Source organism: Dipodomys merriami, unplaced genomic scaffold (assembly GCF_024711535.1).
Source record: "Dipodomys merriami isolate MVZ:Mamm:240054 unplaced genomic scaffold, mDipMer1.0.p SCAF_2, whole genome shotgun sequence".
Lineage (NCBI taxonomy): Eukaryota > Metazoa > Chordata > Mammalia > Rodentia > Heteromyidae > Dipodomys > Dipodomys merriami.
Window position 1 is genome coordinate 2,235,971 of NW_027203381.1, and position 144,179 is coordinate 2,380,149.

General features: G+C 43.6%; 2 protein-coding genes and 1 long non-coding RNA gene across 8 annotated transcripts; 2 read left to right on the forward strand and 1 right to left on the reverse strand.

The window, feature by feature from the left end:
• Nucleotides 1-1,723: 1,723 nt before the first annotated feature.
• Timm21 (translocase of inner mitochondrial membrane 21) lies at nucleotides 1,724-8,293 on the reverse strand. Its single transcript, XM_070028962.1, has 6 exons — nucleotides 7,706-8,293; nucleotides 5,162-5,224; nucleotides 4,966-5,063; nucleotides 2,424-2,497; nucleotides 2,230-2,335; nucleotides 1,724-2,128 (listed from the first exon to the last, which is right to left on the reverse strand). Exons 1-6 carry the CDS (start codon nucleotides 7,989-7,991, stop codon nucleotides 2,024-2,026), a joined length of 732 nt encoding a protein of 243 aa, XP_069885063.1. The 5' UTR covers nucleotides 7,992-8,293; the 3' UTR covers nucleotides 1,724-2,023.
• Nucleotides 8,294-8,385: 92 nt separating this feature from the next.
• Nucleotides 8,386-57,947, forward strand: Fbxo15 (F-box protein 15). 6 transcript variants are annotated; one of them, XM_070028956.1, is made up of 10 exons: nucleotides 8,386-8,977; nucleotides 13,775-13,885; nucleotides 18,014-18,118; nucleotides 24,206-24,448; nucleotides 25,165-25,374; nucleotides 30,226-30,352; nucleotides 31,985-32,067; nucleotides 33,019-33,161; nucleotides 54,457-54,581; nucleotides 57,574-57,947. In XM_070028956.1, the coding sequence occupies exons 1-10, from the start codon at nucleotides 8,841-8,843 to the stop codon at nucleotides 57,841-57,843; spliced, it is 1,554 nt and encodes a 517-aa protein (XP_069885057.1). In that variant the 5' UTR covers nucleotides 8,386-8,840; the 3' UTR covers nucleotides 57,844-57,947. The 6 variants fall into 6 exon arrangements, with proteins under 6 accessions (XP_069885057.1, XP_069885056.1, XP_069885059.1 ...); XM_070028955.1 differs by having other exon boundaries at nucleotides 8,389-8,977; nucleotides 33,019-33,167; XM_070028958.1 differs by lacking the exon at nucleotides 8,386-8,977 and adding an exon at nucleotides 9,032-9,297 and having other exon boundaries at nucleotides 33,019-33,167.
• Nucleotides 57,948-98,897: 40,950 nt separating this feature from the next.
• On the forward strand, nucleotides 98,898-104,134 carry LOC138831539 (uncharacterized). The gene is made up of 3 exons (XR_011373365.1): nucleotides 98,898-99,283; nucleotides 103,043-103,184; nucleotides 103,809-104,134. It is a non-coding gene; the product is annotated as an uncharacterized lncRNA (long non-coding RNA).
• Nucleotides 104,135-144,179: the final 40,045 nt, after the last annotated feature.

Consider the following 144,179-nt stretch of genomic DNA (forward strand, 5'->3'; position numbering starts at 1 on the left):
TCAAATAAACTGGGGTCTATCCCTAGAGAAAGTCTCCATGTGACCTGGAGCTGGCCCACACCAGATGCTTGTCCCACAGCAGAATCAGGACTGAAAGGGGTTGGCCTCCTGCCCCCTCTGGTGTTGCAAGGTGGGTGTCAAGTCCCAGTGTGGGACTTCATCTCTGTATTTCAATACGGATCCAAGTTGCAATTGTTCAGATGGAGTTAAAGGAAAAGGGAGGGAGGATGGCTTTAGAGCAGTAGGAAGGTGGAATGAGATGGACTACCTCTGAGGGAAAGTGCACGTGTGGGCCCCCCCCCCCCCCTTGACAGGGAATTGATACTATTAGGACGACATGACGTTCCTGTTTAGTGGGATGAAAACATAGGGAGGTAGTGTCCTTGGTGATGGGTCGTGTGCAGGTGATAGAGAGGAGGTGTGGCTGAGGTAAGGGGAGTCAAGGGTCAAGTGCTTTGGCAAACACAGACCACTGCTCCCTATAGGGGACAGAAGCTCTACTTCATGCCTTTTTGCTGTTCCCCAAAGCCAAAGAATGTTCCTGTGTGGATGAGTTTTCCTTAAGTGAGGCAGAACAGACAGAAGGCTGTAAATATTGTATACTTTCTAGGACCATTTTCTTTCAGAATATTAAGAATTCACATCGGCATCTGACAATAGCTCATGGGAAAAATGCTTTGCTTGGAAGAAGATAGAAGAGCTTGAATAAATGATTATTCCTTATATTGGAAGCATCTTTCAGGATGTACAGTTCTGGAGACGGGGGTCGACCTAGGTCATGTGGAAGAGGTGGGGGCTGTGAGCAGAAGACCCTGCCCTAGGATGAGGGAGGTAGAGGGGACAGTGAGGCAGCCACAGCCAAGAGCTCCCCTCCCTAGAGCCTCCTGCGGGAGGGCGGCCCTCAGACTTCTGGCCTCCACACTGTGAAAGTAAGGTCCTATTATCTCAGCCAGGCTACGGACATTTCTTTGGGTAGTTGTAGATTAAAGTAGACCCTGCTCTAGTCCTATGAAGACTTGCTTTCTGACAACCAGACAGGGCGTGAAATGCGGAGTCAGCCATTATTGTAATCATCAGGCAGGTCGGGAGATGTCACTTAAGTCACTGGTCTGGCCCAGAGGTTTGTGAGACAAACTGCATACGAGACAACAGGCAAGCTGTAGATAGGACTCTTCAAGCCACACTTCCAGAATCTTGCTTGTGGCTTATGTTCTACCACCTGAGCACTTCAGCGTTTTGCTGATTAACAAGATGGAGATGGATTTTTTGCCTGGGCTGATTTCAAACTGTGATGCTAGGATACGAGCTTCCTGAGCACCTAGGATTAGAAAGAGCCTCCAGTGCCTGGCTATGTGACCACATTAAGAAAAGCCTCACACATTTAAATGAATCTCAGAGTTCCAGTTTTTGTTTTTTTGGCAGTGTAAATCTCAAACTCTGAGGGGTTGGGAATGTTCCAACCCCTAACACTAACCAGCCACGTGATGGTGAGGTTTGCGAACGCTAAGGTCCTGCAAAAGCTGAGTTGTGGAAGGGGATGTGTGACAGAGAAGGATCCCAAAAGTGTGTACAGTGTATATGGCTCCCCAGGAGGTATTTACCATATAGTTCACTGTGTTTGTCTCAAGTCAGACTCCAAAGTATGTGGAAGATGCTTCTGATACCATTTTGATAGTTTTAATTTCTTTTTGTGGGATTTATGAAATTATGCAATATAAAAGCATAAAATACTGAAATCTTTTATTTACATTGCGTAAAATTTTCAGTAAAAAATTCACATCATGAAAGTAGAATAGAAATACTGTCATGATTGACAAAGAAAAAAATGCAAAATACACTGTTTCATGATTTCTCACAAGAAAATCTCTAATTTGGTTTGCCTAAACACATCAAATATCTTCTCCATTTGCTTTTTGAGCAATGTTCTTGCTCCTGTGAGCTGATTCTGGAAGAGGGTTGTGAACACAGTTGTGCTTCTGCACTCTCCACATCCTTCAGAAAACAGCATCCTTGCTCGATCCTTTTAACTGTCTTGAGACCGATTATCTTCAATGACAATTGTTCTTCTAGGAAAGGATTCTGTTTCCACAAATATATATCGGAATTCGTATTTGCCATTCTCTGGGTTCTAAGGAGAAATGTATTTCCAAGTGTTAGTTCCATCGGTGGAGCTTAAACAGCACTGCTCCAAACCACTACTGTCCCCCCTCCCCCCCAAGATCCTCACACCTCTTTGACTTCCACGTGCACTGTTCCTTGCTTCCCTGGCTCGGACCCCTCAATGTAGAACTTCAAACGCATGTGTTTTAGCCCATCTTTAACATATTCAATGAAACTGTGGAGAAAATGAAACCATACAGGCATAAGTTCCTTTCGTTTAAAAATAATTTACAGGCTTCCCAACTCCAAGGGGACGGTGGTACCTGACATGCTGCCTCCGTCCACGTCTCGACATTTCCCCGTAGCCTTTCAAAGGTTTACCGAAAATACTGATCACCTGCGGTCGAGACAATGCTTCCTTAGTGTCACTTGTTAAATGAGTCCTAGGGAAATATTTTCTGACAGTGAAAAAAATCAGTGAGGCTAAGGCTCTTTAAAAGATGGTGACTCCAAGAATAAGAAAACGACCAAAAAGGCTAGGCATGGAACATCCTGTAAGTCATGCACAGAAATGGTTATCTTAGGGTGGTATCTGTCGTTTCAAAACAACAGAACTACAGGTTTCTTTTCACAGCTAGGTTGTCTTGTTACCGCTCCGGATGTCTTCATTATCAGAGTTCCCAGGCATAAATGAAAAGGAATAATATGCAAGATATTTGACAGACATCAGTGTGGTGAAACAAGCGGAGCAATTGTCTAAATAAGCGACTTTAATAAATGGTTAAACAGCATCAGACACTAGGAATTCTATTTTTCAAGCATGCCCACCACTTGGCAGAGTGGCTCTTAAAATATACCAGCAAAACTAAATGGTTAGAGTTTAATTATCATCCATCGAGGTCCCTTTGCAGTAGATTAAGTGATGATCTTTTTTTTTTTTTTTTTGGGTCTGGTCGTGGGGCCTGAACTCTGGGCCTGAGCGCTGTCCCTCAGCTCTTCAGCTCAAAGCTAGCGCTCTACCACTTGAGCCACAGCGCCACTTCTGGCTTTTTTTCTTTTTGCTTATGTGGTGCTGAGGAATTGAACCCAGGGCCTCAGGGATGCAAGGCAAGTGCTCTACCACTGAGCCACCTTCCCAGCCCATGATGATCTTATTAATATCTCACTTTTCATGTTTAGTCTGTGGAGTTCTGTTCTCAATGCTGGAAACTCTGAGACTGAGTTTGTTTAGCACACTGATCACCTCAGTGATTCATCTAGGTATCCAATGAGGCTCCAGGTACTTCCTATTCCTACTTATTTCTGCAGAAGGACAAGAGCCAAACTTTTCCTTCTTTCCATTTTAATTGGCTCTTATCAAGTTATACAGGAGGGGATAGTCTATTATGGCAGTACTCAATCTTCTTTATCCTCCTCTCAGGTACAACCCTCTTTCCATCTCCCCACCACCCAGAGTCTACTTCTCTTCCCTCCCATCCCATTGATTATCAGCTTTTGTTCCTTTTCTCTGGGCTGCTCTCACACCTGTTTATTAGTTATTCACCCTGAAAGAACATTTCTTGTCAGATATAATTTAGAGTCCCATTAACTTCCTTAATTCCAGCCACACTTGCAACTTTTTTCACACGTGTCTCCCTCCCTCCCGTCCTCTAGGTGTTCCCATAGGCTTTCCAATCAAGAGAAATCTGTACATTATTCTTGTTATTAGTAAATAAAATTGGCAGCATTTACTGGCAGCCCAATTACACACAGAAACCAGCATCTTCCAGGTCAAATACAGTTGATTTTCATCACCTTGTCAAAGTCAAAGGCTCATTCCCTAGGCAGCTTCATTCCATCACTCAGGGGTAATCTGTGGGCTCACCTCTTTCCCTGCCCAGGGACCACAGACTCTCTCTCCTTTGACTTCACTGCTTGGTGAGGAGCAGCCTGGATTTTTGTGATGCTGTCTCCTGCGAGCTTTCAGGGCACTGGGATTAGGATTTCAGTGCGGACCATTTTTCCATGAGGAAGCTTTTCACTCAAGAAATTTGGCATGTCACCGGGAGCAAGCCACATGGGCTATGGGCTGCCTTCTTTCAGGCAGGCTTGTTCAGAGAAGAGACAGCTTGTCCCCACATCTGCACTTCTAGGGAGTAGCTGAGGTGGGCTGCGCTCAGGAGGTAAGATCTGGTTTCAGACAGAGTTGGTCTCAGGTCTGGCTCTCCCATTTACCAGCTCAGAGACGATGGCTGTGTTAGTGAATAGTGCAATTATAGGAGATGCAAAGGGTTTTTATAAGATTTAGCAGGATGATGCACTGTAAATCCTGACACATGATATACTGGTAAGTGCCAACAATTATTGTTATGATCACGGATCACAAATCTTGATTTTGAAAAGACTATAAATTCATCACTTGAGTTTGCTACTTCAGTGTATTTTAAGCATTTAATATCTATGAACAACCAGTAAAGTATCTCACTTGCGCAGTTAGGATAAAAATATCCTACCCTGACCTCTGGGTGTCATCAACATGTTTCAAGTACAAAAAAGGCCTTGTGCCATAAAACCAACACCACCAATGTATTACTATATATTTTTACTGGTTTCTCAGCTGGAATTTGAATTTTTAATTCTCATGTGTGTGTATGTGCAGATCCTGGGGCTTGAACTCAGGCCTAACTACTGTCCCTGAACTTTTCTGCTGAAGGCTAGTGCTCTACTACTTGAGCCACACTTCCACTTAAAGCATTCCTGCCTGGGCTGGCTTCAAATCACAATCCTCAGATTGCAGCCTCCTGGGTAGCTAGGCACCAGGCTGCAATTTGAGTTCGGCCCACTTTTTCCTCCCCAACATGTTCTCCCTCTCATCAAAGAACTAACCTCTGGATGTATTCTGCATTTTTCTAAGGCTTTCCCATATATCTTATTAGGACTGGATGAAGAAAAAAGTTCTTTGAAAATCGTGTATAACAAGCTACCTGAAATCACAGAAAAAGAAGATGAACCAAGGCAACAGCAAGATGAAAAGGTATGTTAAAAGTTATTTGCTAGTGTGGTACTTGCTGTGTTTTTCAACCTGTAATGCTGATTCCAATGAGCACCACTATTAAGTAGGTGAAATCTCTCCCAGCTTCTCTCACTGCAAAGAGAAAATGGCACTAAATTACCTGTGTGCCCACTGTAACCCGATTCACCCAGGGCTTCAGCATTTCTAGTGGGTGACACAGAGTTAAGAGTCCAAATGAGTGGTTCTGTTATGTTCTCAGTAGTTGTTCTCCAATGTCCTGGGTCATAAAACTTTATGGGCGCCTTGGAGCAGGGCTTAGAACTCTCTCATCCAAGTGCTAACCAGGACCATCCTCACTTAGCCTTCAAAATCAGGTGAGAGTGGCATGCTTAGGGTGGTATGGATAGAGCCTAGGAATCTCTGCTTTTCTTTTAAATGTTATAAGTCCCTCAGAATGACTTCCACAGGTCTGCCTCACACAGATTAAGCCTGGCTTTGTCAACTAAAGCCAAGAGACCAGAGAACAAAATGGATATTAACTCTTAGTTGTTAGCAGTCCTCCCAAATGCCATTTCACCATGTTCCCTCATTGACTGCATAAAATACAATGTGGAATGGAATTTTCCTGTTAGAAAGCTTTACAAATTAAACTCAGACAATGAAGAATCTACAAAGATAATGCTCTTTACGTATTTTTTCCAACACTAATAAAAGATGTGTGATCCTGGCATGGTGCACAGCCTTGTAATCTCAGCACTTGGAAAGCACGAGGATTACTGTGAATTCGAGGCCAATTTAGACTACACAGCAAGACCTGTTTCAACCACTGTTTCCAAGTACGTGATATACAGGTTAAAGAGAAGTCCTGGGGCGGGGATGGGGTATAAAGAAATGTAGCCATTATGTACCTATTATATAGACATTTTCACTTATATATGAAGGACTACTACACTGAAATTACAACTATACTTTTCTACTGATATGTAGGGCCTTTTATGTTATTATACAGACTAATTTATTCATTACATCAGAAACTCAGACTTATGTATATCGTTTTTTCATTAAGCAAATTTTTAAGTTGTTTTTATTATCTCTACTTTTACCTTTTGTATGTAAGCTTCTACTACTTTTATGAGATAGTACTTACTTATAGTACTCTTTAGCATAACACAATCCAACTTTTCATTAAAAGTTAAAAGATATGATTAAAAAATGTCAGAGACTGCATCTCCTAAAACATGTGTAACTCATGGGACCAATCCAGACAGTAACTGCCATCACAAATCTAATTTGTACCAGGTACACAAGTTGATAGGCCTTCAATGACATCTCATTGTTGTCCATTAATGTCATGAATTATACTTAAATACTAGCTTCCAGCTGTGTGCCAAGTCCTAAGCTAAGAATATAGTAACAACTGCCCCAACAAGTAGCCATATTTGTGCCTATTACACAAATTAGGCTCAGATACTCTGGATTCCTAATTAACCCTCCTAACATTCCTGTGTGTCTACAGTATCTCTAGGCCTATGCTAAATACCACTCATTAAAAAGACTTCTGTTTAGTATTATTTTATAGATGTCTCCAGTGAAAACTGCTCATCGTCTACTTCACTCTTCTGAGTTCTCTGTCCTAATATGTTTATCCCCAAGACCTCTTGCTATTCTACAGTTCTCTAATCTTCATGCTGTGGTGGGGGCACTGCCATTGTGAGAACACTGGTGGCTGGCAGTCTTCAGTCAAGTTCCTTTCTGAGCATTCTTTCTTCTGAAGAGTCTCCTAGGACAGTTCTTTCCTGTACCTGCCTGAGGCCTCTTTTGCCATGTACTTGAGCTGCATCCTGGGCCAGGTCTTGCTTGCTTCCCTGACCCTTACTGAGAGCACTCCCTAACACTCCCCTGTTAAACAAAGCTCTTGACTCTGCTTCCTTGGAAGCATACCTACAGCAAGGGCTACCAAGAGTGCTCCTAGAAAGCCATCTCAGATTAAGATTTGGGGACTGGAACAATAGTCACCCACTGGCCATGAGGACCCTGTCCCTGGGTTGTAGGTGGAGGATTCTGTTGGTAGTGTTAAATGTTGCAGCTCTCACCCATGAAGATGAACATACTTCTGGCTTTCTCTGACAAAATTATGCTTCATGCTCCTTGTTTCATGTGTTCTTCCTATTACTGCACCCAAGTGTGTGTGATGGCAAGAGACGTTCTCAATTCAGTTCCTACGGAGTTTAACTCAGTATGTGGGAAGTTATTAAGTAAAATATTTATTGAGCTGAGAAACAAAACACTTTCGCTGTTGATTACGATTTAATCATACCTGTCTGTTCTATTTATCCTATCCACTTCTAATCTTCCTCAGACCAAGGCTGAGAAAAATTTCCTAGACAGAAATGCGACTTAGTGATACCAAATTCAAGCTTTTAAGTGCGTTTCAGTCGGTGAACCTAGCTGTGTACTGCGTTTCTAAGTCAGTCGTGCCCCATGGGCTCTACTTCGTGATCTGCGTGAGTTGCCTTTACTTTCTTGGCAGTTGGTTGTGAGCTTGGCACCCGGGCGCTGGCCGCGGCGGTCAGCGTGGCTGGGGCCTGGTCTCTGCGGAAGGCCTCCGGTTACCTTTCTGGGACGGTGACGCGGCGGGTTCCAGTCTCTCACTTCGGAGCACCGGCACCGGCTTGCCGCCGTCGTCCTTGGCGTTCCGGGGCCCGTGGGCCTGCGACCAGATGTTTTTCGGGGCGACCGTGAGGACGGCCTTGGGGGGCGCCGTCCTCCTCGGCCCCGGCGGCCGCCACCGCGCGCCGGGCTCAGCCCCCGGGCAGGCTCTGCCGGGCACGCACGCCGACCGCAGCAGCCGCCTCCCCGACGCCGCCGTCTCCGCAGCCCGCAGCAAGACGCGGATCATGTTTCTAGAAAAGTCCCGCTCGGGGATGGGGCCCAGACACCGTGCGTGCACACACTCAGCCGGGCACGAGCCCACATCCACACACTCACATTGCAAGGCGTGGCAGGGAGAGCTACGTCGAACGAGGACTTCTAATCGACGCCCTCGGGTCCATTTTCCTGGCGAGTTTGCGGACCTTCAGACCATCCCCGCCATACCTCCGCAAGGCACCCTGGGAAACACCTAGGCGTTCTGGGAACCGCAGTTGGACCCCTTCACCCTCAACCACGTCGGCGCAGAGAGAAAAGTAAAAGGGACTACATCTCCCACAATGCCCGGCGACGAGCGCCGCGGGCCGCTCAGCGCTTCCCAGGCATCTTTGCGCGCGGAGCGGTGCGCACGCGCCGCACGTACATCCGGCGGAGGAGCGGCCTGCTACTGCTGGAGCTCGCGGAAGGTGGCAGCGCGGCCGTGGCTGCGGGTCCTCGCGACCTTCTGGCGTGGACTTTGCCAACAGAGAACGTCAGCCGTCTTGTCATGGCCCTGCCAGACGGCAAATGAGTTTCTGCCTTCCTTCTTGAGGCCCCGGCTCAAGAAGTGGAGACGCCTGGGGCCTCCACAGAACTGGCCGGGGTGTAGTAAACAAGGGCGGGCCCGCTGCCGAGCGTGCCGGGCGCCAGGACGGCGGGGGCTGGGAGCAGCCGGCTCCGGAAATGCCTCGGGCTCCCTTCCAAGAGCGAGGGCCGGGACCGCGGCGGCCGACGCCTCCGGGACGCCGGCGGCTCGCCCGCGCATGCGCACGGCGGCTCACGCAGGGGCCGGGGCGCCCCTCCCCGGAGCTGCCCGGCCGCCGGCTACCGCCGGGTCTCCATGGCGACTGGACGCGGTCGGATGCTGCAGCCGCGCTGGCTGGGCCTCCTGGCGCTGCGCGGGCCCATCCCAAGTGGCAGTGAGGCCTGGGTCGGCGCAGGGGCAGCCCCCGGGTGCCCCTGGGCCTCCGGGTTTAGGTGAGGGCGGGGGCTCCCGGGTGGGTCGCCCCTCCCGCCGCCGCCTCGCCGCTCCTTTGGGAGTAGCTTTAGTTTTCATCGGTTCTGCTCTGGCCCGGGACTAGGTTGTGTTTGCCTCTTCCTGAAGCGCGGGAAAGGTCGGAAGCGTGTCAGAAGAACATCCCTCCATTGTGGGTACACTGGTATCCCAAGTTTTGACACACTCTCAAGGAGATAACCTTTTGGCACTCCATCCATCAGTTGGTCCGGTGGGAAGACAGATGCTGTCCACCAGCCCGCCTGTGTGGGCCAAGGCGTTCTGCTTGGATGTGTTCCCAAAGGTCACTAAGGCTTGGATCCTTTGTGTTCTTGTTCTAGAATCAGGAAGAACCTTTTGTCTTTTTTTTTTTTTTTAAACTTAGACTCTACCCATTAAAATACCCTAACTCTCCTCCCTCCCTCCCCCCCCAAAGTAAGACAAGCCTGCCCCTTAAGTGGAGATCCTGGCATGCTGCCATGGGGCCTGTCTTCCCCACCAATACTTTCTACAAAACCTGTGACCAAGGCCAAGTTGCTTTCTAAACAGTCACACGTAGGTGCTCAACCCAGTGCTTTGCTATCTTCCTAAGCAGCTGCAGAATGAGAACATCCTGGCCTAGAGGCGCCTGTCTTTTCCATTTCTCATGACTGCGGGCGTCTTAAGGGTGATCCTCTCTTATTGCACCAGCAGTTTACCAGAGGAAGGATAATCCTAAGAATTTGCATTCTTAAAGATTCTTTTTGCTTTTAACGTTTTTTGATCAGTAGATGCAAAAAAGTCGTGAGTAGTTTGCTTTATTAAATGCATCTTTGTGTATGCATAAAATAGGATATAAAGTATTACTTTACCAACCTAAGTCCCTCTGTTTCCAATCTCTAGGATGGTGTCCTCCTATGTCTCCATTACTCTTAACTTTACCACAGTTTCAGAAGCCCAGTCCTATTCTTAGTGCCAGTATAATAGTTCTTGGCTATATAATATTGAATAAACCACAAAGCTTGTGACAAATAAAATGGCATCAGTGCTTTCAAAAATCCTATTATGTAGGGGCTGGGAAGGTGGCTCAGTGGTAGAGCTTGCCTCGCATGCATGAGGCCCTGAGTTTAATTCCTCAGCACCATATAAGCAGAAAAGGCTGGAAGTGGCTCTGTGGCTCAAGTGGTAGAATGCTAGCCTTGAGTTGAAAAGCTCAGGAACGGCGCCAAGGCCCAGAGTTCAGGTCTCACAACCAACAACAACAACAAAAATCCTATTATGTAGAAGAGGCAGATTTGAGTTTGCCCCTGCTACTTGTGTTTATGTAGTGCCCTGATAGGGGAAACCAATTGATTTTAATATGTTGAGTCCTTTATGTCTATAAATTGTGTGAACTTCCTGGTGGAATTAAGTCCTCCCTGTCATTATGTCACTAGGCATAATGTCATTAGACATGATGAGCCTGCATTTCATCTTGTGAGGTGTGCATGTAAAGGTTCTTCCTGGTATAGCAAAGGCAGTTTCTAAGTAAGTGGTTATTTTTAACATCTCATTATGAAAACATAGGTTAATAAGATATCAGTGATCCTCTTTTGAATTTTTTTGTTCCAGCCCTAAGGCTTGAACTCAGGTCCTGGGTGCTATCTCTTGAGCTCTTTGTTGCTCAAGGCTAGCCCTCTACCACTTGAACCACAGCTTTGCTTCTATCAGTTATCCTTTATAACACAAAATATGTGAATGAACATCACAAACTCAGCAGAATGAATATCAAGTTGGGTTACTTTATATCATCTAATTGAATTAATAGGTACTAAGAGGCATACAAATAAGATTTTTAAAATATTGAATGTGTTCAAAGCTATCAGGTGGTATAGAAGAATTTAAAATACTCAAACTCTTCAAAACTCTCGAAGGTAAAAATCTTTTAAGTTGAAAAATGTTTTCAAGCCGGGTGCCGGTAGCTCACACATGTAATCCTAGCTATCAGGAGACTGAGATTTGAGGATCATAGTTCATAGCCAGCCTGGGCAGTAAAGTCTGTGAAACTCTTATTTCCAGTGAACTACCAGAAAACTGGAAGTGGTACTGTGGCTCTAGTGGTAGAGTACTGGCCTTGAGCTCAGGGGTAGCACCTAGGCCCAGAGTTCAAGCTCTATGACTGACCAAAAAAAAGAATTTCAGAACATTTTCAAATTTAGGAAGGCATGCAGTTTATTCATTTGTTAGTTATATAGCCCATTACAATGTGAAATTAGTTTTAGGTAAAAATGGACTTGTATTTTCAGTAGTGCCAAAAATCAAATTGATACGACATAAATGTATGTTTACAAAGAGCTCTGTCAGGCACGTGCAGCCTCTGCCCAGCTTGGTACTGTAAGTTTCCTTCCCTTACCCCCGTCCCCCTTTTGACTCAGGATCTGGGCCCTGTCCTTGAGCTTTTTTGCCCCAGGCTAGCTCTCCGCCACTTGAGCCACGCGCTCCACTTCTGGGCTTTTTTTGGGGGGGAGGGGGGGTAGTTAATTGGTGGAAAGAGTCACGGATTTTCCGGCCTGGGCTGGCTCTGAACTGTGATCCTCAGGTCTCCCAGCCTCCTGAGTAGCTAGGTGAGAGTCACCTGCGCCGGCCAGAGTTTCTGGAACGTTCTAATTGAGCCTTGGTCTTCTAAACTGTGAAATGAGGGCTTATAGGAGTTGTTTCAAGCGTAGCAAGGCAAAACAGCGCAAAGCAGGCGCTCACACTTCCGGTCAAGGAAAGGAAGAGGCAGTGCGTGTTGAGGGCTTACTACCCTGCAAGCGGGGCAGTCCACCATTAAAGGGGGCACGGGGGTTTTATTGGTCGGTGAGGCGCCTGCCCTTCCCGCGGCGACCGCCAGGGGCGGGCCTCCCCCTTTCCTCCTCCCCGCCGGCCTCCCCGCCGGCCTCTCTGCCGGCCTGGGCCTCTCTTCCGGCCGGCCGGGGTCTCCCCGGGCACCGCTCGCTCCACTGCTCCGCTCCGGGAGCCCAGTTCCTCTCCTGGGGTCTCTCCTCTTCGTCGCTCCGCCCCGGAACTCCCGCCCCCCCACATCCGGCGTCCGCCCTCCCCCTCGAACGCCCGCCCCGCCAGCCGGCGGGCAGGGGTGAAGCGCGGCGGCGATGTCAGCCGGGGGCGGGAGCTCCCGGGCTGGTGCTCGAGGCGCAGGGTATGCCGTTCGCACGTGTTTGTCCAGTTGAACCGGATCAGTGTTGTGGAAGAACTGTCTGCATTTGCTGCTGGGTTAGGGAAGAGCCTTTGCGTTTAGAAATAATCAGGACCAAACAGGCCTTCCTTGGGACTCGTTTAAAACCGTGTTTGGAATCTAGCTCCCTCGCAATCGTAGCTACCTGGAGTCTGACATTGGGAGGTCTGTGGTTTGAACCCGGTCTGGGTGAAAGAGTGTGGAAGACCCATTCTCAACTGAGAGAGAGGCGTGGTGGCTGCATCTGTTATCCCAGCTACCACCACAGGAAGCCTCGAACTTGTGGATTGCAGTCCACATGCTGCCTGGTCAGGAGCAAGAGCTTATTTAAAAAATAACCAGGGTGGAAAAGGGATGGAGGTGTACCGTGGAAAGAAGCCTTTCCTGCGTCTGCTTAGAAGCACATGGGAATGCTGCACATGGCACAGAGGCTGCTGGATGCTTTGGGTGTTTACAGCAGATGTATCTCATGGTATCATCTTGGCTGTAGGCTTCTAGCTATTTACTCAGCTGCTTAATTAGCTGAAGCTCGGGGTGAGGGACCTTCTCAATTGTGCTTCCAATAGCAGAGGATGCTTGGAGTTGAGCATCATCTTCTGTTAGATATGTTTGGTGGATTTCATAGTTCAGCTTCCAGAGGGCTAATCAGCTTCCCTTTGAAGTTCTTGAGACACCTTTTTGCTCCTAGTAGTTAAGATATTTCTGGGGAGCTCTTGGCGAGCAAACTACATATTCAAAACAATGGTGTTGGTGGGTGGAGCCCATTGGGAAATGTATACTTTAGATTTTAGTTGCTTCTTAAATAGCATGTTGAGTGGGAGGTGATCAATTACTGACAAGTGTTTTTGTAAATTCTTCAAGAAGCAACTTCCAGACTTCTTGGAGAAGTAGCATACTGATTGCTGCCTGGAAATGGATATGGCCTAGAATAGGGGGCTTTGGGCTGTCACTCTGTGTTTCAGGTATCTTTCAAACTGCTAGTGAACATCACTGGTTTTAGAGATTGATCTTCAGAAGAATTTAGGAACTCTTGAAAAGAACTAAAAAATTGTACATATTTCATAAAATCTAAAAGGCCATTAATTTTAAGATACACTATTTTGTGCATTACTGAAACTAAAAAGATGGCCAATTAAAATATATTTCATTCACTGCGCAATGTTAAGGTGTGAGAAATCTTGTGGATACTGGGCTCTTTGTACTGTGGTTGGTATAGAATATCATCTACATGCTAAGCCACAATTATACTGGTCAGCCAATGCATTATAAAATCCTTCTTTTCGTTTCCTTTAAGTACATTCTGTAGCACCTCTTTGACATGTTGACTGCTTATGAGGGCAAATATTAAATCAATCGGAGTAAATTCAGGCTTTAAGTATATTTACTCAATGACACACGTTTCATAGCCTCTTTCTTTGTTTTTCCTCCCATCTTTTCCTTCTTTCCCTCTCTCATCCCTTGCTTTTGTCTCAGAAATGAAGTTTTAGCGAGTAAGCTTTGGCATTTATGATCTTTCAAGTAATTTTATAGAGGGAAACAGATAATTCATTTAGAAATTACATTTGGATTTTCCCACTTTTTCTTTCAGAATGGGGCCAGGTATCAGATTTGCAACAAACTATACTACTGTGAGACAATATGCCAGATGTGGCCAGCACTATGAGAAATCCTCCTGTAATTATTTTGTGTCCCTGGATGGGTAAGTAACAGAAGTAGTTCGCCACATTTTTTGGGTAGGGGGAATTTCTAGGCATGGTGCTTTTGGAGAAAGTTGTAGTACAGTATATATCAAGTTGCTATTTTGAGCTTTCTAAGAATAGTGTTGTGTAGGAAGAATGTACAACGTGAAGAGTTTGATGAATCATGAGCTTGTCATCATTATCCTTATTAAATGAAATTTTTGAAGCTAAACTTCTAAAAGTGACAAGTAAATTGAATTTTCCTTTTATTAAAATGTTCTTTAAATTACTCAATTTTCAATTTATAAAGACCCTCAAAACAGCAGAAAGATCAGAGTGTACTTTCCTAAAGGTGTGAGAGCACTCTGAATTTCATAGCGTTCAGTAGTTTGGGATTATTTTGCCATTTTATGATTCTATACTGTGATCCTCTACATGAAGATCCAAAGAATCATTTTTTAAAAAAAGCTTTTAAAGATGAATGCCAAAAAATATATTTAAGGATACTAGTTAAAGCTTAAACTCTTTACATTTGGAATAGAATACAGCTATCGGACAGGAGAAATAAACTACTTATGTAATTGGTTACTCTCTCCGTTAATTTATAGTGACCTATAAATTAACGGAGAGAGTAACCAATTAAGTATTAGGTGCTGTGTTTGGAGCCCTTACATGCATTCTCATGAAGCTGATGAGTTGTTTGGGAGACAAACTAAAAAAATGCTGACTGAGATAGGAAGGAGTTGGGGTCCCAGGCAGAAAAGAGTCATAATGATGCCAAAGGAGGATGCCAAGTGACACTGGGCATCAGTTTCATTTTTGATGTCATCTGATAGGAGCTAGTTGTGGCTGAATGTCTTGGAGAGAAAGAGAGAGGCAAGCAAAGGTGGACCAGTGGTAAGCTCAATGCCAGGACATTGAGAAGCAACTAGAGAACCCGGGAAGACCCAAGAGTTCTAGAATTCTAGGACAGGGGGTGTTGTGTGAACAAAAGAGATTGCTGCAAAAATGGAAATGGTTGGTTACCTGTTGTCAAGAGAAGATGAGAGAGCAGAGGTTACACGGAAGCTTTAGTTAGCCTTAACGAACTGTTTCCAGCCAGCAGAAGGAAAGAGGCTGGACACTTAGATGTTACATGCAAGTATAAAAAGTAAGTAAGTAGGAGTATGGATTTGGAGATAGTAAGTATAGACAAAGGTATTGGCTTTTTTTTTTTAGGTGGGGAAGGCTGGTACCTGGGCTTGAATTTAAGGCCTCCTCACACTCTTTTTTTTTTTTTTTGGGTCCGGTCGTGGGGCCTGAACTCTGGGCCTGGGCACTGTCCCTCAGCTCTTCAGCTCAAGGCTAGCGCTCTACCACTTTGAGCCACAGCGCCACTTCCGGCTTTTTTCTTTTTGCTTATGTGGTGCTGAGGAATCGAACCCAGGGCCTGGAGCATGCAAGGCAAGCGCTCTACCACTGAGCCACCTTCCCAGCCCCCCTCCTCACACTCTTACTCAGCTTTTTCTGAGCATTCTTGCTCATGACTGACCTATCACTTGGGACATGCTTCTACCTTATTTTTGTGCTGGTTACTTAGAGGTAGAGTTGTATAGACTTTTCTTCTGAGGGTGGCTTCAAATTGCTTTGAATCTTGATCCTCAGTGTCTCAGTGTCCTAAGTAGTTAGCATTACCTGACAAGATTTTGTTTTCTTTTGTTCTTTCTGGGCAGCTCTGCATCAGGAGGGTGGCTGGAAGTGAGGAGATGAAAGGAATAGTACAGTGGTAGGCTGAGAGTTTGGGGAGTATTTCTGAGTGAAGAGAATGATACGGAATAGAGGCAGGAATGAAATGTTATAGACCTTAAGAACATGGTTTGATAGATGAAGTGAGTATTCTCCCTAGGATTGGTGGGTGGTAGGGATTATGGATACAAGAGTATTGGAATAGATCCAAATATGGAATAGGAGCAAGGACATAATTATATTTGGATCCCTATAGTACTAGAAATAAGGGCTGGGAAGGTGGCTCAGTGGTAGAGCGCTTGCCTTGCATGCTCAAGGCCCTGGGTTCGATTCCTCAGCACCACATAAGCAAAAAGAAAAAAGCCAGAAGTGGCGCTGTGGCTCAAGTGGTAGAGCACTAGCCTTGAGCTGAAGAGCTGAGGGACAGTGCCCAGGCCCAGAGTTCAGGCCCCACGACCGGACCCAAAAAAAAAAAAAAAAAAAAAAAAAAGAAATAAATATGTCAAATGAGTTCAAACTTTATTAGGGAAGCCTGTTGTAATAAAGCAGTTTTCTTGTTCCTACTCTTAGAACTTCTTTGTTCTACCTTTCACCATCCTTTTCCCCTTTCTTTTTCCATCATTCCTTACCTTACCCCAATAACTGAACCTGTGAATGTCACATAATGAGACTTCAACAGAAAGTAACCCAATATAAGTATGAACATTGACCTAGCTTGGAGGGAACTATATAGACAATAATTAAAAATGCTTTAATCTTAGCCATTTTAACTATGAAGTAGAGGTTTTCTTCTTGTGCTAGAAAAATATAGGAAGGAGACTCCCTTTTATGATATTAGTATGGCAGATGGGAAGGTCAAAACCTGTCTAATGCCTGATTTCAATGGAGTTTTACTCATTATATAATTATTATAGCTATTGTGTATCTTTCTGAAATGTTATCTTTAAGTACAACTCTAATTTTTGTTGAATTATAATGATTAGAAAAACAATAATTAACACAAGATATAAAAATATATTTAGAGGTCATACAAACATTATTTCTTGTAGTTTTGCTGCCTCTAGAATTAAAAATCTTTTCTTATTGAATACGTCTAACTTATTGCCTGAATACAAAGGATTTTATGTGGGGGGAGGGAGTTAACTAAGGCAGTGCTGCCTTTTTAGATTCTTAGGAAGTTTCAAGTTACCTGTCTTCAAAACTTTGAGCATTACTAATAGACTTACACAATGACATGAATCAAAATCAAAGTGGTTGACTTGTACAGTGACATGAATCAAATCAAATATGTGTGGCACCAACTGTCTTTTCTCTGATTATCCACTTTATTCTCAGAAAGAATACTAAAAGGGAAAGAATAAGAAAATATCAAATTTTGGGACTTATTAAACATTGGATTACTTGGTTCTCTAAAGAAAAAGTGTTTTAATCATTGAAAACATAAGTAGAGAGTATGGGCAAACCATTTGAAGTAACTGAACATTTTTTTCTCTAATCCTTTATCTGTAGGCCCCTTCTTCTTCAACCCTCGCTACAATCTCTGTTCATTTACCTTTTAGAAAATCTTTAAGAACAAAGGTTCTTAAAGATAAATTCCTAGTAATGCTAGGAACTTTAAGATTCTTAGTTTTTCAGACTTCTACAGTTATGGAAATTATTGGGATCTAGAGAATACATTACAACATTATTTAGGTCTATCATTGAAACCAAAACAAAGCAAAACAAAGCTAAGTCTCCCTGAACCTAGGAGGAAGTATGGTATCCCATTATGGGTGTATTAAACAGGAGGGTGCTCTCAAGGGCACAGGATAGTTGAGAGCAAGTTGACTTTTCCATTTTACTTCACTTTACTTCACTTTGCTCTGTTTGTGTGTATGAGCACGTGTACACACATGGTGCATATGTGCTAATACTGTGGTTTGACCTCAGGACCTGGGTATTATCCCTTAGCTTTTTTGTTCAAGGCAAGAGCTTTACCACTTAAACTATAGCTCTACTTCTGTTTTTTTTTTTTTTGGTGGTTAATTGGACATGAGGCTCACTGAACATTCCTGTGATCTCACTTTCCTGAGTAGCTGGGATTATAGGCATGAGCCATTGACATCTGGCTGCTGCTTTTTTTTTTTTTTTGAGAGGGAAGATTCAGTGTCTTTCGATTAGAAGTCCTAATGTGGCCTTTCTCCCTTATTCATCTCACTTGAGAATAAAACACACCTTATGGTCTCTTTATTGGTATATGCTATAAGAATTGTAATGAACAGAAAATAACAGTCAAGAAAATAACTGATGATGATGGTACAGTTTTCTCTTTATACAGGAGGAGTTTGTGATCTCCTATTAAGAGGTGAACATCCAGTTTTCTGGGTAATTTGTGTGTTAATACGCGCATGGGTCACTTGTCTGATTGCTTTCTTCTCTTTCAGAATGCCTTCAGAGGTCTTGCTGAAGATACTTTCCTACTTGGATGCTGTGAGCCTGCTGTGTACAGGCTGTGTAAACAGGCGGTTCTATCATTTGTCCAATGACAAGTAAGGAAAAAACCAACAGTGATAGCAGTCATGAAAACCAGGAATATCCTTTAACCATATTTTAAAGTTTAAGAGAATTGCTTTCAACATTACTTTTAGATATAAATGGAAATAATATGCCTAATGCTATATCTAGTCATATATTCTCAACAGTTGTGTTTATGTGCTTAAAGATGGCAGCATTCTTTCATAGATTGAGCAAGTTGACTTGTTACAACTATAAGATGCAGCTTTGAGGGGCTCTGGCTCCATTCAAGAGCTAGACAGACTCATCCGCAGGCTCTAGAAGTACTTCAAGGACCTGCCCTAGTGTATGGCTCTGAATTTGAGCACCAGATGATGTGCCCTTTGTTGGTGGCAGTCAAGCCTGATCCCAAGCCTTCATATCAAATAAGCTTACTCTTCAGGGAGAGTGAAAGAGATTAGGAGAGAGGCTCATAGTATGGAAGTCTTACCCTTAGAAGCAGAGAACCACTGGTTTGCAGGATATCTGTGAATAAAGAGGACAAGCCATGTTTTTGTTACTCTGAGCTTTGTTTGCACGTCACAATTCCATCTTGTATGTGTAGGAGATGGTAGTATTATTTAATTTTGGAACATTGTGGGCAAGAAACATTGGTTCTCAAATGCTAATCCAGAAAAAACTGTTTCAGAGCAAGCTAGGAAATTAAAACAAATGACAACAACCACTTGGATTTCAAATCTGCATTTCTAGAGATTGTAGTTCAGTTCTTTGGAATCCATATTTTAAGATTTTCTTCAGATCATACTAATGAATAGTCAAGTTTTAAAATGGGGGGGGAGGAAGACTAGGTAGGGGGGAGCAGGGGGAAGATGGGAAAGGATGGGAAGGGGAAACAGGAGGAGGCTACAATGCTTGATAAGAAATGTACTTATTGGGGCTGGGAAGGTGGCTCAGTGGTAGAGCACTTGCCTTGCATGCCTGAGGTGCTGGGTTCGATTCTTCAGCACCACATAAGCAAAAAGAAAAAAGCCGGAAGTGGCGCTGTGGCTCAAGTGGTAGAGTGCTAGCCTTGAGCTGAAGAGCTGAGGGACAGCGCCCAGGCCCAGAGTTTAGGCCCCACGACTGAACCCCCCCCCCCCCAAAAAATGTACTCATTATCTTGCCCATGTAATTGTAACCCCTCTGTACAGTATTTTCACAATTAAAAAAATGGCTAATACAGTGCATTCTAAAGTTGTCAGTTAAGTGAGGAACATAATCCTCAGGACTATTAAGGCTGTCCTCAAATGTTCTCATACTCTGAGGGGGACATTAGTACAAAAGATTGTTCTTATCTTTTACTTTGAAAAGGTATTGAGTACATATTCATCAGTGAGTAAAAATAGTGTTCTCAGCAGTATTTCTAGAATGAATGTAGAATAATTTTTAAGTGTCCTTTTCTTGTTCTAAAAGAAATGAAGGCATTCACTAATGCAAAATGCATAGTTTTTTTTTCAAGGAAAAATCAACCAAGTATCTGAATGTATAGTGTTCTAGAATTTTCTCACTTTAAGGATGGTGTTATAAAGATCTTAGAGTACTCATTACCCTACTCATGTAACTATAAGCCCTCTGTACAGTATTTCTACAATAAAAAACATGAAATTTGGTCTTAGACTTAATATTTTTATTTTATAAATAAAGAGATCTAATATAATATCCAGGTCTGTTGTATAAAATATTTCTGTTTAGGTTTCCCTAATAAGTCCAGTAGTATGTGTGAATACAGTTATCATAAACACAGCTGGTAAAATCACTGTTGTTTATCATATTTGGTGTTGCTGCTCTACATCCCTAGAGGATTGAGTATGCATAAGTTACATTTGGTAGTGCTGATGTGAGAAGCTTGAGATCATGTAAAGGTCTCACCTAAAGTAAACAAATGCATAAGGTAGAATCAGATGGCCTGCTTTTATGCAAAGGGCGTTTAAAACATTATCTGTTCAAGAGATTTGGTAGAACAGTTTCAGATTTACCTATTAATCTGAGTTACTTATTAGCGTTCAATTAATAATCCTTTTGCATTTATTGGCTTACATATGAAAGGCTAGGAAGTTTTAAACTGAAAATATCAATACTTTAATACAACCGTTTGGTGTAAAATTATTTTGGGAGTAAGAAATGATTTGAGAAAACCATAGGAAAAGAGATGTCAATCGATCATGTGAGTTGATGTTGGGAAGACCATGTAATCATGTGTTGTCTTCTGGAATCCTTGTTGAGGTGCTGTAGTTCTTCACCTATATCTGCAGTGTCCTTCCTGCCACACAGCATTATCCCTTTGTGTTAGTGAATCCGGTGTTTCCTCTGGCTGTTGACCATTTATCCCATACTTCTCTGCATAGATAATGTGGATATGAAATTAACAAATAAATTTTATTTAGGAAAATTTGCCTTTCAGAATAGTAAATAGATACCTTTGCCCTGGTTTTCTTAAATGTTAATTTTCTTGCCCCAGAGAAAATTAGCTGAAAGAGGGTAGTCCTCAGGTTCAGCTTGAGTTTACTACTAACAACTGTTGATAAGGTTTTCTTACAGCCTCTTAGTAGCAATAAGTGGAAGGGGCAGAGAATTTGAGTCCAAAGGGAATTTAAATCTCAACACTGTGGTTTATGGCTATATGAATTTGTTTAGCTTACTCATGTTCATTGAGCCCATTTCTTTATGTTACTAAAGAGGCAGTGAAATATTGGATAAAGTGAGAGCTCTGATTGAGGCTGCATGGCTGAAATTCCAGTTCCAGAACATACTTGAGTGCACCAGTCTAGGCAAGATTGACCTGCGTCTGTGTCTCAGTTACATCATCTTTTTTTTTTTTTTTTGGGTCCGGTCATGGGGCCTGAACTCTGAGCCTGGGCACTGTCCCTCAGCTCTTCAGCTCAAAGCTAGTGCTCTACCACTTGAACCATAGCGCCACTTCCGGCTTTTTTCTTTTTGCTTATGTGGTGCTTGGGAATCGAACCCAGGGCTCATGCATGCAAGGCAAGCACTCTACCACTGAGCCACTTTCCCAGCCCACATCATCTTCACATTAGGGATCGTATGGATTTGTTAGAAGGATTAAATAAGTTAAGATAGAAGATATATCTTATATATACATCTTATTATAAGATATAAGATATTTTAACTCATATATAAATGTGTTAGATATAAGATATTTATATGACTCATTATATATAACTCATTTATATATGAGTTAAGATATAAGTGCTTAAATAACAATACACAGTGTGTATTCGACTAACTGTTGATATTAGTTATTTTTAATAATTTATTTTTTGGAAAGCGATTAGTGTTTTTTGTTAAAAAATTTTAAACAGGAAGCAAAGGGATGTAAAATTCAGTTATTCAGTGTTGCTATTTCCTTTGTGTATAAGTAAATAAATATAAACATAAGAATCATATTTTATTACTTCCTGTTATTTTTCTAGAATATATATCCTGCTTATTACTTTAAGAAGTCAGTGATACAGGTGGACCCATTGCAACAATGAGATGTACAAGTCCTTATGTCGAAAATGAACTTTACAACTTTGGTGCTGGGTGGGGGGAGGGGAGGGAGAATGGGATGGGAAAGGGAAACAAAGGAGGAGGCTACAATGCTTGATAAGAAATGTACTCATTATCTTGCCCATGTCATTGTAACCCCTCTGTACAGTATTTTCACAATAAAAAAAGAAGTCAGTGATTTGGACAGTGTATTTCCGAATGACATGAGATTGCTCAGTTTAATTTTTACAATTTTTTTTTATTACCTTACATAGTTGGGCAGGGCTCATTGTGACATTTCCATGCATACATGGAAATGATCAGACAACCCCCTCTATCACTCTCCCATACCTGTTTCCCTGTTTCTAAAAAAATTGCCAAAGGTTTCACTGTTATATTTCATCTATGTAAACAAAGCACTTTGACCATATTCACCCTCATTCTTGTATTCTATTGGCTATCCTTACTCTTGCTGATACCACCTTCCAACAAAGCTTACATTACTTTTCTGTCATTCATTTCCTCAGTGTGTATTAATTATACCAATAATGTGAAATACCATTGCACCATAGCATTCACACATGCATACATTATATTTTAATCAGAATAATCTTCCTTTTCTTTCCTCTTTCTCTTATCTCTCCATTCTTCTATTGCTCCACAATTCTTTTTTTAAATGATTTCTTGAGCCATCTTCATACATAGTTTCAATGAATTTCAATACTATTCACTCTCCATCATTCTTTTTCCTTCTCTCTCTTCTCCTTGTTCCCTTAAAGAGTCCCATAGTTTGAAATGTTCTTTATGTGTATGTATATATGTATATATGCACTTGTCCGTGAATAGAGAGAATGCATGTGATATTTAGCTTTTTGAGTTTAGGTTATCTCACTCAACATGATAATCCTCCAGTTCCATTCATTTTCCTGCAAATGACATGAGTTCACTGTTTCATGGTATATGTGTACCATTATTTCTTTACCCATTCATCTCTTGATGGGAACTTTGGTTCTACAGATTAGCTTTTGTGAACAGCACTGTGGTAAGAAGGATATGCAGATATCTTTCTTGTATATTGATTTATATTCTTTCAGCTATATTCTCATAGTGTATGGTGAAGACATAAGCTAGGTCTGTTTTTAGATTTTAGTTACCTGCACACTAATTTCCACAGTGGTTATACTGTTTTATTGTTCTACATATAGTATGAGGGTCATGTCCTTGCTAGCATTTGCTGTTGTCTGTTTTCTTGATTTTGACAGTGTATCCTGGTGGAGAGGGGAGGAGTTTAAATTTTGGGGTCCAGTTGTGGGACCTGAACTCTGGGCCTGGGTGCTGTCCCTCAGCTCTTCAGCTCAAGGCTAGCACTCTACCACTTGAGCCACAGCGCCACTTCCGGCTTTTTTTCTTTTTGCTTATGTGGTGCCAAGGAATCGAACCCAGGGCCTCATGCATGCAAGGCAAGCACTCTACCACTGAGCCACCTTCACAGCCCCGAGGAGTTTAAATTATAGTATAGTTTTGATTTATATTTCCTTTATGACTAAATGATGAATGTTTTATATATCTGCTCAGAACTGTGTGTTTAATTTATTTGCACATTCATTATGTCATTTGTTCTTTTGCTGTGTAATTTTTAGGCTCTTTGTACATTCTGGATATTAATCATTTATATTTAAATATCTGGTAAAGACTTTCTCCCATCTTGTGGATTGTTTTTAGTTATGGTTGTTTCTTTCATTGGGTGGAAACTTTTTAATAATGTAGTCCCATTTGTCAGTTTTTTCTCTTATTGTGTAGGCAGATAGAGTCCTATTCAAGACTAATAATGAAAATTTCCAGAGTTTTCCCTATGTTTTCTTGTAGTGGATTTTCAGATTCTTTTTTTTTTAAACCAATGCTGGGACTTCAACCCAGAGCTTTGGGCTCTTTGCTCAGCTTTTCCTGTTCACATCTAACATTTTATCACTTTAACTGTTCCTTCAGTCCAGCTTTTTTGGTGGTGAATTGGAGATAGAATCTCACAAAGTTTTCTGCCAGTGCTGGCTTTGCTGGGATCTTCAACCACCTATGAGTAGATATGTATTACAGGTATGAGCCACTGGCACCTGGCTAAAGTTTCAGGTTATATTGAATTGTTTGAATTTTTGTATAGGATAAGAGGTAGGGGTCAAATTTTAGTCTCCTATGTACACTAGCAGTTTTGTCATTACCATTTTTTGGAGAGGCTGTCTGTTCACCAGTATAGTTTTGGCTCCTTTGTCAAAAATCAGATGATGGTAGTTTTGTGATTTTATTTTGGGTCTTCTCTGCTCCCATTAGTCTGTGCTTGTTTTTGTTACTATCGTTCTGTTGTTTGATTTGAAGCCTGGCATTGTGATTGTTTGCTTTAAACTTGATGTGTGGAATTAGGCTTGGTTTGGAACACTTCATTTCCAGTTGCAAATTACTTTAATGTATGAACCAGCTATAAATATTCAGCATGATTTATTTATGGAATTAGGTTTTAAAAATTAGAACTTAATATATTACTGTTTTAAGTATATGTATATGATGACATCACTTAGTTAATATATTTTCTCCTTTTCTCCCAGTTTTATATGGATCAGAATCTACTCAACTGCTTTTTCACCTAAAAGATCAAATTGGAAAATGAATTCAGTAGAGGAGACGGCTATGTCTGTAAGCTTTCTGTCAGTTGAGGAAAAAGAAGCTGGATATTGGAAGAAAGAATATATTGCAAAACAAATCAGATCTGTGAAAGCAACACTAGCACAGATTCTCAAGCCTGTCAGCCCTTATACAGGTCTTCCAGTGAAAACCAAAGAGGCTCTCAGGTGTGTGTAGTGCTCTTGCATAGTGGCTTCAGTGGCCCCCAGACAGGACTGAGAATCCTTTTCAATTAATAGACACTAGAAAAGAAGAACTCTGTCAGCTCTGGGCTGTTACATCCATAGGGTGGATGTACAGTTTAGATCGCAGGGGACTGCCTCCTATATTTTTGTAAGGTTACAAAATAGTTTCCTATTTCATATTTATGGTAAACAGTTTTAATGACAAATATAACTTATTTGTTCTCCTTCAGTAAAGCAGGGCGCTTGAGGTATTCTTTCTAGGCAGAACCCTTGCCTTATGTGTATATTGCCCATGCTTTTTTTCTCAGTCGTGGGGCCTGAACTCTAGGCCTAGGCACTGTCCCTCAGCTTTTCAGCTCAAGGCTAGTGCTCTACCACTTGAGTCACAGTACCACTTCCAGCTTTTTCTGCTTATGTGGTGCTGAGGAATTGAATCCAGGGCCTCATGCCTGCAAGGCAAGCACTCTACCACTGAGCCACCTTCCCAGCCCCTATTGCCCATTCTTGAGACATCATAAATGCTCAATGAGTGAGTATACTGCAGGTAATGTTGATGAAGTGAAAATTATGTTGAGTGTGTTCTGAGAACTTTTGATGTTAAGAAAATAAATGTTTTGGAGATAATACTTGAAACGATCTTTAGCTTTTTTTTTTTTGGTAATGAGGTAAACATTATTAGCTTTCTTTTCTTTCTCCAGAATCTCAGGCTTAAGTTGGGCAATTATATTGAGAGAAAAAAGTGGGAAAGAGTATGTCTTGCAGCATGTGGATCTTTCCTTCAATGATACATCTGTTACCGTTGTGTGGTATGGCAAAACCTGGCCACACTTAGCCACATTGTCAACCTTGGATCTGTGTGGTATGACACCAGTTTTTATGGATCGGTATAAACCCCCTGTCAAAAATGGGTAAGTCATAATGTCGTAGAAATTTCTTGTACTGAAATATTAGTTGGCTTTGGTTTTGTAATTCAGAAATGCTACCATGATTTTAAAGCTATATTGTTTCTGAAAGACTTTTCTACTATTCTGCATCACCATAGAATAGGAAAAAATGGGGTTTTCACACTTTATAGATATCACGCTGTCATATATTAAAAAACATGCAGAGCCGGGCGCTGGTGGCTCATGTCGGTAGTCCTAGCTACTCAGGAGGCTGAAATCTGGGGATCACGGTTCAAAGCCAGCCCGGGCAGGAAAAGTCCATGAGACTCTTATCTCCAATAAATCACTCAGAAAACCGGAAGTGGTGTTGTGGCTCAAGTGGTAGAGTGCTAGTCTTGAGCTGAATTGCTGAGGGACAGCGCTCAGGCACAGAGTTCAAGCCCCACGACTGACAAAAGCAAAACCAAAACCAAAACAAAAAAGTGCAGAACTTAAATTTAGACATAACCTGTAACAGTACAAATGATACTGTATATAACAGTGTTAACAATAAGTATGTTTAACTTGGTGATTGATGGTTAACTTTTTGAAGTTCTTAGTTTTAACCATCTTAAAGACATAAACCTAGCATGTTTTTTTCTTTAGGAAATGATATACTAATTATAGCTTAAATGTGAGAGCATAAATTTATTAGTAGTTATTTAATGTGCCTTCCTTCTAAACTTCCTAGATATGTGACAACATGCACATAGTACTGTAAGGTCAGATCAGTGTGCCTCACAGAGCACTGATGATTATCCCGTTGTCAGGTGGTTTTTACATTGGAGGTACACTCATGAAAGGCTAGGATCTGTCTTCCCAGTGAATCTTTCATGCTCATCATTGATGTTTTTTTCCTAAAAGCTGGGCTCTGGCATGGTGGAAGATTTACTTCTAGATAAAGCTAGTGAATCCTTATAATACATCGCGAATGCAAAGCTAAAATTATTCCTCTCTTTAGCAGGTGTCCAGTCCACCCTCCCATCCGTTACCTGTCTTAATTCCCTTTGACCTTCCAGCAGCCTTTTCCCTATTGCTTTTTTTTTTCTGTCCGTGCACACTACAGTTCCACGAGTCTCGTTCATGTCTGTTGCAGTGGACACTTTTTTTCCATTTTCCTGGAGGTAGGTAGGCCTGTGTTGGACCCCTCTGTGGCACTGTTTTTTTCAAGAGTTTTTACTGATTATTGAGTTCTGTGTATGCTGTAAGTGTGAGGATATTTGGATCTCACACTGCTAGTAAGTCTCCAGCTTCCTTAATAGTAACATGAAAAAAAAAAAGTAAAATGATGGATGGAGGAACACTGATCAAAATGCATTGTATATATAAGTTAACATGTTGAATTGAAACCCCTTTGTACAACTCTTTAATAAGAAATTTATCAAAAAAAATCAATGAAAACTGAAATTGTTCTCTCTGTTTATGTTACTAAAGTATTCTTGAGAAACTATTATTTTTTAAAATGATTTTCTATTTGGATAAATATTTGAAAGTTTGATGGGCACCAGGTTTTCCTCAAATAGTGTTTAGGTTATATGTATGTGAAATTAGTTCAAAGAAGAAACCCATAAACTCTTTATTAGTTTGGCAACAATGTATTACTTGGTTATTAGGAAATATTAGTTTATACATATTAGAACAAAATTGTTAACATTGGTTAAATGAACATGAAAGGGTAAATGGGTGATACTAAGTTGAAAATCCACTTAAAAATAATATGTTTCTGCTGGTGCCAGTGGCTCATGACTGTAAATCCTAGCTATTCAAGACACTGATATCTGAGGATTATATTTTGAAGCCAGACCAGGCAAGAAAGTCCCTGAGAGGGGGGGAGAACGCTGAACTCTGGGCTTGGGGGCTGTCCCTGAGCTCAAGGCAAGCACTCTACCATTTGAGCCACAGTGCCACTTCTGGCCTTTTCTGCCTATGTGGTGCTAAGGAATCGAACCCAGGACCTCCTGCATGCAAGGCAAGTACTCTACCATTGAGCCACCTTCCCAGCCCACCCTGAGATTCTTTAACTTCAATCAGCCACCCAAATCTAGAAGTGCAACTGTGATGTGGTAGAATCCCAGTATTGAGTAAAAAAGCTAAGGAACAGCACATAGGCCTTGAGTTCAAGCCCCCGTATGGCTCCCTCTCCCCTATCCTCTGCCCCCAAAATAGTATGTTTAAAAAATTGGAATCATGAAGAACTACCTATGATTAAAAAATGCTGGAATTGATTGGGGGAATTTGTTGAATGTAATTTATTTTCATTAAAAGTCTATGAATGTCAGCTAGCCTTTAATGAACTGTTCTCAACAAAACTGAAAGTTTAAGAATGTGTTTTAGGGGGCCTTTCATTTGCAGGAATAAAAATATTTGTATCTGGTGACTAGGAAGATACTCCCCCCTCCCCCGTTTTTTATGAAGATTTTTGAGGAAAAGCAAAACCCCTATAATTTGTAAATTGAATTTTCCTGTAACTCTCAGGTTTTCTTCCTTGACAGTTTTACAGTATATGTTGTCCTGCTCCAAGTCTGTGAGTGCACTGGTGTAAATATGCGCCTCAGTGTGTCAGTGGTCTTTGAGACCAAGAAAGATGAGGACAGGAATGTCCTCAGAGGCTGTGTAAGTTCGTCTGCAGCCAGCTTTTTCTTTTCTGTTTTACTTTTTAATTAATTAATTAATTAATTACTTTTATTGTGAAAATACCATACAGAGGGGTTACAATTACATGGGCAAGATAGTGAGTACATTTCTTATCAAGCATTGTTGCTTCCTCCTTTGTTTCCCCATACCATCCCTTCCCCTCTCTACCCCCTCACCCTCCCACCCCCTACCACCCCCAGTCCCACCTCTCCCTCCCCACCCTGCCAAAGTTGTAAAGTTCATTTTTCAACATAATGTCTTATACATTTAAAAACCTGAAAAAGGAAATCAAAACAGAACTTAGAAAGTGGCAAAACCTCCCATGCTCCTGGATTGGAAGGATCAATATCGTGAAAATGGCAGTACTTCCCAAGGCTATCTACAAATTCAATGCAATACCTATCAATATTCCTACCTCATTCTTCAAGGAAATAGAAGATGCAATCCAAAAATTCATATGGAACAATAAAAGACTCCGAATAGCAAAAATGATCCTTAACAGAAAGAACAGTGCTGGAGGAATATCAATACCAAATTTCAAACTCTACTACAAAGCCATAGTAATCAAAACAGTTTGGTACTGGCACAAGAACAGACCTCAGGACCAATGGAATAGAATTGAAAATCCAGGAATGAACCCACAGACCTATAGCCATCTAATCTTTGATAAGGGAGCTAAAAACATAGAATGGAAGAAACACAGCCAGCCTTAAGAGTATTTTCTAGCCTTGGTCTTCTTGAAGAGGAAGAGAAGAAGGCTTCTCATCATCCTTAGTCTCCCCTTTCCATCTTATTGATAATGCATTGACTATCACTTATTGAACACCTGTTTTGTGTACAATGCTGTTACAGTGTTTTCTTAAGTTTTCAGCTTCTCTTTTGATTAGGTTGGTAATGTCACAAGAACCCAGTTTGTGATGGTTGTGGAGTCACTGTTCCTTAGGGCTAAGGTTTCAGGTCAGGCTTACATGAATCCACACGTAGGTCGCTAATTCTATATTCATCGTCCCCAGGTATATTCTGCATATGCCACCAGGCTGTGTTTATCAGCTATCTCTCCCGCAGTTGTGGTTGTCAGCATAAAAAATCTTTTAAAGGGTTGAATTCAGTAGCATGGGGGGGACTGTAGTTTGGTTTCAGCTCTTAATGCTTTGAAACTTTCACATCTAATCTTCTTAAGTTTTTTTTTTTACTTAATTAACATTTGCATATTTATCTCCATTTGGCTCTATTATGTGTTAAGTTCTGGAAACAGACTTTGGAATGACCTTTTTTTGGTGTGTGTGCTAGTCCTGGGTCTTGAACTGGGTTCTGTCCTTGAGCTTTTTTGTTCAAGGGTAGTGTTCTGCGATTTAAGCCACCACTCCATTTCTGGATTTTTAGTAGTTAGTTGGAGATAAGAGTTTCATGGATTTTTTGCTTGGGCTGGTCAAACTGCAACCCTCAGATTTCAGCCTCCAGAGTAGCTAGAATTACAGGCTTCACCAGTGCCCTGTGACTCCTACTTCTTAAGGAATTCGGCCTCTTAGATTGAGATCTTATCTCCTTTTTAAGTTCCCAAACTAGGTGTAGGTTACTGGAAATGTAAGACTTTTGACTCTATCATTGGTAGACCCATTCATAGTCCTTGTAAAATGTTGCTGAGTTAGCTTTAAGTCTTATGTTGAGAAACAAAGTGAAGTTGTCAGGCAATGAGACTTTGAGTTCAGTGTCTCTCCTTCATAAAAACACTCATGATTTTGTTTCAGACTGATTTTCTGTTTTAGTTTTCACTGTCTGAGTTTTTCCTGATAACTTTGAAAGGCACATGTGCTTTCATATAGCTTGCTGTAAGGACTCGCTTTAATGTTACTTAAACTATTTTATCTTTACTTGCATGTTATTTATTCATCTTAATTGTAAAACTTCCTTCTGATGGGCACTTGAGTAACAGCAAGAGGGAAGTAAAGAATGACAATAGGATGAGAGTCATATATATCTGTTCTGCCTTTTATTTATACAAGATTTTTGTGCTTCCATTTATAATTAAGCTGTTTTGGGCATATTAGTATATATAAATTGCTCTTCAAAACATTTTTAGATATAACAATGAGATTTGAAATTTTATATATATGTTTATCTATGTATATGCACACCTGCCTCTGCATACACACACATATAGCTCATTTCTCTTTCTCCTTTCTTTGGCATGGATGTTCAAAGACCTCGATGGCATTCTTTAATTGCAAAGTACAATCTGAGTCATTTACCTGAATCTGCCATGATTGGCTGTGACAGACTTGTTCGGATATTCTGCCTAAACCCTGGCCTCCTTGTGGGGTTGTGGAAGGTAAGGTGTGTCTCATATCTACTGTGTTCATTTCTTCATCACAGCTTTGCAATTATACAGCATTCTGTCTGAGATTGAATGTGAACTTCCTGGTGACTTTTATGTAACTTCATCTTAACAACCTCATATTTCTGGCTCTGCGACCCTCTGTTCTACTGAGTTGGGCTTATTCTGCTATCACACGTGGGAAGCCACCTCCTCCTGCCTATTTTTGTTAACATTTTTTTAATGTCAGGGGATTATCTCCTGTTGCCTTCCAATCCATTTTTTTTCCTGTTGCTTTCATGTTCTTTCTCTACCAGAGCCCCTGTTACTACACACTTAACACTGGGTTCTCCAAGCATGTGTCTTTCCTGGTTGTGGCATAGGGCATAATCTGATTTTCAGTGTCAAGTGTCTGTAAAGTAGTTGTCCTTTCTCTCTATATAGGTTTCTTGTTTTTACTGGTGAGGTTGATTGTCACCTCCTCCTCTGGGCCTATTTTTTGTCAGTGACTTAGTGAAAATTGTAATGGTATCATATACCTCTGTTCATTTAGGTTTATAACTTTGGATTATGGCTGTTTTAAAAAGAGCCGCTCACAGATAGAAATCTGAGAACAGTAGTATGCCTCTGTATACAATGTCTAGACAGAATCAGTCTGTAGTTCCATGCAGCATCATATTCTTTTATCTTGCCAATTGTGACAGTCATTATTCTTTCTCTTTATGTGTTATGGTGACTTGTGGGTGAGGCAGAAGTTTGCTTGTTCAACATATCTTGAATTGAATTCTTGGATCCATGTTGCTTGCAGAGTTACAAGGACTGTTGTCCTCTGCTTAGCTATTGGAGAATGGCCCCTTCAGGTTTACCACTCAAGGAGTACCTCTACCAGTCAGCATTACTATGGATCTGGGACAAGTGGGTCAGTTTCTTTTTGCTCTTTTTTTTTTTTTTTTTGGGTCCGGTCGTGGGGCCTGAACTCTGGGCCTGGGCGCTGTCCCTCAGCTCTTCAGCTCAAGGCTAGCGCTCTACCACTTGAGCCACAGCGCCACTTCCGGCTCTTTTTTCTTTTTGCTTATGTGGTGCTGAGGAATCGAACCCAGGGCCTCAGGCATGCAAGGCAAGCGCTCTACCACTGAGCCACCTTCCCAGCCCTCTTTTTGCTCTTTAATCTGAGAGGCAAAAGGTAAAGCCAAATCTAATGATTTCCAGGGCATTTACCAAACCAAGCAGTTATATGGAAAGGAACATTATGACAATAATGTTCATTATTTGTGGAATAAAACTAGTATCTAAAAGTATTTCACAGTATTGTTTTTATATTTAAAAAGAGTTCGAAACAGCCTGGAATTGACAATTGCAACCATTTAATAGAATATTTTGATGTTTTATGAGTACTAGGATCATAATTCTTTCAGAAATGCATGTTCTGTATACTTGAGTAGATTATGGTCTTACTGTCAGTATGATATGTAAGTCTCATTATATAATAATACTGCATTAGTAGTAATAATGATTATACTGAAGTGAGTTTTATTTCTAAGAATCTGCATGTATCTGCAAGTTGAATGTTGTGATATTCACAATGACCTTGTGAAAAATTTAAAGCATTTCAGTTAAAAAATGTACTCTTTTCAATTAACTTTTCAGAATGAGGAAGAACTGGCTTTTGTCATGGCAAATCTTCATTTCCATCACCTTGTGGAGAGGAGCACGTTAGGGTCAGCCACTCTGTATGTATCTGTATGTGGGTGAATCAAGTTTTAATATGGTCAGATATAAAGCATTAGAAGTTGATGCCATCTTAACATCCAGAGAATAGCTATGAAGATATTGTGCTTTTAGTCAGTAGACACAAGCCAACAAGCATAGTTACTTGTTGCTGAATAATGGCATTATTCATGATTATATATTTACTTTATTTATTCTAGGTTAAGGAATTGATACCTAGGAGAATATTTATAAGACAGGAAGATTTCATTAGTATAAGATGCCACCACTGTTCTTCAAGTTCTTGCACTCAGTTACTATTTGTATTTTGTGACACAAGTAGACCCATATCCTCAAACTGAATCTGGTCTGCAGATGTGTTTTGTTTGGGTGTGTTTTAATGCATTTATATACAATCAGATGGGGAGCATGCTTTCCATTCCCTTGCAGCTCTTACCCTTCATATGGACTTAGGTGCTTTCTTATTCACATTTTTTATGTTATCTTAAAAGCTCCTGGATGCTTTCAAGTGTGTTAATCCTTATGTGGTAAGGTTTTTCTTGTTGAAAGGTATGTTTCATCTTAGCTTGAGATTTTTGCTTGGGTCTCTAACATGTAGATCTGTTATTTTATGCATTCACCTGCTAAGTACCTCAATCGCTGGCTGCCGAGACCACTGAGGACAGAGTGGCCTTTGTAGAATTGCTGTCCTGGGGTTGGTCTCAGAAAACATGTTTACTGTGGTAGTCCTATGTCTTCCCATGGAATTCATATCCCTGCCAGTTTATATAGACTTTTGTAAGAAGAACATGGAGCAGTTCTTTTAGGTTCATGGTATGGAAGATTATTGGGATTCCCATACCGTCTCATTGGTGGGAGATAGTGCTTTGAATGAATGTTAATTTTTTAGAAGTATTTTAAGCCCAAGTATTTCTTCTCTGATACTGACAAATTTGTGAATATGTGTTTTTCAGCCCCTATGAACTTCCTCCTCACAGTCCCTTTTTGGATGACAGCCCAGAGTATGGACTGAGTGGCTACCAGCTCCATGTTGACATGCACGGTGGTGGAGTTTTCTACCTGTGTGGTACATTTCGCAATCTCTTCTCCAGAAAAGGTGAAGGTAATTAACTCTTGTGTCATTTTGAAATTAAAAGGTTATAGAGACCAGGGAAGCCATTTTTATTCATGAGTTAAGAACTGTCCTTCTACTTGGCTACAGTATAGTCTGTCAGCATAGCTGTGTTCCCTGATCCTTATTTTACTCTAGGACACATGAGTTTTCTCAGCCAGAGCAGATCTCTTTAGCTTCTGCCTCTGTGTCCTTCATCACCCTCACTTTCTTACCTTCTGGATGTGGCCTTCATTCATCTTTTTTTCCTGATATTTCCTTATTATTCCCCTCCCTTATCTTCCCTTCTTTCTCAGAAATTTAGTTTATATCCACAGAGCAGTACAGTTCCTATCCAGAATGAAAACAAAGGGAAACTACTCTTTCTTCTGGATTTACTGCATCAGTGTTTTCTATATCTGCTAAAAGTGAGAGGCTGGGGTAGCCAAAGAAAAGGAGAGAGTTTGAGCTCATCCAGAGAAAAGAGTGTAGAATGAACACTATTCTGTCTGTTCTGTTGATCTGTCAATTCCTTTTGATATCATTTTGCTATATCCTGTAAACTTGGAGTTTGTCCCAAAGATTTGTGTAAAAAAATTGGAACATTTTTGGTAAGCATATTTTATAGGAGAAATATACACTGTATTATACTTATTAAGAGTCATATAATGTCAAGTTGTCTTACTATTAGCAATACTGAATTTTATCATTTTGTTTGGAAGATGGCTACCATTTCTCTTCATTATAAAAGTAGTCCTTTTCCAAACACATTATTCTCTAAAGTTTTCTACCTAGAGGAGCTGACATCCATCTTTTGCCTAAATCTTCTGCGTTCAGGAAATGTTGATTTACTTATTGCTGTGTTTACTAGTTGAGCTTTATAAAACATATTCTTTTATCACTGGATGAACTATAGGAGTAGGATTAGAGCTGGGTGCCTGTGGCTCACACCTGTAATTCCAGTTACTCAGGAGGCTCGGATCTGAGGATTGTGATTTGAAGCCTGCAGTCTGTGAGATTCTCATCTCCAAAAAGTTAGCAATGGGGCTGTGGCACAAGTGGTAGAGCTGTAGCCTTGGGCATGAAATCTCAGGGACAGCACCCAGGCCCACAGTTAAAGTCCTAGGACTGGCACACACTCACAGAAAAAGAAAGATTAGTGCTTATTTCCCCTTTAACTACTGATTTTCAGATAAAGAAAATGATTGCCACTTATTATGATAGAAATGATTTTGAGCTCTCTCTTCTCCTCTTTCCACTCCCTCTCTTTTAAACTTTTGACTCTAGGATTTTCATTTATTTGAAAATAATGTTATAGGTATTGTTCTTTCTGAAGCTAAAACTGTCACGCAGTTGACCATTGGGATGTACTTCAAGCTTGCTCTATTCCCTTCAGATTTCCCTTCATTAGTCTGCTGGCATTTTTCACTTTTTGTGTGTGTGTGTGTGTGTGTGTGTGTGTGTGTGTGTGTGTGTGTGTGTGTGTGTGTGTGTGTGTGTGTGTGTGTGTGTGTGTGTGTGTGTGTGTGTGTGTGTGTGTGTGTGTGTGTGTGTGTGTGTGTGTCCATCTCCTATCTTGAACTCGGGGCTTGGGTGCTGTCTCCAAGCTTTTTATCTTTCTCTCCTTTCCCCCTGATAAGTGTGGCTAGAAGCTTGTCATTTTTACTCATTTCAGAGAATCAGCTTTTGGCTTCTTTAGTATTTCTTAGCTGTCTTATTTTGTGTATAATTTTTAACATGGATTTTTATTCTCTATCTTTTCATTTGTAATTCTGTAAATAGGGAGTTAAAGCTATTGACTCAAAAACCTTGTTTTTATAATACAGAGACATTTAGTGCTATAAATTTCCACCTAAGTATTGCTTTAGTGGTATTACACAGTTTCTCCTTTGTTTTATTATCTTTTCTACTCATGTATCAGTGAAATTTCTGTCTCTATAACAAGTACCTGATATAATCAGCTCTAAGGAGTAAAGCTTTATTTTGGCTTTTGGCTTTAGAGGTTCTAGTTCATGGTTGGTTGGCACTATTGCTTTTGAGCATTTGATGAGATAACATATTATGGGGAAACATGTACTGAAGGAAAAATGCTTAACTTGTGGTTGGGAAGTAAAAGAAAGAGGAAGAGGAAGGAACCTGGTCCCATAATCCTCTTTGAGATAATGGATTATCTTTTTTTCTATTTCTGGGCTTGAACTCAGGGCCTCAGATTTTTTACTCAGGCTACTCAGATCTCAGCCTTTCTCAGTGCTAAGATAACACATGAGCTACTGGTACCTGGCTACTTAAGGTTTTTATTATATATTCTTATAAGTTAAGGAAGTTTATTTATTTAATTTTTGTGTAAGTACTAGGGTTTAAACTCTGCCTGAGCACTGGCTTTTAGTTCTTTTCTTTTCCCTCAAGGCTGGTGGCTCTTCCTCTTGAGCCATAGCTCCACTTCTGGCTTAAGAATGTCATGGACTTTCCTTCCCAGGTTGGCTTTGAACCACCATCCTCAGATCTCAGCCTCGTGAGTAGCTAGGATTATAAGCAATACTGGTACTTATGGTAATAATAATGATAATGCCGTGGGTTTCTGAGTGTCCCCGATACTACAGTGTGCTCTGTGTGTGTGTGTGTGTGTGTGTGTGTGTGTGTGTGTGTGTGTGTGTGTGTGTGTGTTTGTAAGAGAGAGAGAGAGAGAGAGAGAGAGAGAGAGAGAGAGAGAGAGAGAGAGAGAGAGAGAGAGAGAGAGAGAGAGAGATTTTCTTAATCAGAATCCACAACTTTCATCAGATTATCAGAGATGTCTGAGGCCAAGAAATCATGGCCTACACTGCAGGGAGACTAGGGAATTCTGAAGGAATGCCATTCATAAGGATCAGGTACCTTGTGTTTGCACCCACACTTGTTGACCCTCACAACCAGTGGCTATCCTACTTCTGGTACCTCATATCTTCTAGCATATCAGCACCGACTTGAACATGTTCAGATTGAGGCCAGGCCTTGATGTCTGCTGTTTCACATGTCCACAGAGGTTACTGTGGTCTGCTTCTTTGTCCTTATTTTCTTTTTTTTTTTCTGACAATCCAGAAGAAGGATTGAAGTCCCTCTTCTTATGTGCTTTACTTGTACCTTTTTCTTTAGAAAGAAGCAGCCCCACAAATTCACCTATAGGCAGAGTGATTGATTCTTTGTATCGACAGTAGGATGCTAAACAATACAAAGTAAGATTCTTCAAAATCTGAATACAGCCACTCTTACAACTTGTTACTCTTTTTTTAAATTTTTATTTATTTTTTATTGTGAAAATACTGTACAGAGGGGTTACAATTACATGGGCAAGATAATGAGTACATTTCTTTTTTTTAATATTAATATATATTTTATTGTAAAGATACTGTACAGAGGGGTTACAGTTTCATGAGTGAGGTAATGAGTACATTTTCTATTGAGCATTGTTGCCTCCTCCTTTGTCTTTCCCCTACCATCCCTTCCCTCCCCCACTCCTCCCTCCCCACCCCCAAAGTTGTATAGTTCATTTTCAACATAGTGTCTTGTACATCTCATTGTTACAATGGGTCAACCTGTATTTTTTTTAATTGTGAAAATACTGTACAGAGGGGTTACAATTACCTGGGCAAGATAGTGAGTACATTAACATAGATACACATCTGTTCTGATCTAACCTGGTTATATCAGAATGGTTTCTATAGTTTACCAGCTAATCTGTTAATGTTTTTTTTTTTTTTTTTTTTTTTTTTTTTTGTCAGTCATAGGGCTTAACCTCTGGGCCTGGGTGCTGTTCCTCAGCTCTTCAGCTCAAGGCTAGTGCTCTACCACTTGAGCCACAGTGCCACTTCTGGTTTTCTAGTGGCTTATTAGAGCTAAGAGTCTCACAGACATTCTTGCCTGGGCTGGCTTTGAACCGTGAACCTCAGATCTCAGCCTCCTGAGTAGCTAGGATTACAGTTGTGAGCCACTGGCACCTGGCTCTGCTAATGTTTTTTTTTTTTTATTTATAATTTACCAGCTTATCTGTAAAAATTATTTCTAAGACATTCTCATTTTATATTTTTAAGTTTTAAAATGTGAGATAGTTTCATGGTACATAAATACAGAGATTTCCTATATTGTCTCTATGTAGGATTTACCAATTATAAAATTTTTCAAAACTTAGATAACTTTTTCAAAATGTACCAAAAATGTGCTATATACATATATGGAAATATGTATATATGGAAATACATATATATATATATCATTCTATTTCCATTCTATGTAGCTGTCTGTCTACTATGCAACTATTTACATGCTTATAAGTACTCACTATTATAGGCTTCCATTAAAGTTTCATATTTACTTTAATTATTTAATTTAGTCTTTATTGGGAGCAGGTCTTTGACCAGGTGTCTACAGCTCAGCGTACTCACTTCTTTTTTTATTTTTATTTTTATTTTTTGTGAACATACTGTACAAAGGGGTTACAATTACATGGGCAAGATAATGAGTACATTTCTTATCAAGCATTGCAGCCTCCTCTTTTGTTTACCCTTCACATCCCTTCCCAGCCTCCCCCTGCCCCCCCTCCCCCGCACCAAAGTTGTAAAGTTCGTTTTCGACATGACAACTTGTACTTCTCATTGTTGCAACAGGTCCACCTGTATCCTTAAATGACTTGTTTTTCCCCATCTCCTCCACAAATTATACCGACATCAAATATAGTGAAAGCAGGGGTTATACTGTGGGGGAGGGACATACAAAGCAACAAAGAAATAATCTTATAAATGCGTTAGGAACAAATGCATGAAAGAAAAAAAAACATTTAAATACATATCTAAGGGTTCATTTTCCTAACATCACATTATTTGACCTTTTCTGCTTGACTCATACATATACTAGATATTGCAAATAAGGGAAACATGGGACCTATGTTTCTTTGGGCTTGGCTTACTTCACTTAATATAATTTTTTCCAAGCCTTTCCATTTCCTAACAAATGGGGCAATGTCATTCTTTCTGATGGAGGCAAAGAATTCCATTGTGTATATATACCACATTTTCTTGATCATTCATCTACTGAGGGGCATCTGGGTTGGTTCCATATCTTAGCTATGGTAAATAATATTGCAGTAAACATAGTTGTGCTGGTAGCTTTAGTGTGGTCTTGTTTGTAAACATTTGGGTAAATGCCCAAAAGTGGGATTGCTGGGTCATAGGGGAGCTCTATGTGAAGTCTTTTGAGGAACCTCCATACTGCTCTCCAAAGTGGTTGAACAAGTTTACACTCCCACCAACAATGAAGTAAGGTTCCCTTCTGTCCACATCCCCTTCAGCATCTGTAGTTGTTAGAGTTCTTGATTTTTGCCATTCTAACTGGGGTGAGGTGGTATCTCAATGTTGTTTGGATTTGCATTTCTTTTATGGCTAGGGAGGTTGAGCATTTCTTCATGTGTCTGTTGGCCATCCTTCTTCTTCTTCTTCAGAGAAGTTTCTCTTTAAGTCTTTAGCCCACTTATTTATTGGGCAGTTGTTTCTTTGAGGATTTGTTGTTGGGGGATTTAATTTTTTGAGTTCCAAGTATATTTTAGATATGAGACCCTTGTCCGTTGTATGGCTAGTAAAGATCTTCTCCCAATTGGTGGGCTTTCTATTGATCTTGCTAGCTATGTTGTTTGCCATGCAGAAGCTCTGCAACTTTATGCAATCCCATTTGTCCAACCTTTCTTTGATTTGTTGTGTTTCCGGGTCTCTATTAAGAAAATTTTGGCCTGTGCCAAGGAGACCTAGGGTTTCTCCTATTCCATCCTGTAATGTTTTCAGAGTGTCTGCTTTGACTTCGAGGTCTTTGATCCATTTGGAGTTGATTCTGGTGCAGGGTGATATATAAGGATCTAGTTTTAGTTTTCTACAAGTAGTTAACCAATTTTGCCAGCACCATTTACTGAAGAGCTGTCTTTCTTCCATTCTATTTTTTTAGCTCCCTTATTGAAGATTAGATGACTATAGGTCTGAAGGCTCATTTCTGGGTTTTCAATTCTATTCCATTGGTCAGTACCAAGCTGTTTGATTACTGTGGCTTTATAGTAGAGTTTGAAATTTTGTATTGATATTCTTCCAGCATTGTTCTTTCCGTTGAGGAGCGTTTTTGCTATTCGGGGTCTTTTATTGTTCCATATGAATTTTTGGATTGCCTCTTCTACTTCCTTGAAGAATGAGGTTGGAATTCTGGTAGGTATCTCATTGAATTTGTAGATAGCTTTGGGAAGTATTGCCATTTTCACGATGTTAATCTTTCCAATCCAGGAGCATGGGAGGTTTTGCCATTTTCTAAGTTCTGTTTTGATTTCCTTTTTCAAGATTTTAAAGTTTTCATCATAGAGGTCCTTCACTTCTTTGGTTAAGTTAATTCCTGGGCATTTTATTTTTTTGTGGGGCTATTACAAATGGAGTTGCTTTCCTAATTTCAGCCACACTTTTCTCATTATTGGCATACAGAAAAGCCATTGATTTTGGGGGGTTAATTTTATACCCTGCTACTTTGCCAAAGTTTTGAATCAGCTTGAGTAATTTGGGAGTGGAGTCTATGGGATTCTTTAAATACAAGATCATGCGTACTCACTTCTATAAAGCTACTGCCAAGAAAACTTCTGAGCTTGGCCCCACATAATTAAAGATGGGAGTTAAACACCTAGATCTACAGTTTCCCCGTGTATGTTTGCTGTTTGATGTGTAGGTGGAGTGTATCATAGGCTGTGAGAGTCTTAAATCGTTGGCATAGGTGAGGTCAGGGTGAGGTGCTTCTGTTCTGACTGGCTACAGTAACAATCCAGTCCCTTGTTAAGGCTAATTGGTTGTCACACATTGAAGAGGTTGGGGGAAATGAAGGAGAAATGGGAAATCGGGACAGAGTAATTTGTCCTTCTTTTTTCTTCTTATAATATAAAGGCTTCCCATAGGATCTCAATTGCATTTCTTCTTTATTCAGTTCTATGAAGCGTCACCAGAGGGCACTGTTGTCATCACAGAGTGTCACATTTTTAAAAAGTACAGCTAGAATGTCCTTTATAGTTTTTGAGAAACTCTCTTGGTACCTGTGGTATATTTAGTGAATTTCAGCTGTGTCATTGCAGTTGGGGATGACAGAACTTTGCCCCTATTCTTCTATTTGCTCTCCTTATCAAGGAGGAACTGTTATCACCGTGCCCTTAGAATTAAGTAGCTCTCCCTGCTCCTTGTCCATGAGTTGTGAGCGAACTGGCTGGTCCTCATGAGGCAGTTTGGATGGAACGTCAGAGTGAAGAGGTTGGCTTCTTTTGGTTCCTTTGTTAGCAGATAGGTCTGGAATGGAGAGATGAGCCAGGCATGAGAGGAGACAAGATCTTGCCCTTATGAGGTGAGGTGCAGAGAGCTTGTGGGGCAGACACATGCTGGAAGGGTGGGGCTAGGAACTCTGAAATGGCTCTGAGCAGGGGCATGAGAGAGTTGCCAGGGGTTGGTGTTGAGAATAACGCAACCACATTCAGTGTTCAGACCCACAGGCTTCCAGCCCAAGAGGCCACTTGTCAGTAGAAAGGAGAAAGCTTTAAATGGGCCATAGTTTATAAAAAGAGCCTAAATTGGGCTGGGAAGGTGGCTCAGTGGTAGAGTGCTTGCCTTGCATGCATGAGGCCCCAGATTTGATTCCTCAGCACCACATAAGGAGAAAAAGCTGGAAGTGGTGCTGTGGCTCAAGTGGTATAGTGCTGGCTTTGTGCTTAAGAGCTGAGGGACAGCGCCCAGGCCCAGAGTTCAGGCCCCACAACCAAAAAAAAAAAAAAAAAAAAAAAAAAAAAGAGCCTAAATTTTTAGCCAGGCGCTGGTGGCTCATGCCTGTAATCCTAGCTACTCAGGAGGCTGAGATCTGAGAATCGTGGTTCAAAGCCAGCCCAGGCAGGAAAGGCCATGAGACTTTTATCTCCACTTAACCACCAGAAAACCAGAAGTGGTGCTGTGGCTCAAGTGGTAGAGTGCTAGCCTTGAGCTGAAGAGCTGAGGGATAGTGCTCAGGTCCAGAGTTCAAGGCTCCCCATCCCTCAACAGAGCCTGAATTTGATCATTATATAGGGCCATTTCGTTTTTAAATCCGGATTCTGCTTATGTACCCATTTACTTCATATATTAATTGCAATTCTTTTGGATTGCAATTGTAATAGCAATTATAAAATTTGTGAAATTATATCTCAGATTGATCTGGAAATACACATATGGCTGGGAAAATTTGTCTTAAAATTTTTTATTAGAATTAGTATAATCTTTTCTGTATATGATATGAGTATACCCTATAGGAAAGCAATAAAATACAAAACCAGGGAGCCAGCACAGTTGTAAAAGCTACACCATGGTCATCTACCTCTCCTCCCACCAGAGGGAGGCACCGCTGTGTGTGTTAACTGCTCTTGTAATTACATTCTTTGTATCATGAAATGACGCATAGGTTAGTATAGAGCAGACACATGTGATCACCATCCAGGTCCTGATTAAATTTTGATCATAGCCAGCAGAGATCTGTATAGTATGTAATATACCCTCTAAAACACCATTCACTAAGAAAGTATGCTCCTCCTGGGAATAAAAATCCAGGTGAAAGGGCAGAATAATTCCACGTGATTTTTGTAGTTCAAGATTCCTTGGTCAAATTATTTTATATACATAAATCCTTTATCCACATTCTGATAAACATTATACTCATAGAGAGCAATTATTAGCTATTTTAACTAATTGCCTCATGGTATACTGTATGTCTGGATATATCATCATCCTTTAAAGGATTTGTATGTATGTATTTCTTTAGAATGTTAGTATAGAATACATTGTGTAGACTTAGTTTAACAGGCTAAACTATCACTCGAGTTGACTATACAGGGAATGCAAATAATATTCAAAGGATGAATGCTGTGTTCATTTTCAGACAGTATAGTCCAATGAAATGTTCAGAATGAGTTCTAGAAATTTGGTGCTGTCTACCTCCTAATAACATTTTTCTGAATTTAATATACTTTTAAGATATATACATGTATTGTAAAGATACTGTATAGAAGGGTTACAGTTGCATGAGTAAGGTATGAGTACATTTCGTATTGAGCTTTTGTTTCCTAACTATCCCATGTATGTTTGACATACAAGGTTCTTTGAATTTTTTGCTTTTTGGTTCACACAGCTGAAACAAACAGAAGTCCTTTGTTAGCTCTTGGTTCCTTAGTCCCAGAGGCAGAGGTTGGCTGAATGATAATGCTCTGAGATGAGTATTGCTTTACTGGTTAATAGGCTGCCAGCAGCGTCCTAGGTCAGCAGAGCTGCTTTTTACTCATCTTGAGGTTGTGACTGAGGCTGCTGGGTTCTGATTTCAAATATGTTTTCAGCAGCCCAGCACCCAGATGTGAACCCTAAGTCCTCTTTTTCTGTTTGCCCATCACTACCTTCTCAGATCAGAACATGCTCTGCTCTGTGTGGTCAGGAGTGCCGTAGGTCCTTCAATTTTATAACATGTCATTCACATTTCTGGACGTTACTCTCCTTCAGTAAGAAACTTGTTATAGGTTTCTCTGCTTTTCAGCTCTACTGGAGAGTATTCATCACTGTGTCCTTCCTTCTTCCTCAGCGGTTTGACTATGTGGAACTTTATCATACTCCTTCCCCAAGGAACTAGAGAATTTCCTTTCTTTGTATTTTATGTATTTTTCAACTTTGACAAGTCATGGCAATATTAAAAGTTTTAAAAATGGATCTATATAAGCTCTTTTCGAAGAAAAATTTATGATCCTTGAACCTGCACATATTTGCTGCCTGTCCTTTGTGTATTGTTGGTAAAATTAAGCTACAAGGAAGATTCGGGGAGGAAACATTTTGCCATCTCTACTGAATTTATGAGAGACAAGAGGGTAAAAGGGATAAACATCAAAGGGAATACTGCAATAATAATTTGTGGCTGTGAGCTAAGGTAAGCTTATAACAGTGCTGTGTATGTTTTCTCATACACAATTTGCTTTCTTTTTTTTCTTTCTTTTTTTGGGGGGAGTCGGTCGTGGGGCTTGAACTCTGGGCTTGAGTGCTGTCCCTCAGCTCTTCAGCTCAAGGCGAGCATTCTACCACTTGAGCCACAGCGCCACTTCCAGTTTTCTAGTGGTTTATTGGAGATAAGAGTCTCACGGACTTTCCTGCCCTGGCTGGCTTAGAACTGAGATCCTCAGATCTCAGCCTCCTGAGTAGCTAGGATTACAGACATGAGCCACCGGTGCCCAGCTCCGAGCATGCATTTCTGAGAATCTTCTCCCTGAGGAGTCACAATAGTTTTCCTAGTTCAGGGTTTGTTTTTTTCAGGGAGGGGGGGGGGATCTGGAGCTTGAACTCAGGGCCCAGGCACAGTCCCTGAGCTTTTTTTTTGCTCAAGGCTAGTGCTCTACCACTTGATCCACACCCCACTTCTGGCTTTTTTAGTGCTTAACTGGAGGACTTTCCTTGAACTGTGATCTTCATATTTCAGCCTTCTGAGTAGCTAGGATTATAGGCATGAGCCACTGGTGCCCATCATGCAGCGTTTTCATTGCAGGCTGGTCATGTTGGCCTCTACTATCTAGTACTACCACTTTTCCTGACCCTAGAAACAAGGATGTTCAGCATAAACCACATGGTACAGTTAGTTAGGCACAGTGAACCATCCTTACATGCCAGGAAATGATAGGAGAACACTTTCAAATTAAATTCCTAGACATAGTCGTGCTGTAACCAGGCCTCATGAATAGAATAGGCAGATTCAGACCTGCTGTATTAGTATTTTCCTGTTCAACTCTCCATTAACATTTTGGTGAAATAACCGGGTAGCCTGGTGAGGAGAAGAGAGGAAATAGTCCAGTTATGTCTTTGAAGTGTAAATGGACCTTGCCAAAGGGTCTGATCAGCAATGCAAAGTATAAAGCATTGTATATTCATTTGATCTTAGTATCAAAGTAATTATTACCAATTTTCAGAAGCTGAAGGAAAAAGGTTTTGCACAGTACTGTTATCAGTATTGATAGGAACAGTCATAGTAAAGAAGCAGAAGTCATTTTGAATAACAAAGTATGCTTCTCCTTTCATTTGACTTTTTAATATTCGTTCTTTACTTTTTAGAGTAGTTTTGGGTTTACAGCAAAAATGGTAGGAAAGTATAGAGATTTACTATACTGTTATTCTCTGTTACACAAATAAAGTGGATTTAATATCCCCATCAGAATAGAACATTTGTACAGTTGGTGATCATAGATTGGGACATCATTATTACTTAAAGACTATATAGTTTATAGTAAATTCTGCCTGGGAATTGTGTATTTTATGGGTTTGGATAAATGTTATATATCTACCATTATAGTATTAGAATAGTTTTACCTAAAAAGTCTCCTGTCTTCTACCTGTCTCTGTCATCACATCAACTTCAATGTTTTCCAGGTTGTCAAACAGTTGGAATCATGGTATATTGGCTTTCAGATTCTCTTGTTTGAGTTAGTAAAAAAGCACTAAGTTTTCTCTATGTTCTTTTCATGGATTCATAGCTCATTTCATTTTAGGACTTAATAGTATTTCATTGTCTAGATGTATTTCAGTTTTTCCATTTATCTTGGTTGCTTCCAAATTTGGGCAACTGTGAATAAAACTATTACTATTTACATGCAAATTTTGATATGGCATAGGTTTTCAGTTTCTTTGACTACCAAGGAGCATGACTTTGTAAGAAATTAGCAAATTGTCTTTGGATATGTCTGTACATTCCTAAAGGCAATAAATGATGATTCCTTTTGGTTTGCATTAAAAAATTATGGTAAGGGTGATTACAGTTACATAAGTAAGGTAATGAGTACATTTCTGGTCGAACGTAGTTACCTCCTCTTCTCCCACTTTCCCTCCCCGCCCCAGCTCCCCTCCTCCCCAAGTTGTCAAGTTTGTTTCCAACATACTGTCCTGTGAGTATCGCTGGTGCATTGGCTCTCCTTGTGTTCTTTCTCTCACCACTTTGTTATTCTCCTTTTCTTCCCCAGATCAGGTAAACATATATACAAGACTCAGGGTGCCAAAATGAAAAACAGCGACAACAGGGGATAAACCAAATGGGAAAAAAAAGAAGGAAAAAAAAATAACGTCACACAGTACATTAAAAACAAAACCAAAAAACCCTCCAAAATTTCTTGTTTATATACCTTGGAGTACATAGCTATTGTGCTATTGTGATCCTCTGCTAGGACTATCCTAGACATATACTAATTATTACAAAGGAGGGAAACCATGGAGCCTATGTTTCTTTGGATCTGGTGAAGCTTCCTAAATAAAGATTCAGAAAAACAACAAATTAAAGAAAGGTTGTACAAATGGGATTACATTAAACTGCAGAACTTCTGCATGGTGAAGGCATAGCTAGCAAGATAAACAGAAAGCCCACAGATTGGGAGAAGATCTTTACTAGCTACACAACAGACAAGGGCCTCATATCAAAAATATACCCAGATGGGGCTAGGAAGGTGGCTCAGTGGTAGAGTGCTTGCCTTGCATGTATGAGGCCCTGAGTTCAATTCCTTAACACCATATAAGCAGAAAAAGCTGGAAGTAGCGCTGTGGCTCAAGTGGTAGAGTGCTAGCCTTGAGATGAAGAGCTGAGGGACAGAGCCCAGATCCAGAGTTGCCTGATGACCGGCAAAAAAAAAAAATCTATACATTTATATCTATTATCTACCAAAAGCTCAAAAAATTAAACTCTCCAATAACAAATATTCAAAGAAACAACCTCCCCATTAATAAGTGGGCTAACGAATTAAAAAGAGACTTCTCTGGAGAAGAAGTAAGAATAGCCAATAGACACATGAAGAAACATTCAACATCGCTGGCCATAAAAGCAATGCATTGAGATTCCACCTCACCCCAGTTAGAATGGCTATTATTAAGAAAACAAATAATAACAGATGCTGATGGGAATGTGGCCAAAAGAGAACGCTACTACACTGTTGGTGGGAATGTAAGCTGGTTCTACCACTCTGGAAAGGAGTATGAAGGTTCCTCAAAAGACTAAACATAGAAACTACCCGATCATCTAGCAATCCCACTCCTGGGCATTTACCAAAATGAACACAAACAAGGCCACATTAAAGCTACCAACGACACATGTTTATTACAGTATTATTTAAGATAGCTAAGATATGGAACCAACCCAGATGCCCCTCAGTAGATGAATGGATCAAGAAAATGTGGTATATATACACAATAGAATTCTGTTTCCATCACAAAGAATGACACTGCCTCATTCATAAGGAAATGGAAGGACTTGCTTTACATTCTTATCAGCATTTGGTGTTTCAGTGCTCTGGATTTTGGACAGTTTTTCAGATTTTTAAAATCTGTGATTAGAGACAACTTTGTTTTTCCCTTCCCAATTTGGATGTCTATTGCTAAAGTTTGGGTATGAAATGTCCCCAAAGGCCTAGGTGTTAAAGGCTTTCTCCCCTGTTTGACACTTCTGGATATTAAGAAATGGGACCTAATGGGAAGTCTTTGAAGCTTGCTCTTGGGAACCCAGCCTCTTCCCTTTTCTCTCTCACTTGTTGGCCTTGAGGTGAACAGTCTTGCTCTGCCTATGCCCCTTCCAGAATAAGCTTCTTTGCCACAGGCCCCAGAAGCAATTGTGCCAAGTGATCATAGACTGAAACCTCCTTACCAGCTTATTATTTCATTTGTTCCAGGGATGGAAAGCTGACAGATCTTTTGTTTCCTTAGTACATTAGCTAAGATCTCCAGTCCCATATTGTGAAATAGCAATAAGACAGTCTTGCCTTACTCTTGATTTTAGTGGGAAAGTTTTTTTAGTTTCTCTCTATAAAGTAGGATGCTAACTGTAGATTTTTTTGGTAGCTATTCTTGTAGCTAGAACGTCCCTTCTATTCTTAGTTTACTTATAGTTTTAAATTATGGATGAATGTTGGCTTTTTGTCAGGTTTTTCTGCATATATGGATGTAATTATATATATTTTTTCCTTCTTTGACTTGCTTATGAATAGTTTATATAGATTGGTTTTCAAATGTTGAGCCAGCCTTTGGATACTTGTGATAAATTCCATTTGGTCATAGTTTATAATTCTCTTTTTTTGCATTATTCAATTTTTATTTGGTGTGTGTGTGTACATGTGTGCGTGCGCATGCGTGTGCGTGCCAGTTCTGGGGCTTCAACTTGGGGTCTGGTGTGTTGTCCTTTTTTTGCTTAAGGCTAGCACTCTACAACTTGAGCTACAGCTTCACTTGTCTTTTGGGGGTTAATTGGAGTGAGTCTCACAGACATTCTTGCTTCAGCTGGCTTTAAACCGTGAAAACTGTGATCCTCTGATCTCAGACTCCTGAGTAGTTATGATTATAGGCATGAGCCTTTGGTGCTTGACTATTTATTAGTATTTTGTTGAGAATTTTTGCTTTTATGTTCATAAGAGGTCAGTATTTTTATTTTTATGCAGTGTTTTTTTTGTTTTAAAATTAGGTTTATGCTGGCCTTATAGGAGGAGTTAGGAATTACTCCTTCTGCTTTAGCTTTTGAAAGATTATAGAGAATTCTTATAAATTTCTTTCTTAGATATTTGATGGAATTTACCAGTGAATCCATTCAGGCCCTGTACTTTTTATTTTGGAAGGCTTTTGATTCAATTTCTTGGATTAAAGAGCTGATAAAATTGTATATTTCTTTTTGTGTAAATTTGGCAAATTATGCCTTTCGAGGAATTTATTCATCTAGATTACTAAATTTATACATAGTATTCCTTTACTGCCATTTTAATGTACATAGAGTCTGTATTGATGATAACTTTTTTCAGTTTTGGTGATTTTTTAATTTGTGTGCTCTGTTGTTCTGTCTATATACATTAGTTTTGCTGAACGTTTTAAGGACTTTTCCTTGGTTTCTTTAATTTTCCCTCTTTGTTGATTCTTATTCCACTTTTTGTTTATTTTTTTCCTACTTACTTTGGTTTAACTAGCTTCTTTTTGTAGTTTTCTAAGTGTGGAAACTTAGATTGATTTCAGATCTTCTTTTTTCTCATAAATGCACTCAATGCTAAAAATTACCATTTAAGCACTACTTTCATTGTATTCTACAGATTTTGCAAAGTTGTAAGTTTATTCTTACAGTCCAATTAAAAATTTTCTTTTGAGATTAAAAAAATTATTTCATTGCCAATTATTTGAAATTTACCAGCTGACTTTCTTTTAGGGATTTCTAGTTTAATTTCATGTTGATTTGATAGCAGACACCATATGATCTTGGGTCTTTTAAATTTGAAAAGATGTATTTTATGGTATCATGGCCCTTAATATTCCTTCTGGTGAATGTTCTTTATGTGAGCTTGAGAAGATGCTGTTGTTGGATGAACTAGTCTACAGGTATCTATAATATCCAGTTGATTCATGCCATTATTGAGTTCAACTATGTCCTTACTGATTTTCTGTTTGCTGGGTCTATCTGTTTCTGGTAAGAGGTATTGAAGTCTCCAGCACTAATAGTAGATTTACTTATTTTTTCTTGTAGTTCTGTAGCTTTTGCTCATGTATTTCAATTCTGTTTTGTTAGGTACTCACACGTTGAAAATAGTCACATATTCTTGTAGACTAGATCCTTTATCATTACTTAACTGCCCTTCTTTATTCCTTATAGCTTTCCTTGCTCTGAAGTCTGCTCTTTCTGAAATTAGTATTGTTCCTTTAGCTTTTTTTATATTGGCATTGGCATGATGTATTTTCTCAACCCATCCATTCGCCCTCCTCTCCCCTCCAGTGTATCTGTCATCGCCTATCAATGTTAAAGTGACTATTTTAAAATATATTTTATTATTTTCTTTGTTTTTGTCAGTCATGCTTGAACTCTGTCCCTGAGCTTTTATGTTCATAGCACTCTACTACTTGAACCATAGCTCCACTCCCCCCCTTTTTTTTTTTGGTCCGTGGTGGGGTTTGAACTCTTGGGCTTGGACACTGTCCTTGCGCTCTTCAGCTCAAGGCAAGCACTCTACCGCTTGAGCCACAGCACCACTTCTGGTTTTCTAGTGTTTTATTGGAGATAAGAGTCTCACGGACTTTCCTGCCCGGGCTGGCTTTGAGATCCTCAGATCTCAGCCTCCTGAGTAGCTAGGATTACAGGTGTGAGCCACTGGCGTCCGGCTCACTTCCACTTTTTTTTTTTTTTTCTGTAATTTAGACTTTTCTGCCTGGGCTGGCTTTGAACCCTGATCCTCAGATCCCTGCCTCCTGCATAGCTAGAATTACACGCTAAGCCAGTGAGTGCTCAGCTATTTAAATTATCTCTAAGTTACTGTACAAAGCCATTTAACAAAGCAGTTTATAAATACAATTCATCTTGATCAGTGTCACCTCCATTCCTCCCAATCCTATAGCTTCCCTCAATTTTTTAAATTTTGGTGTAGGACATGCACTCCTAAAGAGATTAGTGATATAGTTGGATTAATATCACCATATTTGTTAGCATTTTCTTTTTGTTACTCTCATTTTTTGTTTTTGTTTTTTTTTCTGTGTGATTTTAATCAAGCATTTTATATGGTTCTATATACTCCCCCTCTTTTCTTAGAATATCAGATATTGTCCTTTCTTTTTTAATTGTTGTCCTGGAATATGCCATATATACTTAGCATCAGCCAACATACATCCACTTTCAAATAATTTATATCACCTCATGTATAGTGCATGTACCTTATAAAAGCAAAAAATAACGCCTGATTCCTCCCTCTGTTTCCTTTATTCTTGGGATGTGTTAAGGAAAATCATTACTTGTTGTGCTTCCCGATCTTCTGTTGCTGTTGCATCTTCACTGAATCACAAGTTATTTATATGCTTTTTTTTTGCTTATCTATTTCTCTGAAACAGAGAAGAAAAAAGTCTCACTTCTTTCCAAAATGAACTTTCTAATTTTTCTAAACATATCTACTTCTCTTTGCTAGGGACGTTTGTTTAGTCATTTGTCCCTTATCTTTTTCATCATCTCAACTCTTTTCCCATCTATACATTCATAAAAATTATTTTACAAAATACCCCAACTTCTGTATCAGACAATTTTTAAGTTGACTTCTACAAAAATACTGGATAACTCACACTAGCTTAGCCAGAAGAGGTCATGTTATTAAGTATTCTTGGTTCAAGTACATGATACAGGCTCATTCTTGCTTGTCATGAAATTGAGCATTACTGTTTCTTTTTTTTAATCTCTTATTATGGTTCTGTTTGCTACACTTCCTTCAGTAAGACTGGAGCTTTCATTGCATCATTATTTACCATAGCTAAAATATGGAATCAATCCAGATGATTCTCAGTGGATAGACCGATAAAGAAGTGTGGTATATATACACAATGGAATTCTATGCTACCATCAGAAAGAATGACACTGCCCTCATTCATAAGGATATGGAAAGACTTGAAAAAAATTATATTAGGCAAAGTAATCCAGATCCAAGGAAACAGGCTGCATGATTTACTTCACTTGTAATAGTTAGACTGTCTATAAATCTACAAGTTAATCCAATGGATAGTAAAAGATAATTACACTTGGACATCATTAAACAATATATATATATATAAATAAATGCATATATATCCTTTATATATGTGAATTATATATGTTATATGTATAACTCATATATTCTTTTGCATATGAGTTTGCATATATAATATGTAAACATATTGCACATATGCATCTATATACATAGATGCAAATATGTATGTATATATGTGTAAGTTACCTTTTATTCTTAAATTGTTACAGTTTTTTATGTATTCTGGATCTTAGTTCTTTGTCAAATACATATATAGTAAATATATTGGTCTTTTTAATGGTATCTTGTTGATCACAGGTTTTAATTTGATGAAATCTGATTTATCAGTTTTTAACTTCTTGTTTATTATTTTCTCCTATCAATAGTCTTTTCCTTCCTGGGTTGTAAAATATTCTCTATTGTTTCTACTAGCAGTTTTAGAGGTTTTTCTTTTACCTTTCTTTGATTTATAATTAATTGGTTTATGTGCAGTATGAGGTAAGTATTGAGGTGCTTTTCTTTATGCTGTACTGCTCTTTGTGCACTATTTGTAAAAAAAGACTTTCTTTGATGATTGGACTATTTTGTTATCTCTCTCAAATATCATTTGCTTGAAAAAGTATAGGTCTATTTCTGAACTCATCTATTCTGTTGATGTATTACATATCCTTAGAAGCAATACCATACTGTTTTTTCTGTAATGTTTTAAAGTCAGCTTTTCCTTTTTCAAGATTGCTGTGGTTATATTAGATCCTTAGCATTTCCATGTGACCTTTAGCCCAGGCCCAGAGTTCAAGCCCCATGACCGACAAAAAAAAAATCAGGGGTCCCATGTGACCTTTAGGGTCATCTTGTGAATTTTTATTAGTTATTTATAAATTTAAATTATTAAATTATTTATTAAAATGCTTGCTGGGATTATGGTAGTTATGACATTAAGTCTATAAGTGAATTCAGGTTAAGAGACATCTTAACAGTCATTGAGAATTCCAGTTTATGGACATATTTCTCTCTTCTGCCTGACAGTGGAACTTACATAGAGTGTTATTCTTATTGGAATAGTGCTCTAAAGTGCTTCAGTACATTTAGCCTGACAGGTATCAGGAGTTACCCTGTAAGGGTAATATTTGTTGTTGGTTCCAATAGTCCTCACAAAGCCTTATAAAGTATATTCCTGTTTTACTCAGTTTGGAGTAACAAATATCTGGGCAGGGTTTTTGATTGTTTTATTCTAAAGTTCATGCTTATGAATATATTGTCATAGAAGCCATGATGGTGAGCCTCAAATGATACTTGACTACAAATTGGGAATGGTCTTCTGTGCTGACAAGTTAAGCTTAGCATCTAAGGTTAGTATCTTCAACAGCAGAATTTACTCTGAAGAGTTTAAGAGCACAGGCGTGTAGTAAAAATATACTGGATCAGTCTTTTCATTTACATATGTCTACTTCACTGTGAGGCTTCTTTTCTGGAAGCATTACCATTATAAGTTCAGTGGTATACTCCTGAGTTCTACCTGTATCTGCTCAAAGGAATAGTGTTTCTTTGCTACTGCAATTTTTCAGAGGAAGACCTTTCTCATTCACCACTCAGATGCTGAACACCTAGGGTGTGTGGTCGAAAGCACTGTAATTGTTCTGAAGTGGCAGAATATTTGCTAATAATAAAATGAAAGGCTTTTCTTACTACAAGGATCTCGTATTTACTAGCTTAGACAGTTGCCATTATAGTGTTTTTGGCCCTTGTATTTGGGTTCATTTTCTGAATGTCCTGAGGATGAGCCACATGGAAAATAGCCTTCTGGTTTCATGTCTGGTTTTGATGGCTGACAGCACACAAGCCAGAATTTTGCCAGTCAGTGGTCTCTCCTGCCTTTGCACATGCGCATTCAGTAGTACACAGAGTCACATCTGGTCCAATCATCTGGTCTAATCAAAATGCTATTGGTATGGCTCCCCTGAGGCCTAGGGCCCTTCTTTGGGTCTAGGAGGTGACATAGAGCCTGGGAAGGGACAGTGTCTTCTGGCTTACTCTCTACACCTAGGGAGAGTAGGAGTGAAGCTGCACAACTCTTGCTAATTACTTAGCAGGACAGAAGAAAACATAGGCTGCCTTGAGCCAAAAGTAAGACAGAAGCAGGTAGCATGGCCACCTGGGCTTGGAGGGTAGGAGCACCCCCCTGCCGGGCGTGGCAGTCTGCTTCTGATAGTGCCTTTCACTAAAAGCACAGCAGCACAGAAGGCCCTGTTACAATCAGTCTTCACTGCACTGAGTTGGGGAACACTGTATATAATTTTTTTTTTTTTTTGGTCAGTCGTGGGGCTTGAACTCTGGGCCTGGGCGCTGTCCCTCAGCTCTTCAGCTCAAGGCGAGCGCTCTACCACTTGAGCTACAGCACCACTTCTGGTTTTCTGGTGGTTTATTGGAGATAGGAGTCTCACGGTCTTTCCTGCCCGGGCTGGCTTTGAACTGTGATCCTCAGATCTCAGCCTCCTGAGTAGCTAGGATTACAGGTGTGAGCCACCAGCGCCCGGCTTTGTATATAATTTTTTTGCAACAAATTAGCTTTGGTTTTATTTTGTCCTGTGAAATAACTAAACCTAGGGACAAAGAACATTTGCTCTTTTCTGATTTTGTTTTGGTATGCTTTGCTACCTGACTCTCACGTAACCTTTATTCTGGGGTCAGTCTCTGAAGAAACTTTGGTGACTATGTGGAGATGCTACAGTATTACGATCCTGATCCTGGACATTCGCGCCTCATGGTGTGCTAACTTGATCTGTGGAGTGCATCTCTGCATGAGTTGGGGAGTGCTGCCGCTTCTCTATCACAAGAGGCCTTGAAGTGACTGTGTACCAGTGGTGGCAGTGGTGCCTCCGCAGCGATGGGAGGGCTGCTAGTGCCCAGGAGAGGAACAGCATTTGTCCTTAGGGTTTGTAAGTGTTTGCATGGGCGAAGATGTTCGTTTTGTGCGCTAGGCTCCTTCCCTTAGCCTTTCTTGCCCGTCCATTCTTCAGGCCCTCCTTTCTTGGTACCATTGGTTGCTTTGTCCTTTTTAGCTTCCTTTTTTCCTTAGCCATTCTATATCTGCTTTCTTATTAAGCTCTGTATTTCTGCTTTTCCATTTCTATGAATTGGCTTGACTAAGTAATATGGTTTGGATCTGGAGGGACCTCGAAAGTCCATACGTTAAAGTCTTGGTCCTTAGCTTGGCACTGTTGGAAGGTGGTAGGGCATTTAGGGGAGTGTAGCCTAGTAGAAGATCTTTAGGCCCTGAGGAAAGCATCATGTTCTGTTTGCTCCCTGCTATGATATTCTGCCTTGCCACAGTCTGAAGCTAGGAGGTCTAGCCACCATGGTCTGGAACATTAAAATTTGTAAGCCAAGATAACCTTTTCATCTCTAGAGCTTGATTATCTTAGGTATTTAGTGCAGAAATGGAACTCCAACAACACGACTGAGGTGAACGTTTATCTTTCTGATAGTTACAGGTGTGTATCCAGGTTCACCCCCACCGTCCTCCCCTGATGTAACCCGGGATGACACCTCCTCATAGTGTGTTTTTTTCCCTATCTTTGAGTCACAAGGTTACAGTGTTCTGGCCTCATGCTGGTATCTAGGATTAGCTGTGTTGATGTCTTCGGTGTGACACAGAACATCTCTTGTGGAATGGCTAGTCTGAAGACTGTGGATTTAATATCTTGACTGGAATGTGGTAATTAAAATAATATTAGTTCCTTTCAGGGTACATTGAAGATGGATATGTGAAGGTCATTGTGATAAATTTTAAGAACAATAGAGAACATCTACCTCTCATTGGAAAAGTTGGCCTTGTTTGGAGAACTAATGCTTTTGATGGCTTTATAGAGGTAAGAAAAAAACTCATTTATGTATAATAGGAAAAATGTCTGTTGATGTGTATATATTTATTCTAATAAATATGTTATATTTATTCTAATTTCTGTGGATTTTATGATTTTTACAGTCTTTAGCTCTTCTCCAAGAGCTTATTGAGACCCTTTGCTCTTCCTGTGGTGGGGTAGGACTGGTATGTACACTGCAGCAGTTTCTGAACAGGACTGACTATAACCTCGCTCTCTCATTCCTTCTGTCCTGTAGAGAGAAAGGGGAGCTGACACTTGGACTAGGCAAGTAGCATTTGCAAAGAGACATCCTTTTGTACCAATCAATATAAAGTTTATTGTAGTTATAAGTTACTGATTCTGATTACAGATATATTCTTTAGAGTTAAATAAAAAACAGCTACATAAAGAGGAGAGTTGGTTTCTGTAGGGAATTGTCAGGGAGAGAGGGAAGAGATGGTGGGGAAAGATTTCATATAGTTCCCTTGTTGGGTGGCCTTGTGCCCTTACTGTTCTGCATCTCAGTATTCTCATTTGTATTTGATGGGATGAATGGGATTTCTTAGTCAGAAAAGCCAGTGACAGCTCCTTGACTGCTTCTCCTTCTTTACCAAGGTCACTCTGCCCTATATCTGTAGGGTAGCTCCAACACCTTGGAGCTGTTAATGGTGGATATGCTATTTCTCTTGAGCTGTGTTGCCACAGAGAATTAGAATTATCTCCTAAGCCACTTAGTATTTGGTACAAGAACATGTTTTATTTCTGATATTTGTCTATAAGCGAATATGTACGACTTGGAAAAATTGCTTGTCATGCACAAAGGATAATTGTTTCATATCTTTAAGAATGCAGACCCATTTTTTTCTGTGATAGATGGGCTTACATAAAATAAAACATGAACGCAAAACAGAGTAAGAAAGGCAAGATGACAAAAACAGAGTAAGAAAGGCAAGATGACAAAGGGTCAGGTTATCCTTTTATGTTTAATTCTACATTTTCTGGTAGTTTAGAGTAAGATAAAAGCAGTAGTTTAGTTCCCTCTGGAAGGTAAAAGGAAAGCGTAGGAATTGTACTAAGAAACAAAGCTTTGTCCTGGCTGTGTTATAGAAAACCAAGTCCCCCATGTGTAAGGTACTAAATAGTTTTACAGTCACAAATGTAGGACTGAATTCTCAGCAGTCTTTCTCAGAGTCTGAAAGCATTGCTGCAAACCTGAGCCTTCCAAGGAGCTCCAGGTAGGGCCTCCGCAGGCCACTAAAGTGGTGTGACTTAGGATCTAAAGAGAGATCTGAGGTTTTGAAGTGGAGAATGTCTGGCCTGGTCCCAGGCAGTTTGGGAGAAAGAAGGAGTAATGTAGCCCAAATCTGCCCTCAGCACCAGCTCTGCCTGGTTAAGAGGTGAGTGGGTTGATCTGCATTTGCCATTTACGTATGGTACTAGTATTAAAACTAGTCCAATCTTGGAGTTCCTAAAAAAGAAGCCAGGTGAGTATTCCATCTTGTGTTTATATCCCTTATGCTTGCCAGGTAGCTGAGGAATTTCCCCTAAGGAATAAAACACATTTTCTTTTTGGCAGTTCTGGGATTTTGAACTCAGGACCTTATATACGTGTTAGGTAGATGTTGTACTACTTGAGCCAGGTCCTTTGCTTGGTAAAATACATTTTAAAAATTGCTTTCAACAATTACAGGCCTTTTTTTTAAAAAAAAAACAAACAAACAAGAAAGGATATAAGATAGAAAAAATAGACAACTAAAAGCAGAAATAAACAGTTCCCCTGGGATATTGTAGACAGTTTCTAATTCTTACAGTCACCATTTGAGAAAGGCAGTTAAGAAAAATACGTCACCCCCACTTCTGATTCTGGTCCCAAGGCTCACTCAACAAATGGTAAAGAAAGCGTAAAGCGTATTAGCGATGGTGTTGGAGGCAGTGCCTTGTTGCGTTGGTTTCTTCAAAGCAGCGTGGGGTTCTGTCGGAGCTCTGATCATCTGGCCTTCACGGATCCGTGAGAAGGGTCCTTCCTGGAGCTCTGGGTATGCGGGCTGCAGCACTCGCGATGCCAGGCATGTTGAGCTGGAGTCACTGTGTCCAGCTTCACAGCCTGAATGTCCCTGTGGTTATGGCTCAACCTAAACACCAGAAAACCTATTATTATCAGAACACAGTGTGTTTTGAAGTCAGGTTACAATATAAAGTGCATTCAGGTGGCTTACAGTGGTTGAGCGTGGGTGTTGGTGCACACAGGGCAGTTTCTGTATCGATGGTCCCCATGCTCTTTGCTGGCGCGGTTTGGGGTATCAAGCAGCCTTGCCTGCTAGGGCCTCCAGTGCATTGACAGTAAGCACTTCCCTTGAGTGTTTGCTCTCCGTTGCCACTGGATATCCTGTTGATATGTTTCTCCTGTTAATGCTTTTCTTTACATGCCTGCCTTTTCCATTTTTTATTTCATGCCTTGGCACTTTTGATGTTATTTTAATGTTACTTCTAATTCTGTATAGAGCTTGGCATCAAGTTTAATTTAAATCAGATATTTCAGTAAAGCTCTGTAATGCTGCTTTCTGCAGGAAGACTTGAATAAGCAGAGCAAGGGTTCATCATGGGGAGGGGGTCATACCCCTAAGAAAGATGCCTTGGCTCTTTTCTGGAGAGTGTGCTGCTGGTTGCAGTATGATTAAGGCAAGGTATACTTTTGATGTTGGAAAGGTAAGGGAGTGTGTTTCTCCTCTGGGCCTCCAGTACTACTCTCTGGTCTCCCCTGAATCTCCCATGTGCTCACCCTGGTGTTTGGATGAGTGTGAGTGCTAGTGACGAGAGACACAGCAGGTACTGATTACAGTCTACTGATGACTAGCCTGCATGCCAGTGATAGCATTCTGGGTTTTGATGATACATGCAACATTTCCCACTCGGTTTACATTGGGTCAGAATGACCTGTGAAAATGGGGTTTAACTGGCCATCTTACCCTGCCGCTTGTGAATCTGTGTCTGCTTTCAGAGGTGCCCCATACTAGATGTGACTCTCCTGGATGAAAAAAGAAAGCCCTTTTGGTGCTTCAGTTCTCCCGTTTGCATGAGGCCCGTCACCTGCCCTTCCGATGGCCCCACTTTCCTGGGACACACATACTATGTCGACTACAAGGATGAAGTAGGAAAAGTACATGCGGAGCTCGTGTGGATTGAAGAGACGGAAGAATACTTCATTGTCAGCCTGGTCCTTTACCTCAGTGTAGCAAAAATAAACTACTGGTTTGGGACAAACTACTAATTGTTAGAAATAGGTAGCAAAGTATTTTTTGTTAACTTTATTTTTTTTTTACTGTCAGCTTCGCTCTTAATATTGGAAGTTAAAATAAAGCATATCTATGAAAATCCTGTTCAGTGCCTTATTTTACACTAGATATTAGTATTTTTGGGTCATTTAAAAATGAACAGGAAATTAAGTTAAAATTTAAAAACATAAAAACCATGTGTCCCAGTGAAAACTCATAGAAGATGAGAAGGAAAAAAAGTTATTTACTTCTTTTTTGCTATTGGTATAAAGAAGAGAAAAGGAAAAACTGGGTGTGTGGCTGATGTCTATAATCCTGCTTAATTGTAAGGCTGAGATCCAGAGGTGGTTTTAGGGTAGCTTGAAAAAAGTTTGTAAAACCCCACTTCAGCCAATGAACAGTTAGACACGGTGGTGTGGTCTTGCCTGTCATTCTAGATATGTGCAACATGCAAATAGGAGGATTATGGTCTAACGTGGCTTGGGGAAAATGTGAGACCTTATTTAAAAGCAAAAATGATAGAGGGTGTGATTAAATGATAGAATGTTTGCTTAGCACAGGTGAGGTCCTGAGTTCAGCCTCAGTAGTGACCCTCCTGCAAGAAGGGAGTTCACCTAGGCATGTGGTTACTTTGTGTGTGTGTGTGTGTGTGTGTGTGTGTGTGTGTGTGTGTGTGTGTGTGTGTGTGTGTGTGTGTGTATGTATACATACTCATCAGTGTGCTATATGGATAAGGCTTTGCTTTTTCTTAATTAGTAAGGAGCCCAAATGCAAGGATATACCAAAGTATGAACTTCACGGTAGCTGTTAGAATTAGTGCTATACTCACAGCATTCAGCAGCCACATATGACTATATAATAACAAGGTTAAAAAGTCCTGTGGCAAAATTGATGAGGAAAGATGTAGCTGAGACCATCAGAAGAAACTATTGCAACTAAAAAGAGCAAAGTCTTCTACAGTGCAATTAAGACACCTACCCCTCCACCAGTAGAGCTAGAGATGGGCTGTTGAACACTTCCTGGTAGAAGTATTTCAGGAGAATTACTTGAGTTCAAATAGTGGTGACATACCTAAACATAAGTTATTCTAATTTTGTAGTGATTGTGCTTTGATTATATTTTTATCTCCCTTTTAAAAATTATCCTCAGGTATGGTTTCTGGTATCCTGCCATATTATTTTTTTACTATTCAGGAAATCAGAATTAAATTTTCCCCTTCCTTTCTTTCATACTTCTCCAGTGAAGTTATCCAACAGTTTTTTCCCTTGTGAGGTGTGGGCATGATAGATAGATAGTGTGTGAGAATATAGAAGGAAAGGCTTGAAGATAGCAATAAAGGACCAGAACATATAGTAGGTTCTCACCCAAATACTGTGAAAGTGAACAGGATTCCTTCTACAGCACCATCCTCCACCCCACTGTCCTTGGCATCTTGCTAAAGGTTTTGGGAAGAGAGCAGTTTGAAATCCATATTAGACTTGGAGGGCACTGGCAGCATCATTTCATGGCCTCACCGAAGGGGAGATGCAGGGTGCCTGCCCCTTTGAATGCAAGTGTGAAGAGCCTTTGTCTTAGCAGTGACTAGAGGTACAAAGACCGGGAGTCCACAAGCGGACAGGTGACACCACTGAGAGGAGAGGCGGTGTCAGAGGACTGATCCTGAAGACCACAAGACCACATGTGAAGACGACAGAGCGCTCTGGGGCACACTGTCCAGCAATACCAGAAGAAGCCCCACGAGTAGGAATGAGCGGTGTGATAGGACACTCGCGCCTGCACAGGCCCTTCCGTGTGCCTGAGCTAGCGGGTTCTTCACGCACAGGCCCTTCCGTGTGCCTGAGCTAGCGGGTTCTTCACGCACAGGCCCTTCCGTGTGCCTGAGCTAGTGGGTTCTTCACGCACAGGCCCTTCCGTGTGCCTGAGCCAGCGGGTTCTTCACGCACAGGCCCTTCCGTGTGCCTGAGCTAGCGGGTTCTTCACATGCTTCCTGCTGTTGGCCTCCATGTTCTAAATACTGTATCAGTGACCATGAATTCTTACACACCTTTTTTCCCTCCCTGCCCCTGGCCTGCCTCCCACTGCTTGTCCTCCAGCCTTGCCAGATGGTGGTCATCTTGGAGTTTCCTGTGTGTACCCTGCTTGTGGAATTCGTGTCTTCCTCTTTCTTGGTTTATGCCCCTTTTTTGGTGGCACACATTCATTCAGGGCTTTCTAAGAATGATTGTCACGGGAGCTGCATCGCGTCCATAATGGGTTTCTGGAAATATCTGATGGAGAGTTTATCTGGGTGCCGAATTGTAGCAGGAAAAAAAAAAGTATCTTCTCTAGGGACCTTGAAGAATTTTTCTTTGGCAGCTGTCATCCTAGTATGATTAGTGTATATAATACCACTTTGCCCCCCCCCCCCACTTCCAGTATGCAGTTTGCTTTCTTTCTCAGCTCTCTGTGGAAGCTTTTAGATTTTTTTCTCCTGGTATTCTGAAATTTTAAGATTATATGCTTTTGAATGAATCTTTGCTTTGATTATGGGGCATTTTTCTTAAATCTAGATTTAAAAAGTTCCTAAATCTAGCTGTGATTTTACTGTTGTCTCTTCCTATAACTTTTATTAACAAATTATCATTTTTTTGTTGTTGTTGTTGGTTGTGGGGCTTGAACTCTGGGCCTGGGCACTGTCCCTAAGCTCTTCAGCTCAATGTGAATGCTGTATACTTGAGCCACAGTGCCACTTCTGGTTTTCTGGTGGTTTATTGGAGATAAGAGTCTCATGGACCTTCCTGCCCGGGCTGGCTTTGAATGGTGATCCTCAGATCTCAGCCTCCTGTGTAGCTAGGATCACAAGCATGAACCATTGACGCCTGGCTCATTTTTCAAATTTTTTGTGATTAAATGGTTACATAATTTCCCAAATTTCACACTATTGTGGAATAGAGATGCTCAGTTAAAGTCACAAACACATTCTAACTTTCCTGGAGCAAATTTTCTATCACGGTCTATAACATTTATAAGTTCTATGAGCTTTGTGATAGTTATTTCTTCCACATTGGGTGATATGTACATTTCTTTCGTTTTGCATAGCGTCAGCTGTTCCCTCTTTCCCACTTGTTCCCTCCCTCCCATCGCTGCCATTGAGTTGCTTAGTTCATTTTGGTCAATGTCCAGTGCAGCTGATGGGTCCTGCTGGTATATGTTTTTCCTTGATTCCCTCTAGTTCTGTGTCATCTTCCTGGTTCCCCTCCAGTGTGCACATACATACAATACTTGTGATCAGCAGCACGGGGTTATTTAGTAGTGATTGGACCAGATGAGTGGAAGTCCTTTGTTTCTTAAGTCCTGTTAATTTTGCTGTATCACCTAACATTTTGGATTTAACCTCCACTTATCAGGGAGACCATGTACCATTTGTCTCTTTGCTCTTGGCTTACCTCGCTTGACATAATTTCTTCTAGCTCCATCCATTTCCCTGAAAATGCCATTATTTTGTCATTTCTAATGGCTGCATAATATTCCATTGTGTATAGATACCACAATTTTTGGATCCATTCATCTGTGGTGGGACATCTGGGTTGTTTGCATATCCTGGCTATTGTGAACAGTGCTACAATAAACATGGAGGTGCATGTATCCTTGTATACTAGTTCCTGTTGTTCAGGATAGATGCCTAGAAGTATGACTGGGTCATAAGGGAGGTCAATATTTAGCTTTCTGAGTACCCTCCAGATTGCTTTCCAAAGTGGTTGTATAAGTGTACATTCCCACCAGCAGTGTAATAGGGTTCCTCTTTCTCTGCATCTCCTCCAGCATTTATTGTTGGCTGACTTGAGAATGTGGGACATTCTGACTGGGGTAAAGTGGCATATCGGTTGTCTTTATTTGCATTTCCTTCACAACCAGGGATGGTGAACATTTCCTCATGTGTTTCTTTGCCATGGCTCATTCTTTCTTAATAAATCTTTTTGGTTTTTCAGTACTGGGTTTGAAGTCAAAGCATCACACTTGCTAGGCAAGCATGCTACCACGAGCCACACTCAACCTTTTTACTTAAATTCTTTTTCAGAATGGGTTTCAGGGTATGCTTGGGGCTGGCCTTGGTTCTCAATCATCCCACCTTTGTCTTATGAGTAGCAAGGACAATAAATGTGTACCACCAGGCCTGGCTTTTGTTTTGAGATAGGGTTTTGCTAACTTTTGCCCAGGCTGTCTTCAAACTGTAATCCTCTATTTTCTACCTCTTGAGAAATGAGGATTATAGGCACATACTACCATATCCTGCCTTCTTCCCTCCCCTCCCCACCAAAGCCTCTGTACCTGATTTTAAAGTTCAGTCATTTTTCTAAAGTAGGGGTTGGCAAGATTTTTCTATAAATGTCCAGATAATAGTTTAGGCTCCATGGGCCATACGGTGTTCATTGGAGCTACTAAGCTCTGCCACTGTAGTGTGGTGTCAGCTATAGATGATGCACAAGTGAATCCACAAATGTTTATTTACTAAAATGGGCAGCAGCTAAATTTGGCCTTGAGGCCAATGTTTGTCAGTCCCTCCCCAAACCTTAGGCATACATTTTAATTTTCAAAGAGAAACACAATAATCATAGCTTGAGATAAGACTCATCATGGCACCTAAAAGTTTGTGGGTGACAGTAACGGATATAATCCCAAAATTTCATGCCATAGATACTTACTACAGAGGAAAGGATAGTAAGTTCACAGGGAAGGAATGTGAGAAGAAAGAATCACAGTACTCATGGATCAAGTTAATTGCATTAGAAGTATGAAAATGATGAACATTTCATACTTTGTGCTTGTCTTCTGAAACGGGCCATTGGAGGAGGCAAGGGAGTGGGTCACGTAAGAGCAAGTGTAATCTCAGATCAGAAAATGACATTAAAGGAACAGTGGGTGAAATCTGAAGGAAGGCTGTAGGTTCAACAGTATTATCCCAGTGTTAATTTTCTAGTTTTGGTATCAAAATGTGAAATGTTAACATTGGGAAAATCTGAATGAAGGCCATATGGGAAATCTTGGCTATATTCTTGCAACTAAATTTTTATTCTGAGATGAAAAGTGGATGTATAAACTAAAACTGTCCTCTGCTTCCTCACGTCTTCTGTCTTCTCTAGTTTCCTTCTGTTTGCTTCGGTTGTGATTTTCTCCTTAGAGCACTTTATCTCTGTTCATATTAGAAATGAAGGCCTTTTGGAGGCGATCAGATCTAGTCTCCTGAGAGTCCACTAGGAGTAACAGCATGTGCTGCCTTTGGTACCAAGTGAGTATCATGTGGCACATTACTTATTATCTGCACACTGCGTGGGTGTGTATGAGTAGTGATGAGTCTTTTCTCTAGGCTGCAGGTTTCTTCATGGGAAAGTTCTCCATTCCCCTACAGTTGTGCGAGAGCACCCAGTATAAAGGCATGGGGTAGGTTTTGGTATAGTTACCACCTGGTGGAAGTAAGCTTCAACCAGGTTTCATTGGTTTAGGACCAATGTATTCAGATAGACTTGGACTTCATTCTTTAGGCCCAGAGCCTTTATGATTTTCTTTGTTTTCATATACCCAGGCAACACTTACAAAGAATAGGAATATATAAGGCAGGATATCAGATCATCTTTCTTCTTTCTACTCCCCTTTAGCAAAAGTGGTTGAGCTCTCTCTGGCATGCTTGCTGTCTCACCATGTGATGTCCTTTCCAGGCTAGGGTGTGGTATGAGACCCTCACCAGAGTCTGGCCAGATGCTTGTACCATGTTCTTGGATTTCTCAGTGCCTAGAACTGTGAGCTAATTAACCTGTTTTTAATGTTACCCAGTTTCTGCTATTTTGTTACAGGCGTAGAAAACAGAATAAGACAACATTTTAATATTGCATGTGTTGAAATTAAGTTGTCAGACACGTGAAGTAAAAGCATTTACTAATCATACTCCTTTGTCAAAAAGAAAGCCTTTGGTTTGCAAAGCAAGAGGAGTGATTGTGCTTGAGCATCTTCAATACAAAGAGAGAATCACGAAGCAGTACTTATTATGGTGAATCAATTCAATAAGAGTAACAGGTGCAAGTACTTAATTATGCTGTTGGCAAAGAAAACAAGTTTGAGTTGCACACAGAAAATAATTTCCACCCCAGTGTAGAATAAGACACATTTTATTTCAAGTATATTCAGATGCAGAAATATTCTCTGGTTTAAAATCAGTTCATTGCTTCTTGGCCTTTTGGCTAAGATAAGTATAAAATCAGCTCAAAGATCTGACCAGCCTTTGCAAAGATGACTTTTGTAAGTAACTTGAGAGTTGTCTGTTTTAAAATTTTTGTTTATATCTACTGATAAGTCTAATAATTGCTTCAGAAACAAAATTATTAACTTATATAAAACATTATTTGTTATATTATATAAAACATAATTATATAAAACATAATTATTAAATTATATCCCGAATGTGTAAGGAAATTGTGTCTTGAACAAGTTGGACAGGAAACTTAGCCTTACAGCCCCAGTGTACTCCTGTATGTGGGATGAAGTGGCATCCATCTTCATCCTGGGAGAGGGTTTTACATTTTCCTGTAGCATTTGGAATTTCCAGGAGCTATAATAAAAGATCTTTGCTAGACAGCTCCTAGTGGTAGAGGCCCATGATGGAGGGGCTCACTCCTGGACCTCACACACTGGGGCTGTACACAGGGCAGGTGTGGCTGGCAGGGATGCGCTGGAGAGATGAGCATCTGTGGGAGGAGTACTGCAGTTACAAGTGGTTGACCTCATGTGTCACCGTGGCTGCAGGGCTACCAAGCTGCCAGGGAAGAGCCAAGAAGACAAGCCTGGCCTGGGCTTAAAAGGTTAAAATAGGCTAATGGTGCACTGCTTAAGCAGGAAACCTGAACTCGTATGTGCATACCTCAGTTGCGCAGATGGGATGGTGTCTGGATTTGTTGCCAGATGTCAGATTAGAGCACCACTGCACATGGAGTCCTCAGAGCTCCTCAACCTCTTCCCATTGACTTCATCCCGCCAGCCGGCCTTGAAAACCTCTCACTTTAGCCTCTGGGCAATTATACAAAGGAATTCGGGGAGTTGTTCCAAAGGCAAATGTGTATTTATTGGTTGACATACAGTATATGCTTATTGTAGGGAAACAGGCAGAAGAAACATATTCATCTGTGCATGCCTAATTCAGAAAAGTGCTTGCAGACACAAGATAAAAACAGGTGATTTCTCACTGACTTCAGTGTTGTCTGAGGGGAGGTGAAAAACTCATTATAAAATAATAATAACAGCTGTCATTTTTAATAATTGAGGGTTTGTTGCATACCAGACATTTATGCAATAGCTTCCCCTGTAGCTTAAAATTCTTCTAAACCCCATAAGTTGAATGTATGGTAATGACCGTTTGCCGTGTTTTACTGAGTTCAGAGAAATGAAATAACCAGAGGATCACATGTGGGGGTGGTCAGGGCAGGGTCTGCCTGACTGTGAAGCGCAAGCCCTGCTGGTGACTTCATACTCTCAGCCGTGCCACAGTGCTGGAGGACAGGAGACCATCGTGAGCATTCGCCACAGGAAGTTGTACTCATGTGCGTATTTGACAGAGGATAGATGTCCAGTGAAACTACTCTGCCTAACAGGGATAAATCTGTTCAAAGAACACCAGGTCTTGTCATTGAAGTTAGCATAGCCAAGTCACGTTGAAGAAGCTCCAGGTGACAGGGCTCGGGAGGGCTTTCCAAACAGTGTCAAAGTGCAAAGCATTCTATCCTGTGCGGCAAGAAAAGAACAAATGCCCAAGAGGAAGAGCATGCAGTGCTCAGAGACATGCTGGACAGACTGTTGATGTGGACCATGGAATGATGGGAAAGGGGACTGTGGAATGGATGGTACTGGTTTAATTGCATAGCCATCTGGACAGAACAAGAGCACGTCCACTTCACCTCAGGCCCAGAGACGCTTTCTATGTAGATCAGACGATAGACTGAAATGTGTAAAGCAAATAAAGTCCTGGGCGACAAGGTGGGCAGCTTTCCACTCCATGGTAAAAGGACAGATAGTCCAGTCAAAAATGGGCAAAACCTATGAATATACCTTTCTCCAAAGAAGACACACAATTTTCAACAAGACAGAGATATATAAATCAAAATTACAATGAAATTCCATGCATGCTAGGTCTGTTGGGGTAGTGATTATCAAAAGAACAAAAGACACAATGCTGGTGGTGATGTGGGAAAAACAGGAGCATTATAGACTGATGGAATGCAAACTAGAGCAGCCACTATGGAAAATAGTATAGAAGTTCCTTGAAAAATGAATATACTTAACACTTGGTTCAGTAGTTCTGCTTCCATGTACACAGAAAAAGAATTGATGTTAGTGTCTCGAAGAGATATCTTCACTCCCATGCTCATTGAAGCTTTATATACATTAGTCAAGGTATGGAGTCCCCCAATGTGCCTATTTGTCAATGAATGGATAAAGAAATCTGACACAATGGAGTGCTATCAAACCTTAAAACATAAAGACAGTAGCATGGGTCAACCCAGAGGACATTATGTTATATTGTCAGACACATCTTGAATGATCTCATTTATACATGGATGTAAAATATGAGAGTAAAATGGTGGTTCCAAGGAGAAACAAGGCTGCCAGGAGGGAGAAATGGGCTAAAACTGTTCGGTGATGTAAAGTTGAAGACACAGAGAGCTTCTAGAAATATGGTGGGACTACATTGTCCTGTCCATTGTGCGTGTGAAAGTTTTTAAAGATTATAAATTCCATGTTAAGGGTTCTGCACACAAAGAAAAGAAGGCCACACAGATAGTATTTCCTGGCCAGCATCTCGGATGAGCACTTGACTCACACACCATTCTAAGTTGATGAGACTTTCCCTTTTCCTAGTAAACATATTCTATCTTTTGACATTTCTTGCTGGAATATTCCTCTTTATCCTGGGTCAACTTAGAGCCAACATCTGTTTCCAAGTTCTTAACAAGCAATATGACTCATTGCTTATATTTTTCCCACCAGAGGGGAACAGAATAAATTTAATTCTACTTTGGATTTTAAAGGGAAAGTGGAGGCAGGTCTCAAAGTAGTAGCTGAAGAAACTGGCTATTAATGTGGACTGTATTTAGACACCTACAGTTTTCCCTCTGAGAAGGAAAGGAAAATCTTACCATGCAAAGTATTAAAAATTCGTGTATTTTCAGCCTGCCATTTCTGCCACAATAATGCTTATCTGTGCATGATTAGTACAATTTAGACTCGATGGAAATGTAAATCCAAAAAGTAAGTGGTAGGACCTCGGACTTGAGGTTAGTAACTTACAGTTGGAAAAATAGTGTTCATTTATAACCTGTTCAGTGGCAAAAATATTAATACAATTGACAGGGATTAAAAATAAGTGAATCCAATCCATGTTGTGAAATGTATGTGGATGAGAATTGGTCACAACGATAATGAAAACTTGCAAGTAGGTTATTTATGTGGGCTAGAGAAGTGGTCAATGAATTAGCTTGGTTTAATGGTGTTTAATGCTGCTATTATTGTGAGGAAAATGTGTACTTTATTTTATTTTTTTAATTGTATTTTATTTTATTTGAGAACATACTGTACAGAGGGGCTACAATTACATGGGCAGGATAATGCATACATTTCTTACCAAGCATTGCAGCCTCCTCCTTTGTTTACCCTTCACTTCCCTTCCCGGCCTCCCCCCTCCCCCCACCCAATTTTACCCCCCTCTCCCCACCCAATTATACCCCCCTCCCCCCCCACACCGACATTGTAAAGCTGGTTTTGACATGACATGGAAAATGTATACTTTAATACTTAAGAGTCTAAACATTCTCAGGCTCAAGATGATGGGGTTAAAGATTTCGGAGCACTTTGTACTGATTTTAAATGCCAAGTACTTCTTAAATGTAGTGTGCTTTCAGCTAAGTAAGGAAGCACATATTTTTATAATAGGGACTAGAAGGAATAATGGCAAAATAAATACAGGTTGATTTGTTGAAGTCATGGGATTAGGTATTTGTAATTTTATTAATGCTTTTATAATAAACTTTAAAATCAGAAATTAAGTTCATGATTATATTATTTCTACAATTAAATACTGATGTAACCAGAATGTGGATCCTTCAAAGAAAGCCATTTGATCTTTATTTGCATACAGCCTACATCTCAGTAACCTCAGGTGCTTGTGGTTCTTTTGCTTTTCCTGGACATGCAGCTCTTTCTGTGTTGGGGCAAGAATTGTAGTTGTCATGCAGTGACATACTCAGTGGTCTCTGCATATAGATTTATAAATATCAACTCCCCATTTTCCCAGAACAAGGGAATGCCATTCTGTAATAAGATTTTGTTCTGCTATTCAATTGTGAATTTTCTCTATTATTGGTTCTACATAAGTGGAGTAAATAATGTGCAAGAGAAATTTGTTTTTGAGGTAGCCTCTAAAGTGGCTGCTCTGATGTTTCTGCTTAGTGCATGTTGCGCATGCAGCAGAAATGGTTCATGCGATGCTGGCCTTAGAGTCTAGGCATTCACTCTTCTTTTTCCCAAGGAACACATTCTAGTACATTGGCAACTGATTTAAAGAGAGTCTCAAAGCTATATTTCAGGGAAAGGTCCCTGGATGATAGAACTTGGTTTCATGCATAGGTAAGGTGGAACACTGTCTTTGGTGACACTAGAAATAGATGAAAACCTGCATTCTGGAGGCAGACAATGTAATGAAGTCTCATGGATTTATGTGAGCATTTACATTTATTCCTCAAGGGTGTCATTAAATTTAGGGATATAACCATGCATTTTAACCACTGTGATTTATGTCAAGAATTAGATAACAAGAAAGAGCATTACTTCTGTGTGCAGAATCTCTCCACCCATATGTGAATCACAGAAAAATCATTCCCTTAATTTTCTATAAAGGTTTGAATTGGGTTCTGTATCAAGAATTGAATATGGCTTGTTAGACTTAGTATTGCTCGCAGTTATTTAAAAAATACTGGATTCTCTGTGAAAAAAGTGAAATCATCACATAGTAGATGAATGTGCACCTTTGTCTCTGACTTCGGTACAGCTCTGTCTTTTAAACACATCTATTCTTCTTGAGCTATGCCAATCATGTTTCAGTAGCAGATTCTTGATCACGCATCATGGCACAGAACCAGAAACAGAGAACTTTTGACTCCGATAGCAGCCAATGGCCCCAAAATGAATTTCAGTTAGCATTTATTGTATGCCAAGTCAATACAAAGCAACAGGCTATGCACAGTATATTCAAAGCTAGAAAGAATGGGTCTTGACATGATCCCACAGATCTATGGCCACCTAATCTTTGATAAGGGAGCCAAAATTATCAGATGGAAGAAAGACAGCCTCTTCAACAAATGGTGCTGGAAGAACTTGCTACACACATGTAGAAAATTGAAGTTAGAGCCTTATTTATCACCCTGCACCAGAATCAGCTCTGAAGGGATCAAAGACCTCAAGGTAAAAGCAGAGACCCTGAAAATATAGGAAGGGGTAAAGAATATGCTAGGGCTCCTTGGAACAGGTTGAAACTTGCTAAATAAAGATCCAGAAACACAACAAATTAAAGAAAGGCCGGATAAATGGGATTGCATAAAGCTGCAAAACTTCTGCCTGGCAAAAGACATAGCAAGATAAATAGGAAGCCTACACATTGGGAGAAGACCTTCACTAGCTATACAACAGAGAAAGGTCTCATATCAAAAATATACCTAGAGCTCAAAAAATTAAACCCACAAATAACAAATCCCAAAGAAACAGCCACCCCATTAATAAGTGGGCTAAAGAATTAAAGAGAGACTTCTCTGGAGAGGAAATAAGAATGGTCAATAGACACATGAAGAAACATTCAACATTGCTGGCCATAAAAGCAATGCAAATCAAAACCACATTGAGATTCCACCTTACCCCAGTTAGAATGGTAATTATTAAGAAAACAAATAACAGATGCTGACAGGAATGTGGCCAAAATGGAATGCTACTACACTGTTGGTAGGAGTGTAAGCTGGTTCAACCACTCTGGAAAGCAGTATGGAGGTTCCTCAAAAGACTAAACATAGAGCTCCCCTATGACTGAGCATAAATGCCCATCCAAATAATCATAAGCAAGATCACACTAAAGCTACCAGCACAACTATGTTCATTGCTGCATTATTCACCATAGCTAAGATATGGAACCAACCCAGATGCCCCTCAGTAGATGAATGGATCAAGAAAATGTGGTATATATACACAATGGATGACATGGCCCCTTTCATAAGGAAATGGGAAGACTTGGACAAAAATCATACTAAGTGAAGTAAGCCAGACCCAAAGAAACATAGGCTCGATGTTTCCCCTCATATATAATAATTCATACATGTCCAGGATAGTCCTGGCAGAGAATCATAATAGATCAAAAGCTACATACATATGACCATACAAAATGATGTGAATTGAACTCCAAGACATGGAAACAACAGGTCTCTTTTTGGTGGTTGACCTTGTTGTTGCCAATGTACTGTACCTAGTTCTTCGTATTTATTTCATTTTTCTTTTTCCATTGGGTTATCCCTGGCAACCACTGTCTTTGATTCTGGCACCCTGTGTCTTGTGTATACATTTATCTGATTTGGGGAAGGGAAGGGAATAACAAAATGCTAAAAAAAGGACACAGGATGATCCATTGCAACAATGATACTCACAAGACACTATGTTGGAAATGAACTTTACAACTTGTTGTGTGTGTGGGGAGGAATGGGGAATAATGGGAGAAAAACAAAGGAGGGGGTAACAATGCTTGACAAGAAATGTACTCATTACCTTACCCATGTAACTGTAACCTCTCTGTACCGCATCTTATGAATGGGTCTGGAAATATTGATTTTTGTTTTGTAAAACTGAGATTATCCATGTAGGGAGAAAAACATTAGAAAGATGTGAAGGAAGAAAATAGAAGGATATAGACAAAAGCAGCTTTCTTTTCAGTACCCAATAGAGAAAACAGTCTCCCCGCAGCAGAAGCCCTTGAGTGTGGGGAAGGAACGTGAGAGATGAAAAAGGATGTAGAAAGAGATGTGGGCAGAGAGGAGCAGAGGAACTGGAGAAAGAGAGATGGGTTTGAAATGGAAAGAGACAGGAAAGGGGCTCAGAGCCATTGGGGAAGCCAGTGCACATTCACCAAAGCTGTGCATTCTTGTTTGCCTAAATAGATTTAAAAGTTCTAATACCTGTTCTTTTTTATTGTTTTTTAAAAATTTATTGTCAGGGTGATGTACAGAGGGGTTACAGTTACATAAATAAGGTAATAAGTACATTTCTTGTCAAACTTGTTACCCCATCCCTCATTTTCTCCCTCTTTTCCTCCCCCAAGCCCCCAAGTTGTACAGATCATTTCCAACGTATTGCCTTGTGAACATAGCTGTTACATTGCTTCCCTTTTGTCCTTTGTCTCCCCATTTTGTTGTTCCTCCTCTCTTCCCTAATTCAGATAAACATGCCTACAATACCAGGGTACCAAAATCAAATACTGTAACAACAAAAATAAGCCATAGGGGGGAAAACACAAAAGAAACAAGAAAGCACATAATACATTAAAAACAACCACAACAAAGAAAGACCTTTTGTGTTCATGTCTTGGAATTCATTTCACTTAGCATCATCTTATATGGTCATATGTACATAGCTATTGAGCTATTCTGCTCATCTGCTAGGATTATCCTAGATGCATACTAATTAGTACAAATGAGGGAAACCAGGGGATCTATGTTTCTTTGGGTCTGGCTTACTTCACTTAATATGATTTTTTTCCCAAGTGTTTCCATTTCCTTACAAATGGGGCAATGTCATTCTTTATGATGGAAGCATAGAATTCCATTGTGTAGATATACCACATTTTTTTGATCTGTTCATCTACTCAGGGGCCTCTGGGTTGGCTCCATATCTTAGCTATGGTAAATAATGCTGTAATAAACATAGTTGTGTTGGTAGCATTAGCTAATGCCTGTTCTTAAAAGAAGAACTGTCTTTCAAAGTAAGACTGTCTTTCAAATAAATATAGTGGTGGTACTGGGACTTATAAACTAAGCGTATGCTCTTGCTCTGCTTGTGGCTGGTGTTCTATCACTTGAGGCAAGCCTTTGGTCTGGCATTTTACTAGTTAATTGGAAGTAGAATCTTGTGGACTTTTCTGCCCAGGCTGTGATCCTCAGATTTCAGCTTCCTGGGTCCTAGGATTACAGGAATGAGCTACTGATACCTGGCTCATTCAGTGTTCTTTTTTGATATGGAGCTAAGCTTATTTTGTTGTTTGTTGATAGTTTTTGACGGCTGACTTTTTAAAGCAATGCACGTTGCTGGTGGAGAATCTGTTACCTGCTGGCCCTGTTTCATTAGAGCATGTCACAGAGGCTGGACATACTGGGTGTGTGTGGCTGGCAGTCATGGGACCTTGCCGAATACGATACGAGAGACTGAGATGTGAGACACGGTGTTGGGAAATAATATTTGGGGTTTGAATCAACTGAGTTCACTGTAATGTTTATTTTCTCTAAATAAATACATGACAGTTTCAGTTCCAATCCACATGTGAAATGCCTCAAACCATTCTTTTTTGTTTTCAGAAATAATCCCAAATATACACATTTTGTGCATTTTTTGTGCCAAAGTTAAAAGCTCCATGCTATCAGCTTGGGCTGGAAGGAATATTTCTAGATCCCATCTTGGGGGACTTTGTGTCTAATCCCTGGGGGCAGGTGTGTGGGGTCAAGCTGGGCTCGGTCCCTCAGTGGCCCCCTAGCTTTGGCCACCTGCCTTGGCTTGTCTGTGCCGTTGGCTCATGTGGTGGGGGTGGCCGGGATGCTTTCCCCACGGGGTTGTGGGTGGAATAGTGGTGCCCTCAGATGAACTGGTGGCTGACCCTCTGAGCACCTCCGGAATCGCACCCAACCTTCCCCTGGGGCCACATCTGGGCACAGATGCCCGGAGCACAGCTGGAGGACACTGTGAGGCCTGGCCGAGGTCACCAGGCCTTGACATGAGCGAGCCCACACTTGCCAGTTGGGTCCTTAAACCTTAAAGACCTTGGTGAGCGTGGCCCTGTGGGTGAGTACACCGGGAGGGGGAGGGGAGTCAGTTCTCGGCAGGTTTGCCCTCGTCAGGAGGTATGGGCAGCACGAGGCCGCTTGTGTCGCAGCCAGCAGCCGCCCTGCCTTGCGTGCAGGCTGGTTGCTGTGTGATGTGAGGTTGAACAGCCCTCTGGTCCCGCCTGCCACACGGCAGACATTGACAGTGACCACGCAGAACTGGCTTGAGCCAGTCCCCAGGTATCCTTCCTGAACAAACCTGATGAAGGATCTGGGGTCCATACACAATGGCTACCTTGGCATCTACAGGATGACTCGTCATTATGTTCAGCCCCACGATTAGGAACACAGAAGGGAAGAGCCAGACAAATGTATGGGAGAAAAACAAGGGGTCCGGCAGCTAAACCACAGACAAGCAAGATCAGAGCTGACCTTCACTTCCAGATACGGTACTGGAGTCACAGTGGCAAGCAGAATGAACTCCTGTGCTGCCTGCTGTAGCCCAGGGAGACTCCCCCGGACCGCTGGCATGGTCAGCCTGCTGGAAGCAGTGACATTGTCCCTTCCGAGGCGAAGCAGAGGGGCAGCGCCGGCTCACAGAGGGAGGAGAGCGAGTGAGCGAGCCAGCCAGACTGGACACAGCACATGCCCCCGGGGGACACAGGCGTCGGTGGAGAGGTAAGGCCCGGAGGCTTCGCTGCTTTTTCTGCCAGAAGATTTTCTCCTTTAGTTTCCCCTGAGCAGAGCGTTGCTGCGTGGCTCTGGAGATTCACTCAGAAAGTGCTTGTTGAATCAAAGTCAGGACTAGGCATCAGACTCCAAGACAATGATAGATCCTCCACCGGGGAGGATCTACCCAGGGAGACACTTTATTCTTGTGTCTTCCTCTTCCCTGAATCTACCAGATAGCGTCTGTACATCCCCACGGAGAAACTCCCGCTAGCAAAATAAACTGTAAAGCAGCATTCCCAGTGCTTGTGTTCTTCCCTTGCTCATATAATTCTTGTGGCGTTCCTGGTGCCCCGGAGACAGTGCTTCCGTGGGTGAGGGTTGTCCTGGACCCTCCCCTGCTTTGGTGGTACGTGCACGGCCTTGCCAGGGCTGGCCGAGCCCCCCGGGACTCCTGCAGCGCTCTGTCGGATCGTCGGTGGTCCGGCCGCTCTGCGGAGACCCCTGAGTCCTGGCTGGGCAGGCCTTCTCGGCAGGAGGGCTGCGCAAGGGAACATCCAAGCACCCAATATCCAGGGCTTGATGCCCGGCAAGAGGTCAGTGTCTGTCCCGGCCTTCCCTGCTGGGCAGCGCTCGCCGACCTTTGAGCAGGCAGCCGGGCGCCTCCTCCAGATCCAGTGAAAGGGTGAGGACAGCAGAGTGTCCGCAGAACACGACAAAAGTTGTCACTGCTCAACATCTCCCGGAGCTGGAGAGAGTGTGGCTGAAGTAGTTTACAGTGACAAACATAGGATGACATCTTTGAGAATTCCCAAAGAAAAACGATGCCAGCGCATGCCGTCTTCCCTCTCCTTCTTTCAGAAACAGGCACAGGGTTCATATTCTGGAAAACAGTCCCTGTCAGTTCTGAACTATTAACCAAGGCCCCAAGGAACTTGGGTAGCCTGAGGTAGATCACTGTGTTCTCACTGTGCAGTATGAGAAATCACAGGGAAGCCCTCACCGGGGATTTCCATCTGAAATGTACATCCTTGGGACAGCTGGAGGAGCAGAGTCCGGTGCTAAAAAGTAAAGAAGAAATGAAGGCCCTCTAGGAGTAAGTGAGAAGAGTTGAATTACTCAGGCTCTGTTTCAAGCTACTGTCCAATTTAACACACACTTACCGAGTGTCTAGCAGGTATGAATTATGATCTGATGGTTTGTAGCATTGCTCCAGTGCAGCATACAGCAACGTCTGTCTATCATTCAGTAGCAGATTCCATTTCCCATCACCCATTTCTATTTACCTTGAGAATATATATATGTATATATACATATGTATATATATATAGATACACACACACACACACACACACACACACACACACACACACACACACACACACCTCAGAGTCCAAAATAAATTTCCTGTACAACTTTTAGTGAGGAAGTGACACTCTCCATGAATTAAAGATGGGCTCCTAACTGTTCTTCTTGCTGAGTTGGGAGTCTTAGAGACGTTGTTCCATTTGAAAGGAAGTTGGTTGTACCTATTCTGGAATTGGAAACCCACATCTCTGTGTGTGTGTGTGTGTGTGTGTGTGTGTGTGTGTGTGTGTGTGTGTGTGTGTGTGTGTGTGTTTAACCAGCAGATGGCATTGAAGGCTGCAGTGTAATTCTCTCTCCTCTGCAGCAACTAAAGTGTATCTGGAGGATACACTTGGAGCTGTGTAGATGAGAAAGGCAGGATCAAGTTGAAAATGCTCAATTTTAGCAAGTTTGGGGCATGGTGGCTCCAAGAGGGTGCAGTGTTAATCCCTGAGACCACACAGAGCATGCAGGACGCGTGGTCCTGGACGTAACATTGAGGTTCACTCCAGAATGGCTGTCAAGATGTCCTTTAGAAGACAATCTTGCTGACCAAGTTGACATGCTAAATAAAGCCAACAAAGAAGATATGTGGAAGTGATAATGCTTCATAGAACTTCATTAAAGTCGGCCAACGGGCGGAAGTTATGGTAACAAACTGGACTACCCTTCACACATCAACAAATGTTGAAATCAAGCAGATTCGTTGAAGTGAATGCAATTACAAATCTTTTCCTGATTAAACCACTAACACCCATTAGGAAAGTGGCACTTTGTTTATGTGATTAGGAAAGCTATTTTTAGAGGTAAATGGGGACTAGAAGTTATGCTCAAGTTTCTGCCTATAGAACATTTTACAGCTGCAAATGTTGGGGGACGTTCACAGCTTCATTTTGGGGCTGTGAAATTCTGGCCCCAGCCAAAGCCTGGGACAGCTTCATCACAGAGAAAAAATTCACATATAAAACATTGGGAAGGAAGTGGTGCTGTGGCTCAAGTGGTAGAGCACTCATCTTGAGCTGAAGAGCTGAGGGCTAGCGCCCAGGCCCAGAGTTCAAGCCCCACGACCGACAAAAACCCCAAAACCCCAAACCCAAAAAACATAAACATTGGGAGAAGCCCTCTTTTGTCAATCTACGAGCCTCACAAATGCCTAACTACCATGCTTGCCATTTTCAGAATCACCGCTCAGTCTTCCTCTTTTACAGATTGTATGGAATAAGAAAGAAGAGATCGTCCTGTGGAGAACTTCTGTGTCTTGTGAGAAGTAAAATAAGAAAGTGAGGATGATGTTTTTCACATTTGTTTGCGCCATAGTTTAAATTATAAGATAAAGATAAATTGAGACCATGTGGTGCCACTATTTAAAATCAAAACTTGGATGCCACCAAGAAAGGGTTGTGACAAATAAGTCAAAGATTGATGGATGAGTCCTGTTTAAGAAGCATGTGGAGTCATTTTCCTGATACATGGCATTTCTACAATCTCTCACGGAATATTAGTTTTGGGTGAAAAGAGATTAACTTTCTTGCTTTTGCTGGGAGGAAGTGACTTTTCTAAAATGTTGAAAAATTTCATTCTCTTACCCAGATGATTTAAGAGCCTGTGGTGATGGAAAGAAATGTGGTCTTCACCATCTGTTCCAAGTGAGTGGACAGAAACAGAGCCATGCACAATGCACAATGCATGGTAGAATCATATTATCAAGCAGGTCAGAATCCTGGGCTATTGATTAATAGTGCTAGAAAAGTTGGATGTCCATATACCAAATACTAAAATTAGCATTAAATTTCTGCTTCACCCCCCAAAAAGAACATTCCAAGTAGATTACAGATATAAGAAATTACAGATTTGAGACTCTCTAATTTCAGTGTACAGGACTTTAAAATCATAGGACATTGGGAAAGTATACACACAAAATTGAGTATATATACATTATATATATGCACACGGGCATGTGAACACACACACATATTTTGATCAGTTGTGGGGCTTGGCTCAGGCCCTGAGCACTGTCCCTGAGCCTCTTTATGCTCAAGGCTAGCACTCTATCACTTGAGCCACAGTGCCACTTCTGGTTTTTGAGTGGTTAATTGGAGATAAGCATTTCATGGGTATTTTTCTGCCCAGGCCGGCTTCAAACCTCAATCCTCAGATCTCAGCCTCCTGAGTAACTAGGATTACAGGTGTGAGCCACTGGCACCCAGCAAATACTGAGTATATTTGAAGCAAAAAAAAAAATTCCATGTATAAACAAGTGATAAAATACAAATTGAAAGACATTTGGAAAACGTATAACTGATAGGTGGTTAGTGCTTAGAGTCTATTTTAAAAGTTACAAAATTAATTCAAAGCAATAAGCTAAAGACCAGAAACTCAATAGGAAGATGATAAAATGTACAGACAGACAAGTCGCAGGGGAAGAACCTGATGAGAATTAAGTATATGAGTCATTTCTGTCACTTTGCCAAAAATTACACTTTCTGATTGTGAGGTGAGCAGCCAGGAAAGAAAAAGCCAAATAACATACAAACCCAGCTCTTGCTATGTGACCATCGCTCACTTTTCACAGAAAGAGTAACTCTGTATATATTGCGACCTTTACTGGTGTTCATACAAGTGACCTCCTTAGAGACAGAAAATCTGTCCTCTTAAAACTTTCCCCTCTCATTATTTTTTGGTGGCATAGATTTTATTTTTGTGGGTGTGTGTTGATATTGGGGCTTGAACTCAGGGCCTGGATGCTGTCCCTGAACTCTTTTGCTCAAGTCTAGTGCTTTATCACTTGTGCCACAGCTCCACCTCGGTTGTTAATTGGAGATAAGAGTTTAATAGATTTTTCTGCCTGGGCTGACTTCGAACCATGATTCTCAGACCACAGCCTCTTGAGGAGCTAGGGTTATAGTCATGAGCCACTGGCACCCGGCTCCTAGTTTAAAAAAGTTGTTTTAAATAGACTTAAAATTTGATTTAAATATTTATGCATAATTTTGTGCTATTTTATGTAATTTTCTTTTCATTTTATCTTTCTCTCTCATTTATTCCTTACTTATATCTAATTTGTCTTACTTTGTTCCTTTCTTTCTTTCCTTCCTCCCTCGCTCCCTTCCTTCCTTCCTTTCTTCCTTCCTTCCTTCCTTCCTTCCTTCCTTCCTTCCTTCCTTCCTTCCTTCCTTCCTTCCTTCCTTCCTTCCTTCCTTCCTTTCTTTTTTTTTTTGAGACAACCTCTGCCCAGGCTGGCCTAAGGCCTGAGGTTTAACTGCCTTAAAAGTATAGTTGAAAAGCCTCCTCAGCGGACTGCATTTTGAGTGGAAGGCATACTATGAGGATTTAAAAATATGGTACATGAATTAAACATTTAACAAGTTATAAAAAATTTTAGAGAACAAACAGAACATATAGTACCTCAAGAAATGGTTAAAACACCAAAGGTATGAATTATAAGCCTAGAAAGTGAAGATGTACAAGGTAAAAGCATAGAAAACATTAAATGAAAGAATAACAGAAGATGGGCTGGGGGTTTAGCCCAGCGGAAGGGCGCCGGCCCAGCACGCGCAAGGCCCTGGGTTCGGTCCTCAGCCCTGGAAAAAAAAAAGAATAACAGAAAACACACACATGCGTGCATACACACACACACACACACACACACACACACACACACACACACACACACACATTTTCTTTCTGGCAGATAGCCTTAATTTTTTTTTATTGTAGAGATACTGTACATAGAGGTTAGAGTCACATGAGTAAGGCAATGAGTACATTTCCTGTGTAACATTGTTACCTCTTCCTTTGTTTTTCTCTTACCATCCCTTCCCTTCCTACCTCTCCAACTCCTCCCTCCCCGCTCCCCCTCCCCCACCAGAAGTTGTAAAATTCGTTTTCGTGTCTCATTGTTACTGGGTCAACCTGTCAGCCTTTTTTATTTATTTAAGAAGATACTTAAAATTATTATTATTTCACAAAAGCATTACCCACTTCCATTTTCCCATATTTACACTGAATATTATTACAATTTTACCCACCATTAGTCTTCCTATTTGGTTGTTGCCTTTTTATTAGGCCCTACCTCCCCATGCAAAAAGACATGTCTTAGCTTCTGATATTCATTTTCTTAATTATTGTTACTATTATCTTAATTTTTCTTGTCTATTTATTATTTGGTGGGGGTATGCCTGTGTGTATCATACTTCAGTCAATTTGATCATATATATCTGTATCTATATTGATATCTATTCATCTAAAGACATATGTTTTGTCTCATATGTGGAATGTTAACTATCTATATCTATATCTATATCTATATATATAGATATAAATGTGGCATAGTAAACAAACTAGCGTAAGTGGGTGGGAGCATGAATATGGGCAATGGTGGGCCACAAATATGAGCAAAGCACCTTAATGTATAAATGTTATAATGAAGCCATTATTTTGAATAGTTAAATACGCTTATAGAAAGGAGTATTGTATATAATGGTAAGAACTGGGAAATCCTACCCTGTATAACTAATATAAGCCAATAAAAAAGACAGAATAAGAAAAGAAATTGGAAATATCCTATACATGAATAGGGAAGTAAAGCTGTGATACATCATGAAATGTTAGTATAGCATAGCAAAGTGAATGAAAGAGAGCTATGTGCATACATATGGTAAATCTAAAATATATAGCACGATAGTATAGTGTAGTAACTGAAGTTTAATAGCCATCAAAACTGGTACTCCATACTTTTTTAATGAAAACACACTTGATAGAAGAAGCATTAAAATATGGGTAAGAATGATAGACATCAATTCAAATGCATGATTCTGTTTAGGCGGTGTGAGAAATGAGACTGGAAATACTTTCAAAAGTAGTATGAACAATTGTGACAAATAAATGGCTAGGAAGAATGGTATAGTTAAAGTGCTTTGTATAAAGTAAGGACCATCATCAATATGTGTTGCTGAGGATAATATCTATGCTATATTTTGATATCTAAAGTGTTCTTTAGTAAAGATGTAATTAATAGACATTGAATAGTAATTTCATGATTGTTCTTTAATACATATAAGTTTAGGTTTATTTCAATAAAGCACAAAGATGAGATTTATGAATAAATACCTACAACTTTATTTCCCACTTTAATGTGCAATTCTCAAGGACATTTTTAACAATACAAAAATGGATAGAAGTTGTTACTTATGACATTATCCAATTTCTTTATTTTCAGTTTTAGCAATTATCCTTAAGTAATGTTACAAAGGAGTTTCCATTCAATATGTCCCTTTGTGAGTACAATGCATCTTATCAATGTTATATCTTCGGCCATTCTCCCCATCTCTTCCAACCCCACCCATCTCTTCAATTTACATAGCTCCATTTACACACACACACACACACACACACACACTGGATATTATGGCTGCATTCATCTACTCTCTTGTTTTCATTTGTCTACCCCTTCCCTTGCTCTCCCTTCCCTCCCCTTCCGTAACACATTTCAGCTTCCTGATATTCCTTTGTTAAACTGTGAAGTTAGTTGTTCAAAGGACTATATATGCATACAACCCCATATATTTTTGCATTTATAGTTATATTTAAGATCTAACTTCTGTAAGTTGTTACTTATGACTCTCATCCAATTTCTTGCTCAGCCCTTTCATGACAATTGCAATGGGTACAATAACAACTGAATACTCAAATATAAAAACTGGAGAAATAGCTGTGGTCTGAACTTAAAATATTTGTAAATCAGGCCAACAAGAGAGTGACATGTTGCACATCTTTCCATCACTTTGTCTGATGTCTTCTTCACATACTACCTTGCTGTTCCTCAGAGTACATTGACAGTCACTGTGTCTATGAGCCAAAGATTATTAGTCTGTGGAGCTTTAAACAGGGCAAAATGATGAGAGCCTGTTGCTATGAGGAAGGACTGGTGAGTTGGTATGGAGTTGGAGTCCTCCCTTCCCATTCTTTGAGCTCTGCTGTTAAGTCTACATTGTACCATCTAAATTGTCATGCACGGCTATAACAAAGTACCACCGAGTGGGCATCTTCAGCAGTGGAAAGATCATTTGCCCAGTTCTGGAGGTCAGAAGCCCAACATCTGTTTCTGGTGGGAGAGAAGGAGGAGGAAGAGGAGGAGGAGGAGGGGGAAGAGTCTCATGAACATCGGATCCCTACACATTAAGAAAAGGTAGTGATCATTTCATTTTGAAGCTTTGATGTGGTGACGTAGGTGGTATAGAAATAAAGATGTGATAGTGATCTGATCACTTCAAGAGCTGAAGAGCATTGACTTGGGCAGACTGGTACAATGGCTGAGATCTTGGTAATGGAACCATTTGACTTTAGTCCTAGCTCTGGCACCCATTAACAAGTCACCTTCTATGTGTGGTTTAATCTATGAGCCTCACGCCTCTCATTTGTAAAATGTCATCTAATGACAGTCGATTCTGCACAAGATTGCTCTATCAAGTGAGACAGTGGCACCTGGCCCATAATGAATGTCCAGTAAATACGGTTATCAATTATCCAGAGAGATGTGTTGTCGTGGATTGTGCCCCTGTGTGATTAGTGAGCACATGGTTCTAAGCTGAAAGGCACTGTGACCTGTGAACTCGCGAGTAGAGGCTTGGAAATGATGCTTTGGAAGAATCGGCACACTTCTTTTTCCTTCCTTATTTCTTTGTGCTCAGCTAATTGGTGCCCTTTGGAAACTGAAAAGTAAACTCATCTGAAAACTTAGAACTCTTAGTCTGACAGGTATAAAATGCATTCTCTCACATGCTGTGCTTCTTGATTTAAATTATCATTAAAAGATTTCTTGCTTTGCTTTTTTTCAGTTTATTTATTGGTCAGTTCAACAGCTCTTTCCAAAAGAACGTTGAAGGACATTGGCCAGCACGCCAGGAAGAGAAGAAGAGAAATCTAAAGATGAGTAGCGAGGCTTTGTTTTTAGGAGATCTCACAGACTCCTAGAGAATATAGTCCTGCCCAGAATGGTCTCGGGGGAATGAGGAGAGGTTTTGTCAGGGAACCCACATAGAAGGAGGATGGGCTGCCTTACTGGGCACCAGATGCTTCATGGAAGGCTGTGCCCCCAAAAAGTATCTACTTCTCATTAAAAAAAATATAATTGAATGGCCAGTAGCTTGAGCCTGTAAGCCTAGCTACCGGAAGGTGGAGATGGAGAGAGTATGTCCCGGTTTATGGCCAGCCAGGCACACATATGTTTGCATGATTCCCTCTCAGTGTGGTGGTGTGGAACTGTTGTTCCCTGCAACACAGGGCAGCACAAACAAGAGGTGGAGCCCAGGCCATTCTGGGAAATAGTGAGACCCACCTCGAGAATCACTTGTGCTTGAGGAGTCCTCCAAACCTTGGATGTGGACTGGGATTAATTGAATGAATGGATTATTGGGGGGGGGATAACATTCACCTAGCCCACAATAGCAAAACCAAACTGTTAGTAGCAAGAAACATTAGAGAAATTGTAATTCTAGTTAAAGCCATTACATTTCTGATCCCTGACCAGGTTTTAACGGTTAGACATGTGCGTTAATCTGTTCTTTTTCAGTAAGTGTTAATTTTGTCATTTTATATTTTTATAGCATCTATTTTTCTCATTTATCAAATTTATTAACACAGCATTGTTAATATGCATATAATTTATATATATGTTCATATACACACATATGTTTTATTTTCCTCCCTAGTCTATATTTTATTTATTTTTAGATTTCTCTTTAAGAAAATTAGTCTAGGCCAAGGTATTTCTTAAAAAGATCTTTATTTGGATAATTCTTATCATTCTTTTTATTTGTATCATTGATTTCCCCCCATACATTTAAAAATTGCTCCTTTCTTTTACGTGTATTTTCCTCAAAGGGTCATTTCAAAACTTTCTCTTTCTGTTGTTAAGGTTGCACATGCTCACTGAGTCTTACAGCTGCACATGCTCACTGAGTACCAGTGCCAAGAACTCTTTGCCTGACTCAAGGTTAGAGGGCCATGCCTAATGTTCTCTTTTAGAATCCTTAGTTTAAGCTCTCCCATTTTGGTCTACAGAGCACTCTGAGTTAACTATTGGGTCTGTGTGTGGTGAGTGTCTAAGTTCTTTCCTTTGTTTTTGTTTTATTGTGTATTTATATCTAATCACCTCAGCACCAGGCATTGAAAAGACTGTTCTCTTTCCCCATTAATTACTGTGGCACCTCTGTCAAAATTAAACTGACCTCTGTCAAAATTAAACTGACCAGTGTACAAGAGTTTATTTCTAGGTGCTTAATTCTATTTTATTGAGTTATGTGTCTATCCTACACCAATGCCAGTGTCTTGATTAATGTAGCTTGACAATGAGTTCTGGAATTGGGAAGTGTGCTGCTTCCAGTGGTTACTCAGTGTCAACATTATTTAGTTCTTCTATAGCCTTTGCATTTCCATATGAATTTATGATTCACTTGCTCTCTTCTACAAAATTACCCAAACCTTCTGGGTTTTCAATAGGGATTGGGTGATCAACATGCTGACTCTTTAAATACATGCACATGGAATGTCTATCCATTTGCTTAGTTCTATTTTAATTTCTCTCAGTCATGTTTTACAGATTTACCAGCTTGCACATTCTTTTGTTAAACTTATTCATTCCTCATTTCTGGTGCTTTTTTGAATGGAACTGATTTTCAAATTTTAATTTCCAGGTTGTTATAAACATATATAATTTATTTTGTATATTAATTTTGGGCTCCATAACTTGCATTAATCTATCAAATTGTTCTAGAGTATGTGTGTGTGGTGTGAATGTGGGGGGATTTTCAACATCTGATATCTTAAGACTTTTATTTCAAAACCAGATAATTCTAATTCCTTTTCCTCTTCTTCTTTCCTCTCCCTTTTTCTCCTTCTGTCATCCATCTCTTCTTTTTCCTCCTCCTTCTCCATGCTTCTCCTTCTTTTTCTTTGTTCTTTTGTTATAGTGTTTATCTGTGTGCGTGCGTGCGCATGCACGTGTGTGTGTGTGTGTGTGCGCGCACACACACACACTGCTTCTGGGGCTTGAACTCAGGGCTTAGGTGCTGTCTGAGCTTTTCTTACTCAAGGCTAGCCCTCTACCAATAGAGCTCAGCTTTTTCTGAGTAGTTTATTGGAGATAAGAGGCTCATTCACTTCCTGCTGGGCTAGCTTCGAACCCTGATCTTTAGATCTCAGCCTTCTGAATGTCTAGAATTATAGGCTGAACCACCAGCATCAGTCTTATCATGCTTATCTTAATTGCACAGTTGAAGCCATTCAGCTCAGCACTGAACAGAAGTTTCTGGTCTTTTCCCCAAACTTAGATGACAAAGCATTCTGTCTTTCATCAGTAAGTATATTAGCTATTGGCTTTTCATAGGTGTCATTTATCAGGCTAAAAAAAGACCCATTTTATTACTATATTGTGGAGAGTTTTTATTCTGGATGAATCTTTAATTTTGACATATTTTTCTTGCATCTATTAAGGTGATTTTTAAAAATTAATGTAGTTTATTACAGCAATTGATGTTCAGATATTAAACCAACCTTGCATTTTAGGGAAAATACTGCTTGGGCAAAATGTATAATGTGTTTTGTATTTTGCTAAATTTGGTTTGTTGAGATGTTGTTAAGGAATTTATTTGTCTCTATGCTTGGGATGTTCTTTACTCTGTAATGTTGCTAGGTGTTTATAGTACACTCAGAAAATGCCAGCTTCATTGAGTGGCATGAGAAGTCATCCCTCCTCATCCCTCCTCAGTTTCGGAGTGTGAAGGATTGATATTTTTCTAAATATTTAAGTATTTAATAAAATCACCAGTGAAGTCCCATAGGCCTGATGTCTTGTGGTAAGATTTTAATTACCAGTTTAAATTCTTTCCTCCTATAGGCTATCCAAACTTTCCATTTCTTAGTCAGTTTTGGTAGTTGCATTTGTAGAATTTATACATTGCATCTAAATTGTCTCATTTTTTAATTTTTTTATTGTGAAAATACTGTACAGAGGGGTTACAATTACATAGGCAGGATAATGAGTTCATTTCTTATCAAGCATTGTAACCTCCTCCTTTGTTTCCCCTTCCCATCCCTTCCCATCCTCCCCCCAACCCTCCCCTCCCCCCCTGCACCAAAGTTGTAAAGTTCGTTTTCTAAATTGTCTCATTTATGAGTGCATCATGCCTCTAAGCTTTTTAAGAATGCCCTTCTTTCATTTCTTCTATTTTCTCTTCACTAGCTAAAAGTTGTTAATTTTATTTTTTTCAGAGAACATTCTCTTAACTTCATGAATATTTCTTTTTTTTATGGTATTTCTGTTTTCTATTTTACTTCCTTCTGCTGTACTTCACTAGTTAGTGTTAGTTTCTTCTGTGTATTCTGGGTATGACTCCCAAGTTTGCATTTGCTAGACATTTTACCCTTTGAGCCATACACTCTCCCTAGACATTGTTTTTCCTTTTGTAGCTTTGAAGTAGAAGCCTAGGGTTTGACCAACCTTGCTTTTCTGACATAGGGATTTAAAGATCTGAATTGCCTCTTAGCTAATCTTTTAAGTTCCATTTATCCCATAAATCTGGTATTTTAAGACTTCTGTATTATTATTTCTGATTCCTACAGTGCTGGTCATTTATTTGGCCCTTGATTTTATATGCAATATAGAATGCCTGCTTTTACTTTATGGAAAGCACTTAATTATCATGTAAGATGCAAAACTGATTCCTGTGGCTCTTAGTTCATGGCATTGAGATCAGCTGTAGGGCACAGAAGCTGCTGAGAAGTTCAGGTTGTAGAGACCATGGTCAGTCCCAGCATGTCCTTTACATACAGAAGCGTATCCAGGCTCCTACACCCAAGCCAGAGTTGGAAGCATGTTCTAACACAGTGCTATTGCCCTGAGCCAAACTTTTAGAATCTCCTATAGAAGAGAACATTAAAATTACACACACACACACACACACACACACACACACACTCATATACACACATGAAATTAGAAATAGTTCGTAAGTGTGTTTAGTATATAATTTTCTGAAATGTCACCAAAATCATTACTTTGGATGAAAAGAAATATCCTCACTTTCCAAACCTTTGTTGTAGCTGTTAATTACCAAATTCTATAAAGAGTGATAGGTGTAGTTATCTCAGACTCATTATAAATATGCTACTACCAGTGGGAGCAGAACATGGAAAAGTTTGAGCTGCTTGATTTTTTTCTTTCTAGGCATTTGTTCATTCACCAAATTTATCTATCAGACAAATATTCATTGAACCTCCTTTTGTACCGGACTGTAAGGAAACAGTTGAATAAGACAAGTTGTTCTTCCAAGGAAATAAGAATCCAGATGGAAAGCATGGCTTGTTCCTACAAAACAATAATACAAGGCAGAGCCAGATTAACACCATAAGGGAGTTTTGGAGACTTATAGGCACATTTTCTTCCAGCCAGGAAGGAAGGAGCTCATGTTTACTGAGCAAATAACAAGTACTAAAGACAAACCAGCCATGCAACCCGGGTCTTCAAAGGTGAACCTCTGCTGATGCTGGATGGGAGGGAGAGGGAAGCAGAGGAAATCTGGCTGGGGTAACAGCACTGCCTCAGGTTAGGTGTAGCGATGAGGGTGCTTCCACAGCCAGATACTCACGAGACGGAAAGGGGTGGACCAAACCGTGGGGCTCTGTCGTGTTCTGCAGAGAGCTGACGGAAAGGGGTGGGCCAAACTGTGGGGCTCTGTCGTGTTCTGCAGAGAGCTGCAAGTGACACAGCACTTTTTTTTTAAATTTTATTTTATTTGTGAACATATTATACAGAGGGGCTACAATTACATGGGCAGGATAATGCATACATTTCTTACCAAGCATTGCAGCCTCCTCCTTTGTTTACCCTTCACCTCCCTTCCCAGCCTCCCCCCTCCCCCCCACCCAATTCTTCCCCTCCTCCCCCCCTCCACTGACATTGTAAAGCTCGTTTTTGACATGACAATTTGTACTTCTCATTGTTGCAACAGGTCCACCTGAATCCTTAAACGACTTGTTTTTCCCCATCTCCTCCACAAGTTATACCGACATAAAATATATTGAAAGCAGGGGTTATACTGTGGGGGAGGGATATACAAAGCAACAAAGAAATAATCTTATAAATGTGTTAGAAACACATGCATGAAAGAAAAAAAAACATTAAAATACCTATCTAAGGGTTCATTTTCCTAACATTACATTATCTGACTTTTTCTGCTTGACTCATACATATACTAGATATTGCAAATAAGGGAAACCATGGGACCTGTGTTTCTTTGTGCCTGGCTTACTTCACTTAATATAATTTTTTCCAAGTTTTTCCATTTCCTAACAAATGGGGCAATGTCATTCTTTCTGATGGAGGCATAGAATTCCATTGTGTATATATACCACATTTTCTTGATCCATTCATCTACTGAGGGGCATCTGGGTTGGTTCCATATCTTAGCTATGGTAAATAATGCTGCAATAAACATAGTTGTGCTGGTAGCTTTAGTGTGGTCTTGTTTGTAAACATTTGGGTAAATGCCCAAAAGTGGGATTGCTGGGTCATAGGGGAGCTCTATGTGAAGTCTTTTGAGGAACCTCCATACTGCTTTCCAAAGTGGTTGAACAAGTTTACATTCCCACCAACAATGAAGTAAGGTTCCCTTCTGTCCACATCCCCTTCAGCATCTGTTGTTGTTAGAGTTCTTGATTTTTGCCATTCTAACTGGGGTGAGGTGGTATCTCAATGTTGCTTTGATTTGCATTTCTTTTATGGCTAGGGATGTTGAGCATTTCTTCATGTGTCGATTGGCCTTCTTTCTTCTTCAGAGAAGTTTCTCTTTAAGTCTTTAGCCCACTTATTTATTGGGCAGTTGTTTCTTTGAGGATTTATTGTTGGGGGATTTAATTTTTTGAGTTCCAAGTATATTTTAGATATGAGACCCTTGTCTGTTGTATGGCTAGTAAAGATCTTCTCCCAATCCGTGGGCTGTCTATTGATCTTGCTAGCTATGTCCTTTGCCATGCAGAAGCTCTGCAACTTTATGCAATCCCATTTGTCCAACCTTTCTTTGATTTGTTGTGTTTCCGGGTCTCTATTCAGAAAATTTTGGCCTGTGCCAAGGAGACCTAGGGTTTCTCCTATTCCATCCTGTAATGTTTTCAGAGTGTCTGCTTTGACTTCGAGGTCTTTGATCCATTTGGAGTTGATTCTGGTGCAGGGTGATATATAAGGATCTAGCTTTAGTTTTCTACATGTAGTTAACCAATTTTGCCAGCACCATTTACTGAAGAGGCTGTCTTTCTTCCATTCTATTTTAGCTCCCTTATTGAAGATTAGATGGCTATAGGTCTGTGGGTTCATTTCTGGGTTTTCAATTCTATTCCATTGGTCCTGAGGTCTGTTCTTATGCCAATACCAAGCTGTTTTGATTACTATGGCTTTATAGTAGAGTTTGAAATTTGGTATTGATATTCCTCCAGCGGTGTTCTTTCCGTTGAGGAGCGTTTTTGCTGTTTGGGGTCTTTTGTTGTTTCATATGAATTTTTGGATTGCCTCTTCTATTTCCTTGAAGAATGAGGTTGGAATTTTGATAGGTATTGCATTGAATTTGTAGATAGCCTTGGGAAGTATTGCCATTTTCACAATGTTAATCTTTCCAATTCAGGAGCATGGGAGGTTTTGCCATTTTTTAAGTTCTGTGTTGATTTCCTTTTTCAAGATTTTAAAGTTTTCGTCATAGAGGTCCTTCACTTTTTTGGTTAAGTTAATTCCTAGGTATTTTATTTTTTGTGGGGCTATTACAAATGGAGTTGCTTTCCTAATTTCAGCCACACTTTTCTCATTGTTGGCATACAGAAAAGCCATTGATTTTGGGGGGTTAATTTTATACCCTGCTACTTTGCCAAAGTTTTGAATCAGTTTGAGTAATTTGGGAGTGGAGTCTATGGGATTCTTTAAATACAAGATCATGTCATCTGCAAAGAGGGAGAGTTTTATTTTTTCTTTCCCTATTTGGATTCCCTTTATGTCTGCATCTTGTCTTATTGCTGTAGCTAGGCATTCTAATACTAGATTGAAGAGAAGTGGAGAGTGGGCATCCTTGTCTTGTTCCTGAGTTAAGAGGAAATGGCTTTCGTTTTTCACCATTAAGTATAATGCTGGCTGTAGGTTTGTCATATACAGCCTTTATTGTATTGAGGAATGTTCCATGGATTCCTAATTTTTCCAAAACCTTCATCATGAAGGGGTGTTGGATCTTGTCGAATGCTTTTTCTGCATCTATTGAGATAACCAGGTGGTTCTTATTCTTGCTCCTGTTGATGTGATGAATTATATTAATTGATTTGCGTATATTGAACCAGCTTTTCATCCCTGAAATGAATCCTGTTTGATCGTGGTGTATAATTTTTTGGATGAATTGTTGAAGTCGATTGGCCAAAATTTTGTTGAGAAGTTTTGCATCAATATTCATCAAAGAAATGGGTCTATAGTTCTGTTTCTTTGATGAGTCCCTGCCTGGTTTTGGGATGAGGGTTATGATGGCTTCATAGAATGTGTTCGGTATGACTTTTTAAAATGGTTTTTTAAATTTAAATTTCATTGCCAAGGAGATATACAGAGGGGTTACAGTTTCCTAAGTAAGGTAGTGAGTACATTTCTTGTTGAACTTGTTACCCTTCCCTCATTTTTCTCCCTCTTTCCTTCCCCCCTCTCCTCCCAGCCAAGTTGTACAGATCATTTCCAACACAGCTGACACAGCATTTTTAAGCAAGGGAATAAAGCAAGGGAAAACATTTACATGTCAGGAAAGTTAAGCTGAGTTAACTGAGTTCCCAGTTGGTTTAGATCTTCTTCCCAAGGTAGAGAAAACTGAAAAGGAGCTGAGAGGATACTCGATGAAAACAAAACAGAGAGCTCCTGTTTAGGGAAGAGTGTAATGTAGGGAGGCCCCTGTCTCCAGTCCCCAGGGCTCTGCTGGGTATTTCTGCTCCTCATTCAGTGGTGGCCATTTTGTTTGTTTACCTGTTTAAAATGTGTCCCCACTCCAGCAGATTACAGTGGGAGCCCAGAGACCTGGTTTAAATAGTCTTCCTCAGTACTAAGAACAGTGACTCACATGCAAGGGGAATACAGATATTTTGACTTTGTTTTCTCTCGTAAAAGGGGGCTTGGAGACTGCTGACTGCTGGTTTCTGTGTGGCGCTGTACCGATTTCCAAGCATGGACATTGGATGGTTTCTGCCCCAGTCACACACGCTAACCCGAAGGACAGTCACCTAGGCTTACGCACCAGCCACTCCACCAGATGTGCTGGGCTGTGTGTGTGCAAAGATGCATTGAGACACTTCTCCTATGCTGATGGAGGAAACTGGTGAGCCAGAGTCATAGTACCATGTGACCCTTTTAGATTTCTCCAAAGCATCAGAGTCAGTAGCTGTTCACCTTTCCCTCCCTCCCCCATGGCCTCAGGGCCTGTGCTTCAGCTCCTCTCCCCAGTGAGAGGAGAAGTCTTAGAGATCTTGATGTCTAGGATACATCGTAATTAAGTATAATCACCACAGTGTACTGTGAGTCCTTTGAATTTATTCCTCCTGTTAAAATTATTTATTTTGATGTAAAAATTGTATGTGTTTATGGTGCTTAACATGATTGCTTTATGTCTATATTAAGAGATGGTTTGATTAAGCTAATTAGCACATACATTTCCAGGGTTAAAAGAAAATCCTGGTAGGCAGATTTGGGTCACATGTCTGCGTGGGCCCACCCCTTACCTAGCAAAGAATTCTGGGAAGGAGAGAGAGGGACTGAGCAGGCTCCTTGGTAACATGCTACTTTTCTGGTGAGTGGGAAATTTTTTGCCAAAATCAGCCACTGTGCGACCCTTGGGAACACAGCAACTGTGACTGACTGTCCCCTCCCCGGGAGAGTTTTCGAGAAGCATCAGCAGCCCAGAGATATTAACGCATTCTGCTTAAACATGGCTGAACTGCGGAAGGGGCAAGCTGCTAACCTTTTCTCCTTCCACATCTGCTGTCAGATCTCTGTCTTGGGGTGAGCTTTTCAGCTACCATCTGAGAGTTACGAGAGTCATCACTCCATCCCGTGGGACAATATTGCAATCAAAACAACAGACACTGAAGCGTTCTGGCCAGAATGGGAACATTCGAATGCTGTGTAACTCAGAAAGACCGCAGCTGCCGTCACCAGCCTTCCGACGGGAAGAGCCCTTCCAGCCTAGCCGGGACTTTTCTGTCACTCAAGGGGTGTCAGCAGTATAATTTCAGACTCAAACAAGAAAACAGAATTGCAGTAATGGAGGACATTTTCTGTCCGGCAAGCTTCCAGCCAAATGATAGAGTTGAAGTTGTTCTAGCTCTTTGAGCTATCAATTTCTGAAGAACTTGATTGGTATTAATACAGCAGTAACAGGATACCATTTCCTTTGAGGCTAATTTGATCTCCCTGTAAAAATGAGTTGGTGTATTAGAACAATCAGAAGCAGAGTCCAAGTTAGCAGTTAGGTATTGATCGGTGTTCTCTCCTCTGTCTGATATTTGATATTTTCAAAAATGTGTTTTCTCCATCCTCTTATCCCCCTCCCAGTGTGTTTTAGATTACATGAAAGCCAAAAATTGTCCCTTTGTTCTTTTTGAAGACTTTGAGAATGCTCCTAAGTAGACTGTGCTGTTCTCCATTTGGCTAGTGGGACCCCAGAGCTTCCTGGAGGAGCAGAAGAGGAGCCATTGGCTGTTTCACACCTTCAGATGATGTAATTATCCATGTTTGCCTCAAAGCTTTGCTCGAGAATGGGTGTTGCTCTTCTATGGTCAAGAATAGGCTGTGGAAGGTCACAGCATTAGATGGTAGCTGATGGTGACATAAGGACCGTGGTATGATGTGACATGGAGGGTGTTGGACTCCAAGGTCCAGCTTCTGTCTTCTAGAATGTTCCTTTCCCTCCCTCTGTGGGCTGTTCTGACCCGAAGTGCCAGTTGATGCTGGGAACTCAGGAAAGCAACCCCCAAAGAAGCCTGTGTGTGTGTGTGTGTGTGTGTGTGTGTGTGTGTGTGTGTGTGTGTGTGTATGTGTGTCTCCCTCACCCCCTCTGCATGGATCCACAGTGCTCTATATTCACGTGAGTCTGGACATGAGGGAAAGCCACCTGGGAGCCCAGAACAGCAGCAAGCTGTGTGCTCTGGGGAGGCGCCGGGAGGGGCAGGGGCAGGCCATGCGAGGCACGCTCTCTCTGCCACATGCAATCCAAACTTACTGAGAAAGCCGGGCTGGAATGGGCGGTGCCCAGTGTCCAGCTAGAACTCTCCGGGGACAGGATGGCTCATAGCTGGTCTGGGAGCGCTGTTGGGGCAGCTGTAGCCTGAAGTGTTAATTGCTAAGTCAGGTGGGCACCAGAGCGGAAAACTCCTATATTAACGCACTTCCAAAGGGTCTTTAGCTTGCCATCATTTACAACCCTTTTGGAGGGCACATGCCCAGAGGCGATTCTGTACACCATTTCAACTGTTCAAACATGCCTCTCAAATGAGTCTCTCTCAAATGAGCATGCTCAGGTAAGGTATCTGCCCCTAAAGAGCTTTCCTGTGTGAATAACATTTATGGGCTTCCCACAAAGATTTCCTTGGTTTGAGGACGGTATTGTTCCCCTGTGCCCTCTTGCCTGCAAGCAGGGCAGAAATCTTTTTCCACGTTGTTTTTTGGTTCATTTCTTGGCTGTGGTTGTTTTGGTTGTGTACTTACCCAGGTGTGGACCTGTTGTATTTAGTTATACAAGGTAGCTATGGGTATTTTCGGACTTGTTCACATGAACGCTCTCCCAGGCAGGGAATTAAAAACATTTATTGTGACTGGCAAACTTGACCTCCATTCTGCCAAGTCTGCCATCTCTGTGGGCGCTGGGCTCTTCAGCTCGGTGTCACAAGTCTAAGGACAAAGGTCCCTGACTTCTCCGCACGGTGGGGGGGGGTGTTTGGGTGACTTGCTGTCTGGCTGTGTTCATCTGTGAAGCAGTGCACGCCAGCGTGTGAGCTGAGGCAGCTGAGCGTCAGCCGTGTAGTGCTGATGCAGGAAAGCTGCACACATGCCCCACGGGGCTCAGGGGTGCTGAGGTGAGGACGGCGTCCAGGGGGGCGACCCAGAGGCAAAGGGCCTGTCAGACCTCGGCATAGCATCTGGCGTCCGAGGGGGCGGGGCGGACGCCCCCAGGCAAGGTGCCAGGTGATCAGGTGTGCGTGTGTGAGGAGTGAGTGACAACCGAAGGACGGAAAAGGAACAGAAGCACAAGGCTGGCAGGCCATTGCTGTGCTCCAAACGAGAGACGAAAGTCAGGTACCTCCACCTCCTGATGCCCTTTCTTGTCTCCCTTCGTGTTTCCTACCTTGCTTTGTCTTCTCTCAGCTCTCCCCTCTGGCCAGGCACGTCTTTCTCTGCATTCTGCGCATGCTGCTGCTTTAACCTCAGTGGTACCAATTTTCATCATCTTCAAATCTAGGTCAAGATCTTACTTGTGACCTTCTCTGCCACCCACATCCCTCCGGACCACAGCCTGAGCTCCGTGTGTATCCTTTCCTGTTATTTCAGGTCACCCCGTACGACAATTACGTTGGTGTACTTTTCCATTTTCCCAGCTAGACAGTGATTCACAGAGGGGCCGGGCTGACAGAGAGTTGTGCGTGGTTGCACCCTCACGGTTTGACACAGGCTGGATCACAGCTTGCTGCGCACGTCGTGCACACATTTAACAATATGGAAGGCCACCGGTGATACCAGATGTTGTGTGGTAGATTTATGGGGAGGGGAGAGACCATGGCTGGGGTGCAGCCTGTCACTGTGTGGGTGCCACTCAAGAGGCAATCTATTGCGGGGGGGGAGGGAATGGATCTGGGGCACAGGGAGAATTTGGGAGATTCAGAGTTTCCTGGGTTACCCGTCAGAGTTATCTGAAGATGGGGAGTTCACGGTGCATATCAGGATGAGTTGCTTCACCTCATTTGTCAGCTGGGACTCATGACACTGACCTCAGGCTACTGTAAAGACTGGTGTCTACAAGAACCGAGCCCATAAACACAGAAGAGTAGTTGAAGGAAGAGGGAACAGTGGAACCCAGGGGCTGTTCTTCATGAACTTCCCAGGAAAGCGGTGGGCAAGCAAAGGAGCAAGAAGCTTAGAAACCAGATGGAAATGCTTGTTTTTTTTCTTTTTCTCAGTAGTGATTTGGAAAATGCAACTTACTTCTAAAGTTCTATTTGTGACGTTCTCCTAAGCAGTCACTCTAAGAGTGACTCCGTCACTTAAGTAGCCGTGGCTTTCTCCCCTGATTTGTGTTAGATTTTAAATGACTCAAACTAAAGTGATAGTTTGATGGAGTTGTTTCAAACTTCTGTATTTATGGCATTCAGGTTAAGAATGATATTTGTTCAGATCTGCTCTTTATTTGATATTTGCTCATCTTTAGTGGGGAAAACAACTTTTTCATCTATAAATGCTGCTGAGGGCTAGATATGTCTTATTTAATTAGAATTAAGTTTTGTGGAAGAAGCATTAGAGAATTAAGTCTTATTATTGAAGTTTTATAGTTGTAAAATGCTCAATTCAGATTTTATTGGGCTGAATTATCTCATCATCATTAGTTTTGCTCAGGAAGTGGCATGCAGTATTCTAGTTACCTAGCTGACAAACATGAGTGACAAGTACAAACGGTCTAGAAACGTCACCATCCATCCATGGCATTTTAAATCAATGGATTGTGAAATTTCTTGTCAGAAAAAACTTGCTTGTGGCTCTTTAGGCACTAGTATAGAATTACCTCTGTCGTCCACATATTAAAAACCCTCTCTCCATCGTGCGCTTTCCACGGTAGCCCTGTCCATCTCACCTTAGCTGTCAGGAGATATTATGTATGACGTTTTCATGCCATGGAGGGAGCAGCGCAGGGAGAGGCGGGAAGTGTGGGTGCCTTCCACTCTCAAAGAAAGATCTAACGCACACGGATGAAGGGGAAGTTAAAACAATTATGAGAACCTCCTTTTAAAAAATAGGACCAATTGGAAGAGAAGGACAAAAAGTGCTTGGCAGTGTTAGACGCAGTGTGGATCTGGAGCCCTTCACTGAGTGCAGGTCGGTAACTGGGACGATGGTCGTTGAGCATGATTTGACCAGAATAATTGAAGTTCATGCTGTGATGCTCCAGTCACACGTCCAGAGTTGATCCAGAGGAGGTGGGGACATGCCGGTGCACACGCGTGTGAAAGGGTGCTGTGTACGGTGTCACGGATGACAGTGAGAACGCCGTGCCACCGCACTGCTCAGCGGCCTCGACCTGTTCCGCTGGGGAAAGACCTTACGGTCACTGAAAAAAGGCTCAGTTGCTCTGGGCGTATGATCCTATAAAATGATATCGAAATGAACTCCAGGAAATGGAAACAAGGGTTTTTAAAAATTTTACTTTCTGTGTTTTTGTTGTGTTCCCTTTGTTATTGTTTTTGGCTTCCGTACTTTTGTCTTGAACGTAAGTTTATCTGTTTTGTGGTGGTTAAGGGGAGCACAGAAATGGTGGGGCAAAGGGTGAACAAATGCAGAGGTGACACTCACTAGACACTGTGTAGAAAATGAACTATACAACTTGTGGGGGAAGAGGGCCGGGAGGGGAAAAAAAGTGGGAGAAAATATGGGAAGAGGTGACACTGTTCAAAAAGAAATGTACTCATCACCTGACTTGTGTAACTGTAACCCATGTACATCAGCTTTACAGTACATTTTTAAAAAGAAAATGAAAATGAAGAGTGTTTCTAAGTGACAAGCATACTGCCCAATCCCAGGGTTGTCAGAGCTCTGACAGGTAGACCTGCTGGATCTGTGCAGGCCAGGCAGATGGCCTCACTTCTGCCCGAGCATTGTCATACAGGGTCACGAGCTGCCTTCGGAGGAGGTGCTGCCTGAGGTCCCAGGGACCGGAAACCTCCAGAATCTCACCACAGCCCCCATGAGAACATTAGAACTCTGTGGGTAGTGTGATGGTGGGTTTTAATTTTTATACATCTTTCAATCTTCTTCAAGTTATTCTGAATGTCTGCATTACCACTAGCAAAATCAAGCAAAATGAAGCGAATCCCAAACCCTCTTGGTACCAGATTATAATGGCACACAGCAGAGCGCAATGGGATTAGAATCGAACTCTATTATTTCCCGCGGGTGTGGGACGAGCCCTTCTGTGTAGTCTCGTGATCAGTGGGTATACAAATCAGAGCACAGGAACTAAAGGAGAGAGGAGCCCCACCCACATAAAAGGTGCTGAAGAAATTGCTCATTTTTCTTCTTCACATCAACATGTTCTTAGCACCTTGACAGCAGTTGGCATAGTGTCCCTGTGTCATATTGTCTGCTAGCTTGAGTTTGTGCTGTTCCATATCGTTTTGCTTATGCAGTTATAAGCAATCCAAATAGTAGATTTCAAACGAACAAACAAACCCCTTTGATCGTGAACTATTTTTGTCACTAGAGAGACATTCTGTGGTCTTTTTCATTAAGTGCTGTTTATGTAGAACTGACTGGAGAACCAAGGCTTTTTCTTATGAGTGTTTGTTGCACAAGGCTGGGCTGGTAAGCATGCCATGTGAATTATACAGGTAGTTTTATGTGAAGGAAGTCAGGCCTCAGAAAACACAGGGTCTTATTGTGGCGCTGTGGCTAAATAGTTTGTGGTCTAAGAGTTCCACCTTCTGTATATTGTTCTGGAATATTTAAGAAATGAAGGATGAGACGAGGGTAATTTACAAACCTTCTTTGTGCAAGTTTATGTTCATTGCAAGAAGGCTATTGATTCTGCCAGTTTGTGTTTATGGCAAGAAGATTAGGTGGGCTGTATAACAGCCCTGTTTCTTTTGAGAGAGGATTGAAAGCTGATGCTTGCTGGGGAGTAGCTATTGTCTTCTCCATGGGGCGGGGGCCATGACACTTAGTTTCTATTTTAAACATTGCCATTTGACCTGCAGAAATTACCTGAGGGGAACCAGACCTGTCTAAGCTTCAGCTCCCTTGCAGATCAAAGAGTGTTTATCTTGTTACCTACAGACGTGATTGAGTTGACTATATCCAAAGAATGGCATTCTTCCATCATATACATAATATGTATATGATGTTTTACTATTCATGAAGAATATTTAGGAATGTGACCCAAAGCTGTACTCATCACCAATCTAGAAATGTGTTGATAAAGTATTTGCTTTCACAAAATCTCTAACTCAGGTCTGCATGTAACTGTGGTTGGTATTCTGAATTTACAACTTTAAATGGAAAGAAACATCTAGAGTCGGTAAAGGAGTGAGGTTGGAAAGACTGCCAATGAACTGCTAATCTTATAAATGACAACTTGTGCAATACACTAACATTAAATCACACTAGCTGATATTTTTAAAAAAGTGAATCTGTGTATGTATCCATCCAATGCAGAAGATTGGTAACAATGAGAAATTCCACTGGTCATCTATTTTGGTGAACTTGAGGAGTGACAGGAATGCTTAGTATCCTGGTGATACGCGTAAGACATGACACATACACTTTCCAATCAATGTACATCAGAGCAATAGGTGTGCTCTGACCTATCCATTTCAGCCCTGAACCCTTTAGTGAAAGTTGTACTTGGGCCTTGTGTTCATAGTGACATCAGCTTGGTGAAATATTGGGAGCAGCCGGTCAACAGCAGAATGGACAAACACATTGGAGACATAGGCATTTAGACTGCAGGGAAAATGAGATGCGGGTAGGCATACCCACCAGAACAATCTCACAAATCATGCCATCCATTTGCTCGCGTACTGAGAATGGTGTATATGTTGCACTGTGGGAAGTTATGTTAATAACTCATCTGTTCACCTTCCCTTGCCTTTCAAAGGATTGCATTTAAGCCATTTCAGATAGATGGTGCCTAACTTTCCATGAAATTCTCTTCTAGTGTATCATTTGTCACCTAATAGGCTTTCCTTGTTGTATGATGCTTTTGGGCATGGAAAATGTTTAAGAGGATACGAGGGAAATCACATGGTCCATAAACTTCCTCTGGTCTCTGTCCTCAGCACCACAATTTGCAGCAGTGAACGGCACACTCCTGGAGAATGATCTTGTGAGTGCACCGCACAGTTTACCTGCTGTCCTTGATGTGGAGTCTCTATGTCGTCAGGTGGCGATATAAAGTCTTTATATCCTGTCAGGTTGGGAACAACTGGACCAGCCATCGATCTCTCAGGAATACTGAGTCAGGTTCTTTACGGTGGGACTCTATGAAAAAGGACCCAAAATTTTGCTGCAAACGACTAACATCATATTCTAAAATAAGAGATCTACCTTTTATTTATTTGAAAAACATTGCATTGACTTCTGTGGACTTCTGACATAAACACTCACGCGCCCTGGGCTGAGGAGAGAGTCATTAGGACTGCCCCTCCCACCTCCCCCACCCCCAAACCAAAGGATGAACAGCGCGCTCTCTCTGTTGTGCCAGTCTGGCCTCTGTCTCTTGTTCTCCTTTTGCAGCTTTGGAAGTCAATGCAGAGGGAAAGAAGAACTTCCTGGTTGGGGTTCAAAGTGCACGCAGTCCTCTCCAGCTAATGGAGCTGGGTCATACCAGCATTTTTTCCCCTAAGGGTTAAAAAGTAATATACCTTAATGAAAAAGCTCTGGGACTAGTTTTTCAGGCTCAGCAGTGTGCTATTCTATTCCATGTGTGTTGTGGGCTCAGGGCTGCGGGTGCCATGGTGACTCTGTCCTAGAGAACAAAGTAAATCTCAGCCACATGGTAACACGGATGGAGTGTTGTCCTCTGCTGAGAGGTGTTTGGTTGCAATCGTGTGTGTGTGTGTGTGTGTGTGTGTGTGTGTGTGTGTGTGTGTGTGTGTGTGTGTGTATGTGTGTGTGTGCGCACGCGTGGGCAGGACTCTGTTCATCTAAGTACCTGGTGCCAAAATGTCTCTTCCTCACCCAGAGACCTTTGCAGACTGTAGGAGAAAAAGTCGTTTCTTAAGTGCCTTTTGATGTGTCAGTAAGCCAGGTCTCCGGCTTGCTCTCTGTCTTTGGTTAAGGTTAAGTGCTGAGAGGAGGCCCAGCGTTGCTGACAACAGAAAAGCCCAGGGGCAGCAAGGAGGACGATAATGATGAATGAAGCAATCCTCAGGGAAGGCTGTACTTTTCCATCAGCCTGAGAAAGGAGCATCTGGGTGAAGAGGTGACAGGAAATAAGTCCTGCCACCCCACTCTCTTGGGCCTCGTTCATCAAGAAGAAGAAACAGTGGCAAAAGGAGAGCAAAAACGAGAGTCACACAAGAAGTAAGAAACACAGTTAAATTATTAATTGATTTTTTTAAAGTTTTAAGCTATTGTGGTTTGAACCAGGGCCTAAAGCTTGCTAGGCTGGTGAGACACCACCAAGCCCCGATTCTAGGCCCCACGGAGGTGGCATTTGCTCAGCTTTTGGTCTCAGCTCCCAGGACAAGGCACTGCTGTGTGGGCTGGAGGAGGAGGAAAAGGCGGGTCGGTGACCTGTCGTCACAGAGTCCAGCTGTCATGCACTTGTCTATTCAGTCTTCTAACCTCAGCAAGTGACAGTGGGCCATTGGTAAGGAAACTGAATGTCCCTGCATTCATTGCTGTAGAATAGGGTCAGATAGAGCAAGCACTGGGAGGAAGGCTGAAGTCACAGTTTTGGAAGAGGAGCTGTGGGAAGTCTTGTGGGGCTGGAGGGGGAAATCAGCCATGTGCTAAGGGTCCATGTATGTCAGAGCTGAGCATCTGAGATATGTATGGACAGAGTCGCACCATGCCTCCTGTCCAACGGACACACACAACATGGACTACACTTAGCATTTGTAATCATCCTAACTCACCACATACCATGATTGAATGTATGGCCTCATATTATAATATCATATATCAACATATCATACACAACACAATATATAATTACATATAATGATAATACATAAATAATATACATAATACACATATATTTTTACACATAGATACATATGTGTATATATATATATATATGTGTGTGTGTGTGTGTGTGTGTGAAACACATTCAATTCCATTACCATTTGTTGAGAGCCTGTGTTTGGAACTGTTTGTGGCGTCAGGAATGGAATGGAATCCTCTTGGAAGGTCTCTGGGGAAGGACAAGCCCTGCCCCTCCCAGGACTTGGACCCTCTCAGGATTGAGCTGGGCAGCTGCAAGCCTTCTGCTTTCCTTGCCCAGCCTCCTCTGAGGCCCCGGCCTGGGGGCAGCGTGGTCAGGCGGGAGCGAGGAGCCATGAGCTGGAATGGCTGGGATTTGAGGGAGGGAGCTCAGAGGAAGTGAGGTGTGCCAGACCCCTGCAGTTTTGTTCTTGATTTAATCACAGAACTCCTAGTTTTGTATATGCAGGTGATTCTTGGACAACTCTTACTTAATTCATGCAGAGTTCTTAGTTTGCAAAATCAGGCACTTCCTCCTTCCATATAGTTAAAGAATAAATTTACTTGCTTTGCAGATGCAGAAGTTGTGTCTTATACAGAAAGCTCTTGCTCAGCTGTGGAGGAGATTGGGGAAATCTAAGCACTATTGTAGAACAAATGATGGCATTATGTGCTTTGTTTTAGGTTGAAGGAAAAAACTAATGTTTTAAACATACGCAGTGCTGAAATCATGGTATTTTAAAATGAATCACTGCATGATTTAATCTTTGCTAATCTAGAGCAAAATAAATCTTGAAAGACTCTCTGCCATTGATGCTGCTTAGCTTAGGATTTACTCCCTTTTATTATCCTTAAAGAGGAGGAAGTCTGGATAAATTACCTCTACGTTTCAGCCTCTGCTTTCCAACTTGTTTTGCTTCTTTTTAATTGCTCTCGGAAGAAAGATAAATAAGTTATTTGGAGGTTTTCCACTATCTGGAATAGGCCTCACTCACAGAAATTGGGGTCCTCTGAGTCCTTACTCTTGTTGGGTGAACTTGAGTGGATTCCATCCTCTTGTCAAGAATGGTGCCTGACTGAATTCACATCAGAGAGCAAATGGTCGATAAATGTCCCTGACTGACAGACTCACACACACACCGAAGAAGTTCAATCTGTCGGCTGTCTTGGTTACAGCCCTGTAATGAGGCGAGGTAAGTGGAATTTTATGTGAGTGGGGATAAAGATTCATGGAGCAAACCTTTGTGCTACTGCTGGCAAGAGATAACTGTTGTGTGAGATGTTTGCCATGCCTGGGAGCTACACCCCATGCCTGTAGTCCTGGAACTCTGTGTTAGCATCAGGGTACACTTGGTCTTAAGACAGATGCCGCCCTTTGGTGGGGCAGCACTCAGCGGTGACCGGCAGTAGTGTCTGTGAGCAGATTTTGTCAAGTCTTTTCTGAACTCACATCTCAAGGGCAGGTTAAAAGTAGGTGGAGGCCTTAAGGCAGGCTGGCGGGTTACAATCTGTGCCCGTCGGTTGTGGAGACTGACTGAGTGCAGAGGAAGCCGGAGGAACATGGTGTTACAGACACGGACGTCACGGACGCCAAGGCCTTCTGCTCTGTCGTTTTGTCAAGGTCGGGCAGTGGCAGACTCAAGGTCGGGCAGTGGCAGACTCGAGGTCATTCTCCTTCTGTCCTCCTAGGCCATATTCTGGCAAGTGAGGTGGGAGCTGGGTGGGTATCAGGGTGGGTTTCTCGGTCCAATTCTTGTGTGCTGGCTTTGGTGGCTATTCTTGGTCTGATGCAAAGGCCGTCCTGGTGACCCGGCCTCGGGGACCCGATTCCTCCTCTCCATGGCATGTGCTGAGCCGTGGCTGCGCTTCCCATTCTTAGCAGAAGGGAGACACATTCTTTCCTTTGCTCCTCACCCCTTCATCTTCTGAATCTTTCCACTTGAGTGAAGCAGCACGGTGCTGGTCCAGGCTCCGAGTCACCCTGCTACTCAGCTGAATCCACCTCCTCTGGAACAAGGTGGGACACGGCAGGGCCGAGCTCCTGCGGCTGCGGTGGGGCCGCCTGGTTTGGCTGGCCGAGCGGCTCGCTGCACCTCGCTCTCCGGGGCAGCAGTTGACTCCTCTGCGTGGGCATCACAGGCAAGGAGGCGGTGGATGGGCAGAGACCGCCCCGACCCTTTCCTCACCCCAGTCCCTCCACGGCTTACCCTCAACCTTGAGAAGCGACTCCCAGATCCTCCATTTCTGGTTTCTGTTGTGTTTGTGGTTAGAACACCACACGAGGGATACGCTGCTGCTGAAATGTCAGTAGCTCTTTTAATGGAAACTCCCCAACAGCCCCGCCACGGGCGAGGGTTTGGGAGCCCATGGGCTCTGGGACCTTTTGAGGCGTTGAGGCAGCAATGGCAGGAGGGCCTCTGACTCCCCCGGGCTCTGGTGAAGAGGCCTTGGCCTTGGCCTTGAAATTCCTCTCTGAGATGAAACCCTGGAAGACATCTCTCGGTCTGAAATGAGAGGAGGAAAGCATCGAGCCAGGCGAGGACGCTGCTCTACCCCGAGCTGGCCTGGGACTGCGCGGCTGCTCCCAGCCTCGCGCTGTGCTGTTCAGATGAGCAATCCGCAGGACCCGGCTTCCACAGGAGACGTTCGGGCATCTCCTGCAACACAGAGACTCATTCTGCGTGTCAGAGCTGGCGCTGGTGACTTGTAGACGCAGTTGGTCAGTTTGTGGCTTGAATCGCCCCCACCCATGTGTGCGCTTCGTGTTTCAGCTGAAGGTGGTTTGGAAGGTGCGCTGCAGTCCTGTGACTGTTGTTAAGTTGCTGACCTCTCTTCACGCACACTAGCACAACCTAGGGGAGGGGTTCCCTACAATGATCACCCCACCAAAGCAGAGGGACCGTACTGCCACTGTGCACCTGATGATGAGTGCGTTGCCAGAGGTGGTGGAGGGAGGGCTGGGAATACCGATGAAGCCTCTTGATGGACTCTTTTCCATTAACTCTCAAGTGACACTTTCAGCTGCTCACGAAGACAGCCAGATGACTATTTAAGGGAACACCTTATTTTTGGAAACTTTATTTTTTTCCCCTAAAAGGGTAAGAGACTTTAGCAACGTTTTTTTTGTTCCTAGAGAACTCTTGTCAGTTTGACGACGACTTGACAGGGAAACATGTCAGCGAGGCTTGCAGCGTGTTGTGAGAGTTTGGAGCAGGAAGGAATCTCGGCAGCATCCATCTCAGCCACCATGCTGTTCGGTTGAAAGCAGTGTGGACAGGTGAGTTGGTCCCTCTTGGTCACTGTGGACAGGACGGGAAGATCAGGACTAGCGATGATGGTGTCTGCTGCCTGGCTGCTAGATGCCTTGCTACTTCCCTTCCTGGCGTGAGCCTGCGTCTGTCTCTCCTGCTGTAGGGTGCTTCTCCGGATGGCCTTGGACTGACTGGCTTCTCTCTGCCTTCTTTATTTGCTTCTGAAGAATGCACACGGGTGCAGCGCCCCGAGCTCGGACTGCCAGCAATCTATGCTCTGCCCCAGTGCCCTCTGGAGACCAGAAGTCCTTGGGTGCCTCAGTCCCACACATCACCTCCCTCTAGGACCTGAAACAGATTGGGCCACTTTCTGCCTGCTCTTACCTATGGAACAAGTAGAAGATGTTTAGACAGGAGACCCCTCACTGCCTCCCCTCCCGCACCTTGCCTGAGCCTCAGGAGACGGGCTGACAAACCTTAGGCTTCTGTTGTCCTTGGCTGCTTTGTGTCCATACGTTATAAACCCGCTCCTCCAGGTCGCCAGTGTGGGGCGCGGTGTGTCACAGACTCAGACGAGATGGTAACTAGGAGACAGTGGGTCACTCCGCACACACTGCTCTTCTCAGACTTCCTCCTTTGGCTCCTTCCAGGGTGTGTTCAGCCTGGCCAGAAGGATCTGAAGGAGCTTAGGAACTTCCAGTCTCCAGGCCTGTGATTACGGTGTGCTGTGAAGGCACTGATGCAGGGAACATGGCTGCGAGACACACACTTGTCACAGGAAATGGCCTAGAGCATTCACCGGGTCCTCTCAAAGCAATCTGGACGTGAGGAATCTCAAGACCTCCCCTCACAGGCTGCTCCAGGCAGGGAGAGCTGGATGAATCCCAGGCCTTGGACTTCACTCACCTCCTTCCAGAGCGTTTCCCTAAGTGCTGATCCTGTGCCTGGCTTTGTGCTAAGTTGACTGTGTCTTGGTAATTCTAGTAAAAGAGCTGAGTACTGTCCCTGATTTGGAAGTGTTGAGTCTCATGGATGTCTTATTTCACCTAATGGAAGTGTCACCAGCAAAGGTGTGTTTCTAACCTTGGTCTCTGGGAGAGTACTGGTGTGAACAATGCTGGAAAGGCCTACAAAAGCCTCCAGATAGTCACATGCTGAGTTTCTTGTCAATCACCGGGCAGTGGAGGAACTCACCCTCTGTCCAGTCCTGACATTCCTCACCAGGAAGTGCAGAAATGCCGTGTACTGTGGGAAGCCATGGGTGGGCATTGTGATCATGGAGCCTCACACCTGTTCCAGGAGCGCATTTGTGAACAGGGTGGACATGCAGGCCCCGAAGACCCTAACACGGGAACACGAGTGTTGACTTGTTTGCACCTGCACAATGTTAGATAACTTCCAGACTCCAGATTTAGAGTTCACTTTAGATACTTCTGGCCTGCATTCAAATAGATGAATCAGAGACATATAGCTTTTAGTTTTGGCATCAGTTTCTTTACCATCTAAAAAGCCTTTCAAAAGCTCTTTAACATGCTTTCTCCAGAATTTAAATATAAATTGCTGTCTTTAAAAAGACATACATGAATCTTTTAGGGGCTCTCAGGGATCACATAAAATACAAGGTATTTCTATTAATGAATCAGTATTTATTGAGAAGTGGTGTAGACCAGCAGATCTTGTGACAGTGAGCATGTAAGCCACTGTATACATGAGATCATTTCAGGTAGTGTAAGGTCTGAGCTCTCGGTGACAGCACTGTTGGAGCTCGGGCGAAGGCAGGGAGCTCCTTTTCAAAGGGCTGCGGTGGAACCGTGCGTGCAGGGTCCTGGGCTCCGTCTTCACCCTCTGGAGCTGGGGCGGGCTGCCACCGGACTCAAACGAGACAGCAGCCGACCGCTGCCAGCCCTGGCTGTGAGTCAGCCTCCGGATGCGGGATGCGGGATGTAAGATGATGCGGGATGCGGGATGATGCGGGATGCCGGATGCAGGATGTGGGATGCAGGGCGCAGAGCACGCAGGGGATGGTGGGCTCTGGGCGCGGGACACAGGGGCACGCAGGGCGGGGGGACATGGGGCGCGGGGCATGTGGAACACGCCGGGCGCGGGGATGCGGGGATGCGGGATGTGGGGATGCGCAATGTGGGGATGTGGGGATGCGGGATACGGGGATGCAGGGTTGCGGGGATGCGGGATGCGGGGATACGGGGATGTGGGGTTGCGGGGATGCGGGATGCGGGATGCGGGATGCGGGATGCGGGATGCGGGCGGGGCAGGGGGACATGGGCGCGGAGCACGTGGAACACGCGGGGCACGCGGGGCGCGGGGATGTGGGGGACGCGGGTGTCCTCTCCCCGAGCTCTCCCCTGAGCACACGCTCTTGGAGCATGCTCACTCCCTGCGCCTCCTGGCCTGGACCGCGCTGCACTATCCGCATCTCCTGTGTCCCCTGCTGTGCTGACCCACGCTGCCATCTCCCCGCGTGGCACCGGCCCTGCGCTGCACAGATACCGGCCTGTCGCCCCACAGTGCTCCGGCATCACCTCGTACTGAAGCCAGGCTGGCCGCCCCCGTTCCGTGCTGTCGCCGTGCTGGGGGACCGGGTTGCTGTCACCAGGCGGTGCCGAGCTGTGCTGCGTTCTTAGTAGTGTCTTCTGCGATCTCTGGTCTAGATCTCTGATCTAGATGGGCCACAGAAACAGAGTTCTTCTTTATCTGCCTGATCTCTCCACTCCTTACTATGGTTTTTGGCATGCAGAAGAAGATATCCAATACATCTTGGGTAACTAATGATAAAACTAGTCATCAAAATAAATTCAGTGCATCGATCTATTACATTATAGTTTTGGCAATTAATAATCTAGACATGATAGCCACTTTATAAACATCCCTAATATTTTATTTTACAATTTTTACAACATGAGAAGGAATTAGACTATTTTTCTTCAAAAGTTGGTAATACTCATTCTTTTTTGGGGGGGGGTTATTTCATGTCCAATAGTGGTATAATAGTTTATTCTAATTCACGTCCTTCCCAACTTAAATGTGGGAGGGTAAGGCTGTGGATTTCTGTGGCTCTAGATAAACTTGGTCCTGATGCTGTCAAGGGCAAAACCACCATGAGATAAGAAAGGGAGGGATTAAGGGTGGTGGATTTGCCATCCGGAGAGTCTCCATCTTGATGGCATCTGCATGAGATGTATTAATTTAGAATGCCTTTCTAATGCTATCCCATGTCACGTGGAGTGAACTGTATCACGCTATCTACCTGGGACCCTTATTGAAAGAATGAAACATTTAGCATGCATACCCACAACTGTCATCTAGCAGGAGCAGCCATTGCTCAAGATGCGGAAGGGCTTCTATGGGAGATGAAAAATAGTAGAATATACGGATCTTTTTGATTTATTTTTTGAGATTATTTATGCAGCTCATGTAAATAGAAATTTATTGCAGAAGATTTCTAGATGCCTAGAAAGAAGATAAATTCATTTGTTTTAGTATTAATGGAGTGCAATTTCACAGGCTACACATGCTATTGCACTAATCTTCATTATAATCAATAAGATACTTAACTTTTTGCCTGTCTCTCTGGATTTCTAATAAACCACAGTGACAAGTGGAGTATTGTCTCCACCAGCAAGTCTGTTCTTTAAATGAAGAAGAGTGTTGGTAGAAAGTATATAAGAAAAATATTAATCAACCTTGACATAAATTATCTTCAGAATATTATCTGCATAAAATTATCTGCATAGGGAATTCTTAGGGGTCAGAAATGTTTATTTCTTTGTGGAGAAAAAAATAATGTTAGTCTGAGAGATTTAGAGTGACATAAAATTTTACTTCAATTTTTTTTTGGGTCCAGTCGTGGGGCCTGAACTCTGGGCCTGGGTGCTGTCCCTCAGCTCTTCAGCTCAAGGTTAGCACTCTACCACTTGAGCCACAGTGCCACTTCCGGCTGTTTTCTTTTTGCTTATGTGGTGCTGAGGAATCGAACCCAGGGCCTCATGCATGCAAGGCAAGCGCTCTACCACTGAGTCACCTTCCCAATTTTTAAGAAAATGGAAGAACTGAGAAAAATCCATAGGAAGGAACACACAGTAATTCCTGGAAGAAAGAAGAGGAAATAGGGTAGATCATAAAATCCTGTAAAAATTATACTTCGAGAGCAATTAGCATAGTGTCTTGTACAACTTCAGGTGGGGGGAGGGAGGAGTTGTGGAGGTGGGAGGGAAGGGATGGTAGGGGAAAAACAAGGGAGGAGGTAGCAATGCTTGATAGGAAGTTACTCACCTTACTCATGCAACTGTAAAGTAACCCTTCTGTGCAGTATTTTTACAATAAAATATATACAAAAAGTACGACTACTACTAATAAAAACAATTAGCATATTTTTGAAAAGCAATAAAATGTATTGTGGTTTTATTTAGTTATTTATTTTTAATTAGTAGTGTACAAAGGAGTTATTCACCCAATCCATTTATGAGACAATGCATTGTGATCCACGTTACCTCTTCACCATTCTTCCCCTTTTCTCCCACCACTACCCCTTCCTCAATTTTCTCAATTTTGTAGCACGTGTTGAATTTGATGACTGCCTTCTCCCTCACTTCCTCTCTTCATTATTTTAACATTTTATGCATATTTACAGCAATCGCAAACTTACGATGAAATTGAAATAGGGCACAAAGACCTATTTCAGAGTCGGTTGCCAACGTGATCCCCTGTTATTCCTGAAATTTTCAGGGTAAATTGTCTATATTATACAAGAATCAAAATCAGGAGATTAACATTGATTCACTCCCACCAGGCATTTATTAGTCTGTTTCTACTTTGACAAATACATGAGGGAAACAACTGAACTGAGAGTAGAGTTATTTTGGCTGTGGGACTTTGTAAGACTTGTGGCTTTGGCCTTGAAGAAGGAGGAACATTCTAGTTCTATCAGGAGCTCCTGGCTGCTGTGGTGAGGGGCTGGCAGACAACAGGCCTCACACAGAAGGCCCCAGAAGCGAGGTAGCTTTCCTGGTGGGTCTTCTTATGCTGGAACTGAACACAGTGGGTTCCCTGCTTGGTGAGAGAGGTAGAGGGTGGGGAAGGTCTTTTATTGGAGGAAACACATATGTATTCATTTAGGAAGGATTCCTCCCCCAGGGTAGGACAGGCGCATTCAGAGCGTGCTCTGTTTGAAGCTATGCTTCTTCATACAGTTCCAAAAAATCATGGGTGGGAATGGTGGGAACTGACTATTATTCTGAGCAATGTTAACCAATGAAGAAGGGCAGGTCAGCATGGCTCAGGGGTTTTGGCTGGATCCTTGTAGCTTTCTCTCAAGAATCTTATCAAAGATACAACTCTGAAGGCAAATGAACCCCCGTCCATATTCCCACAACCATAGCTGACTGTCCACAGAAGACTCTGCAAAGCAGCTGACAGCATGACCTCCTTTGGTCTGTATGAGAGCAGAGCGCGGAGCTGTGCGGTTCAGGATGCAGGGGAACAGGCTGAGGAGCCCCAGGAGTAACAGAGACGCTGAAGGAGCCATTGCATTGACTGAGCCCTGAAGCTGACAATTGTGGGTGATGAAATTCAGGTTCCTTAGCAGTTGAATCCTGAAGAATTAATTAGGAAAAACACCCAAGTTTTTAATCAAAGCAAAATCATCAGCCCAAATATACATACCAATGGTTTCAGATGCACAGAGCTGGCGGTTGGCGGACAGGATAAAAACACAGTTCATCGAGTACTGTAAGCGGAGGGGAAAGAGATGAGCGTGGGATCATTTCTACAGAGGTAATTTGGACATTGCAGGGTGATGTGGGGAGGGGAGGCTGGAGAGAGTCAGGAAGTAAATGGCCAGTGAATGGGATGAGACCTTCACGTTCGAGAGACGGAAGACAGACGCGTAGCCCTGATGACCACGTTTCACAACAGTGACCCTGACGCCCTGCGAGAGGCACGTGGCATATTCACAACCTGAAGCCCTCTTGAAAGTTGCTCTGTGGTGTCAGGGAGCAGTCTGTCCTCACGGGTCGGCTAGAACGGGAGCCCCTCCTTACAGCCTTCCTCAGGCATGCGTGCCAAGGGGCCTGAGTCACCCCAAAGACACAGCACCATGCCGCTGGAGGCCTTCACAGAGCTTGGCCATCTGTCAGTGCCGAGAACTTTTACAGCTCTCAAACAATGAACAGAAACGGGAAAAAGAGTCTTAACATGAACAACCCATATGTAAAGAACAAGCATACTATTCCGAGCATATAGAATGACTGCTTCATTAATACTAATAGGCTAAGAAAGTCCAATCATCTCTGACCTCCTGGCACTCACCCACATGTGCAAAGGAGTGTGGCTGGTGTGTGAGTGTGAGGTGGAAGGCTTCCTGTGTGTGGAGAGGTGTCTTTGTACCCAGTGATTGAGAGATTCAGGTTGTCAGGGGAATAGATTGTGTTGATGCAGACTGCTGCACATTCTGAAGAACTGAAGGTGTCGGAGGAAAAATGTGACTATGTAGACGTGAGAGTGAACTCTCATCTGTGCCTGATTGTGAGGAGGCAGACGGGACAGGCAGCACTGGGCTGCTCTCATTGCATGCTGTGTTGATTGCACTCCTACTTGCTCTGCAGGCAGTGTGATTGTCCACTTGCAACTTCATGTAAATGGTAAGGAACGTGGGTCCCCATCAAAGGGATGTGTCCTCCTGACAGTGGATTAATAGCATCATTTTATTAAGAGAAGTTTTAAACAGACACATTGTATATACCGCGTGAGCTATAAATAATTGATGGGCCACATTAATATAGACTTAACCTCCTCATAAATTTGACACTCATACATTTTTTCTGCTTCTCTGACTGGCAGCTAGCACCAAAAAAAATCCCTATGCAGTTAGGAGAATGAGAAAAGAATTTGTAAATATGAATAAGGTTAATTATGTGTGAGCTTCTAGTTTTTGTAAATTTCAAACTAAGTTGAGGGCCAGTTAAACATCATTAGCCAAGCATTAAAGGACAGAACAAGCCACCGCAATTTTTATTTTTACTAAAAGTATTATTTGTATGTAACAAAATGCCCAGATGGTAAGAAGAAGTTTGAGGAGTTTTGGTACTGTCTCATCAACATATCAGCACTCCTATCATTCCAGAAAGTTCCCTCCTATTCCTTTATAGCAAGTTGACACCTCATCCCAAGGCAAGTGCTGCTTAGATTTTGGTTTACTTGGCAGCACTAGGGTTTGAACTCTTGGCCTTGTACTAGCAGGTTTGTGCTCTATCTTTGAGCCATACCTCTAGCCTCACTTCTTGCTTGTTGTGTTTAGGATCCAGTCTCGTTTCCGGCCTGGGCCCACACTCGGGCATTCCTGGGATTCCAGATGTACAGCCGTGTCCAGGTTCTCTCTCTCCTGGGCTTTCTACCTGGAACAGTCGCCCTCTCCATCTCCAGCCTCACAAAGAGGCTGCCGCTTATGTTGTCCAGTTCATGAACGTCCTACAAGTGGATTCCTACGGTTTGTGTATGGTGCGACTCAAGAGGATGGTGTGCGGTTGCTTTGTGTGGTCATAGATCGTCTTTTTCCCTTTAGTCACTGTGTGGCATTCCACTGTACAAAAATATGCAGTGGCATCATTGCCACGTTGGTGGATGTTTGGATTGTTAGTAGTTTGGGCTATGGTGAAGTATGTCCGTTAGGAACATTCCTATACAAATCTCTGTGGGTATATGTTTTCCCATCTTCTGAGTATCTAGAAATAGATTTTTTTTGGTTCACAAGTGTCTGTTTAAATAAAGATAGATTTTGGGAGTTCATAAATTGTCTGTGTACATAAGCATTAGGCTTACATAACCAAGACACCTGTGAACGAGGCTGTAGGTTCACTTGGATTAGATCTCAAATAATTCGAGTCCTGTTATCTATATATTTCTGGTGGGGTTTGAGCGCAGGGCCTTGCACTTGCTCGGTGGGTGCGCTTTACCACTTGACCCATCACCCTATCCCTTTTTGCTTCCATTATCTTTCTACTAGGGTCTCTCATGTACACCCTGCCACCCAAGACTTCCATCTTCCTGTCTGTACTTCACATGGAGATGTGCGCCACCTAGATTTTTATTGGTTGAAATTGAGGCTCATGAACTATTTTGCCTGGGCTGGCCTGGAACCACTGTCCTCTTAACTTTCATCTTCTGAGTCGATAGTATTACAGATATGACCCGATCTGTCAAGTTGTTTGGTGTGGTTGTACCTTTGGGTAACACCTTCCCCTCCCACCAACAGAGCACCACAGTGTGTCCACTCAGAGGCCAGTGCCCTGTGCGTTGGCAGGCTCTTACACCTCCGCTGTTGTTTGTTTGTTTGTTTTTTTGGTCGGTTGTGAGGCTTGAACTCTGGGCACACCTCCGCTGTTGTACTGGACACAGTTATGAGTAGTTCTTGGCCGACACGCAAGCATCTTTGCATACAGTGGCCAGTCACATAACTTCACTGCTTTTTGTAGTTGTCTGTTCAAGTCTTAATCATTTGCAGAATTACTTTTGAGCTGTTGGAGTTTTCTGTCCTTTTGGGTTACAAACCCTCTACCAGACTTATGGAGAGTGACTCTTTCCCCCATTCTGATTTTTGTCCTGTTATGTCCCTTAATTGTGTCTTTGGAGGAGCAGGATTTGAGAATCTTAGTCCAGTCACTGCATCATTTTTCTTAGTTCACGGTGAGTGGTTCGTCCTGAGGAAACTCCGTCTACCTCCAGGTTATGAAGATACTCTTGTCTGCTTCAAAGGCGTCGTATTTTTAGCTTTTACATTGTACACACGTTTAAAAATAAACCCATGTGATCATGGCTGAGAAATCCCACAAAAGGATTTACATAAACGCCAAGAGCTGAGCGAGGCCGGTCCTCCGCTGGACGGACGCGCCGGGACAGGAGCGCTGGCCACCCTCTTGACCTTGTACTCTAGCCCTGGTGCTCCCACGGGAGGGAGATGACAAAGGGGAAAAATGAGAACTACTATGACGTCTCTGTATGTCTTGGGATGACTCTGACACTGCTAGGCCAACGGGCATCCAAGAGCCTGGGGAAGGGCGCTTGTCTGGCGGTCCTGGACGTGGGAGGGCACTGCAGAGCTGTTCCCCAGACTGGAAGGAAGTGACTTCAAGGACGTTGAGCCCGCCCCTTCCTCTTTCTTTCCAATAGAAAAAAAAGCAAAACAGTTTCTTTTCTGTCAAATGAACACTGAAGAGTCTCATCTCAGACTTTGATGACACAAGGCTATCCTGTTGAAAGGGGAAGCGCTTCTTCGGTACTAGCAAGGGAAGAACCCTTAGGAAAGATTTTTTTTTTTTTACAAGTAAGAAAACTCTCCGTTCCTTTTGCTTTAGTTATTTTTCATCCAAGCTGCATCTTTCTGCCCAGACTGGCCTGGGCCTTGATCTGGCTGATCTCAACGTGCAATCCTCCAGCTCTCTGCCTCCTGAGCAGTGCAGGTTACAAACACAAGCATGACTAGCACTAGGTTTTATAGTATTGGTTTCATTCTAGTGTATGTTTAGGTGCTTATGAGTTAATGTTTCATATGTGCAAATTTTAATGTAAATAACTACAAAATAAAAACTAATCTGTATCCAACTATGAGTATGTATGTATGTATGTATCTATCTATCTATCTATAAACATATATTGTTGTTGAGAAAAGATAGTTCCCTTACCAATAAGGTATGTGTACTGAGGATTATTCTTTTGAAAAGTTATAAAGCAGCAGTGAATGGAAATATTTTAGTAAATTGTTTGCTCAGATAAACATGTTCAAGCTGGAATCCTGGAAGAATCTCACAATTTTACAGTTTCCCCAGATGTGTGAAAGGGTAGCAGCAGCCAAGACCTGCTGTGGACCGGCGTGGGCGCATGGCCTTGCAGGACGATTTTCACAGCCGTCCTTGCAGTACACCAGGACATGGGCAGGCGGGAGAGCCTGGCAGCACACACTGCAGAGCGGTCCCTACGCACATCTCAGTGTTTCCAAAGAGTGTTCTGAGTGGCCTCTATTTGTGGAGGTTAGGAGATTGTTCTAGAAGAGGGAGGGGAAACAAGCTGAAAGTCAGGACAAGAGAGGTACTTGGTAGGCACCAGATACCAGACACAAGTTCCCCCCCCCCCCCGCTCCTTCCCCTCCCCCCACCTCCCGCAGACACTGCTTGCACACACAGTACTGATTCCTCACAGTGGGAAACCTTCGTGTACTCGGCCCTAGATGCTCAGATCCTCACCACAGAGCCAGACGACCATGTCATCATCCTTCCAGTGCGCATGACCCAGTGCCTCCCAAGTCTGCTGGGACCTTGTATGCCACCTGTGATCCTTGTGATGCCACCCATCTACCTGTGGACTTCAGGCTCCTTAGCCAGTGCCCTTAACTGGACTAGGCACCTGCCAGATGTTGATAGACATGTGAGGACGGATGCATAACTGTCCTGCTGGCTTTCTTCATAGTTGAATGATGAGCCAAACACCCCTGGCTGTGTTTTCTGTGCTGGCTTGGCTTTAAATCTTGCTCCACAGGCTGTTTTCTTTTTACCTTATGTGTCACTAGGCATATTTATGTATTTATTCTATTTGTCTGTGGAATCATTTATTTTTCGTGTACAAAGTATAGTCAAACGTAGAAGGCTCCTCACTTACAAAAATGATTCAATCTTTTCCCCAGGGTTTGGGAATATGTAAAAATACCAGTCATACTGGTGTCCAAATATTAAGAAAAATTCATTGAATTTCTCTTACAGCTCAACATGATGGATCCTGATGGGTCTGGCTGTAAGTTTTAAAGCTGATGGTACACACACACACACACACACACACACACACACACACACACACACACACATATTTGGGTAAGTCTCACCAACATTTTCTACTGGTGATAGTGGCCTGTGGCATTTTGAACTTTTTCACAAACTACAATAAACAACCAGCAACCAGTGACCTCATGACCATCTAGTGACACATTCAGTATGTCTCGATTCTGCACACATGCCTTTATCTCTTCTACAAGGCAAGCATTTGGCTGTCATACGAGTTCGGGAACTGTGTAGGGAATTCAAAGTCAGGAACAGAGCTGGGTCCCAAGCTTCAGTGAAAAGCAAGATAATTGGTGATAACTCTGACAGAGTCCTGAAGATACATGTCTTCTGCCAATACATTACATCTGCTGGATTTCTAAGCCTAGTTCTGAAAATAGCCCATCATTGAAACTTTAGCTGGTATACCCACTATGCAGAACTTTCTAGAATTCTTAATGTGCAACTATAGTAGCGATTTACACTTGGGATGGGAAGAGGGTAAGGCATTTGGCCCTTGTCCTGAGAGCTGCCCTACGTTCTTGCTGAGTATACCAGGCTGTGGGGCCCATGTGGATCTGACACATGGGAGGTGCTGGGGGCACCAGCGTCTCTGCCGCGTCATTGTCTCTGCCGGGCTATCGCTTGTCCTCCTCCAGGAGGGACTTGGGCCTGTTGGCCGCTTGCCACAGTGCTTGTTGATTGTTCAAAAAGTGCCAAACCTTGGCTTCATTCCGGTCCTGCACCCCATGATAAGCAGCCATGTGTCAACCTACTGCTGACTAGCTCTGTAACATCGCCCTTGGGTGTCTGATAGACATCAAATCCTCTCCCCATCCCCCAAATTCTAGAACAATACCCTTTGTCTTCCCCATCAGAACTTACTTCCTCTAGTCTGACTGATCATCACAGCTTTGTGGACATAAATTCAGAAGAGCTGTGTCTTTGTCTCTGTCCCCATCCAGTCCGCCAGGAAATTCCACCGACTTTATTTTCAAAATCTATCCAGTACCAAAGTATTTATTTTCTTCACTGCTGTTACCAAGGAAAAATCTAGATAATCCTTTTAGCTTAATTTTCTGAGTTGACTTAAAAATGACTAATTTTGGAGGCCACACAGTTGAGCAAATACATCATTAGTCTCTCCCGAGCTTTGTTGTGGGTGAGGTCTCTGCTGGGTGGGTTGTGAAGATAATGGTTGCCTAGGCTACTTTTGGGGGGACTTGAAGACTGCTTTTGCAGAAGGCACTGGCTGCTTGCGCCTGCAGATGTCCCAAGGGGAGTGGAGCGGGAGGAAAACTCCCCCAGCTTGGTCTTTGGATGGTTATCATCCTGATCTTCATGTTGTGCCCATCTCCTTTGCTAATTTAACGTTCAGCTCAGTTTTCACACAGCTCAACACTAGGACATTTCGTTATTGAGAGTGCTTCTTCTAGGCTATCGTACAAGGTCAAATTGATGACAATTTTCTGAGTCTCTTTCTCCCTCCTCACTTTCAGGATTCAAGACATCTTCCAGTCACCATAATCAGAATCACCAGACTATGAATGTAGGGAAAATGGCCTCCATGTTCCTAGAAAATCTCTACTTATTCTTGGGAAGAACATGAATATTCTTCCCATGTCCTGGCCTGTGCCTCTCCCTCATTATTCTTATCTATGTTTGTAACCTTTTGACCCCCTTGCAGTGAGAAGTTGATTTGTGAGCAAAGCTCTTGATTCTTGATTTTATCATCTTGAGTTCCTCATCCCAACAGTCATGGTAAGATACAATCACATGGAAAGATGACCAGCAAATTAATTGCCCAAGAAATCTGTGATGTGAGAGTTCAAGATGAGACTCTTGGCATTGGTGTGAGAATGTACTGGAGAAGAGGCAGAATCTGGACCTTGGAGAATGGATCCTCAGGAAAAAAATGGTCTCGGCAGAGATGATGATGTGTCCTTGCTTAGGACAAAGTCCGAGAAACAATGCTGAGGAGATTAATTATAATTTTAATGCATCTTGACACAAATGGAGACAGATGACTTTAATAAGTGTGATGTGGGTGGATTTACCAGTTGGCAGAGGAATGTGAATTTATAGACATCTCATCTCATTCATCAATAGAAAATTGTTCAGTTGGTAAGATCAGGGATGCGGCACACCTGAGGGCAGGGGCCTGTTCCTTGCATGGCAGCTGTGCAGATACCTCTTGTATCATACCACGGACACCCAGTTGGCTGGAAAGACCAGGGAAAAAAGCCTAGACCCTGGATGCAGGGAGCCTTAGAAGTGGCCACAGACAGAGTCACTCTTGAGAGCATGATTTCATTTAGCAAATGAGTTGTTGGTATGATTATTGTTCTAAAGGCAACGGCAGCTACTTTGTGTTCTTTTTCATGGATGATGTCAGCTGCTATTGCAGCCCTAGTTGATTGGCAGTATGGCTGCTTGAATGAGAAGACACCATCCCTGGGTTGGTCTGAGGGAGCTAGTCACGGTGTTGTGCCAACAATCAATCAGGGACACAACGCACGCAATACAGTATAGATGGCCGCCCTCCGCTGGCTGTGGCTTGATGGGAAATTTTCTCCTTTACTTTCCTTCCCCTGCATGGGGGAAGACTTGTCATTTTTGATACAACCAGGTGGTACCGTGTGGTATGTGCACTTGGATGTCTTTTCCCACAATCCGGTCTCTTCTTTGGTGAACTGTACGCTGTACTAAGAAGTGCCAAGTTGTCTTCTGCCTGGACTCTCTGGCGGAGAGCTGCAGTGGGCTGGGTGGCCCACAGGACGGTGGGAAGATGGGGAGGGGGCATCTCAAGGGATCTTCCCAGCGCTATTTCTTTGTGGAGAGGAGACCTGAGCTAAGGTCTTAGTTGCCATGAAGGCAGACCTGGGGCTAGCAAGTGGCCCCTCCAGCTGGGTATTTTACAGCCCACACCTTTCTGACGTCCGATGCTGACTTCGCTCTCTTGGGGACTTGATGCTGGGTAGCTGGTGGCTGTGGAAGGCTTGGATGGGATATGAAAACACATCCCATCGCACGTGGATGTTTTCAGGGCCAGCTGGATGTTGTCTTCTTGATTCTGATGATCAGAGGTTCAGAATCACATTCAAAATCAAGACACACGGAATTCTAAATAAGGACTCTCATTCTTGGGAGTTCACTTGTCGACTGTGAGATATGTAACAGAGGAGCTGGCAGGAGTGTAAAAGTTACAAAACAACTTCCCTGGTGTTGAACTTGTAAGACCATGAAGTAGGTTGATGGTAATTACTTTGTCTCCACCCATCTGGAGAGCTATGAATGGGTTTCTTATAAACCTGCAATAACGTAATTTATACATGATGACAATTAAAGTAACAAGAGAACCTTAAGGGCTAAATATTTTATGCAATGAATTAACTGTACAAGGTTCACTCCAGAATGTTAATTGGAACCACGAGGTTAAATTCCAGTGTGTTATGAAGTCAGTTTATCTCAGTAATCAAGTAGATAAAGACTAATGACTCGGGGTTTGTACTTTGAGTTACCATCATCTCTTCCTGCCAAAAACTGTGAGGCCACTCTTAATGGTTAAGTAATCAGTTTTTCTTCTCCATTCTATTCTTCGGGAAGGAAACACGCTCTTCTTTGCTGCTGCTGCTGGTCAGAGCAATGCAGGTCTAGACTTAGTTTAAGGCCAAAGGGACATTGGCCAGACAGCCTCTAACCAGAAGCATTGGATGTCAGATTCCCCACTTTCATGAAGTTCCTTAGGGCCCAGCCCAGAGGTCAGAAAAACGTCCCATCAGATATGCCAATGACTCAATCCCTAGCACCGGAGAAGTCACGTGGGTACGAGGCAATGGGATCTTGCATTGAAATCAGGCTGGAGATCTTAAGATGGTTTATCCCAATACAATCACAAGTTCTAATTTAGATGCAGAAAATGAAAAGGGAAGCAGAAATGGAACTCAGGCTGAGGCCATGTGAGAGAGTGAGGGTAGACCAGCAGCCACGAGCCAAGGGATTTGGACAGTCTGGAATCTGGGGAAGACAAGGATGCGTTCAGAAAGGCATGTGCACCTGCTCCCATGCTGTGTCCTGCTCAGACCCATGTGGGGCTCAGGATATACAGAGCTGCCGTTAGTAAATCGTACTGTTGAAACCACTATGCGTGTGGTGATTTATTACTGTAGAAATAGAAAACCAACGCTCCAGTGAGTAGTTGGTGATATTCGAATAGTTGCTGGATTAATGAATGAGTGGATGATACTCCTTGTCTTTCAGATACACCCCAACTGGAATCTGACTGACACATATTTCAGCATACCTACGGTCTGAAGACAACCAAGGTTCAATACACTAGCCCTGGAGTGCTGAATAGTCCAGAGTTCCTGGTCAAGAAGTCTTACCTGTGCTCACTGTGGGTTCAGAGGGCGCGAGGATGCGCCTCCATCTGTGTAGCGTGTGCAGGGCGAGCTGCTTCCGCCTGTCTAACTGAGAACTTCTATTCTCTTCTCCGTTACCACCATCTAAGACATTCACATTTATACTTCTTTGCTTTTTGTTTTTCACGTATCTTCTGCAATATAAATTTGAAGACCTTTTCTTACGTCGAACTTTTGGGCCCGATCCTTGTAACGTATGGGTATTTAACAGCTCTCTGGAATTCGGACCGTGGTCTGACCTAAGAAGCCACCAGAACTTGGCTGCCCTCCCTCCATCCGCCCCATCTGCGCCTCTCCCAGGAGCCCCAGGGGCTCCGCAGGGAAGTACTCAGTCACCCAGCCACTTCTGCCTGCATCGTGGGGTGCATCAGCCTCCTGCCAGTTCCTGACGGAGAGGCTGGCGCAGACGCTGGAGTCTCCTGCCAGAGACCGGCAGACACAGGGCTCTGGGGGAGAAGAGCCACTCAATCAATTCTGCCCTTGATTCTCACTGAGGCTTCAGTGTCTGAACCCCGCCGGAGGCACCCAGTAAGGGTGAATGCAAACACGATCGTGCTCACCTTCTGAACAACTGTGATGAGGATATTTTATGTCTCCTGCCTGGGGAATCTCAGGTAGACTTGCTGAGGGTGGGCAGTTCCTGAGTGGCAGAGCGGGGACTCAGAGCCGGTCCAGCCTAATGCTGGAGCCTGTTGTGCTGCTTCTCAGTGCATGCAACATGCCTCTGCTTTGGAAACCCACGATGGTGGAGACACATGCAGACCTGCTCGGGGCCTCTGCTGAGCAGAGGCCTACAGGAGAGCTTTCTGGGAAACTTTGAGTACATGCTTTCCAATAAGGGGGAAACAGTAGCATCTCAGGCTGCTTGACACATCTCGGCAGCCTCAAAAGTGCAGACAAAAGGGCTGGGAAGGTGGCTCAGTGGTAGAATGCTTGCCTTGCATGCATGAGGCCCTGGGTTTGATTTCTCAGCACCACATAAGCAGAAAAAGCCGGAAGGGGTGCTGTGGCTCAAGTGGTAGAGCACTAGCCTTGAGCTGAAGAGCTGAGGGACAGCGCCCAGGCCCAGAGTTCAGGCCCCACAACTGACAAAAAACAGTGCAGACAGAAAAGGAGGCAGGAAAAATAAAACCACTGGCTTCTGACAGTGCTCTGAGGAGCAGACGCTGGGGCTAAGTCCTTCTGAAATCTGCAGTTGGACATATTTGATTCTCTTCCCCCCTTCACCTCCAGCCCTGGAATATTTACTTTTACTTTTGTAAAATGCATTTGAATCTGCAACCACTAGGACCCTGGCAGTATTGTATCCTCAAGAACTTCATTAGCTAAGAGGAATTTCCAACTCACTTGAGAGTAGAGCAGGGTTTCCATACTAGTTTACACACACACATCCACCATCCGGCCCAGGCCTTGTCTGAAATGGACTCACACTTAGCAGATCATCCAACTAGGCACGCACCTAGCTGCACTGCTTTAAGATGCAGAGCTCCTCGTGGCCGCTCACGATTCCTCAATAATTACCTTTCCTTCCTTCTCAGCAGTGGAAAGGACACGTGCCGGCATTTCTCCTCTGCCCTGGCGTCACCTGTGAGCCTGGCACGGCTTCGCTTCTGTTGTGAGCTCTCCCTCCCTCCAGCCTCCTTTCCCTTCTCACCATGAAGTTTAATAGTCTCAATAAACTTTTATCTTGCTTTTTATGTGATTGCTGCTAAATCTCTTCTGCTGTCATTTTAATGACTCACTTTTACACCTTTTCCAGTTGCTCTCAGCACTGGGCTGGGGGATGTGCACCTGGCTCTCTTCTGAAAGATAATGGTTCACAGCACTGCACCCTCTTATGGCATGCTGGGAAGTTGGCTCGGAGGAAGACTTTCCAGTCCTTCCTGTGGAGTTCGCAGGATCTCCTGCTCTCTGCCGCTTTAAAGGCACACGAGCTGTTTTGGAGAACATGTCCCATCTCATGAGGGCAGCCATTTCCTGGGACCTGAATTCGCATGGGTGTGTTTCACGTGGCTCTTCGCCATCCTTTCCCTCTCTGTATACTGTGACAGGTCACGTGATAATGCTCTGTGTTCTTTGGTGACAGGTCCTGTGACTCCCACTTAAACACGCCTAGCGCGTAGCCGTCATGAGCACGAGGCCATCGACAGCTTGGTGCTGGCTGGAGTTTCGAGGTGATGTGCATCCTGCTTTTGATGCGGCCAGCCATGGAGGGACCCGGCCCACTCTGCCTTGAGGATAGATTATTACCTCCCAGTTGTGCCTGAGCTGCTCCCCCATGAACTCATTAGCTCTGCTGGAGAATCTGAAGGTGGGCTTTGATTGTGGACTTTTTACAAATCATTCAGGCTCTTGTTAGTATTATCTATTCTTAACCTTTTGAAAAATTGAGTGCCCAGTTCATTAGCAATCAGCGGATTTCAAGAGTATTTGAGGATAGTTACTTATAATATAGTCATGGTGTCAGAAACACTGTTTTAAATCAAATTGCTTGGCCAGAGATGTTCGAAGCAGATTCGGCTCATTGTCCCAGGTCTGTTGAGTGACTACAGTGTCCTGCAGTGGCTTATGGGACAGATCCTTTTCTAGCTCAGAGTTTATGCTAAGGTGCTTCAAAGAATGTGGTTGGTGGATGTCATGTAACAAATCTGCTCCATGGCCAAGGAAGATTGTAATGCTGTGGTCCTTACATCTCTTCCCTGAGGACATCCTCACGCCTCCAATGGTGAGATACAGCTGGAGAGGCTTGCTGTCAGGTGCTGGAGGAGCAGTGGAAGACAGTGAGCCCAGGGGGCTGAACTGTCCCTCCTCTCCATGTCCTCCTCAAGAACACCCCAGCTGAGTATCTGATGGGTCTCATAGCTAAGAGAGTCCTGGACAAGGGCTCTGCAAGGTCGTGTTGAGGTCAAGCAGAGAAGGGCAAGGCAGAGAGTCACTGAAGTGAGGAGCCCTGAGTTAGGGTGCAGAGAGCGCTCTCAAGGCCTGCTCCCCACTGCAGAGAGGAGTGAGGAGCCCTGAGTCAGGGTGCAGAGAGAGAGCTCACAAGGCCTGCTCCCCACTGCAGAGAGGAGTGAGGAGCCCTGAGTCAGGGTGCAGAGAGAGAGCTCACAAGGCCTGCTCCCCACTGCAGAGAGGAGTGAGGAGCCCTGAGTCAGGGCGCAGAGAGCACTCGCTCGCAAGGCCTGCTCCCCACTGCAGAGAGGAGTGAGGAGCCCTGAGTCAGGGCGCAGAGAGCACTCGCTCGCAAGGCCTGCTCCCCACTGCAGAGAGGAGTGAGGAGCCCTGAGTCAGGGTGCAGAGAGCGCTCGCAAGGCCTGCTCCCCACTGCAGAGAGGAGTGAGGAGCCCTGAGTCAGGGTGCAGAGAGCGCTCACAAGGTCTGCTCTCCCCCACTGCAGAGAGGTGCTCGGAGATGTGCTAGGATTAGAAGCACAGGTGTGTGTGTGTGTGTGTGTGTGTGTGTGTGTGTGTGTGTGTGTGTGTGTGTGGCTAGAAGCACAGGTATGTGCGGGGGGGCTAGAAGCACAGGTATGTGCGGGGGGGGGGATAGAAGCACAGGTATGGGGGATTAGAAGGAAAATTTGCTAACCATCTGGCCAGCCGCCTCTTTTCCTCAGTGTTCCTGTGCCTCTCTGTTTCACAGGCGATGCTCTGTCGGGTGAGCTGCCTGGGAGATGCGTCTAGAAGTTGAGTGAGGACAGCTCGGGTCAGAGGAGTTTTTATAGAACGTCCTGAATTCAGCGGTGAGATGCTGCATGAGTAACTCTGCCTCTCACTTCCTGACATTTCCCCATCAAGACAGAGAAGTGGGAGGCACTGTGGCAAGTAGTGTCTCCAGAGAAAGTGACATGACAGAGCAGGGGGAGTGCGTGAGAGGCAGGGGGAGAGCGTGAGAGGCAGGGGAGAGTGTGAGAGGCAGGGGGAGAGCATGAGAGGCAGGGGAGAGTGTGAGAGGGAGGGGGAGAGTGTGAGAGGCAGGGGAGAGTGTGAGAGGGAGGGGAGAGCGTGAGAGGCGGGGGAGAGTGTGAGAGGCAGGGCAGAGTGTGAGAGGGAGGGGGAGACTGTGAGAGGCAGGGGAGAGTGTGAGAGGCAGGGCAGAGTGTGAGAGGGAGGGGGAGACTGTGAGAGGCAGGGGAGAGTGTGAGAGGCAGGGCAGAGTGTGAGAGGGAGGGGGAGACTGTGAGAGGCAGGGGAGAGTGTGAGAGGCAGGGGAGAGTGTGAGAGGCAGGGGAGAGTGTGAGAGGCAGGGGGAGAGTGTGAGAGGCAGGGGAGAGTGTGAGAGGCAGGGGAGAGTGTGAGAGGCAGGGGGAGAGGGTGAGAGGCAGGGGGAGAGGGTGAGAGGCAGGGGAGAGTGTGAGAGGCAGGGGAGAGTGTGAGAGGCAGGGGGAGAGGGTGAGAGGCAGGGGAGAGTGTGAGAGGCAGGGGGAGAGAGTGAGAGGCAGGGGGAGAGTGTGAGAGGCAGGGGGAGAGTGTGAGAGGCAGGGCAGAGTGTGAGAGGGAGGGGGAGACTGTGAGAGGCAGGGGAGAGTGTGAGAGGCAGGGGGAGAGTGTGAGAGGCAGGGGAGAGTGTGAGAGGCAGGGGAGAGTGTGAGAGGCAGGGGAGAGTGTGAGAGGCAGGGGGAGAGTGTGAGAGGCAGGGGAGAGTGTGAGAGGGAGGGGAGAGCGTGAGAGGCAGGGGGAGAGTGTGAGAGGCAGGGCAGAGTGTGAGAGGGAGGGGGAGACTGTGAGAGGCAGGGGAGAGTGTGAGAGGCAGGGCAGAGTGTGAGAGGGAGGGGGAGACTGTGAGAGGCAGGGGAGAGTGTGAGAGGCAGGGCAGAGTGTGAGAGGGAGGGGGAGACTGTGAGAGGCAGGGGAGAGTGTGAGAGGCAGGGGAGAGCGTGAGAGGCAGGGGGAGAGTGTGAGAGGCAGGGCAGAGTGTGAGAGGCAGGGGAGAGTGTGAGAGGCAGGGGAGAGTGTGAGAGGCAGGGGGAGAGTGTGAGAGGCAGGGGAGAGTGTGAGAGGCAGGGGGAGAGTGTGAGAGGCAGGGGGAGAGTGTGAGAGGCAGGGGAGAGTGTGAGAGGCAGGGAGAGAGGGTGAGAGGCAGGGGGAGAGGGTGAGAGGCAGGGGAGAGTGTGAGAGGCAGGGGAGAGTGTGAGAGGCAGGGGGAGAGGGTGAGAGGCAGGGGAGAGTGTGAGAGGCAGGGGGAGAGAGTGAGAGGCAGGGGGAGAGTGTGAGAGGCAGGGGGAGAGTGTGAGAGGCAGGGCAGAGTGTGAGAGGGAGGGGGAGACTGTGAGAGGCAGGGGAGAGTGTGAGAGGCAGGGGGAGAGTGTGAGAGGCAGGGGAGAGTGTGAGAGGCAGGGGAGAGTGTGAGAGGCAGGGGAGAGTGTGAGAGGCAGGGGGAGAGTGTGAGAGGCAGGGGGAGAGTGTGAGAGGCAGGGGAGAGTGTGAGAGGCAGGGGGAGAGTGTGAGAGGGAGGGGAGAGCGTGAGAGGCAGGGGGAGAGTGTGAGAGGCAGGGGAGAGTGTGAGAGGCAGGGGGAGAGTGTGAGAGGGAGGGGAGAGTGTGAGAGGCAGGGGAGAGTGTGAGAGGCAGGGGGAGAGGGTGAGAGGCAGGGGAGAGTGTGAGAGGCAGGGGGAGAGAGTGAGAGGCAGGGGGAGAGTGTGAGAGGCAGGGGGAGAGTGTGAGAGGCAGGGCAGAGTGTGAGAGGGAGGGGGAGACTGTGAGAGGCAGGGGAGAGTGTGAGAGGCAGGGGGAGAGTGTGAGAGGCAGGGGAGAGTGTGAGAGGCAGGGGAGAGTGTGAGAGGCAGGGGAGAGTGTGAGAGGCAGGGGGAGAGTGTGAGAGGCAGGGGGAGAGTGTGAGAGGCAGGGGAGAGTGTGAGAGGCAGGGGAGAGTGTGAGAGGCAGGGGGAGAGTGTGAGAGGGAGGGGAGAGCGTGAGAGGCAGGGGGAGAGTGTGAGAGGCAGGGGAGAGTGTGAGAGGCAGGGGGAGAGTGTGAGAGGGAGGGGAGAGCGTGAGAGGCAGGGGGAGAGTGTGAGAGGCAGGGGAGAGTGTGAGAGGCAGGGGGAGAGTGTGAGAGGCAGGGGGAGAGTGTGAGAGGGAGGGGAGATCGTGAGAGGCAGGGGGAGAGTGTGAGAGGCAGGGGAGAGTGTGAGAGGCAGGGGAGAGGGTGAGAGGCAGGGGAGAGTGTGAGAGGCAGGGGGAGAGTGTGAGAGGCAGGGGGAGCGTGAGAGGCAGGGGGAGAGTGTGAGAGGCAGGGGGAGAGTGTGAGAGGCAGGGGGAGAGGGTGAGAGGCAGGGGGAGAGTGTGAGAGGCAAGGGAGAGTGTGAGAGGCAGGGGGGAGTGTGAGAGGGAGGGGGAGAGTGTGAGAGGCAGGGGGAGAGGACATGAGCTGTTATTTCCTGTAGCGTTGAAGGAAATGAATGAAATGAGCGCCATGTAATGGAAAAGGCCGTGTTTCCCTGGGTCTTTTCGCATCCCAGGCTGGCTTATTCAGCAGATTTAATGGCTGTCCTTCACATGACTTGCTTTTGCACTAGGGTCCTTCCGTCTTCTCCGGGGGTCTGGAGTAGATGACCACCCCCTCTCTGGTGAGTTTTCCAGCTGTTGCAGGGCATTCCCAGGTTGCCTTGTTTTAGTCACAGCAGAGTAAGTTTACGGAAAATACAGCCACACGGGCACTTTCTTGTTGCAGCCTTATTTATGAAGTTTTCTTATTGTTGAGTATATTAACAATGGATCCCAGAGCTTAGTGGTAGGGATGCTAGCAGTTTTGCTCAGCAGGATTGAGTCTATGTAGTAACAACATGGGAGGGCGGCCTCCATACCTCTTCTTACTCCTGCATGTTTTCTTCAAGGGAAATGTTTTGAGGAATTCCAAGATCTCAGAGTAAGAGAGGGTCTCGTGTTGGGGAGCGGTGGGAGACCTCTCCCTCTGCCCTTCCTTCAGGGACCAACCGCTCAGCACACAGGTGGTATCCACGCGAACAAGACTCACCTGTCAGGATGTCCAAGGAGCTGGAGGTCCCTGGGAGCCAAGACAAAAGACTGCATGTCTCTTTGGGCCAGGTTAGATCTTGCTACATGGGTAGCTAATATAATTACTTTCCTTTTTTTTTTTTTCAAAGAGATTAAATTACATTTTGTGGTTGGTAAAGCTGACTCTTGATCCTAGAGTACAGACCCTTAACCATGATGTCTTAGGGAGGTATTAATTGAAAAGTATTATTTGCACGAATACGCACCCTATCAAATAAACCTGATAGATGTGCAGGAATGTCCTGGAATGAATAGCAAAGGCCTGTCATCTTGGGTACGGATGGGAAAATTCTGTCATTGTTCTTGCTTGTTGGCCAAGGTCACAGACCACTTCCCTAGGTCTTTAAATTGCAGCGTGCGCCGTGTTTGTCCGATGGGCCCCCGTGCTGCAGTGCTTTCTGTTCCTCAATGGTCAGTTCCACACTGCCAGGGGGAGAGTTCCCCTCAGTGCGCATGTGTTTGAAAATGCTGGCCACAAAACATTTTTTTGGCTTCGACATGGCTTGCAAATGCTTGTTCATTGTTCCTTTCCCACACCGCTATCTTTGAAAAGTTGGGGGAAAAAAGCCACTGTTTGCTCTTGTACTTCCTGTGGTAATGATAAGACGCTGTCTGTGTACCTCAGAGCCGCTCCTGTGTACACTTCTCTCCCAGAAGCCTCCCTGCGGCCCCAGACACGCTGCATACGCTCCCCGAGCTTTGCAGGCGCTGTTTACGTAAGCTGCGGTGGCCATATTTTGTCAGCCAAAATTTGGGACACATGGCCCAGCGATGACTGTGCATATGGGTACACAGGACATAATATTTCTTTCCCAGAAAACCTGAGACATATGGTCTCCATATGCACAGAATATATGGCCTCTTGCATGTCTATTTATTGATGCATTCCTAGTCACATGAATATGTAACAATAGTAATGAGATTTTTATAGCCTCTCTGTCAGGGGCTTTCCATTTGGAAAAGATATTCATCATTTCTGTTTATGGTAGAATTACTTCTCAATTTAGTGGCCAGCTTTACAGTATAAGTTATGTATCTTGGCGTTGATGTTCCTTAGTGAATATATTTTCTTACTTCTATTTAGGGATCTGTGTTCTGTCTAGGCAAAGGAAAAAAAAAGGCTGTGTGTATTCATTTGTTCTGAAATGCCTGTGGAGGAGGTTGCTTGGTGGCAAATGACTTCAAAGTAGGGGTGAGGGGGAAGCTCTAGAAAACAGATGGAACTTTATGAAGTTATTTTCTTGTGGGGGTCAACGGGCTTTTTAAAAGGCAAAACCACCAATGAATGGAGGGGAGAAAAGGCCCCAAAATTCGAAATTTGTATTGCTATAGGGGACTCTTCTTTCTTTCTTCTAGTAATCTTCATTCTGCTCCCAGGTGGGCAGTAGAGAAAGCCACTGGACAGGTGGCCCTAATCCACAGCAGAGCAAGCCGCAGTGGAAGGAAATAAAGCAAACAGCGATGCTGTGTGTGAGCGTTAGCTGTATGTGTCTGAGTGAAGGAAGCAGCGGTACTGTAGTGGCACTGAGTATTGTAATCAGTGCATAGTAATCAATGGTGTTCTAGATGGAAGGGTTTCCTAAGTGGGCACAGGGGGATACAACTGATTGCACTAACAGAAACAAGAAGCTCACCCAAAGAACAGTGATCCCGTGAGAGCCTTTCAACTCAACCGGACAAGATGAGTGGTATGAAATAGTATGTGGCCTCTGGTATCTCGGAGGCCACCTGTCCAACAGCGGACACAGAGCAAGCAACTCAAGTGTGAGGAACAAAAGGGAGTGACACAGGGGCCAGGAAAGCCCACAGTATTTTTCCTCTTTCATTAGGCAGTTTGCAACCAAAGTAAGTATGCTCCACCCAACATTCTTTAGTTTGTAGCAACGATTATCCAGTATCCTCTCTCCAATTTAGTCTTTATTTTCCCACTGGGATCCAAAGCAATCTTCTCCTCCATGCCTTTGATTCTGTGAAGGCAGTCACAACTTTGCTTAAAACTTTTCAGTATCTTCCTCTGCTTCTTAGAACAGGTAGGGGAAAAGAATCCTCCATGTGAACGGTGTTCTCTCTGCCTACTCGATGCATGGTAGCTGCTGTCCTAATGTCCCTGGGAATCGTTCAAACTCCCTGGCCTTTGTTCCCTAGGCTAATTACGACTCTCTATTAAAAAATTCTTTCCCTTCTTACGCCAGCGAACTCAGTTGCCATGTCTTTGTTCATGTGCCGCTTTTCAGAGGGCTGATCTTTTCCCCCAGCATAGGTAAATCACCTGCTACAGACTCCATGGTATTTTGAGTATTTCCCTCATGACATTTGTCAAAAATGTAAGCTTTGTACATTTACTAGACCAAGATTTACAACATGAAGGAAGTTATCTTGTTCACTTGTGCATTTCCAGGTGTAGTACACAGCCCAGTGCAGAGCGTCTCATATCTATAGCTGTGGGTGGTGTGCAGAATTCATGTATGGGAAGTGGTATGCTCTTTTTGTGGTTTGGACATGAGACGTGCTCCACAGGCTCATGGGTTGAACACTGGGTGTCCGGATGGGGGCACTATTTTGGAAGGTGGAGGGAACTCAAGAAGATGGAGGAAGTATGCTTTGGGGGTGGGCCTAGTTCATGGCTTATTTCTCCTGTTTCCTGTCTTCATGAGTTGCCTCTTCCATATGCTCTGACTCATCACAGGCTCAGCGTAAGCAGAGGAAGAGTAACGGTCTGAATCTCTGAAACTGTGGGCAAAAATAAATGATTCTTCCCTTTGTCTGTTCTTATTCAGGTATTTTGTCACAGCTCAAAAGGTCTGACAAATACCAGAAAACTGGCCGAAGCAGAAATGAATGGGTGGTTCTGATGGGAGCTCAGAAGACCAGAGAGCCAGTAGTAATGTGGCGAGTAAAGACTGTTCTCATGAAGTTTCAGGTGGGAAACAGGACTTGGTTTGGAATCTATTTGTCAACACTTTGCCCGTGTTCTGAGACTTTGTGGGAGGCCCGGTTTGAAGGTGATGAACCAATGATTTTGGTGGAGGAAAGTCCAGTGCAGTTCAGCCTTCCAGATGCAGCTGGCTGTCTCAAGCCAGGGTTACACTGAGAATCTGGAACAGAAAGCAGAGAAAAAAGACTTGAAAAACCTGCGATTTGACAAGAGAAGTTTCTGTAAAGTTGGGATGGATAAAGGCAAGGTCTTAGAAGAAGAGATTCTTTTTGGCTGTTTGTCATGTGTGACTAAGACTATGCTCAAATAATTTTCTAGAATGAATGAGCATTTATATTTTCCAGTTGGTTTCTTTGTTCTTCAAACACCAGAAAATGATGGCAGATAGATCTGGACACCACCACGCTTTACAATGCTGTGTTTTAACACAGCTCTGTCTTTCAGTCTCTTCTTCTTAGAAAGAAATGAATCCAGGACCTAGACTCATTTGGAGAGACCTTGGAATTTGTTTTCCTTCCTTGCTCCCAGGGTCTCCTTGTGTGCCTGGACTTGGGGAGTGTTGACAGAAATGGCTGAGTGTTTGCTGTTCTCTGTCCTCACACGCCAGCCCTGTGTGTATTCAGATGCTCGGGCGGGAAGCTGAATAGAGGATGTAACACATTGCTATGGCTGTTCGGCTGATAGAGGTGCGTACGTGAGTATCTTGGAAAAATTATAGTTGAGGAAGTTCTTGCAGAGCAGCTGGCATCTGGATTTGAAGGGAAAAAAAAACCCAACAAAATAAAATTTGGCAGGAAAGCCGCACAGCAAAGCATCAAAGGAAAAAAGAATGGCCTCGATCAGCGGGAGACGGGATTTGGTGGGGTGTAGTGGGAAGTCAGGAGGAGGGTTGATGGGTGTCAGGTGATGGAAATATGCAAATGTGGATCTTCACTGATAGGGCAGAGTCCTCCTGGCTCATGGGTAAATCTAGGGACGTCTTTTAGCAAATGCCTTGAGTTGGTCTGTGCATTAAAGGATGGAGCGGAGAGCGAGCGAGCGAGAGAGAGAGAGAGAGAGAGAGAGAGAGAGAGAGAGAGAGAGAGAGAGAGAGAGAGAGAGAGAGAGAGAGAGAGAGAGAGAGAGAGAGAGAGAGAGAGAAAGAGAGAGAGAGAGAGAGAGAGAGAGAGAGAGAGAGAGAGAGAGAGAGAGAGAGAGAGAGAGAGAGAGAGAGAGACTTTTCCAGCCTTCTCTATGGTAGAGGCAAAAACATTTTCCACTCTGGCAAGTTTTGCCTCCATCTTTCTCCGTGGGACTTCAGTGGATGGGTCCAAGTGGGCTTGCCTCACAGTTTGAAGCAGTCACTTGGAATCTTTGTTGACTTAGAGATGCATTTAACACCTGACACCTGTTAGAGGCTTTGTTGGGGATCGACTATGAAGAAGAATCATCCCAGATGAGTAGAGAAGATACACTCTGTGTTTCTGCCTCCTCTCTTTCCGAAGACAGTGAGCAGAGGACCGACTTCCACCACTGGAAACCTGCTGTCGTTGCCCATCTGACTGAGCCTCTGTGTCTTTCTGTCTGCACCCCAGAATTCTAAGTGTAAATAAGTGCTTCACTGTGTAAGTGCAGAAAGCCACAGAGGCTTCTCATCCCCTGCAGCTCCGGGCGACAGCGGCTGGGGCACTGGCTGCGCAGTGTGAAGCGGTCCACAGCCTCCCCCGGAACCTCCATCTGCCACGTCTGCCTCAGTTTCCCGATCCTCCTCAAGGGCTAACTCTCAACCATGCAGTCCTGATCCTGCCCACAGCTCACAGATCCAGGGGTTTGGGGCATCTGGCTGAGGGATGGACTCCATTTGGACTTTGGGCGTTCCCGAGAGGGCGCACATCATCATTCCCGATGATCATTCCCTGGCCATCTTCCAGTTCCAGCGTCTGTGTCTCCCAAGTGTGGAAAGAAGTCCTCTCCAGCTCCTGTTCCCAAACCCAAATAGTAAGCTCACAATGGCTAGCTGCAGAAGGGAGTTCTGTCTTGGGAGGAGTCTCCCTGCTCAAGAGGCAGCGGGATTATAGGGATTAGTTTTTAGATTCTCTGTGTATGAAAAGCAAGATTTCTAAAGTGGGAAAGCTGTGACCTGTGTGTGTGCATGTGCAGGTGTGTGTGTGTATGAGTGTGTATGTGTGTGTGTGTGTGTATATGGCACTTGTCTCCTCCCATGTGCATCCATGCTGAGATGGAGCAATGGGGCCTCATGCCGGGGTGGACATCAGGCTGCAGTCACCCATGCTACGGAGTGTCCGGGACAGGGACTGGGTGAGCGGGGTGGGCCTGGCTGCAGCCACAGCCGCCACCTTTGGCACTGTTGATTGTGCAGGTTCCTGTAAAACATGTTCAAAACGGGGTGTGTGTCTGACTGCACCCGGCGCTCTGCCCGGCTGGGTGCCCGGGGCTCTGCAAGCAGGTGCAGACCAGGCCAGGAAATCTGCAAGGGGCTCAGACGCGGGGTCCTGGTGCAGGTGGGCAGGGCCGGCAGGCAGGTGCGGGCTTGCTTTGGCCTGGTGCTGCAGGGCTTCCCCCTGGGTTCTCACGCTCACCAGCTGTGAGGTCTTGCCTGGAATCAGAAACCTCCTTGTAGCCTATAATCCTAGCTACTCAGGAGGCTTAGATCTGAGGATCATGGTTCAAAGCCAGCCCAGACAGCAAAGTCTGTGAGACTCTTTTTTTCCCATACTTTTTTTAATTGTAAAGATACTGTACAGAGGGGTTACAGGTACACGAGCAAGGCAATGAGTACACTTCCTATCAAGTACTGTTACCTCCTCCTTTGTTTTTTCCCCTACCATCCCTTCCCTCCCCACCTCCTCAACTACCTCCCACCCCTCCACCCCCCACCCCACCCCCCCATGCCTACCTAAATTGTAAAGTTCCATGAGACTCTCATCTCCAATAAACCACTAGAAAACTGGAAGTGGGGCTGTGGCTTAAGTGGTAGAGCGCTCGCCTTGAGCTGAAGAGCGCAGGACAGTGCCCAGGCCCAGAGTTCAAGCCCCACGACTGACAAAGTGCAGCGGGCAAGCGCTCCAGGAACACAGTGCGTGGTGGGAGCGGCTGAGCAGGGCCAGCGAAGCCCGCAGGACGCTGCCAGCGGCGGCGGTGACGGCAGGGCAGCACCGCTGCCCTGCACCGAAGGCCAGCTCGCGGACCGTTCGGGTCCACACGCTCTCGCCCTCCCTCACGTTCAATCTGACAACGTTCGGACGATTATTTTTGGTCACAAATAATGTCTGTGCATCTTGTTTACATGGCGCCTGTCACGTAGGAAGGGGTGCTGAGACGAGCGAGCTATTTTGGTTCTAAGACAATATTTGTGCTCCAAGGCAGCGAGGGGGAGGAGACGAGAGCACCGTCCCGGCAGCCAGGGAGATCCCGAGGGCTCCGGCGGCCGGCCGGCCTCCAGCGCGCCCCGTGGCCCCTGTGCTCCGGCTTGGAGCGTTTGCAGCACCAGCCTGCTGAGCTCTGCCCCGCACTCACCTCAGGAGGCCAAGCTCCTGGCTTTCCCTCCGCACGGCTGTCACATCCATGCGCTCCCCCGGCTTGGGCCACTTGTGAATGTGACTGGGCCTGGCCTCACAAGGACACGTGGCTATGTGTGGCGATGTGTCATTCCCCGGGGGAGTGAGCGGGACAATCGTCAAGAAGGCCACGTTTTTACATCTCTCTTTTGGAATCTGACTTCAGCTGTAGTGTTATCTCAGAAGTCAAACACAAGGATCTCGGCGCAGACCCTGCTGCTTGGGGACGAGTGCAAATGGCATCTGACACGAAGAAATGTGTCTTCTGTGAGCCTTGGAAGGGAAGACAGATTTCCCTTCGCTTATGTCATTGTTTATTTAACCGCACGGGGCATAAACAAGGGTCTGTGCAGCTTAGAGAGAGAAATCCAATTTGATCTCTTTTCTTCTGCGGCATGTTCATTTTTCCCAGGAAGACTCAATTATTCCCTGACTTACAAATCTATAAATGAGTCTGCTGGGCCGGATCCCGACACTGGAGTTCTCATCGCTATTCAGATGAGTTTTCGCTTTTCTAAACTGGTCTTCTGCCTCCCGCTCCTGGAGCCCCGCCAGCCTTTGGGAGAGGATTAAATAATCCTTCGCTCACAACTTCCTACATGTTGTGCTATTTTGTTCTTTCCCAAATGTCAGCCTCTGCTCGCACGCATGCTTCCCTGGGGTGAGGATTTCAGACGCCCCTGGCTCCCTGCTCTGGGGAATGGGCCCTGTCAGGCCAGCACAGCGTAGCCTGGCCAGAGTCCAAAGTTCTGTAAGTAGAGGCTGAGCAGATCTTGGAAGGTCCCATAGCAGGAAGGCACGAAGCCTTGCTTGACACCCCTGAGTCACCGGTGCTTACTCAGACACAGGGGCAGAGAAAATCAATAGGAATACATTCCCAGGAGATGAGCCAAACGAGGACACCTGACAGAGCACGGGCGGTGATTGAAGCCAGGGGAGTCTGTGGCCAGTCTTGTATGTGTGTGGCTGTCTCAGTGGGCATCGTCCTACACTCTACGAGCTATGGACCCCCCCTAAAGTCCTCTCCCATCCCCACCCCACCCTGGGCGGGAGCCTGAAGGACATCACTGCCTCTTCATCAGGTGCCTGTGTGCTGGGGGGCTCACGTCACAACCCCGCCCCTACTGATTCCTGGAGAAGAGAAGTAAGGAGAACCCTTCACACCCCTTTGCTCCCCATGGCTGGCATCTTACCTCCAGCTTCTCCCTCCGGCTTGGGCAGGCCAGGCCCGAGGCTCCTCCCATGCTTCAGGGACTGCCGAGTCACTGGGATACACAGCGTGCATGTGGCAGCACCCCCAATTCTTGGTTGTGATACTCTCTTCACACGAGATCTCAACTGCTGGGTACTTTATCATTGCCTGGGGAGGTGGAAGTCCTTCACAGGAGCCAGGGTCTCCAGGACAAAGCCAAGGCAGGAGGTGTGTAAGCTACTTCCAAGGTGGGCAGGATCTAGAACAGGATGACTGAAGTGCTGTGATGGCTGGTAGGATCTAGAACACGATGACAAGTGCTGTGATGGTGGGCAGGATCTAGAACAGGATGACTGAAGTGCTGTGATGGCTGGCAGGATATAGAAAATTTTGACTGAAGTGCTGTGATGGCTGTCAGGATCTAGAAAATGATGACTGAAGTGCTGTGATGGTGGGCAGGATCTAGAACAGTATGACTGGAGTGCTGTGATGGTGGGCAGGATCTAGAACAGGATGATTGAAGTGCTGTGATGGCTGGCAGGATCTAGAACAGGATGACGGAAGGGCTTGATGACTGGCAGGATCTAGAACACAATAACTGAAGGGCTGTGATGGTGGTCAGGATCTAGAACAGGATGACTGAAGTGCTGTGGTGGTAGGCAGGATCTAGAACAGGATGACTGAAGTGCTGTGGTGGTAGGCAGGATCTAGAACAGGATGACTGAAGGGCTGTGATGGTGGGCAGGATCTAGAACAGGATGACTGAAGGGCTGTGGTGGTGGGCAGGATCTAGAACAGGATCACTGAAGTGCTGTGATGGGGGGCAGGATCTAGAGCAGCTGGGTTGAAGTGAGACCCAACCTTTGGCTTCAGGATTCAAAGAATGAAAGGATTCAAAGAAGAGATGTGCAGTCTTTGTAAACACAGACAACTGACTAGTTTCACTGGTAAAACTCCCAGCTCACTGGGCGGAGGCACCGTGCTCCTGAGAGAGGCGGCCTTTGGGCAGGAAGCGGGTCTCGGGCAGAGGTGTTTGGGGAGCGGGTACAGCGGTGTGCAGGCACCGCGGTGTGACCCGCCTGTGCTCAGGAAGAGACGAAGGTGGGCCCTGAGGGACGGGGTCGTGGGGAGCAGGGAGGGCCAGGCCGCACGGAGCTCTGCGTGTCCTCAGATGCATGTGGCCGCCCTGGCTCGTTGAATAATACCCTCAGCCTGAGCTGAAGGATGCACCGAGCGAGAAAGGCTGGCCGGACACGTGCTCAGATTTGGATCTGAGAGGTGTGAGGTGCTGGCAGGGTGATCCAGGCGAGAGAGGCGGAAGGAGGACACGGGGAGGGAGGGGGCAGAAGGAGGACACCCGGGGGGGGGCGTAAGGAGGATGTGTCATCTGGGGTGCAGAGTCAGCTAGGACTGAGCCCTGTAAACCTACCAGCCAGCAGCTTTCAGGCTGGGTCTGGAGTTTTAAACTTAAGTGAGGCCCGTGATCTGGAACACCCATGTCTGACTTATTTGCTGAGAAGGGGCTCTAATGCCTTGCCCAGGCTGTCCCGGAAGAACTTCCTAAGCTGAGCTTCCTGAGTAGTTTGGATTCCAGCCTGAGCCCCTGTGCCCAGTCCTGGGAGAGGCCAGGTGCCTGTACGATGAACATGTAGTGGCCTGGTCTCCTTTTCGTTTCTTTTTGACAGCATTAGCCATGCTATGATGTGTGGCGTGTGCATAGCTCTTGCTTAATAGCTGCTCTCCACCACAGGGTAACTTTCAGTCCATTTACCCCTTGCACATGGCATATTTTTGAATGTGATTAAGATGTCTGCATTAGACCAATTACATTTAGGACCATGCACATGAATGATTCATTAAAGCACACCAAAAATCCACGTAGCTTAGAATAACTAGATAAAGGATTATAAAATAAGCAACGGGATGAAGTCCTGTGACTTTTATATTTGGAGCACTGTCAAAAGTGAATGCATCAGAATGGGTCACAGCGTCCATGCCTGTAATCCCAGCTCCCTGGGAGGCAGAAGAGGGAGGATGGCGGTCCATGCCAGTCCAGCCAGGACACAAGCAGCCGTGTTTGTCTAAAAGCAAGCAGGAGGCCCTGGCTTCAAACCCCAGTGCTCCAGAAAGGGGAGAAGGAATGAAATAGAGAATGCATCTCGTGGAGCTGAGGAATTATTGAGGTTCAAAAGATGGAGATGCTCTGCTTCTTCTTCTCCAGAAGAACCAATCACAGACCCTTCCTCCCATGCTCCCCTTCTGCCTTTGTTCATCTTTAATTACCCCACAAGAGCCAAACAACCAGTATTTAGACCCCTCGCAGCGTAAAAACTTTCACCCCAAGTCCCTGTCCTAAATTATTGCCCTATCTCCTCATTGTCCTGACCTGAATCTCACTTCTTGAAAGCGACAGGTTGGGTTTACTGGGGGAAAGAACCTGCTTTTTCTTTTACACCTCAGTTGCTCAAGGCTCCCTGTGTTAGCCCAAACTGGAACTCACCACTTACCACCACTGCACTTTCAATGTGCTCCCAACACCCGTGTAGATAAAATGGAGTAAGTCAGGCCCTCCCTGCACCGGGGAAGGGGGGTGGGGAGGGCCGCAGGCTGCCCTTCCGGAGGATGGAGATTCATGTGGTCTTGAATCGTGCACATGGCTCACCTTGCGTACCCTTGAGGCTGTATGTAGGAGGTGGCACACTTGTGCATGCACACATAAACACATCATTGCTGGGCAGGCTGCTGCTGCTGCTGCTGCTGCTGTGCCTTTGGTTTAAGAAATAAAACGTATAAAGCAAGCATGGACCGCCAACCCTGCCACACTTCCTTGGCTGGTCTGACTCTTGCTTCATTCTGTCTGGAGTCATGAACCTGTGCAACCATTCACTCTCCTAGTACGAACCCGCTCTCCCCTCCTGGCTGTTTCTGGGCACTGGGCTGCTTTGCAAGGTCCGAGTGTCATGCATCGTTTTGCCTTGTTTTCCCTCCCTGGCCTCCCCAGTTCCAGCTTTTCCTTTGCCTGAGCCCGGCCCTGGGTCTGCACTCAGCCTTCGGGGGGATGCAGGTGGGTGGTAGGGTGGTGACTTAGTGTCCGTCCTGTGCTACTGCCCACTAGTTTAAGCAAAGACCCTTCTCCTTGGGGCCACCACGGAGTGAGGTGTCTACACAGCCGTTCTCAAAGCGTGGGCCAGTGTGCTCTGCAGGGAGGCCTCAGCGTCAGCGCCGTGGACTCAGCCAGCCCGGCTGCGGCCTTGGTGGCGGCTGGGCACAGAGCCTGACTGTGCGCTAGAGGTCTGCCTCTCCTGCCTGGGAGGGGGTTAAGTCTCCAGCTGACTCACTGGGGTTTGGCCACGATCTCGGGCTAGCATTTCACAGCTCTCCCACTGGCTTGACATTTGCCTGATTTACTGTCCAGAGACAAATGTGCGTGAGATGGCGGGTGTGAGGCTGGGAGTTTAATTAAGTGTGCATCTGCCTTGGGTGTGTGCCCGGCGGCTCTGTGAAAATCAATACCAACAGTAAAAGACAGGGAAACACGGACGCGCCCCAGGCCCCGTGGCCACAACTTAGAACACACCGGCGCACAGGCTTCCTGGGTGGAGCTTGTGCTGGCTTCCAGTGCCCAGGAAGCTTCAATGAGCCAGGTGAGAAGGGAGCCAAGAGGAGCCACCCAGCTGGGGACTTCTAGAAGCATCCTCAGTGCGGAGCTAGCCATGTCTCATGTGTCACCACTGAGTGTCTAGGCCATGGCGTGTGCACCGACCAGCCGATTATGGAGTCCTCACATCATTGCACGGATGTGGGCAGTGAGGCGCCATCAGACAAGGGAACTGAGCTACACCCCATGGAGGTAACTTTCCATGACCTTAGCACCTGAGAAGACAGACATAAATACAGACACGAGCTTGCCCAGCTAGGGAGGACTGGGAGCGGAAAGGCCCGTGAAGAGCAGAGACGTGGTCACTTACTCATCCTGCCCTGAGCCCGAAGACAGACCAGGGCTGATGGGAGGTGAGGAAAGCTCATGTGGGTTTGGCCAAGGAGTGAAGCCGACTGGAGGCTGTGGAAGCATCGTCACCCCTTTGATGCCGTGGCTTCCAAGTGCCTTCAACCAAGGGCCCACCCCACCAGCCCGGAGGGCCTGTGGTCATCCCCACGAGCTGGACAGCATGTACCAGCATGGCAGGGGTGACCTGGGCCCCCAGGTGTCTCTGTGTCTCCTGACTTGTCTCACCACCAAGGTGTCAGGAAGTGTGTTAGGAAATCACCTTGAATGTGCGAAGGTTCTGTTCCCTCACAGCTTTGGGAGCGTTAGTCCACGGCCAGTCGGGCTGTCGCCTTTGGACCGAGGCTGGCCTAGTGCATCATGGTGGGAATTCGGGGAGCACAGATGTGGACCCAGCTTTGGTGGGCCCAGAGACCCAAACCTCCTCCATACGGAGGTCCATCATTCTGTTCCCTGCTCTTACTGGAATCATGTCTTTTTCCCCTGGACTATGGAGTAAAAATCCTGCTTTCCACCAAGCCAGGATGAGGGGCGTAGACGCTGGGCCGCTGCTGCCCCTGGACAGATTGGCAGCCCAGTTTTTTTCAGCTGAAAATCCTGGGTTCTGAGCTTGAGCTGCAAAGCTATGGAGTGGTTCTCATGGGGATTGTGCACACGCCACACAGACCCACACACCACACAGACACACACGCCACACAGACCCACACACCACACAGACACACATGCCACACAGACCCACACACCACACAGACACACATGCCACACAGACCCACACACCACACAGACACACACACCACACAGACACACACACCGCACAGACACACACACCACATAGACACACATGCCACACAGACCCACACACCACACAGACACATATATCACACAGACACACATACCACACAGACCCACATGCCACACAGACACATATATCACACAGACCCACACACCACACAGACCCACACACCACACAGACACACACACGCCACACAGACACACACGCCACACAAACCTACACATACCACACAGACCCACACGCCACACAGACACACACACCACACAGACCCACACACCACACAGACACACACGCCACACAGACCCACACACCACACAGACACATATATCACACAGACACACACACCACACAGACACACACACCACACAGACACACACGCCACACAAACCCACACATACCACACAGACCCACACGCCACACAGACCCACACACGCCCACAGGCACACATGCCACACAGACACACACACTACACAGAGACACACACCACACAGACCCACACACACCACACAGACCCACACACACCACACAGACCCACACACACCACACAGACCCACACATACCACACAAACCCACACACCCCCACAGGCACACACGCCACACAGACCCCCACACGCCCACAGGCACACACGCTACACAGACACACACACCACACAGACACACACACCACACAGACACACACACCACACAGACACACACACCACACAGACACATGTCTGGCCCATCAGAGATACTTGAAGAATTTCTGCCCTGCAAAGGGGGGACAGCAGAGCCGCAGACTCCGGAGGCGAGGATGGAGAGGTCTGGCAGCCTCGAGGTGTCCTGCACTGCTAGAGGCTCAGCCTGGAGCTTCAAAGATGATCTTCCAAAGAGTAGGGACCGGTGTGCAAGAGCTCCCAGGATGCGCCGCTGTGGTCTCTCGAGAAATTCTGCAATACTGGTTCTAGTTTCAAAACCATCTTGTCTTTTCCCTTTGGCTGCTGGATTTAACTGCAGTTTATTTGTGGGTCCTCCACTCCCAGATCCTCTGCCTCCCCGCAGTTTCTCAGGTTACGTGGTTTTGTCTCAGGACACTGGTCTTATTGATTATGAAATGGGTTCACTGCAGCCAATCTTCATAGCTCATTATCTGAATTGAGCTGACATGCAAATAACAGGACCTTCCCAACCAACATACAAATTGAACACCTGTGTCACCCAGACTGGTTCCCATTTTAGTGGACTAACGTGGACTTCTAACGAAACTCAGTCTGCAGATGGGCAGTGAGTAGTGAAATAAATGCTCTGATTTAAGGTCTGAGCTTTTGTCATAAAAAGGGATTTGAATTTACAAGAGCTGCTATTATTCTGTCCAGTTGGTCTGCTCACTGAGACTCCACCCCAAAGCAAGCAGGAAAAGGTCTGACAAGGGTGGATAGTTTATTATATTATGTAAGTATGGAGGCACTTTAGAAAAGCAGAGAGGCCATAAAATGTATTAAAATTCAAATAGCTTAGATGTTATTTTTGTGGTTATTCAAATACAATGCACGAGAGATTGAAGTCAGAGTTTAAAAAACTACACATTTCTTCTCTGATAAATTGCTCCCTGTCATATGGTTGCACTTAACAACTGCATTGATGAGATACTTAAGAAAACAAGCAATGAATTCCAACCTGAATAGCATATGCTTCTCTTCTGCCCTTTAAGTAGCATCTATCTATGTGTGTGTTTTATATCCACTTATCCATTTTCATGGTTGAGCAAAGTATCAGAGTATATTAGAAGGAAATGGGAATACTCTTAATCATTTGGGAAGGGGCAAACATTTATCCAGCTTATTTATTTATGTATTCCTTCCTTTTTTCTGACCAGTTCCTTTTAAAATTATCTTCAAGTAGTTGTGCAAAAGGGTTTTAATTCAGTGCATCAAGTTGAGTACAGTGTATTTCCATTGTTCTCCTCACTGCTTCCAAACCCACCCCTCCCCTCAGTTTTCCTAGGAGGAGACAGATGAATGGAGAATGCAGCCATATATGAAGTATGTGAAAATGGAACTATTTATTTTTGGTAGACCCCCTAATACCGGGAGAGCAGAGGAGAAGATGATGGCACTATTCCCTGCCCCCTCCTTCCCTCTGCGTCTCTCTTCCTCTCTCACTTACTGAGCTTTGAGTAGTTTATAAGCTGTTTGAAGTTCTAAGTTATGTTTAAGCTTAGTTATTCTGAAGAGTTTAATAGGTGTTTCCCCTTTCGGTGGTCATGGGTTTGAATTCAGGGCCTCCTGTTTGGTAGGCAGGTTCTTTCTGAAACATGGTCTTTTTGCTTTAGTACTTTTTCAGGTGGTGTATTTTTTAGGTAAGGTATAGCACCATCTGAGGCTGGTGAGTCTCCAATATACGGTTTCCAGTATAGTTAGGGTTACAGGTATATACCACCACATTTGGCTGTTGTTTGAGATGAGGATCTTGCCAACTTTTTTTTTTTTTTTTGGTCGTGGGCCTGAACTCTGGGCTTGGGCGCTGTCCCTCAGCTCTTCAGCTCAAGGCTAGCGTTCTACCACTTGAGCTACAGCACCACTTCCAGCTTTTTCTGCTTATGTGGTGCTGAGGAATCGAACCCAGGGCCTCATGCATGCCAGGCAAGCACTCTACCACTGAGCCATCTTGCCAGCCCCATTGTCCCATCTCCATGCGGCATTTATGCTGCATTCCAGCCAATGCCATCCTCTTCCATACACCCTGACCTCCTACCCTTGCTGATGTTTTTGTGGCAGCTGATCTTGAACCAATGTCTGCCTCCCGAATAGCTGGGGTACCAGCATGAGTCATTGTGCCTAGACCAACAGGCATTTGGAAAGCTTTATCTTTTTATAAATGTGTATTTTCCTTAGGTTTTTAAAAAAAAATTGTCTCCTTGTAGTGTACCCTGGCTTGAGGAATACAGTTGGCATCCTGGGCACTCACAGATCATAGATAGTGGATAAAAAATGTGTAAAAATGGAGTCGTGACCTGTGACCAGACTGGTATGAAGTTGAAAGGTGCTTCCTAGAAGGATGCCCGGCCTTGTTTCTGACTTGGAATGTCTCAACAGCTCTGACAAGATGTAGTGTGCATCCAGAGTGCCTTCCACGGGTGGGCTTCTCCGCTGGGAGCTCAGAGGCTCAGCCCTGGGCTGCATCAAGTTGTTCCTCGGATGCATCTGTTCATTTGCTATGCGCACAGAGCCAGCTCCAGAGTTCTGAACTCTCCGTTCTTTCTCTATTATTATTGTCATTCTTCTTCTTCGCTGTTTTGGGGTTGAACTTTGGGCCTCACCCTTGCTGGGCAGCTACTCTACCTTTGAGCCCACTCTCTGTTCTTGTTGCTGATCGGCAGGTAGGGAGGAGGGAAACTGTCTTTCTCATTTCTTAAATTGAGCTGTCAGAGCTAGAAGTAAGGTCAGAGACTCAGGCTTCCCAGCACACGGGAAGTGGTGAACACTCCATCTCTGCTTTCTTTTCCATTCAGTCACCACCCCTAGGAGCATCACCTTCACCAAGGAGGGGAAATTGCACAATGCATGACTCACTCCCATTACTTAACTAAGAGCGAAAAGTTTGGAGGCAGTGGATAAATGAGTTCTCCAATATTGTGTCTAATTAGAAATAAAGGACAAGAAATACCCACATGGATTATTTGCAGACATAGAAAGATAATCATTTTCTCATGCTAAGACATTACTGCTGCTAAAATGTGACTTTTACTTAGTTTATTAAGTTCATTTTAAAGGAAAAAAGGGTCAGCATGATCTCTACTGAATTTTCATGATGGTGCCATAAAAGATGACAAGTAAATTGCAGGATTAGTTTTAAAAGTGAAAAAAATCAACTCAATACTCCCTCAAGACAAAATATAGATTTTTTTTCCTTTAGTGAGTTTGTAGAATATCTCCAGGGCAGTGTCTGAATATTTTTTTGTGCATAAACTTCCAACTAATACCGCAGCTTGTTTGAAAGCCAATGTTTATTTGGAGAAAAGTAGTTTTACCTCAACTAATATTAAGATGATAAGTGTCAACACTGCTCTAATAATAAAGGATTCTTGAGAGGAGAACTCAGCTTGACACAAGTATCTTATAATAAACCTTGATCTTAGCCTATGGAGGGAGGGACAGGGACTCACAGGCTCATGATTTACTGTCTGCCTGCTTTCCATCTGCTTTAGAACCTTTTATTTTGGCAGTAGGGGGTTTGAACTAAAAATGGACTCCAACATATGAACATCTCTGTCCTTAAGAGAAAAATGAACTTTGTGGTTGGGATAAATGCTTGTGGTAGATTAAATATGGCTCCAAGTTCTCCGACTCATGATAGGGTCTATATTCCTCAGATCTGGGTGGACTCTGTGATCATTTTACCTGGAAATGATCACTGCAGAAGGGATGTCATTCTAGACTCTCAGCCCGAGCCAAAAGCAAGCACATGACCTTGGGGAACTTCCACCTCTTGTTCACTATGTAAGAAATTTGATTGACATTAGGTAGCCATCCTGTGAGAAGAGGGGGGGAAGGAGAGAGGGAAGGAGAGAGAGAGAGAGAGAGAGGGAGAGAGACATGGTATCTCAGTGTGCCCACACACACACACACACACACACACACACACACACACACACACACACACACACACACACATTGGCCCTTCCTGAACCGCTGACTTTTGAAATTATGAATCAAATAAAATTACTGTTTTCAGTCCTAGTTTTGGCATCCTTCACACATGGCAATAGATAACAGAAACAGTTTTCTTATTGTTGGTGAAGCAGTTCAAGCACTGACTGCTCACCCCAAAGGCAGTGCCGTGGTGCTAGTGTCATTGACACAAGCGTGTCCCCTGGGACCCCACTTCCTGCTCTCTTTCTAACATATGTGCGTATCTCCCACTTAACATTTTTCTCTTTTTAAACAATTGGCCTACGCCAGTTACATGGAGAGGTGGGTTTTATTGTCCCATCTCCATGCGGCGTTTATGCTGCATTCCAGCCAATGCCATCCTCTTCCATACACTCTGACCTCCTGCCCTAAAAATAGCATCCCTCAAAGCGTTCGTGATTCTGTTTCCTCGGTTGCAACCGTCGGTTTCTATGCAACCTCCTTTATCAACCCGCCCAGTCTCCACACTTACCATTTTTCTATTTAGTTGACAATATGAAAGAGTTATTGAAGCACTTTCTTCTTCTTGCTAATGTTATTTAGCTTTAAGATTCAAAAATAGTTTATTGTCAGCTAATTCACTTAACAGCCTTCTAAAATATGCAAATTATATCTTTTTCATTTAGCATTTGATAATAATAGAGCAAACTGAAAGAGAACTTTGGTATCTCTTTGGTGCTCATTATGCTAGACATCATTGGGGAAATGGCTGGTTAGGGGAATTATTTTCTCTAAATGGTGAAGTGGACATCATTATGGGAAAATGGAACACACCAAAAGACTGAGGAACTGGGGCTTCTCAAGCGCTACCTTCATTTTTATTTTTTCTTGTAACCTGGGTGACGATGTTACGACATTATGTTACATTGCACTTTGGGCATCGGTGCTGACCTAGCAAACACATGACAGGTAAGTCAGGCAAGATTCTGTTTAGGTCTGCCCTTTGAGTGAAGCAGAACCAGGGACAGGGAAGGCCATGTGTTCTTCTCTGGGCCTCCATTTCTTTAATATAATGGAGTATAATGGAGCTGGTCTTCAATGTATATAACTTAAAAGTTTTAGTCTGCAGTTTTCGGCAAATACAAATTACTTTGAAATGGGCTGCAGTTACAACAAGCAATAGGTGAGTAGGGGCTGTTTACTGGTGGCGCCCGCAGCTCACCTGGGGAGGTCCTTCACTCAAGCCAGCACAGTCCAACACTGGGGCTTCCATAGCCCCTCCCACAAATGGAGAACCAGGCTCTGAGGAGACACTAAAACAACCCCACCTGGCACTCTGGTTCTCTTGCTTCAGAAAGCTCTGCCTTGGCCTCCCTCTTCGGCCTCTTGGAGGAAGAACTTCCCCATGAGGGACATGTTGCGGTCACTGAGCAGTGGTCAGGGTGCAGGATGGCCAGCCATTCATTCATTGCGAGTCATCAAATGTGTCATGTGGACCTAAGTAGGGACCCTCGGTTATCTATTCCAGCTCGTGAAGACACCACGACTGCTAAAGCCAACACCTGAACCTAGGGGCCGGTTCACCTGTTTGGTACTCTCGCTCTTTGACTCATCCGGATTGCATCAGTTTGAAGGTTGCCCGGGCAGTGGCACCAACCCAGATTGCACATCACAACCACCC

Excerpts from the sequence above, each read along its gene's own strand:
- Fbxo15 (XM_070028955.1), top strand. The coding sequence starts at position 8,841 with ATGGCGACTGGACGCGGTCGGATGCTGCAGCCGCGCTGGCTGGGCCTC. Across the intron at positions 30,353-31,984 it reads TCCTTGTGGGGTTGTGGAAG|AATGAGGAAGAACTGGCTTT; the intron begins GTAAGGTGTGTC and ends TTAACTTTTCAG. Across the intron at positions 33,168-54,456 it reads CTTCTCCAGAAAAGGTGAAG|GGTACATTGAAGATGGATAT; the intron begins GTAATTAACTCT and ends AGTTCCTTTCAG.
- Timm21 (XM_070028962.1), bottom strand. The coding sequence starts at position 7,991 with ATGATCCGCGTCTTGCTGCGGGCTGCGGAGACGGCGGCGTCGGGGAGG. Across the intron at positions 5,064-5,161 it reads CATTGGAATCAGCATTACAG|GTAGCTTGTTATACACGATT; the intron begins GTTGAAAAACAC and ends CTGTGATTTCAG. Across the intron at positions 2,336-2,423 it reads GGACGGAGGCAGCATGTCAG|TTTCATTGAATATGTTAAAG; the intron begins GTACCACCGTCC and ends TTTTCTCCACAG.